The 144,179-nt window shown below is 37.1% G+C and overlaps 4 protein-coding genes and 2 long non-coding RNA genes across 12 annotated transcripts; 1 reads left to right on the forward strand and 5 right to left on the reverse strand.

Moving 5' to 3' along the window:
- Positions 1-1,367: 1,367 nt before the first annotated feature.
- On the forward strand, positions 1,368-2,708 carry LOC111880025 (zinc finger BED domain-containing protein RICESLEEPER 4-like). The gene is made up of 3 exons (XM_023876441.1): positions 1,368-2,011; positions 2,132-2,268; positions 2,419-2,708. Exons 1-3 carry the CDS (start codon positions 1,368-1,370, stop codon positions 2,706-2,708), a joined length of 1,071 nt encoding a protein of 356 aa, XP_023732209.1.
- Positions 2,709-17,046: 14,338 nt separating this feature from the next.
- Positions 17,047-19,057, reverse strand: LOC111880035 (uncharacterized). The gene is made up of 4 exons (XR_002846320.3): positions 18,559-19,057; positions 18,071-18,180; positions 17,394-17,936; positions 17,047-17,286 (listed from the first exon to the last, which is right to left on the reverse strand). It is a non-coding gene; the product is annotated as an uncharacterized LOC111880035 (long non-coding RNA).
- Positions 19,058-20,182: 1,125 nt separating this feature from the next.
- Positions 20,183-25,426, reverse strand: LOC111880030 (uncharacterized). Of its 5 annotated transcripts, XR_006190036.2 has the most exons (7): positions 24,867-25,426; positions 23,039-23,122; positions 22,635-22,688; positions 21,458-21,518; positions 21,274-21,362; positions 20,676-20,792; positions 20,183-20,450 (listed from the first exon to the last, which is right to left on the reverse strand). It is a non-coding gene; the product is annotated as an uncharacterized LOC111880030 (long non-coding RNA). The 5 variants fall into 5 exon arrangements; XR_008231370.1 differs by having other exon boundaries at positions 20,183-20,792; XR_002846315.3 differs by having other exon boundaries at positions 20,676-21,362.
- An 18,797-nt stretch (positions 25,427-44,223) lies between these two features.
- On the reverse strand, positions 44,224-45,607 carry LOC111880015 (metalloendoproteinase 3-MMP). Its single transcript, XM_023876432.3, has one exon. It carries the CDS (start codon positions 45,458-45,460, stop codon positions 44,381-44,383), a length of 1,080 nt encoding a protein of 359 aa, XP_023732200.1. The 5' UTR covers positions 45,461-45,607; the 3' UTR covers positions 44,224-44,380.
- A 4,188-nt stretch (positions 45,608-49,795) lies between these two features.
- LOC111880014 (uncharacterized) lies at positions 49,796-52,383 on the reverse strand. The gene is made up of 7 exons (XM_023876431.3): positions 51,859-52,383; positions 51,486-51,626; positions 51,025-51,390; positions 50,690-50,932; positions 50,506-50,598; positions 50,225-50,425; positions 49,796-50,153 (listed from the first exon to the last, which is right to left on the reverse strand). The coding sequence occupies exons 1-7, from the start codon at positions 52,162-52,164 to the stop codon at positions 49,941-49,943; spliced, it is 1,563 nt and encodes a 520-aa protein (XP_023732199.1). The 5' UTR covers positions 52,165-52,383; the 3' UTR covers positions 49,796-49,940.
- Positions 52,384-54,293: 1,910 nt separating this feature from the next.
- Positions 54,294-57,232, reverse strand: LOC111880033 (uncharacterized). 3 transcript variants are annotated; one of them, XM_052770151.1, is made up of 11 exons: positions 57,075-57,232; positions 56,675-56,788; positions 56,306-56,412; positions 56,183-56,229; positions 55,998-56,098; positions 55,741-55,828; positions 55,534-55,642; positions 55,265-55,436; positions 54,932-55,003; positions 54,723-54,836; positions 54,294-54,517 (listed from the first exon to the last, which is right to left on the reverse strand). In XM_052770151.1, the coding sequence occupies exons 1-11, from the start codon at positions 57,174-57,176 to the stop codon at positions 54,425-54,427; spliced, it is 1,119 nt and encodes a 372-aa protein (XP_052626111.1). In that variant the 5' UTR covers positions 57,177-57,232; the 3' UTR covers positions 54,294-54,424. The 3 variants fall into 3 exon arrangements, with proteins under 3 accessions (XP_052626111.1, XP_052626112.1, XP_023732215.3); XM_052770152.1 differs by having other exon boundaries at positions 55,741-55,783; positions 56,306-56,424; XM_023876447.3 differs by having other exon boundaries at positions 56,306-56,424.
- Positions 57,233-144,179: the final 86,947 nt, after the last annotated feature.

The following is a 144,179-nucleotide window of genomic DNA, read 5'->3' on the forward strand; positions in this document are numbered from 1 at the left end:
GCCGGCTACACTGAGGATTACTGACATGGTTCAGGGTAGAGCAGAGCCTCCGAGGGCTCAGGGACGCACCTTCCAGCTTACAACAGAGGAGGCCAGGGCAACACTAGATGTGGTTGTTGGTATGTTTCTACCTCTTATCTTATTGTTTATGATTATATTGTGAACTTTCCAATAACTTCTACATAAGATGTTAGGATATAGAAGGATCAGGGGAATTTAGTATCGAAGGGTTGTAGATGGTTAGGATCCAGGGAGGCATTGAGGATGAGAAGTTAGGATAGACAATCACCATTCCAGGGTCAGTAGTTGTGGTTTGGAGATTCAGAAGCATTCAACTGGGATTCAGGTAGAGATGGCAAAAAAACCCGAACCCGAATTGACTGGGTAAATCCCCGGATTTATCGGGGATGGGGACGGGTACGGGTATTACCCGAATGTGAAAAATGGGGATGGGGACGGGGATGGTTCTACCTATCGGGTACCCATACCCGTACCCGATGGGTACCCGAAATATATATATATATATATATATATATATATATATATATATATATATATATATATATATATATATATATATATATATATATATATATATATATAAAATTCATTTATGTTATATTTTTAATCCATTCAAAAAATCTTATACATAATTCAAATTGTGAAAGTGAAAATTCATTTATGTCAAGTGTGGATTCAATCAACCTTCTGTCAAATGTAAATTCAATTATGTTATATTTTTAATCAATTCAAAATCGTCGCCGATTCACCTCATTGTGAAACTAAGTCAAACAGTCAATAGGGTTTTTTATTCCTTAATCAAACTTGTAATTCACTATGGCAAATCATAATTCATAGATTGATTAGATTCATAATCATCGACTCATCGTCTCTTCAAGTCTTCGTCGAGTCCCGCTCCCACTCTTGTTGTGACGTTTTTTTCCCTCGCTCCTGCCTTCCTTCATCTGCGAGACTGCGACTCTACGTTTTGTCTTCCAAGTTCTAACCGGCGTCCGGAAAGGAGGCAACCATCTTCATTCTCCATCGACGTTGTACTATACACCTACTCCAGCGTAACCATCAAATGACGAGTAATCAACGGTCAATTGAGTACATTGACGTTTAATCAGGTTTGTCCGTTCAATTTTTAACTTGCTCGATTTTTAACTTTTGAGTTCGGTTGATGATTTTGCATCCTCCCCATGTTCAGTCGATTGTGTATGAATGTATGTGTATCAGTGGAGATTATTTGTTGTCTATTGTGAATGTCCATTGTGTATTTGTGTATGATTGAAACAGTGAACATCTGTTGTGATGAATGTTTATATGCAGAAGTCTCGTGTGATTAATTTGTTTTGGGCAGAAAAATGGAAGAGATTGACTTAGGGAGTGAACAACCTTCAACACCAATTGGTTCTACAAATGTTGATGTTGAACATGATAATACAAATCCAAATTTTCCTTCCTTTGAAGAAGCACTTCAATCAGATGCAGTAAATCCTCCAAACAAAAGACAAAAAAGCATTGCTTGGGATCAATTTGTTAAAGTTACTGTTAATGGGAAACTGAAGGCACAATGTAAAACTTGTAACGCATTATTAGGAGCAGATCCAAAAAATGGCACCAAATATTTGTTAGTACATAGGGAGAAATGCATAGCTAAGGGCCAAACCGATATTCGCCAAAAACTTTTGGTATCAAACTCAAAAACCGATTTGTCTACATATGTCTACAATGAGAAAGATAGTAGAAATGCATTGGCTAAAATGGTTATATTACACGAGTATCCTCTTTCTATTGTTGAGCATGTTGGTTTTAAGAATTTTACAAGGACCATTCAACCTTTATTCAAATGCCCTTATCGGAATACATTAAAAAGTGACATTAAAATGTGTATGCGATGGAAAAAAGTAAGGTTATCCAAAAGATTGAAAATTTGCAAGGTAGAATTGACATTACAACTGATATGTGGACTTCGACCAATCAAAAAAACGGTTCATGGCTATCACAGGTCATTATATTCATGATTGGTGTCTTCAAAGTAAAATATTAAGGTACTGCTTCTTTTCAAGTTTTTTTTGTTGTATGTTATATGACTTTTTTTTAACTTAATGATTATTATGTTTGACAGGTTTGTTTATGTGCCTTGCCCACACACAAGTGAAGTTCTCACGGATGTTTTGATCGATGCATTGATGGAGTGGAATGTGGACACCAAATTGTCTACTATCACAATGGACAATTGTACTAAGAATGATGCATTAATCGGTAAGATTAAAGAAAAGGTGCAAATAAATAAGTTGATACATGATGGCACACACATTCACATGAGATGTGCGGCTCATATTCTTAATCTTGTTGTCAAAATTGGGTTAGAGGTCATTAAATGATCAATTGAAAATGTATGTGAAAGTGTAGCTTATTGGACAACAACCCCCAAAAGAGTTGATACATTTGAGAGCTCATGTCGACAACTCAAAATACCTTACTCCAAGAAGTTAGGTTTAGATTGCCCCACAAGATGGAATTCAACTTCCTTGATGTTGAAAGTGGAATTAATGTATAAGGAGGTCTTTGGGCGTTTAAAACAACGTGATAGTCAATACAAAACATTGCCCAAATCATTAGATTGGGAGAACGCACAAGAAATATGTGGGGGATTGGAATTGTTTTATAATGTCACCTCGATCTTTTCTGGAACAAATTAGCCCACAACTAACTTATATTTTCCCAAAATATGTGAGATTAGGCTTGAATTATCTATATGGAATTCTTGTTCTAATATAATCGTGCAAAAAATGGCAACGCAAATGATTGCAAAGTTCAATCATTATTGGGGAACTATTCATGAGTTGATGGGTGTTGCTGCAGTTTTTGATCCACGTTAAAAGATGGAAATGATAGAATTTTATTTCCAACTTCTCTACCCAAAAGATTAGGGATATATACAGTAAAGTCCCAATATTTTCATCGATTTGACAAGAAAGTCCTAAACTTTATTTTTTTGACAGTAAAGTCCAAATTACCGGAAGTTTTTGACACTTTTACCCTTTTTCCCCGGTTATCCGGTAATTAGGACTTTTTTGTCAACAAAATAAACTTTAGGACTTTCTTGTCAAATCGTCAATTATGACTTTACTGTCAAAAAAATAAACTTTAGGACTTTTTTGTCAAATCATTCAAAATATTGGGACTTTAGTGAATATATAATTTTTTTTTTGTTATAAATTTAATGGTATGATACTCTTTAAGCATAAGAGTTATTGAAACATTCTCTAATCAGCTAGATCCTATTGAAATCCTTTACGTTTGCTTCTTGTTAAATCGTTTTTTTAATCTCAACAAATCGACATTGAAAAAAATTGAGATAATCAAGAAAGAAAGAAAGAACCAAGGTTGTGTTGGCTTTTTGCAGTCTCAAAAATGGAGAAATAAGAAACCGAAAAAAACGAAATTGCCCTTCTTTCCCTTCTCCACATTCACACCCTTTTGACTAGGCATGTGTTGTTGTTTGTATAAAGCTAGGGAAATTTCGTTTTTTTAGGTTTCTAATTTCTCCATTTTTGAGACTGCAAAAAGCCAACACAACCCTGATTCTTTCTTTCTTTCTTGATTATCTCAATTTTTTTCAATGTCGGTTCGTTGAGATTAAAAAAACGATTTAACAAGAAGCAAACGTAAAAGATTTCAATAGGATCTAGCTGATTAAAGAAAGTTTCAATAACTCTTATGTTTCAAGAGTATCATACCATTAAATTTCTAACCAAAAAAATTACATATACACTAAAGTCCCAATATTTTCAACGATTTGACAAAAAAGTCCTAAACTTTATTTTTTTGACAGTAAAGTCCTAATTGACGATTTGACAAGAAAATCCTAAACTTTATTTTTTTTTTGGCAAAAAAATCCTAATTACCGGCTAACCGAGAAAAAGGGATAAAAGTGTCAAAAATTGCCGGTAATTTGGACTTTACTGTCAAAAAAATAAATTTTAGGACTTTGTTGTCAAATCGATGAAAATATTGGGACTTTACTGTATATATCCCCAAAAGATTATGTGAATCAAGTTAGTAGAATCAAAAGTTTTTGTGATGATTCGGTTAAAGAATACGAAGAAAAGAGTAGGGAAGATTCACATAGAAGTGGTGATTATATGGGGTCGGGTTCCACAAATGATTGGATGGTGATGAAAAATTTTCGGCTTGGGATAAGTATGTGAAGGCCAAGAATAGAGTTCCTCAATTGGTTTTGAAAACCGAGTTTGATCATTATTTAGAAGAATGGATTGAGCCTGAATCTCAAGACTTTGATATTTTGATGTGGTGGAAGTTAAGGGAAACGAAATATCCTATATTGCAAGCAATAGCTAGAGATATATTGGCTATTCACGTCTCTACCGTTGCCTCCGAATCCGCATTTAGTACTAGTGGAAGATTGATAAGCCCACATCGAAGTCGACTTAAACCAAACACAATTGAAGTTCTAATGTGCGCACAAAGTTGTTTGTGGGAAATTGTTAACAAAGGTAATCATCTATTTTATTATTATTTCTATTTGTTTTTAATTAACTAACTTTTTGTTCTATTTAGATGAAGGTGTGCAATTTACCTAAGATAATCATGCAACTATTTTTGATGATTACGACACAGACAATGAAACTTGATGGTAATAATGAAACCATTTTCTTCATGATTATAATCGATTAAATTTAAGTTTTTTGTTTCATACATTTGTTTATACTTTGTCTTTCTTTTTTTGGTAGGTGAATATATGATAAATGATGGTTCGATGCGAAAGTTGGAATTGAAATTTGGTGAAATTGATTGTTATTGTTTGGATGATAGGCAATGTTTGACTACTTTTTGGATGACTTTTTATGTTTATGTTTTTTTTTGTTGCAAAAAAGTAGTCTAATTTGTAAACTTGAAAGTTATTGTTCGTGTTTGAATACATTCGATGATTGAAGTGCTTTATATTATTTCTATAAGTTTTTTTTGTTTGTTAATATATATATATATATATATATATATATATATATATATATATATATATATATATATATGACTTATTTTTTCATAAACTTTCAAAACCTTGTAATGGGGAAAATTCCCCGATTACCCGCTGGGGATCCCCATTCCCCATTAGGGATGGGGATGGGGATGGATTCTTAAACCCTAATGCGGATGGGGTCGGGTATGGGTATGGGGATGGGGATTCGGGTATGGAGATGGGGAACATGAAACCCGGTATACCCATACCCATTGCCATCCCTAGATTCAAGTTTCTCTTGAATTTCAGTTGCTTTGCGCCGGGAGAATTGTTTTACGTAGGTTATTCATTCCAAGGTTAAGTATGGTAATACCTAGTAGGGAAGGTTAAGTGGTGCTTTGGTTTCGCCACTAGTGGGTAGTGGTTAGTGCCCCAAGTGGGGTAGACTTGGGAATTCTCAGATGGAGCATCAGCCATTTAGGGTTTTGTTTGGCTACTAGGGCTCGACAGTACTTTAAACACAGGTATGCAGGTTATTTAGCGTATGTGGCGGATACGTGGGTCAGGGATCAGACCACGGTTTTCCCGATAAGGTGGGCGATCAACACGAGGTCTAGAGTTAGGACGGGATTATAGTTTACGGATTGGATTGGGAGTTCGAAACCCCAAGTGGGGGAGAACTGACTATATAGGAGAGGCACCAGGATGGATCCAGGGTTATGCTCAACAGACTTAGGGCAGTCAGGATAGAGTGAAGGCCAGCGGGGGTACCAGTCAGGCCGAAGGCCCGGAGAACGGTTCAAATAGGTTGAAGGCCTGGTGAGGCGGTCCAGACATGTTGAAGGTTCTGAGAGTGGTCCAGATAGGCTGAAGGCCCGGTGAGGCGGTCCAGTCATGTTGAAGACTTTGTATGTATTTTGTTAGATCTACGATCTAGTATTGAGCATGCTGCTTTGTAATAATAACATGCGGAATTATACATTCTATGCTTACATGTTATCAATTATAGAGTGCCCTTAGGGACAATCGGTGGTCATATAGGAGACCTTGTGTAGTCACTTGTTCCAAGAAGGGAATCATGCGTGGTAGAGTTTCAGCATTGCGATGCTTGTTTGGTGATCAGAGGAACGTTGATTAGGCTCTTCGGGCAGCGGAAGGAAGTGGGTACCTTCGGGCCCGAAGGAATAGGCCACTGACAAGATGATGATAGCATCGCTAGGTTATCAGAAGCAGTAAGGATTGAGGAGAGTATCAATTAGGTATCAAAGGGAGTACGGGGGGAATGTTCCCACATAGTACTGCATGTTCGCAAATTGTTGTTAGGGGGCGTATGTAAGGTGGAGGTTCTTGGTTGATCATTTTCTTTCGTCGCTCCGGAGATTTGTAATGGCAGGGTAAATAGTAAGAGGTTATACTATGGTTTTGTGTATCATATAGTTTAGGATTGTGAAGGGTTCGCTGTCAACTGGTTTGAGGGCCTTTTCTGCATGACTTGTGGTAGTTTCAGTCAGAAACTTGGGGTGGATTCATGGACGGCTATTTCAAGAAGGATTATATTGGAAACTTGTGTTGGGGATCGCAAGTGTATCCATGTGAAGTGCACTCTGGAGGTCGGTGAGGTAAATAGGGGAAAACTTTTTCTTGTAGGGTAGATCGCGAATGGCAGGCGAAGGGTATGATATTATCTACAGAAATCGGGGGTTGTTGGGTTAGAGCATCCCTGTCATTCAGGTTCTAAGAACCAGGTTGGACCTTGCTCCTGATTATCTATGGCAACATATTTTTTTGGGAGGGTTGAGGTGGTCCTGCTCGATGCAGTAGGCCAAGATACCCTGTGCGGGCCGACTGTAAGTCGTAGGCACGAAGACTCAAGTGAAGCGGTAGGGTAGAGGCGGTAGGCCGAAAAACCCTGAGAAATTCAATCCGGTGGTTGATTGGATTCGACATATTGATATTCTGGCCTACGGCAGATCGGGCCAGTCATAGGTGTTGTGGTTATGCGTTAGCAGTTGACTGTTACTGTATGTAGATTCGAGAGCTGAAGGAAGCATTATCCTGTCAACAAAATAAGGGTTCTTCTCCTAGTTTACCTCCTATAGCCATGCTATCTCTGACCCTTGAAAGGATATATAATCCCTTCTCCAACAGAGGATTATCGGCAGCCGCGTATCATTCATGATTGTGTCTTGGGAATGAAACCAGGTTTTCGGGGTGTGATCCGCTTCAGGAGGAAAGGAATTCGGGTTCCCGATTTATCGGGCCATTTCCGGTTTTTCCAAGGTTGGCAAAGAAAAATATCGATTGGGTATTCTAGAGAAGCTCAGTCAGACTCATAGCACGTCATATGCCTTGCAGTTGCGAAAGTACGTGACGGGTGAGGACGCCGTGGTATCATTGGGTGATCTTCAGGACGATGAGCACCTGAACTATGTCAAAGAGGCTAGTGACTGACTTAGAACGATAGGTAAGATTCTGCAGAGCAAGGAAGTACCTTCGGTAAAGGTACAACTGGTAGCATCGGAAGGGAACTGAGTAGGTTTTGGGAGGCGGAGGCTGAAATGCAAAGGCATTATCTGGATTTGTCCACTATAGCAGGCTTCGAGGACGAAGCTTAGTTCAAGTGGGGGAGAGTTGTAACATCCAGATTATCGATAACGAGATTTTGAGGATTTCAAGCAATTAAAGAATCCTACTCGACGAGTTGGATGCCCCAACTTGTCGTGTAGAGATTAGTCAGCCCACGTGTTTTATGAGGTCTACTCGACGAGTCAGAGGACCCCGACTCGACGAGTAGGAGCTGGAAAATGAAACCCTAATTTTTAGGGTTTACACCCTATTTAAAGTACCTTAAGCCCTTTCCTCCAGCCCCTTACTACCTTTTTGACGGCCAAAAGAACCCTAATCAATCTAAGCTTTGTTCTTGAGTGTTTTGTGAGGTTTAAAGAGTGTTTTGGTGGATTTTGTGAAGAGGGCTTGAAGTCTAAGGAGCTTGGAGCAAAGGGAAACTTGTGGATCTGAATCTACTTCATCTTGGCATCATTTTGAAGGTAACAAGTCGTTACCTTGACTTTCCTCTAGCTAGATCTCTCCATGCTTAAGTTAAGGGCCATTTCAGCATATATGTGAACCATTTTGGGTATTGGTCATGATCTGAAGTTGTAACTTCAAATCTGGAATTCTCTAAGTCCTTATAGCCATAAAGTTATCAGATTTAGCAAGCTTGGGCCTTTCTCTTTGGGTTAAACCTTTCCTTAGCTTGGTTTTGGCATTTAGGACCATGCATATACGTAAAGTTTGCAACTTTACGTGGAAACCATGCCCTAGGAAGTTAGATCTGTAATATGGAGCTTTGGGGTGGCTTAAAAACGTCTGGATAAGAAATGGACTGCATGAACTCGATGAGTCGCATAGCCGACTCGGCGAGTCGGATGAAGATTGCTCGTATTTGATTCTGCATGAACTCGGCGAGTCAGTAAGAGGACTCGACGAGTCAGTTAGTGTTTTACCCAACATCTGGACACACATGGACTCGACGAATTAGTTGGAAACTCGATGAGTCAATTAGGGTTTTGGTGATTTCTGAGTTCTTAAGGAATTCGATGAGTTGCTAGCTGCACTCGACGAGTCGGCTCAACTTGGACTGTTGACTTTGATCGTTGACTTTGACTTTGACCAAGGGTTGACCAGTTTGACTTTTGGGGGGTTATTTTGGTAATTTGGGAATTTATGGAAGTGGATCATTGGTAGATGTAGGTGTTGGACTTGGAGCTGCATTTGGTGGAGTTTGACTTTATCACTTCGAGCTACTTGTGAAGTGAGTTCTTCTCACTATATCAACAGGGTCTAAGGCACCAAGGCCGACCCTTTATGATTTGTATCCTGGTTATAGGATGGTTGCTATGTTAGTGATCCGTTAGATCGGTATCCTGGTTATAGGATGGTTACTATGTTAGTGATCCGTTAGATTAGTATCCTGGTTATAGGATGTTTGCTAGGTCAGTGATCAGTTAGATCGGTATCCTGGTTATAGGATGGTTGCCATGATTAGTGATCTGTTAGATTTGTATGACTATCTGTACTTGCTAGCTAGCGTATGATATGTATGTGCATGCATATGTTTGTTGGTTTGGAGGATTGGGTTGAGGAATGTCCTGCTTTGTGTTGTAGGCCAAGATACCGAGGGCGGACCAGATAGACTGCAGACTCGGTTAAGGCATACTAGTCAGGCCGAAGGCCCAGCAAGCGGTCTGGATAGGCTGAAGGCCCTGAGAGGCGATCCATACGTGCCGATGGCTCGGAGACGGTCCAGATAGAATGATGGCCTGTGAGGCGGTCCAGTCAGACTGATGACTCATTAAGCATGTTGTGTTTGTTTATATGATATGGTTATATATGTATGGAGTTGGTATTTTGGTGGAACTCACTAAGCTTCAGGCTTACAGTTGTTGATTTTGTTTTAGGTACTTCTGATGATCGCGCGAAGGATAAGTCGTCATTGTGCACCTCCTTATATTTTTATGATTTGATTCTGGGATACTCTGACACTAAACCATTTTGAAAACAAGTTTTGTAATAATTATTGGTTTTGAAATGTTTTAAAAAGTTTAAATTTGGCATGATTTTTATGGGTGTTACAATTAAGATCAAGTGGTTGGAATTTGCAACGGATGACTAACTCTCTGTTTAGTTATTTGAGAAGTATGAAGACCTTAAAAGTTAACAACTTTTTCAAGTGAGAGACTATTGGGAATTTTACCCAAGGCCATTAACTAATTGGTAATATTTTTAAATAAGAAAAAGTGTCATTTTTGGGTTGGCCTCATGACACGAATAACGCTAAGGAAATGGAGAATATAATTTGTTAATTTATTAAGGAATTAATAATTCAATTATAAATTATTTTGGTATTTAATTAAAGGACTTGAATATTAATTAATCTGAGAGATTAATTGGAATATTCTAGAAGCTCATGGAGAAATGATATAGATGATTTATGCTTACCTTGGATAAGGATACAACATGTTTGAGGTAAGGAAAGGATTATCTTTAAGAGTTAGAAACCCTAAAAATTTTATCTTATACCTATATATAAGGATCGAGGGATCGAACCCTAAATGTTTTCCCATTAAAATTTTGTTTTCCTCTCTTCCATATCAATCTATATACAAAAATCATAACCCTTCGAGTTATGAGATTTTCGAATAAACCCTAATAGGCTTTTGATCATTATTTTATTTTGTAGTCTTGTGTCTGAATACATTATAGGAGTTCTACTTTGGGCTCTTTATCCATTACAAGTATGCCATTCGCATGATCGAAGGATCAAGAGGTACGTATAAAATCCTTCTTATAGTTTGATTTTAAATTACGTTTTTGATTGTTTCCGCTACCTTGGTTGTGTGTACTTGATGCTATAGAAACCCAACATTCTTCAGCCAAGAAGTTGGCATATATCTGTATTAAGGAGGTTGTTGTTCGTCATGGATTGTCGGTTTCGGTGGTTTCTGATAGGAGTGTTTGTTTTACTTCTAGGTTTTAGAAGCGGTTCCATGAGGAATTAGGTACTCAGCTTCATTTCAGTGCACCATATCACCCTCATGACGACGGGTAGAGTGAGAGGGCCATCCATACTCAAGAGGATATGCTCAGGGCATGTATATTGTAATTTGGTGGGAGTTAGGATTCATATCTTCCGATAGCAAACTTCTCTTACAACAACATTTATTGATGAGTTAGCTATTTAGGTTTATGAGGTTCTTGACTATTATGGTTAGTTTTTAGATTTTTTACTTTTTCAACTAGTAAGTTTGATATAAATTGAATCCTATTATTTATATGTCCTTTTTAAGGCACAATTTTGAGTCGTAGTACTTTGCAAAAAACTTATTATGTTGTTGGATTGTAAGGATTAAAATAATCTAAATTAAAAGTCATAAATTACCCAAAGTTGTGGTTTGAAAATGAAATAACAATATAATAACATAATGAAAATACAATGTTATTTTCTACTTCTAAAGTTTCCTTTATTATAACTATTATAGCATCCTACTTTGTGGATGGGTAAGTAAGATGATGTAATAAAGGAAAGGCTATTATTTATTTTTAATATTTTTAAAAATTTTGGAGAAACCATGAAATAACATTGAACTTCTATTGTTTCCTTTTTTATATTATTCTACTTTTTATATATTCAACTTGCCGTCCTATATGTAAGGTTTTAATATTCTTTTAAAAAAATGAAAGTAGGATGCTATAAAAAAGAAATAAATTAAAGTATAATGCTATTTCCTGCTTTGTAAATATAAACCTAGAATTTGCATCACACTTTCAATAAATTCTTTGTATTAACAAACATCAGGATAGTGTTATGAAATAACGATATTTCTTCTCATGCAATGATGTCAGGCAGTAACAATACCATATTATTTTTCTCAATATACCATTGTATTTTCAGTTTTTTTGCTAACACATTTAGGGCTGTTAATCGGGTTAACCCGATCGGGTTTCAGGTTAAACGTGTCGGGTTAGTCAGGTTTTTCTAGAAAAAATATTCACCCGAAACCCGATCCTAATAAGGTACGGGTTAGTCGGGTTAACCGGGTTTCGGGTTTGTAGGGTCGAGTTAATCGGGTTAGTCGGGTTGAAGTTGAAATGTAAGATGAATTTATGTTGTGCTATTTTAATACATAATCCACATGTATAGGGACTTAAAATGTAAAGTTGGTATACGATATGAATTTTTGAAGTTTCTTTTACCATATTAGTAATGTAAACAGTGAATAAAATTCGTAAAACTGTTACAACACAACCTTATTGCACTAAGAAGAGAGGAAAGTTATATCATTTTATACATCTCTATACATAGTAATTTTACAATCTGGTTTATTTAAATAAGAAATATGTATTAGTTGTAAAATCTCATAGGATCTTGAATTCATATCATTCAAGGCAGTAAAAAAAGTTTTGGTAATAAATTCTTAATCGGGTTATTCGGGTTGACACGAAACCCGAATTGTTTTGAAAAAATCGACCCTAAACCCGACCCTAATAATAATTCGGGTTAGTCGGGTTAACCCGAATAACCCGATTAAGAGTTCTGACCCTATTAAACCCGACCCTAATTACTTTATCCGGGTTCGAGTCGGGTCGGGTTAATCGGGTTCGGGTTTTTTTGACACCCCTAAACACATTTATACTTTACAAAAATATTCTCCATTATAGAAAATGTACTTTCATTTGTCTTTGCATAACGATTTATACCTTATCGGGAAAGTACTCAAAGACAATAAATACATTGTATTTACCACATGTGACTAAATTCCTTTACTCTTTTAAATACTTTATAAATTGTTTTTGGTTTGGGGGTTTTAGTGGTTGAATGATACGCTAACCGAGCGTACAAATAGTTGTGTCAAAAGAATGGGAAAAATTATTATGAAGATGTTTCATGATGCCTGCAATATTGAATGAAGAAAAAATACAATCCTATACTAGGGTAGTTTTAAATGAAAATACAATGCAATCTACAACAAATGTAGAAATAACATCTTGATACTTACCTACTCCATCATCTAAAATTTTCAGTACACATGATATTTATGATGAATTCCTAAATCAAATCAACTGAATTCGACTAATATAGTTCAATACTATTTGGATTTAATGGTGCACTATTTATTCATTACCTAATCCCTACTTGTTGCAACTATTGTTTCTCCTATTGTAAGTGGTTTTTGACATTCGTTTATCCATGTTAATCAATTTTTCAGTGTGTTTGTTATTTTGTTTCTTGCCTTGGTCAAATGTTTGTGTGCCTCTTAATCAATAACAAAACGAACAACCTAACGAAAAATGAAATAATATACTAATGTCTAATATCGTTCAACTTAAAAAAATGTGTTGCAGGGTTACATCTCTCCCAAATATGCAGTTAAATGGGCTTTTCTTAGTGAAATTAAATATATTTAGCTTTGGTGTTTAGGTGTTGGAGATTGCGAGTGGGAAAAAAACAGAGGAAAGGCCATTCGCTGCATGCTCTGGAGAGATGTAACCCCTAGAACACATTTGTATCTAACTTTGAGGTGTAGTATTTTTTTTTCTTTCCATGGTCATCTTAGTGTCAGCAAATAAGTTCCGATTAAGGTATATCGGCACATAAGCCTTGTCAAGGCTTAGTCTATAACATTAATTTGATATATTATTTTACCAACTAGAAATATATAGTTTTGATAAAAATAATGATTTAAGTGTTTAGAGTTATCACAAGATGTGGGAGTCACGAACTTGAGAGCTCAAAGCTTAAGCAATCGGTATGAAACCATTATATGTTATTTTCTAGGGGGGTATATTTTAAGATGTGAGATGGTTTTTATAGGTTGTTAACATATTAGAAACAAAAAAAATGATTGGAAATAAAAGAACAAAGGGACAAATAAGAAATTCATTTAGCTCTGGAGTTGGACCTATATAATTTGTAATGTTTTCATAAAAAAGAAAGAAACATATTACTTCATTATTTATATAATAATTAAGTTTTTTTGTTACAACCTGCTTAGCTTTAGCTTCTACATAATTCTGGCTTATCTTTGAGTAGGGGTTGACTTCAATATGAAACAGCTTACCATTGGGGTAAAAGAGATTGAAGCCAACGATTTGGTAAACTGGTAAGTATTGTCAATATCATAGAGATGAGTATCTCTCAAATATGGTTTTATTAATTTCATTCAAACAATTTATTCAATGTAAATCAATCTCTTTTAATATTTATACAATAGTTTCTATAGATGAAATCTCACTCACTAACTATTATTCATTTTTAATCTGATGTTGCTTATTAAATTCGTTACAAAGGTACAATATACTATAGATGAAATCTTATAGACTGAGTATTGTGCATTGGTTAAATGGTCCTTATGTTTAAATTAAAAATTAGATGACTAAGGGGATGTTTGGGATAGCTTTTAAAACTAAAAAGTCTTTTTTAGAAAAGTACTTTTTGATTCATGTCTTTTTCTAAAAGATAGTTTTAAAATGTGTTTGTATAAACTTTTTGAGGGGGTAAAGAGAAAAAAGACAAAAGTTGTTAAAAGTCACATTAAAATATTTAATGACTTCTTAACCCTTTTTTTTTCTTCTTCTCAAAAAGCTAATTTAAAAGATCTTTACAAGTTATCAAACAATTTTTTAAACTTTTGACTTTTTAAAAAAAAACCAAAAATCCCAACTTCATATACTTGCTAAGTTTTCTATTCTTCTATTTATGTTCCATCCATTTTTGGCTTTTCTTAGAAGAGTGGCAATCAATTCAATCTATTCTTTCAATGTTATTAATGTTAACAATGACTTTTGGTTATATACTATATCAACTTCCAATATAATATAAGTACAATTCTTCTATACAATTTATGAATGTCAAAAAGTCCCGTAGAGGCTCCGTCCCGTTTGGAGGATTTTTTTTAAAAAAAAATCGGGGGCGGGGGTGGGAGTAAGGTTAACCCCCGTTTTATTTTCGGGGGCGAGGGCGGGGATAGGCAATCCCATCCCGAAACCCTCATGGGGACCCCGTTAATAAATTACACATATATTTACATATGTTAATTATATAAATATAATAAACAATAACATGATTTTGAGCTTCTAAAATTCATCAAAAAACATGTTTTTAAGTAGTTAGTATAATTTTTTAAAATGCTATAATTTTTTTATTTTTAACATGTAAAATTCTATTATAAATAATTATTTGTTACCTAAAAAATAGCTTCTTTTAACTAAAATAACAACTTATTTTAGCCCAAAATCAATCGGGGGCAGGGGCGGGGGTAATAAAGGAGATTCGGGAGCGGGGCAGGGGCAAAAAGGCTGAACATTTCGGGGGCAGGGGCGGGGGCGGGGGATGCACTCCCCGTCCCGTTTGCCCCCGTTGACATCCCTAATATGATTTCCATTCATAATCAAATACAACATAATAAAAGTAAAAATAAATAAATAAATAAATAAATAAATAATAATAATAATAATAATAATAATAATAATAATAATAAAAGACAATTCTTCTATATGTTTTTTAGGGGGGTGGGGGGAGGTGAAAGGGGGATCATTTCTTATAATTTAAATAAAAAAACGATGCATTTTCCTCTCTAATAAATGAATGTTTTTTTTTATCACTTGTCAATCTATCTTGAGTTTTGACACTTGTCATTTTGTGGTATTTTTGAAATAAATATTATTCACTTGTCAATTTCTGATTTGTTTTTAATCTTTAAAATTAAAGTCATATATTTATATATGTAAGGTATTAAATATACTATATATATAAAATTAAATTGCAATCAATATGTTTCTTCCTTTCTTATTTTAAAGTTTTACATTAAAAAATATTTATTGTTTTCATTTTAACGTTTAATTTTTTTAAAAAAATTAATCTGTATAATATACATGTCTCACACCTAGTATTAATAAAAAGTTGAGGAAACATACTAAAAATAAAAAATTATATATTTAAACTAATAATTGTTATTCTGTGTTTTTTTTTGGAGTAGTCTGTTCTCAATATGGTAATCAAAACAAATGTGAAGTTCAGAATAATAGTTCAGGTTTTATTAAAACCTATCAAAAAATTTGGAATATTAAATGGATATGTAGATTTTTTAAAACATTTAATTTGTCAAAATTTGCCGGATTGGGTTGGATTAACGTGTAGATTTCTTGAACACGAAGAATGAGAGTTATGGAATATTGAATGGAATGTATTATGGACTATGGAGGACTACCAAAATTTGTTTGTTTTGAATTTCACCCTTTTCTTTTTGTCAAATTCGGAAAGAAAAAAAAAAAGAATCTTGTAGCTCTAAATTCTAATAATAATCCATGGAGAAGAATACAAAAACAATAATTAATGAAAAGAAAATGATTATATCAAGTAGAAACTTTTTGTATTTATTTTGAATTGGAGTTTGTTGGTAATTATAAGGTGTTGACATAAATAATGTCGCTGTTGAATATAAGAATGATCAAATATCTTCTATCTTAAAGTCAACACTAATGTTAACTTTTCAACCTTTATATAGAAAAATAATGAGATTAAAACAATTTAAAAAATAAATTTGTTTTAGTTTTTTTATTTTTAATATCTTTTTGAAACACGTCCTCATAAACTACTCTTAAATCCATTTATTTCTCAGACATAACTTAAACAATTGATATCAAGAAAGGTGCACTACTCTTAAATCCATTTATTTATGATACATGACTTAAACAATTGTCTCAAGAAATGAGTACAACATCTGGCACCATTGAGTTATGAACCTTTAGTTATTATAAAAATGAAAAGACATGTATTATGAAACATCTGGCACCATTGATTTATGAACCTTTAGTTATTATAAAAATGAAAAGACATGTATTATGAAACAGAAACATTAATATTTTTTAATAGTTTTTTTATAATTATTTTAATTAATTTAGTATGATTTTTTATCCTAATTTTTATTATGTAACATTTATTGTAAATCCGAAGATAGCAATGATACCATCTCAGTTTTATCTATATAACGATATAAATTTGTTTCAATTCGGTATTTTTTAAATTTGTCATATTTTCAGTTTTAGAATTTATTTTTATATCCGAAACTAAAGATATCATTCTAATAGTCATAAATCATTGATTTCAAAGATAAATTATTTGTAAATGTCTATTCATACGCTCTATCACTAAAATACCAAATTCAACAATTTTTTTATTTATACATATAAAATATTAATTTTTATAACAACTTTTTTCTCTTTTAGTTTATAACTAATTGACATCGCCTAATATAATTTCTATCACAGATTTTATTACGTAATATTCTGTATAAATCCGAATATACAATTGAGACGGCCTCAATTTTTATATAAATAATGATATATATTTATTTCAATCTAACATATATCAAACATAACATATTTCTTTTGTCTTAAAATCTGTTTTTCAAAACTAAATTATATTGTTTTATTCTTCTTAAACCATTGAATTTAAAGATAACTTCTTCATTTTATATCCTTCAAATATTATGGAATTCAATAAATTTCTTATTTATAAGTATAAAATATTAAACAATTTTACATAAACTAATAATATAACTAGGGAAGAACCCCGCAAATTGCATAATGGAAAGATTTTATTGACTTACATTGAACCGATCCACACCCAGCAGTTTCATGTGCAAATTGCATAATGGAAAGATTTTATTGACTTACATTGAACCGATCCACACCCAGCAGTTTCATGTGCAAATTGCAATAATATCAATAAGTTGCTGGTTTTTGAACAAATAAAGAACAGTTTACCCTTTTATTCATACCAACCTCTGTAACAATAAAATCTATTATCACATTTTTAATGACCAACAAAGCGATTGCTTACCACGTTTAATCACAACCAAGGCAGTTTCCCTCACCTCAGGCGGTTCTTATGATGAATCAATCATAGTATGATGACCTGGAAATAAGCTGTAAATGCTACAGCCAACAATCCAAATCTCATCATTTTTCCTTCAAGAGGAATTGCAATGACATTGTTATCACATACATGGTCAATCATTTATTTTAGATGCAACCTAAAAAAAAAAATGAATGTTCATATGGAAAAGTTTAGAACGCATCACACTTGGTCATTTTTTTAATATCATTGCCATTAGAATTTTATGTTAAGCCGAATGTCAAAGAGATTGGATAAATATTAAACATCAAAAAAAAAATCTTTATATTTTGAGATTAACAATATTTTACTAATATTTTTGTCAACATCTTTCTATTTAAGTAGCCAACACAATGTAAAGGAAAGGGACAAATTTGTAATTTACTCAATTGTTGCAGGAATGCAGAATGTTGTGACCCAATAACACATGAATTTATAGGCACCATTGATCTTTGAGCAGGAAAAATTGAATTCATAATGGCAACATATCTGAAAAATATAAAATCTTTTTGTTAGAAACTGTGATTAAATTATAGATTAGATGAAGTTGATTGATGAATGAAGATAATAAAATTGATTTAGAGTATAAAAATGATTGTAGACAGAATGAAAGATAAATTTACCTGTGTACTACTTAGATGAAACAGAGGTCATACTTGGTTTTTGTGTAGTGTGTATGATGGATAAAGTTCTAAACTGAAGAGATTAACTGTTTGGGATGATTTCTTAATAACTGAAACAAATTAAGAAGAATTACAAGGTTAGTGATTAGTTCATGAGTTCCACCTTCCGAGAAAACTATAATCAAGAGCATATGCCACTGTGAGTCCTGAAATTGATGACATTGCATCATTTGACACTACATTTGGAACTTGCAATTATTTTTCTAAGAGTGTGAAGGAAAGAGTGGTAGTACATCAGACCGTTTATTCGTTGAGGACTTTTATCAAACAGGTAGCATGCGATATGTATAAGTTAGGGTTTTCGCACAAGAACATCAATTTCTTTGACCATACCTTCTTAACTTTGGAGGTTAGTGAAAAAAATAGTAAATCAGTAGAATTTGGAGAAATATCGACAGTTGAGCATAAATAATATGTAAAAGAGTAACCTATGTGGGGTTCCGATGGATGCTCTGGTAGCGTCGGTGGCGTGGCATATTTAGAAATCCCGACAGAGTAAGAACCCTCTTTTTCGACTGACACAAAGTCGACAATCTTTACCCGCCACATCTCCTTTTTCGGGCGATAACTCCCTCCGACCAGCCTTGTTGCAATACACGGCAAAGAAATAGAGGCGGCGGGAATTTTGTAGATGCGGAGACGGTGGAGCAGGAGGGAAGATAACGTGAGCGGTGAATGATCGGGAAGTATAGCGGATAGGAAGATGACATGGAACCGGGTGATAACTGGCGGGTTTCGTATACTTCCAAGGAATGAAGTCGGTGGGTTTTCTGAGAAGGCACGTAGTGACAACAATTTCATTCTTATAGGCTTCCACAGTACACGTTAGCCATCAGTGGAGATGGAGAGACACAGGTAGACAGTAGAGAAAGATGCAACTTGCACGTGTAAATCCACTATAATATACAGTAGTATAATTATAACAAAGCAAAACAGAAGAAAAAAACCAATAGAATCAAAGTACTGTTCCCTAAGGGGCTTTGAAATATATATATATATATATATATATATATATATATATATATATATATATATATATATATATATATATATATACTAGAAAAGCTTGAGGCCCGTGCTAAGCACGACCCGTGAAGGGTATTTTTGGTAGTTCCTGGAAAAAACATAAGATTACACTAACAACCATACTCTAACGAACACATCATAATTTTCTTTCTTGAATTTATTTTCATAAGGTTAAAACGCAACAAATAGCAATGAACTTTCATTCATAGTTTTTCAGATGATTCTATCGATAGAAAAATGTAAGAAGAATGCTATTATTGGTAAACAAATGTGAGTGCATTGGTATTAAAGTTGGCCAAAATATATTATGCTAGTAACCAAAAAAAGTAAAAGAATATTGGTATAAACGGATGTATTTTCAATGTACAATTCATAAATAAGAAAAAGAAAATGAATCTACATTGTTATTAACAAAAGTCCATTGTTATTTACTTATATGAATTTTTTGTATTATGGAAAATCTATTAAGGCCTATTCAAATAGGCCAATTTTAATTAATCTTTGATGTACTGTCCATCGTTCTAAAGAAGGTCTCATGATGGCATCCTGCTAGTTTTAGAATGAGTAAGTGTTAATGCGAACAATATGAATCATAATGGATATTTATTCATAGTTAGATAGTCTGCTGAAAGCTTGAAAAGCTATTTTGAAATGAAATTTTAAAACCGTCATTCTTTGTTTTATGGATCATGTGTGAATCATCTACACCAGAGCAACAAAGATAGAAGTCTAAGTTTGTTAAAAAGAGCGTCTTCTCTCGACAAGAATCATGAGAAAAAAAACATGAAAACAATAGGAAAATATGTTTTGTTCAATTTAGAATTGTACAAGCTATAATACCAAGTTTATTCATCACAACTTTGGTATGCATTTTGTTACAGAATAGCAAATGCCAACCATTCTTTTTGTTGCATAACACAAATATGATATGTAAAACCCTTAAAGAGAAAATTTGGCATTAAAAACCTTGTAAAACACCTTAAAATATATAAGAGAAATAAATTTAAATAATAACAATACGAGAAATAAGATATAAATTAAAAAAGATAATAATCTCTTTTTAATTATTAAATGATAACCATATCTTAATCTTTTGGTTTACAATCAGATAACCAATTTCCTCTCATGTTTCTCTAATGAGTCAATATGCACTCACATGAATCATGGATTTATACTATCCAGATTGATAGCACAAGGTCTAGCAGAAAGTAGTATTACTTGTCTTCTGTTCATCTCTAGCCATGACTGATTGTCACAATTTGAAGAGGAAATGCCCTAAAAGGACGTAATAGCCCTGAAATCATAATATAGTGCCATTAGATAAAAACATACCAATGTTATGAATGCCAATAGTCCCTTGATTGCAACAGGTCAGACTTCTCTTTCAAGCTTTTCACACAAAGAACTTTTTAAAACCAATAAACCAAATGAATTAATGGATGTCTCAAAAACACGCACCAATTCTAATTAAGAACACATTGATCAAATTAAAACTAAGATTGAGAAAGAAAATTCAAACCTTATCATCTTCATTTCTGAGGTATGGCTAGCAACACTGAATGACATGATTATTATTGAGATACTTGTTGCCTCATCTTAAAGGTCTCTATAAGCTCTTGAAGGTCTCTATAAGCTTCTGTACTACCAAGTTCTATTAAAACCAAACTTGTAGATGTGTTTAAGGTTAAAACAGAACATTAAAAACACGAGATTCTAATGTACCCATGAGCAATGAGTTTTCAACAAAAATTGAAATTAACTACTCCTTTGCTCCTTCAATTTTAAAATAATAATAATAACTAGTAAGTGAACCCGTGGTGAACCACGGGTCGGGTTTTTTTGGGGGGTTTTTTCTATTTTGAAGTGGGTTTTGTTCTTAGGCCCATACAGTTAGTGTTGATGCTGGTAAATGTTCTATAATTTTTTTTAGGTTCTCTTTGTTGAGTGTGAATCGTTATAACTATCATACTCATAGTTTTCTTAAAAACTAACTATTGAAATTATATACTTTGTGTATGTTTTTTTAATTTAAAAAACTATTAGTGATTAGTTTGCACATAAATTTCAGATATAATAATTATAAAACTATTTCACTTTGTTATATATAACTCCCTTACAAGGTAAAATATTGTTGGAGTACTGGTAAAAGAAACAATGTGATGTTTCACAAAAGATAATTCCTTGGTAGGCCTAAACTGTGATGGATCTGCACATGAGCATAAATGGTTAAATTAGTCATTTACAATTGTTATTCAAAAATAAACTAAATTCATAGCAAATACATGATGCTGATAATAGTACCTGCGCCATGGGGTACAAGTTCCTCAAAAATCTCTTTTTCCCATAACTTCCACTTACGTGTCTGCATTCAGCAAAATTGGCGCTTTTATTTAAGTGATTCCTAATTTTTTGAAATAAGTAGGACTTTTTTAATCATCATATATATTAGAATTCCACGGGCATATTATGTGTGAGGTTGAAGATGCATTTTAAGATTTTTGTAAATAGGTCAATGGCATCCATTGTAACACTTTAATAAAAAAAACAATATTATAATATGTAAAAATAAATTAAGATTCTAACGTTTGCTCTTCGAAAATTCATTTTGAGGGCGTTATAAATTACATGAAACACGACCAAGAAGAGAAGAATATAAAGATATGCAATTGATGCAGTTGCTCAACTGTTATGATCTCCTAATATCCCTCGTCACAATAATGCAATATATATATATATATATATATATATATATATATATATATATATATATATATATATATATATATATATATATCGTTATATTTGTTAGAATATGAAATATGCAAGCTAAAGTCTGTTCATTATGATGATCTCCAACTCGAGGAAGCCCCAAATGACGTTACACTTTCAAAGTTACACCAATTTATAACATTTTAAGAATGTTTTGTAAATATTTAGTTCCCAAGCCTCTATTTCAGCATTTATCTGTCGCCTTCTCAATAAATAACAATTTCTCTTATCAATTTAAGATCTAACCCTGTTTTTAACATTACTCCTATAAAAATTCTTCATTAGCAATGAAGTAATCCAAGGTGGGTCTTGTATATCATATGCATTAGTAACTTTAAACATTCACGTTCTGTAGCCACCCTATTAAACTCAAAGGTTACATCAACATCAGATTATTTTTGTATTCTTGAAGTCTTCTTGATAGTAATACATGCAAAGATGTAGCTAAACGAAGAAGTTGATTATTTTATCATTTAATAATAACGAAGTATACAAATAGTTGTTTTACAAAACACATTATCATTCCATTTAATTAAAAGGTGTAAGTAGAAAGGCAAGTTACCAGTGTTGAACATAAGCTACACATGCATACCGAAACATTACCAATTATTTCTTGCATTTGTTTATTAACTTGTTTAACAACATAAAATAAAAAAAATGGTAAAACTGAAAAGTATGTTGTTATTTGGTGCAGTTCAACAACACTTACAATACACTGCTACCATGCATACTTTATACTTTGCCTTAGATGCCTGCAATCATCCTACAGTTTGAAAACCAAAAATATGAACAATTTAAAAGTTACCATTAATTCTATAAACTATAATAATTTATAACGTAAAAACAAAAGGAATTAAGAGAAACTAATGGAAACATGACTAAACCATTCAACCTCTCCTATGACATGGATGAAAATATAAAAAGGAATATAACACCTGTGACAAAGGGTAGATTAGAACTGACATGAACCAATTGAGTAATCCTTAATTGCTATTTACAAACATTTAAGTCATGGGACTTGTTGCAATGATCTAACTTACAGCAACAAACAAAAGAAACATGAAGATATCCATCAAAAACTCAATCAAGTTAAAAGATTCACATTTCACGCACCTGAATTCATACAAAACAAAAAAAGAACGGTTGTGTAGCGCATATTAGACTCATTGGAGAGAATCAAGATCTTTTCCGAGAACACTGTAAGATAAAATAGAAAAAATAGGAAAGATGTTAAGATATTTGAAGTGATGACTGAATTTCATGGAAGACACTATGATTTGAAAGAAAGTTACGTTGGAGTAAGCAACCAGTTTTGAAATCAAGTAACTGAAGTTCATTGAGACATATGAACAAAAAGTTGGTGTGCAAATCAATTTTTTTTAATTCCACCACCAACGATACCACTATTTATGATATCCTTCTATACCTCGAACGTAAAGGGCAAAAACAATGGCGTCACTCAAAGCTAAGTGACATGGCGTCATTAAAACTCTATGAACGTGTTGTAGTCACAATGAGAATAATAAATTTTGCTCTAGGAGTGGAGGTTCATAAGGGTATTTTTGTTAATTTTGTATATAGTATTCCTCTTTATTGACTGGGTTACTTGAAATGACTCCTTATATATGTCAGAACCAGAATATGAAATGTACTTTAGTTGTCTAAAATACGCTAGAATAATGAAAAAGGGAGAATGTTGTTGTTCAATACCATTACAATTTTATAATCTAACATTTTTAATGCTTATAATTTTGCCTAGAAAAAAGTTGCAACTGATATTCGCCATAACAAAATGAAAATTGTTGCAAATTTCATAGGCTGGAGGGAGTTACAGAAAAACTGGATTTATCATACTCTCACCATCTACTAAAAAAAACATATTAAATTTAAAATCAGATGCCATATGATGAATATCCTTAGAAATACTAATTTTAATTATTATGTATAGAATATAAGGAACTGTACTTACTGATTTAGGGACAACTCAATGAAGTATAAGCTTTCTTCATGCTATGGAGCCTATGGTTTTTTGATTAAACAGTTTGAAATGTCCATTTAAACCTATGAATTGATCATGATTTTGATACCTACAATCATCAAGAATTATGTTTGGATAGTGTAATGATGAGTCCTAATGAGGGGCAGAGGTTAGTGATGGGATTTGCAAAGTTGGTGGAGTTGATAAAGGTCTATGTAAATGTCATTTTAGGTTGAACTAAAATGAAAGTGATATGAGAGTGCCAATAAGTTCCTTCAAGTCATAATAAAGTTTCCTCTATAACAAAGAAATGACGTAATTAAGTTTTAACTTATAAAAATGCTCATTTGATAACAGGAAATACCAACAATGGGTCGGACACCTCTTTCAAGCATTTCATCAAACAGTTTATATGCATCATGAAACTATGATTGAAGATAAAACTTTCATATGGTTTCATCATCCAAAGAACTTTTCAAAATCATTAAACCAAATGAATTTATTAAAGTCTTAAAAGTGAATGCAACACACTCCAAATAAAAACACTTATTTTGATTTAAACATCAAAGTTGACAAGGAGATCTATCCAAACAAAAAGAGATGCAGCAATTGTTGGGTTATTAAAAAATACCATGGGAAATAGACATAAAGAGAAAATTTGACGAACTGGGTAGTAAGTAGAAAGAATTGATCAAGTTTCTACCTTTTTGTTTTTCTTTTTATCTCTGCATATACAAAATAACATGCCTAAAACAAGAAATTATGCAAAATGGAACATGAAATCCACTTTGAGAGGAGTGGTGGTGTATACATGTCTCAATCGTGACACCGTGGTGCAATAATGGTGTATTGAGAAAGCCAAGATCGGTTTTTCTTTTATGAAAATATATAAAGGGGAAGTGGCAGTGGAACAAAGAAGCAAAAGATGGATCACATATATTAACAATAGATAAAAGTAAGTACCTTCGCAATCCCTGTGAATCCCAAATCAGACCCATCTGTTTTCCCCTGATTAGAGTTAATGCCTTCTTATCACTGTGATAGGGTTCGATTAGATGAAGAAATAGAGCCTCAAAAGGGGAATAAGAAAACAAACAAGGGGAAAACTAAAATAGAAAGGCAAGGAAGAGTTTATTTTTTTTTTTTGAATAAAATCGGTTTTGTTCTTCACAAGGATGAAAGAAGTGAAATTGAAGAAGAATGGGTGGATAATTGCAGAGGGTATTTGTGTTTGTTGTAAAATGGTTACATCGGCAAGCAAACTTAACCCAATTTGAAGAAAAATGGCGTACCCCAAACCTGAATAAGAAGGCGGATACGGGCAGAACAACATGAAGTGATGGACCGGTGGGGATCGACAATGTGGAATGTATTTACTACATTGCGTTGTTCGAACCATAAATAGTGTGGCGTTATTTAGAGATAGGAAGGATGAAACGATCGGGAACGGTTGAGTCGGTGTTTAGGGAACATGCGACGTTTTGAAGTGGGCTACGTGTAAGTGTTGGAACCCTGTGAATTTGTTTTAGAAGGCACTACAATAAAAAGGCTTTTATATATATATATATATATATATATATATATATATATATATATATATATATATATATATATATATATATATATATATATATATATATATATATATATATATATATATATATATATATAATTCCTCTCACTATTTTAAAATATATAATTATATATACATACTAATTAAGAACTGCCACTTGAACAGTTCTTATGTATGATTGGCTGGAAATTTTTTTTTTTGGTTTTTTTTTCTTCATTTGTTCTCTTCTTTAGAATAGATATGGGGTTACTTGACGTTATTCCCTGTTTTCCACCGCTTTCACGTGTTCCAGAACCAATACAAATCAGATTAGTGGCCACCGCCCCTGTTATCCAATCAGATAACCTTTCTTCCCACGGCTTCCTGATTCCTCCATCAAATGTTACTTTCGTCATTTGCTTCCCGATCCTTCCACCACCACCTCTCACTTCTTTTATGCATTCTCTATCGGGTAAGAACTTCCTTCTGATTCCTTTGATCGATAATCGATTGGAATTCTCTCTCTCTCTCTCTCACACACACACATACACACACAAGGAGGCTATCAAATCGCTGTTATTCACCATCTTCTCCACCGATTGGCACCAGTCTAATATGGATCATATTGATCTATTTTATCTATTGTTTTGAATTTGTCATCAGTTTGTGCTTTCAATTGTTATGATACATCATGCTTCTTGAAAGAACAATATCAGATTGATGAAGAAAAAATGAAATCTATGAAATACTTTTATGATTTGGTAACAATGATGATAGTGGATTGTGAAGTGAAATGGTATCGGTTTCTATCTTTAAGATTTTTTTTCCTTTTCTTTTTCACTATCCTTGCAGGAAGGCTTTGGCGGATAGTCAGCGTATGGTGCCCAAATCAGATGTAGACAATTCCATCTTGGGTGCTTCACTCCACTCCTATCATTCGACTCCACCTAATTACCATTTTCCTTTTCATTTTTGGTGTAGAAGACTGAAGAGGACTTTGAAATTGAAGGTTCTACTATAAATGTTGTGTTTTGGAAGGTATGGAATTACACTCTAGAGCGCAAACTCTCTCCTACATTCTACTCATCTCATTTTTTCCATTTGGAGCAGTAATAAGAAGAAGAAATCGATGTGGTTAGTTTTTTTTATTAAACAAATCGATGCTATGGTGCTCTGATTAATATAAAGTTTCTATTCTTCTTTCAAATTTCTATAAATTTTCATGTGATGATTTTGATTTTAGGGTTTCTTGGTTTTTGGTTATTGATGCAGGTGATTTCAATAACCTTCTTGCTGTATTGCTCGACGTTTCAACCAGAGGCCCTGTTAAGGTTGGTTTACATGATTCCTACATATATTAAAGAGTGTAACAACTATCAATGAACTAAAAATTGAATTTTTTTTTTGAAGAATTGGCTGAAAATACTTCTTTTAAGGTTGTCATCTTTCCCTTTTTTTACCTTTATCAACTGAACTTCATGACTGTGATCTTCTCACTATATATTATACATAGTATTCTTGAATATCTATGGAAACTTACCTTCACATACCTAATTACCAGACTTCACAGTTGCACATCATTCAACCCTGTTCTCAGAACCAGTACTTTAATCTTATTACTTTTAAGTACTATTTAAGCAAATAGTGCGTAGTCGGGAAGTTTTTTTCTATCCTTTTTTCCTTTGTTTTAATTATATTTTATCATATTGTGTCAATTCTTTGAGTTTATAAACTATTAATACAATTTTCAATCACCACCTATTGCAGTAGCAGCTTATCTGACATTGGCAGGGAAGCCTTCTGTTTTCCTCCCAACAATCTTTTTTTGATGGGTTCAAGGTGCTTGCGTCTACATATTTGCATTTTAAGGAGGAGGAAAAGATGGAATTATTTGGAGCGATTGAAGGGTTGCTGAAGAATGTGAGTTTGGGAGCTATTATAGAACGTTTTGAACCCAGAAGACAGGTTTCTTTCCTTTTACTTGATTGGGATTTTGGACATAATGACTTAATGGATTAAGCCAAAAAAAAATATGGCTTAATGTATTCACACAAACTCTTTAATATGAATTGTGATGGATGAGTTATTTTTACATTGACAAAGAGCTTCAGAAGCAGCTGTTGGAGGGAGCCAAGAGTTGAAAAGCTTTCAAATGATATTGGAATATATAAAAGCCTTGCCTGTGAGTATTTCTTTTTAGGATTTTTGCCAAAAAAATAATGCTAAATTACTAATTTACCCCTATGCAGACTGGACAAGAAACAGACTTCATATTGGTATCATGTACACCATTAGAAGTCACAGCTATTGCTTAAAAACAGATTCAAAGCTAGCTGAAAGGAAAGATCAAGCTCAAAAGCATACCAGTTGTAAATCTTTAGGTCAAACCTTTTTGACCTCTCCACTAGACATCTTTCTTCTATATTACAATTAGATAAGTTTCTGTGGTAAGAACTAAGGGTTGTTGATGTTGATGCTCAACTTTGCCAATGGACACCTGATAAAAGCTTTAACCGAAAAGAATATTGAAACCAAATACATTATTAGATAAGAAGAGCACTATTATAGTTCTTCTGCAAGCTATAAGATCAATTTCACTGATATGCATCATCCTTTTTCTTACACAAAAAAACCAAGGGGCAAGAGAAGTAATTGTATAAATTAACAACATATAGAACAAATATGTAAATGAATTCAGATTCATAATAATTAAGGCCGAAGCATGAAATTTGATATTTACCCTGTTCCTTACAACATTGATACATCAAATTCTAGGGTTTAATAATCCACTCCAAAATTACAATACGAAACATAATCACAGCAACAACATCAACTAGCAACAGAGAAATTAGGCTCCTATGAAGATCATATCAAAAAAATTTAATGTGATCCATTAATAAGAAAATTATGGATAAGAACACAGAGTTGTTGTTTGCATGCGATCAACAAAAAGAACCGATTTTCAAAGAATGTTAATATGAATGCATTCACGTTCTAATTAGGGTATGACATCATTATTAAATGGATAAATGGTCCCTCCCCTCATTTAACCTTTAACATACTGAGTTTTTTCATTTCATGATTGAATTAGAAGTAAAAATTTGGTTGTTTTACATTAATTTTCTTGATAATCTATCAAGCTACCTTCCCTCCAAAACCTTTGGTTGAAATGAGCTGCTGAAGTTGTTCTGTTTCATATTGGTTAAGTTAGAAGAAGTGTTGTGATTTCCTTTTCTTAAAACATACTTTTCATTATTTTCCTGACACACGGATTATATGGTGAGCAAAGCTTCATGTTATTGTTTCCTACCAAGGGCAAAATTATCCAATGAAGAGGGATTTGCAATGTAAAACCTAACCATTTCTTTGGCGTTTCCATCCCCGCAAAGCGGGGTTCTTCCCTAGTTGAAACTATTTTACTGTTAATTGCATAATGATATAAATTTTTTTGACTTCGACATATATTAGACATGATATATTTTCAGTTTTTTAAATTAATTTTCTTTTTCAAAACTAGAATCTTTTAAAAATTATAAATCACGAGTGTAACAATAATATCACCTAGTTCAAGATTCTGGCCGTATATGCTTTAAATTTTTTAATTATTGGATGCTTGAGGATGGGTTTGATCATTAGTTGTCTCTTCTTGGGTTTCTAATTAATCTAATATTATCGATGGGGCGTTTATTAATTTCAAAAAAAACTGAAATCTCTTAAAAAATTGCTCATAAATAGGTAGAATTAGAAGAACGAAAATCGATTTTCATGTAAGTTTGTGTTATCATTGAGGTTGCATGAGTTGCATCTTATTAATAATTTGTGGTCTGTCGGATTTGATTATAAATGAAAGAAACGATGTTCGTTCTAAAATCTTACATTTAGAGAAAAAAAAAAAAAAGACATGGTTGATGCTTCTCAAAAGGCAAAAATAAAGTTGAGTATTGATGGAGATGAAAACCCTAAATATTATTGGATTAAGGTGTCTAAGCTTATAACTAAATTGGTATATTCAGGTATTTAAAAGCAAAGTCATTTTTGGGTTGTCCCCAAAACCATAAATAGCTAGAAATGATATTAGGAGAGAAAGGAAATGATTTGTTAATATATGATTAATATGTTAATTAGAAATACAAAATCGTTTTTTAATATATTATGTGATTAATGAATTAATATGAGATCAATAGTTAAATAATTGATTTGTTAATTTATAGGATTAATAAATTAATATGAAATAAATAAGAATTAATTAATTATTAATCAGAATTAATATAGAATTAATTTGGGATTAATTGGAATTAATTAAAGGTGCAAGGGGTAAATTGTAATTGTTCAATAGTTGAACAAAAGAAACAATTCTAGAACCATCCATGATATGGACGGTTTTGGATGGATTCCTATGATTTCTTGAAGCCTCCTGGTTGCATATAAGGAAAAGATTTGAATTGAGATTAAATCTGTTATTTAATTAATTTAAATCTGGCTTTGTTTGCAAATTTCCTAATCTATAAATAGGACTCCTTAACTTGCAATTTTCATGCACAACCTTTATAAGAGGCTTATGAACGAAAATTCTTTCTCATTCCCATCTCCCCTCTTCATTCTAGGGTTTCTAGGGTTTTAGGTGTGAGTCATTATAGGCATCATACTTTTGGTGTTTGCTTTCTAGAGTTCAAGAAATGATTCAAGAGTATTGTTTACTATAACAATACAAAGCTACGGAGTCCTAGTCTTATTATTTTTTATTATAACTTAGTATTCTTGTATTTCATAGTATGTTGTTATTAGAACCTTAAAATTCCATTAGTGGTATCAGAGATTGATTGTCTTACAATGATTGTGCATGAGATGAATTGAACAATTTTTTTTTTCGACGGTCTGGTTTGTCACAACGTGGCATGCCTTATGCCACAACGTGAGATCTGTCAGAATCCGATTTTCGAGATTTTTCTACCATATCTGATTCGTAGGTTGTTAATTAGTGATTATCTGGTTTTGGTTCAGTTAAAATCTGAATTTTACTTGCCATATATGATTAAAACCCATAATCTTGAGGATAAGGGATATAAACATGGAAACCTAATATACTTATAATATAATTGTATGGTTATCTTTATAGACTTTAATATTTAATTTAATTAATGATAATCAAAAGTTAAATATTAAATCCATTAATTATCTAAATGATATAATTAATAGCTTAATTAAAAAGATAAAGATAAATCATTAATTGGTTTAAAAATATTAATTAATTAATAGTTAATTTAAAAATTAAATTTTAAACCTTGAAGTTTTTAAAATTTTTAAAATACACTCTATATATATGTATAAGAACTATAATACAATATGTATAAAAAAAGTCAGTCAAATCAATAGTAGACCTTGTTCACGAAGTCATGTTATAAGAGGGGTATAAAGAAACAACATTAAAAGTATAATACTATAAAGTACTAGAACATTCTTTTAAAATCTTACTCTAGTTACTTTAGGAAAATGTGAAATTGTATGCTAATCTATGAAAACGTACATCATTTCTTTGTGCATCGCCATCTCCTACTAATACTTCTCCTTCCCATACATCCAACTCTGATCCTATCAACACCAATACTACACCAACCTCTCCACAAATTGCTACTCCTCTCGATACCGAAAACACCCACAATCACGGGTAAAATTTGACGTTCGACATGAGGATTGGCATGAACGAATTCTCCAGACACCAAATCTTTATATTTTTAAGCATACATGTAGTGATATTTACAAGAACAAATAATGTTTATTATATTTTTTAACATTTTAATATTAGGAGTACTAGTGATGATGGTATCATTTTTATGAATACATTAATTGATATTATCGTATGTACTTGTGAAACAGATATTATATTTAATTTGTATTATATTCAAGCTTTAGAAGCATGTTGGATCAGTGGTTATGTCATTTGATTTCAAACCAAGAGGTGGTGGTATCAGTTCATCTCCAAAATATCATTTAGGCTTTAATTTTGTCAGCCTTATAAGAGTATTTTCATCGCATTTGAGATAAAACCTTCACCATTCTCACCTTTCATATAAGAGATTCTAGTGTATGACATTTAACCCACATCTTTAAGGAGTCGCACATTGCTGGGAATGAAAAATTTGACGCTCCTTATCTCTACATAAAGTTTTCTCAAAAAATGATTATCACTCCTCATCCAAGTCAAAGTAACTCGTTTAGTTACCTGAGTTTTAGTAAAAAGGAAAAGCAAATAACAAATAAAAAAAACTAACAAAAAATCGCAAAGAAAAAACCGAACTGCAAAAAACCAAAAAAAAACCCGCAAAAACCGAACCGCATAAAAATCGAATGGTGCGGTTTCTAAACTTTAAAAAACCGAAATTGCAGTTTTCAGTTCGATTTTGGCCAAAAACCGCACCGAACCGCACCATGCTCACCCCTTAGCTACAACAGAAGGAGGAATAGGCAAGAAAGCCTATATCAAGAGTTCTCACACTATCCTATATGATTACATACAGTCCCTAGGGCACTCCACTAGACGATAACCAACAAGTATAGGCAAACATACAAATCTACATATCACTACCGCATAGCAGCATCCTGTATACCATATACCAGGATACAGATCTAACATATTGCTAGAACATAACAACATACTTAATACCAGGATACAGATCTAACGGATCACCACAACATAACAACATACTCGATACCAAGATACAGATCTAACAGATAAGTACATCATAGCAACATACTCGATACCAGGATACTAATCTAACGGATAACCACAGCATGGTAGCATGCTAAATATCAACAATTAAAGGAATGCATGACCGTATATACTCAGAGGTGAGATAGACACCCAGACAAGTGATCCTACTCTAGAGCCACAACCAAACGAGGAACAGACAAGAGAGCCTAGATCAAGAGTCATCGGTTTATCCTACATGACTATATACAGTCCTAAGGTATCCCTCTACTAACAGATAACCAAAACTAGTGGACCGGTATTGGTGCCTTCGACCCACGGGTACAATGAGGCGAAACTCACTTGAAATGAAGAAACCCGAGAACACTGTGATACACTCCCTGCTACACTGCTTTCTCCCGCGGATCTACTAACATCAGAACCATATAAAATCTTAATCATCAATCAAAACTGTAACAGCCCAAAATCTCAAAGTATTGTTAAATTGCATTTTGGGGGTGTTTTAAAGGGGAGACTCGGCGAGTCGGGGCCAGACTCGCCGAGTAGGGTCGCAGACTTGGTCGCGGGTTCGCGACGTGACTCGACGAGTCCAGATATGGACTCGGCGAGTCGACGCTGTTCAGCAGAAACCCTAGCCGTTTCGTATTGGGTCGTATATAAGGGTTGTTATGTCGTCATTTCACGTCTTTTGGCCGATTGTGGAGAACCCTAAACGACCATGGCATCTGGAGCAAAGTCTTAGGGCCATTGTTGATCTTGGAAGAATTGTTGTGCAAGGAAGAGAAGGGATTGGCTAAAGGAGCAGCAAGGGAGTCACATTCTGAGGATTGGGGACAAAGAGGATACATTATTCAGGTAAGAACTCGGATTATCCTCTGCTGTGTTGATGTGTTATGGGATTAGGGTTTGTGAAACCCATTTGGTGATTTGATGGATTATTATGTTGTTATACAAAAGTTTATACCCCAGTAATAGGATGATTAGAGGTCCAGAAGGTCCCATGATTGTGTATTTCGGGACCATACGTATTTCAGGAAGCAGTTACTCGTCTGCATGGCATGGACTCGCCGAGTTGTTCTTCAGACTCGGCGAGTAGCTTGAAGATTTACTGGGACTCGCCGAGTTGTTCATCAGACTCGGCGAGTAGAGTCGGGGTGGCCCCGCGATTCTTCCACGAGGACCTCGTCGAGTCAAGAGGGATACTCGACGAGTAGAAAGGGATTCCGCAGGAATTGATGAGGACGACCAGACTCGCCGAGTCGCCAGGGAACTCGCCGAGTCCAGTCGAGCTGACAATGGACTGTTGACCAGAGTTGACTGGTGTGATTTCTCAGGGTCAGTTAGCGTGGAAGATAGAAGTGCTAAAAAGGGATATATGATGAGACAGGGAGCTTGGAGCTCGGAGGATCAAGTGCAAGGGATTTCGGGAGTTGCTATCTCCCAGTGACCGCGAGGTGAGTCTTCTCACTATACCTCACCCGGAAGGGTTTGATTGTGTGACCGGAAGGTCAAGTACGTTGTGTGTTATGCTTATATGCTATGAATGGAAAGTTAGTTGCTACGCGTGATATACATGCTTATATATGGGTCGGAAGGCAAGGTATTATGTGACAGAAAGGTCAGGTATGATATATGATATATGTGCTTTATGTGTTAGAGTATTTGTATTATGTGTTATGTATGTGTATGGGCCGGAAGGCGATGTTATGTGGATCGAAAGATCCGGGCCGGAAGGCAATGTTATGTGGATCGAAAGATCCGGGCCGGAAGGCAATATTATGTGGACTGAAAGGTCCGGGCCGGAGGGCGTATGTGCGTAAGGTATATTGGGGAACTCACTAAGCTTCGTGCTTACGTTGTTTACGTTATGATGTTTCAGGTTCTTACAGTAACGCGGGATGGCAACGGTTCGATTGTACACACCGAAGAAAGAGTTGTGTTTTGGAGGATCCTGGTCTTCTCTTATAATGAAAATGAAACTATGTTTTGTAAATTCGAATGTGAATAAGATTCTAAACAAGTGTTTTTAATATTAAATTAATTATTTAAATGAAAATTTTACTTTTGGAAATCACGGTGTTACAAATTGGTATCAGAGCCTTGGTTTGAGGGATTCGGACGCACCTACGGGTAAATCTGGACTCAAACTGAGGAAGTAAGAAAAAGTTTTCCAAATAAATGGTCTTCTAAAAGTGAATAAGAGTTCAAAGAGAAAGCAAGAAAGAGCAGTGTGTACAATCAGCCAGAGCCAAACGGTGATTTCCCAAAATACCCTTACTTTTGTATTGTGAAATATCTATTATGCACTTTATGAGACATTATTGCATGCTAGAGACAGGCTAGGTACTTCACATCTTAGGACTAGAATGGCCTGATTTGTGATGCCTTAGTCTAGGGTTTGCTGTTATATGTGCGTTATACTTTTGTGTGTATGTGATGAGCGAGAGTATCTAGTTAGAACGCACAAGGGGTAAAGCTACGGGGTACAGAGGTACATCTGGGGATGAGCCGAGAAGGTGGAGCTACCACAGATGGGGAGTCCTATGTATGCTTCAATGCTCGAATGCTGCTTGCTTTGTGCTTTGTGGAGTTGTCGATGATGGGAGTCAGCTACCAAGTGAGTATGACGATACTCAGGAGGTAGAGGGCTGGCATCATTAGGAACTCTTCAGCAGCTGATAGCAAAGAAGTGGGAGGACAGCGGAAGGAACTAGGGAGTAAACCTAGCCAAATGAGTGCGCTGGTAGGGTAGAGAATTTCGCTGGAAAGCGAGCACACGCGATGAGATGGGTGAAAGATGCAGGTTTATCAGCTACTTAGGAACTCTGGGATGGTCCGTGTGGAAAGTATGGGTAGATGTGGCAGGTAGTATGGGCCCGTACTACTGAAAGCAGAGGACCCATACTTGATACAGGGGGCATTCTGAAGGTCCTAAGGAACAGATTGAGGAGTGATGTTATGGTTCGAATACCATACATCGGAGCGGATACAGAGTGATGTTATGGTCAGGGCACCATACATCAGAACAGTTTGAGATAGATGTTGTGGTTCGAGTGCTATCCATTGGAGCGGATTGAGGAGTGGTGCTATGGTTCAGGTACCATACACCGAAGCATGTTGAGGAGGGATGTCATGGGATGAGTACCCTGGTTCGTAGTGGATGATGCTTGTGGCTGTCTTGTTATCCGGTTATCGATCGGACGAGCACGAGTGAGCGGGATGCGAGGATCCGCGAGATCCGGCGTGTTGAGGTTGCTGCATTGTTGCGGGCTGAGTCGCCAGAATTGGTTGGGTCGATCAGGACCACTATGATTGAAGTAGTTTGATGAGCGATATGCGGCTTTCACAGAGACTGCTGCCGCGGCGGTTACAACGGCAAAGAAAGGGGCTAGTCGGGGATTTCAGTATCGGGACTTCTATTATGCGAAGCCTTCCACATTCGATGGAGTTCAGGACTCGATTGTTACTATGAGATGGTTATCAGACATGGAGGGGTGTTTCTCCACGAGTTATGCCCTGCTGATCAGAGGGTGGGGGTGTGCTCTGAACCTGTTGAGGCTCGGGGCGAAGGATTGGTGGAGCTTGACCACGATGTCATTTTCCGACGCGCAGGGGGCTGCGGTTTTATGGGATCAATTCATAAAGATGTTCGGTACTCGCTATGTTCTGCGAGATGAAAAGGAGAGATTGACTCGGGAATTCCTTGAGCTGAAGCAGGATTTGGGGTCGGTGACTGAGATCACCAGGATGTTTATTGGGAGGGCGATGTTTCGCCCTGAGTTCGCTTCGGAGCAGGCTCAGATGCCCTGATATCCGAGTATGCTCAAGGGGGGTATCAGACAGTTCGTGTCCGCGCGGAGGTGCGAGACCCTGTTGGAATTGCAGAAGGCCGCCATGTGGCGTGATTTAGAGGTTAAGTTGCAGTCGCGTGAGCTGAGACAGGCTCCGATGCAGTCGCAGTCGGCGCCGAAACGATTCAGGACCGTAGACGTTGGAATGGGGGAATCGGAGCGGCCACACTTGTGGAAAGTGTGGGAGGAGTCACACCGGAATTGCTGGTCCGGTGGTGCATGCTGCAAGTGCGGGAAAGAGGGGCACTATGCGCGGGATTGTCGGCAGTCAGTGCCGATTCGGGATTGAGGATTTGTCGTCATTGTCGGCAGGTTGGACATTTGAGGGTCAACTGTCCACAGCTTTTTGCAGGATCGGTGTAGGCTCTAGCACCGGCCACCTTGAGGAGTTCGGGAGGAGGACAGGATGGAGTAGAGTCCAAGGGCTCAGGGTTGTGCTTATCGGATTGCGGCAGAGGGAGACAGAGCAGTGTCGGAGGCAACTGCGGGTATGATGCTCTCTTGATGTCTTGAGTAGATTGCGTTGATTGTGGCGTATTGTTTGTGCTGGTAGTGTGGATTTCGATGCGGTATTCGTTGTTTTGCGGGTTTGGCATGGTTATGGATTGGTGCTTCAGGTTTTCGCTTGGCATTCGTTGTTCCCTGAGGGTTTAGTATGATTATAGTTTGGTGTTTTGGTACCGGTAGCCTCGTGCGGTGTTCGATGCGATATTCAACCTTTGGCAGGTTGTGGGTTTGGTTACGGGTTATTGCTTGGGAATTCCGTTGGTCATCGTTCGTGGGGGGTTGATAGTGGAGATGCGGCACTGGGTTGATTGTCGGGTAGCATCTTCAGTCGTGGAATGGATGATTGAAGGACTAGATTCTTGTGAGTGGGTTGATCAGGGAGGAGGTGTGTTTTGCTGAGGGTTGCTTGTGCTGGTGGGAAGCAGTCAGGGTGTAAGTATTCTCTTTGTACAGGATTGCTCTGTAAGGTCGTTAATGACGATCGGTGGCAGCTAGTCAGTGCTTTAGTGGGGGAGAATTGTAAAATTCTCCGGGAGATCGATGAGTATGTGAGGGTGCTTAGCTGTTGGGATTCGGCAGTGTGTCAGCGCAAAGTATAGGCCGACGAGAGCGAGTGTTGGGTATGCGGGGCGAGATACAGACCTAGGGCATTTGATTGTGGAGGCCTGAGAGGAGGTCGGGATCAAGCTTGAGTAAGTAATCGGAATTTTGCGATCAGAGTATTGGTACGTTTGAGGTACGTGATGGGTTGTACTGCATTAATCTCACGGGATTATGTTGTGCATGTTTCTGGAGCTGGAACTGGAAGGTTCCCAGAGTTAGAACCTGAGGGTCTGCAGAGTTGGGTGTACGGACCCACAGAGATATAGCCTCGAGTGGCTAGTATGTGTTATGAGAGTCGGTCCAGTCATACTGGAGACTCTGTTGGTATTGCTGGATTAGCTCGAGATTTGCGGATCGCGTATGTTGCAGTGTGATTGCATTGGAAGGTCTGGCCCCGGGGTATTGATCTTGTTAGCTGAGGCAGTGATTTTGATGAGTGGAGAGAGTGCACGGGATTGAGAGCCCCTGCAATGAGAACCAGGGTATGTGAATAGCAGTTACGCAAAAAGGGTGGTGTCGCTTGGGGCGAGCACCGTGGCACCGGTTGGAGTGGCATTATGTTCAAGAGAGTTCCGTGGAAAAGGAAAAGAGGAGGGTATGTAACTCCGAAGGGGGTGCAGGTTCACGAAAGTGAAAGCTGCAGGGCAGAGTTATGGTTAGAGTATTTCGAGTATGGTTTTGGGCATCGTGTTCGCGGCAGTGGGGTAGGAACCCATCCGGTTGGGATGTCTGTTGAGGCTTAGAAGGGATGCATGGAGAGAGAAAATTTTAAGTTCTCAGTGTGAATCCGATCAGAGTGTAGGGTGGATGTAGTGGTTCATCTTGGGAGATGTTCGAGGATATCATCAGTGTATCGGGTCTTCCAACCTACGAGTGTTGGGGCTAGTTCAGCATGTGTATATGATGGCAAGAGGAGAATTTGTGAGAGTTACTCTGGGAGTGAGAATGGATCTCTCAGTTGGTCTGGGATGGACAAAGTGGGCTTTGGATCGGGGATCCGGTGGTTCATGGTTTCCTAACCCGTATGGGTCGAGTGATCGTCGAGATTTAGAGCCGAGTTGCATCTTGGGTAATTTCCGATTACAGAAAGTGATGAGCAGTTCAGAGTTCGTACTTTAGTTGGCAAAGCAGACTCAACAGGTTAAAGAGAGTTAGTGATCGTCTAGAGTTAACAGGAAAGTTATGCAGGCAAACGCCGTTACGAGTATGTGATTCAGGTCAGCGACTTCGTATTTCTGACGGGGTGCTTCGATTTAGGAAGAGGGGTAAATGGGGGCCCCGGTATGTTGGGTCTTTTCGTGAAGGTGCGAAGGTAGGAAGGGTGGCCTATCGTTTGGAGCTGTCAACGGAATTGGGACGGATCCATGACACTGGTATGTGTCGCAGTTGAAGAGGTGTATAGCGGATGAGTCAGCAGTGGTTCTGCTAGAGAACGATTAGGTGGATGTGAGCCTGTGTTACGTCGAGAGGCCAGTGGCTGTCGGAGATCGGAAGATCAAGGTTCTGAGGAACAAGGAGGTACCTCTGATATTGGTTCCGTAGCGGCCTCGGAAGATATCGGAAGTGTTTAGGGAAGCCGAAACGTGTGATGCGGGAGCAGCATCCAGAACTATTTTCAGAGTGAGACTTCGAGGGCGAAGTCTAATTCTAGTGGGGGAGAGTTGTAACAGCCCAAAATCTCAAAGTATTGTTAAATTGCATTTTGGGGGTGTTTTAAAGGGGAGACTCGGCGAGTCGGGGCCAGACTCGCCGAGTAGGGTCGCAGACTTGGTCGCGGGTTCGCGACGTGACTCGACGAGTCCAGATATGGACTCGGCGAGTCGACGCTGTTCAGCAGAAACCCTAGCCGTTTCGTATTGGGTCGTATATAAGGGTTGTTATGTCGTCATTTCACGTCTTTTGGCCGATTGTGGAGAACCCTAAACGACCATGGCATCTGGAGCAAAGTCTTAGGGCCATTGTTGATCTTGGAAGAATTGTTGTGCAAGGAAGAGAAGGGATTGGCTAAAGGAGCAGCAAGGGAGTCACATTCTGAGGATTGGGGACAAAGAGGATACATTATTCAGGTAAGAACTCGGATTATCCTCTGCTGTGTTGATGTGTTATGGGATTAGGGTTTGTGAAACCCATTTGGTGATTTGATGGATTATTATGTTGTTATACAAAAGTTTATACCCCAGTAATAGGATGATTAGAGGTCCAGAAGGTCCCATGATTGTGTATTTCGGGACCATACGTATTTCAGGAAGCAGTTACTCGTCTGCATGGCATGGACTCGCCGAGTTGTTCTTCAGACTCGGCGAGTAGCTTGAAGATTTACTGGGACTCGCCGAGTTGTTCATCAGACTCGGCGAGTAGAGTCGGGGTGGCCCCGCGATTCTTCCACGAGGACCTCGTCGAGTCAAGAGGGATACTCGACGAGTAGAAAGGGATTCCGCAGGAATTGATGAGGACGACCAGACTCGCCGAGTCGCCAGGGAACTCGCCGAGTCCAGTCGAGCTGACAATGGACTGTTGACCAGAGTTGACTGGTGTGATTTCTCAGGGTCAGTTAGCGTGGAAGATAGAAGTGCTAAAAAGGGATATATGATGAGACAGGGAGCTTGGAGCTCGGAGGATCAAGTGCAAGGGATTTCGGGAGTTGCTATCTCCCAGTGACCGCGAGGTGAGTCTTCTCACTATACCTCACCCGGAAGGGTTTGATTGTGTGACCGGAAGGTCAAGTACGTTGTGTGTTATGCTTATATGCTATGAATGGAAAGTTAGTTGCTACGCGTGATATACATGCTTATATATGGGCCGGAAGGCAAGGTATTATGTGACAGAAAGGTCAGGTATGATATATGATATATGTGCTTTATGTGTTAGAGTATTTGTATTATGTGTTATGTATGTGTATGGGCCGGAAGGCGATGTTATGTGGATCGAAAGATCCGGGCCGGAAGGCAATGTTATGTGGATCGAAAGATCCGGGCCGGAAGGCAATATTATGTGGACTGAAAGGTCCGGGCCGGAGGGCGTATGTGCGTAAGGTATATTGGGGAACTCACTAAGCTTCGTGCTTACGTTGTTTACGTTATGATGTTTCAGGTTCTTACAGTAACGCGGGATGGCAACGGTTCGATTGTACACACCGAAGAAAGAGTTGTGTTTTGGAGGATCCTGGTCTTCTCTTATAATGAAAATGAAACTATGTTTTGTAAATTCGAATGTGAATAAGATTCTAAACAAGTGTTTTTAATATTAAATTAATTATTTAAATGAAAATTTTACTTTTGGAAATCACGGTGTTACAAAAACCCTCAAGTTTGACCTAAAGTCAACCTTGGTAAAAAAGTCAACGGTCAACAGAGTCAACAAAAGTCAAAGTCCAAGGCTGGTTGACTACGCCCTACATACTTAACTCATCCCCCGTGTACATGGGATGGCTTAGTATGCCTAACGTACGAAAATTACGGCCAACATACTCGAGTTGGTTCCATCCTTTCCATTAAGCACTTAATCCCTTAAGGACTTTTCACCCAAACCCAGATCTAGCCTCAAAACATTATCGTAAGTTATAAAGTTTTCACCTTTATGACTTTCCATGGATAAGGAAGGTCCAAAATCTAAAACCCTAAATTAATCCATTAAGACATCACAACGCTTGCATGGAAGGGATAGAAAAGACCAATATCACATTTTTATGGTTCCTAATAGCTCCATTATGGATAAAGTTTCCTACTTGATCCATTAGAATGGTCCCAACAAACAAGATCTAGTCTTTAAGTCATAAAGGTACCAAAAATGCATCTTTTTCATCTTAATCAATTAAGTCCAAGTCTCTAACCTTTAGATCTGAATCAATATGATGTTTAGATGGATAAAGTTTCCAAATTTATCCATAACAATGTCACAAACTTCCAAGATCTAAACTTTATGCACTTAAAGTGACCATAAGCTCATAACACCCAAAACTAGTTAGTTCTAACAATTTCATCATCAAGATTCAAACTTTATACCTCCAGAAGAAAGATCAAGGTGAACAAGGTCTAGATCTACAAACTCAAATGCAAGCAACGCTTTTTTAATGAGTTCCTTCTTCTCCAAGGTGCACCAAGAGCACTCCAAAGCACTTAAAAACACCTTCTTTTTGCTTATAATGCTCAAACTAGGGTTAGGGTTTCAAGATAGGGTGTTGAAGAGGTGGAGGCTGAGATAGAGTGGGTTTGGGGAAGTTAAGGAGCTGAAATAAGGCTTCACCCACAAAAATAGTGTTTGGACACTGACAACATACACCTAGCGTACTAGGGATGCCCTAGTACGCCCAACGTATGCGGCTAACCTAAAAATCGCCATAACTGCAAACAGTCGTAACTTCTTTGTTCCAACTCCGTTTTCAACGTTCTTTATATCCATGGAAAAATGTTGAAGAACTCTATAATATTATCTAAATATCCTGGACTAAAAACTTATCGAGCAAATATCCATATTTCATGCAACCCGACCTATGACTTTTCCTTTTTTACCCTTCGGCCCAAAACACAATTCAAGGGTTAGATCTCTCAACCATCATTACCTCCTTCCACAAGGGCTAATATTTACCTCCTTAAGGTCCAAAGCTTTCACACAATCAACTTCCAACCCACGACCCTGAAATAAGAAATGACGGGAAACAGGATGTTACAATTCTCCCCCGCTTGAATTAAACTTCGTCCTCGAAATCAGCTCTCGCTTCCACTTCATAATGCAACTCCTCACATCAACCAAACTAACCGAAAACCCGCAGATTTGATTGGATCGAAACCTCCTCGGCCAAACGTTGTCATGCTAATCACACACATAGGTGCACCATCACGATGAGAACCAACTGGTCACATACCAAACTATGTCATACTCCTACTTGGCTCTGACAACCCTGCTTAGCTATCTACTGAAAACACTTGGGCTTAACCTTGATCCACTAATCGACAACAACACTCGAGCCTACCCTCGATCCACTAACCAACAACAACACTTGGGCCAACAAAAATTAACTGATCTTACCAGGTCTTCGCGTCGTGTCAGACCTCCAAGCCCCAATCAAACAAGAACATACAAGGAAGCCTTCATCACATTCCTCAACCTGTGCTCCTAACACCCTAGAGCTCACTAAGTTTCGTGCTTACAGTTTTCAGTTTATGTTTTAGGTACTTCGAGTGCAAATGGGAAGAGCTCGGGGTGATTGTAGTGCACACACTATCTTGTTCAACATTCATATGATTACTCTGATATTTTATGATGTAGTAATATACTTTGATCCATCTTGGATGTATGACAATGTTTTGGATTACCGTTTTATAAATTTTAAAATGAAATTTTTAGATCTTATTTGTGGGATGTTTCACGTAAATGAATTAATTTTCCATAACTAAGATTTTGCATTGATAATGAAATATATATACAAGATACAAAATAAAATGGGCTACATGGTTAGACTAGGCTATATTATCTATATGGGCTATCTTTTTTTTTTTTTTTTTAAATCTAACATACCCTAAGTTACTCCTAATGTCGCATATGTCCTAGACGGGACTTGAACCATCGACCTCAAAGAAGGAGGGCAAATCCTATTACCATTGGGATAGATAACAATACAAACTAATAAAAAATGAGACCCTTAACATTACAAATTTATTTTAGTAAACGAGGAGGCACCTCCTGTAAAATTTATTAATTAAAAGAGATATTACAATTGCAAGTCAGTGACTCCTTACTAGGGGTGTAAACGATCCGAGTCGATCCCGAACCTAACCTAATTTGTCCCAACTTGTTTAAAGTTATAAAAGCTCGAGTTTAAGTTTGGCTCGATGCAAGCCTCATTAAAAAAACTTGAGCTCGACTTGTGAATTATCCAACAGGTTTAGTTCGTTTCGGGATGACTTGTGTTACGAAACAAACCAAAGTTCGACTTAAGGTTCGAACTCAAGTTTTAGTCAAGCAAAACCAAAAAACTAAGACTTAGCTTACTAATTATTAATTAATGAACTAATTTGTTATTTTTTTTAGCTTTAGACTCAACTCCCACTTTATACAAACTTCTTGTCCTTTTCTTTTTGTTTGAGCAATAACGTGGGACAATATTCTTCAAATAAATGTTTTTCCAAACTTCAAAATCTCTACATTTATTCATCCATTCGGTTGTGTATTTTTTTAGATTCAAAGCTTTGTAATTAAAATATAATAATCAAATTTTAATTAACATGAAAATGTCTCCTTTTAAACGAGGACTATAAAAAAATCCGAAAATGTTATAAAATTGAGATTAACCGCATTTAATATAAGTTCAAGACACATAAAAGCCCTAACCATATTTCGACTTGTAATCAATCCATGTAGACCGATAAAAAATAACTAGGCACTCAAAACAAGTACATATTCGAGCATCATTAACAAACTCATTATCAATCTCGATTCATTTCAATATGAACAACAATTTAACCAATTGGATTGATTAGAATATACCGAGTAATAAAAAATATATAAAAATATGGTCCTAAAAATTTAGACGACCTAACCCGTCATCCAAATTGTCCCACCTATGACCTATTGGCACGCCCTTAATACACTAGCTTGATCCACAGTGATTCAATCAACTCAGCTTAGGCTGCTTGTTGATAAAATTTTGCTAATTAAATCATAAGTTTTGACCTCAACAATAATTCACATACAGATTATAAAGTACACGTTTCTACTCTAATAGCTATTTCAGTTTATTTGTTTTTATATAATATTTTGGAAAACATTCGATCTGATTCCATAACAAAAATCTAAACCACACCTAAATTTTGTTTTCTATTAAAACAAGAACCTTTTTCAGGAAATATAAGGCAGCAAAAAGGGTCTCCTTGTTGGCATGATTACTTATGCGATAAGAAATTAATCAAAGAAAAAACGTGTGAAGACATTGAAAACATACTAAGAAAAAAACATTTAAAATGAAACGTATAACTTCTTGGTCTAAAATTGTTTAAAATATAATCAAACATTCAAACCTTTATTAAAAAAAAAAAAAGCCGTTATAATTTTATTTAATATATTAATTATTTATAAAACTTAATAAAAGATTACAGATATGAGATATTCTCTTAAAGAAAACAATGTTTCATTTTACAATAATATATAATAACAGAGAATATACAAAAACAATAGTCAAAATACAACTATCCTCCTCAATAACCCGGAATAATCATTGGGAATTTTAAAATAAAATTAAAAAAAAAAAAGAATATTAAAAAATTTACAAAACAAATAATGTTAATCCAACGGCCAAAAATATGATCTGGACCACTACAGACGACATGACGTGGGCCCCACTCATTTCCCTCTCGCCGAAGGATGGTCCGGTTGTACTATTGCTATCAGGGTTTGTACCGTACAACACCTGAATGCCTTCAACGTCGTCTCTTGCGAGCTCTACTTTCCGTATTCCCGACGAAATCGTCGGAAACATGATCGCATCTTCCACCGACGAATGTCCGAGACCCAACAGATGTCCAATCTCATGCACAGCCACTGATTCCAAATCCATCGCCGACGGAGATCCAGACGCGAACACATCGTCGATAATCCAAGTCTCGTCGCTGTCAAGATGTAGTAATCCTCTCGGCGGAGCAAATGCATGAGCTAATGTTCCCAACACTCCGTCGAAATCCTCTCCGTCTCCGTGGTTTCCACCGTAGAATCCAATCTTAAGGTCGGCGGTGTTGTAGTTATTGCTTTCGGTAAACGTCAACGGTGTCCACTCCGACCACCGAGCGAAGGCGTTAGTGAAAACACGCTTAACGTCATCGGTTAACTGATTTCTCGGCTCAAACGCGTATGTCAAATCACGTCGCGACCGCGGCCACCGCGGAGTCCCAGGGAAGAAAGAATAATGAGCAACTGTATGTCCGGTCATCGACGCGGCTTTACCGGAGTTCATAGTACTAGATCCGTTAACAATATCCGCAACTCCACATCTCGGTTTTAAGATCTGCTTCACCGTGGATTCATCGAGTTCGCCGGTAGCATTTAAATTGAAATTGAGCTGGTAATTTTTCACCGCAGTTTCAAGCGCGTCGTCGTAGTCGTCGGTGAAGTTTTTGCTGATGTTGCCGATGTATCCGAAGTAATGAAAGTAGTTTTTGAGTTTGGAAATACCAGGAACTTTCTGACCCAAATGGCAGCCGGAGAGATTGTTGAAGCTATCCCAAGCTCCGGCGGTGATGTTTGGTAATAACGACGGTGGAATGGATGAAACATTGGGGAAAAAATGTGGAAAAGCGGTGATTGAGGAGGAGAAAACAGAGAAAAGGAAGAGAACAGCAGCGATCTTCATTGTGTTAGTATGAATCTGTGGAATGAAGTTTTCAGTTTTGTATTTATGGAGATTAGAAGAAGGAATTTGTCAAAATAGGTCGGAAGGAAGAAAGAGAGGAGAAGGGCGGCCAGGACTGTTGTGGGAATCGTTTTAAAGAAAATAAAATAAAATAATGAGAGTGTCGTTGTCTACTCGCAATTTAACATTTCTTTGGTCAAAACCCAAAAACCCAAAACGAGTTATATTTCAAAATAAATACGATAGTTTCATAATTGAGAAATTAAATATTATTTCTATAGATTTTTGTTCCTATTAATCTTTCTATTCATTTAAATGATGACATGTGTTATATAATATTTTAAAATATCATTAATTTTATTAAATAAACATTAAATGTTATACATGTCACCGTTTAATTGGATACGATGATATATAGAAATAAAAAGTAGAAACAATATTTTAAAAACCAGTTTTTTAGTTGAACCGGTATGATGACCAGTTCCCGGTTTAACCGGTTCGACCTGAACCGATTTCTATATAACTATATTTTTCATGTTTTTTTCTATTTTCCTACACATACATACATATATAAATTATGAATTTGATATTTATAAGTTCAAACATTAAAAATACATATAAAAATAAGTTGTACATGAATCCAAATACATTAAAATAACACATAACCATAAGTTTTAGTGTTTTACATCAATCCATATACGTCAAAAAGAAAATAAAGTATAATATCGAAACAAAATATAGTTTTAGATGAATACAAACACATCAAAAAATTTATAAAATTTACCATATGTTTTTATTTAGAGAAAACTAAACATATTTAAAAAAAATCACCAAAGTTTATTATGTAAATGGTTCTTTTTTTCATGTGGTTTTATTAGGTTTAACCGGTTCAACCAGTTTATTTTGACCGGTTTAATCGGGTTTTTCTAAAAACTGTCTGGTTCAATCCGGTTTAAAAATCAATGTAAAACTGGTGATAGTTGAACCGCTCCCTCTCCCTGTTCTCGGTCCAACCGATTTGACCGGCCGGTTCAAACCGATTTTTAAAACATTAAATATGAGGATATTCAATTTCTCTTAAAGAAAAAGGGACCAATTTTCCAACGGGAATAATGACTTGGTCAAATCATTTAACTAACTTATGTTCATTTTGTACATGCAACTTGTCTTACATTATAATAATACCAAAAATAATTCAATGTAACTGTGAAGAGAAATTAAATATTCTTTATTACATATCATCATATCCAATTAAATGGTGACATGTATAACATTTAATGTTTATTTAATTATATTTTAAAATAATTGATATGACACATATCATCATTTAAATGGATAGTAAGAATAAAATGTAAGAGGATATTTACTTTCTCTTTCTTTAATCCTCAGAAAAATCTTCCTTATGAAATATGTAAAATTAATAATTTTTGGGTTTTATTTGATATAAAAATATCTTTAGACATTCACAAAAATACTACATAATTATTTTAGTATGTAAATTAATTACCTTATTTTTTTTTATCACCATGATGTTCAAAATATGATATTCCGGATAAAAAACACTTTGTTTGAAAAACAGTTAGATAAGTAAGATGTGATATCAAGATGCAAGAGTTCTGAAATATGATATTTCAGACATTTTTACATTCCGGACTCTTTATTTGACATGTCTGAAACATGGAGAACATGTTCGTAATGTAGCATTTCTAACTCTGAAATGCTATGTAACAACTGAATCTAAATAAAAAAATAAATTAAATTATATTTAAATTTTATGAATACTCTTACATTATATCTAACATGTTTAATAAAAATTGAATTAAATAATTGGAGCATCTCAAATATGAGTTTTTTTATGACCTACAAATATTCATTAACCACTTAAAATCTTTTATTGGAGCGTATTTTTTTTACTTTTAAAAATAGCAACCCACTATTAGGTTTCTATTTTGAAAATATAATATGGATTATTAAGGCATGTTAATTTGATTTTAGAGTTAATTGTGCAACTTTGATGGATTTGGAATGTAGATGATTAAGTGATAAGTGCATGAAGCTTGGAGGGCTAAGGTGGAGAATACACAAAGAGGCATTCGAATACGGAATACAAGTATGACTTAGAGCATAAGGTGTGGGTCGTGTAGCTTCTTGTTGTGGTTGAGTTGGCAGCTCATAACGCTGTTATAATATCAAAAACACCCCCCCCCCCCCCCCTCTCCTTGTTGCATCTTGTTGTGATGCTTCTTGTTGTCTCCATGACAAAAAGAAACGTGATCACCTATTGGCTGCCAAATTATTTTTCTCTATCTCTCTCCTCAACATGGTGTTATAACACCATGAACACCACCCCTCATCTTGTTGCTTCTTGTTATAACACCACTTCAAGTTGTCCATACTATATGTTCTTAAGCATATAAACGTTAAGTATAAGAATGTGGCTCAATTTCGTCATACATTCAAAATCACTTTCGCTTTCTAACTAAAACTGTTCTCCTGTTTCTACCTATACTAATAACTAGAGTTTGTTAATGCATTTCAGCATTTCTGATATAATGAATCTTCTAATGTCATATATTCTTTGATCATCAAATTATATGTGAATTTGTTTCCATTTACGTATGGTTCGTATTTGTTCATGTTAAACACCATTGAAATATTTATGTAATTAGTTAAAGCTCTTGGTTAATTACTTAAATTTGATTGTATAATTGTGAACTCTTGGTTAAAACTAGTTCACAACTGTTACTTTTATCAACCACTTAATATTTTTCAATCACTTAATTATCTATTGTGATATTACATTTTACGACATCTACTTAATAACACTTTTCATTTTATCTCGTTAATCATCTTTTATACATATATATGTCTAAAACATCAGTTTATAATATGTTTCATATAAGATGATAAGTATATGGTTATTAAAAAGAACTTGAGAAAAGCTTTTGGATTGGGATGCTTTATAAAGATAGGCTTTACCGAAAAAATAATATAACAAAATAGATATTCTCTAAAAACATTAATCATTATAAAAATGCTCTTATTAACTCGATTTTATTAATGCTTGACTGGAACGATCCGGGTTTAAAAGCAAGCAATTTGATAAAATTTTGATGCATGCGTCATTGAATACAACATTCTAGAACAAAAGTTACAATTTTATAAAATGGTAAGAGACTTTTGAACAGTTGAAATAAAAGGAGTTCGCAAGGGTCACAAGTTATCTCAATAATTTCTTGATGGTATTTAAATGTCACTCGCATCTTTTAAATCGATTTTAACATCATTAAAAGAAAACATACTCGTGTGTATATCTTTTTTTTTTTTAAATAGTATTGTCGTACTTAAAATTTCAATTTACGCATATGACCCATCTTTATGTATTTATTAGAACAATATTTATTCAGAAGTTGAATTTAGGATTTGACATGTTCACATAAAACTGTAAAAACTGTTATCTTTGATTTTAATATTAATGTCTACACCTTGACTTTTGTTAACCAAGTACGGCCAGAATACGTCGTTGGTAGAAACAATATAATATAAAAAATATCGATATCTTTGTCTAGTACGAAAATCATGTACCAGGTCGTTGGTGAGAATACTTTTTTAAATTATTTTAATTATTAAAACTAAAATTAAATTATTTAGTTTAAAAGTTTTTGTTTTGACACATTCTTGTAGGTTTAATTAAATAAAGAACTTGATTGTATACATATTTTGGATTGGATTAACGATTACTATTTACGAACGAATATAATTAAGTGATATACGATAATCAACATATGTTCACCTGTACTTATCATTATAAGTAATCATAATACTAATATGGGCTTCTGATCGAAATAAACGAAGAAACGAGGAAAAATGTAGACTTTTGACTTTGAAATTTTTATGCCAATTTAGAATCTTCTATTATGGATTGTAGTTTAAATGAGGATCACACCTTAAAGAAGATTCTTAGACTTTTAAAATACCTACCTTTTTCAATAAGGTGGTTGTGGAATTTTCAAAGATAAAACGAAAAACTTATATTACCAAGCAATTGTTGGGTGTTGATTAATCAAAGAAGTATTAAATATCACAAAATATTTTAAATAACTTTGAATATGACAATTCTAATGAAATATGTTGCGGTGTTCTTGATGATTTTTAAAATTAAAATCTAAAAGAAACATTCGATTTTTTTTTTTTCGAAACAAAAAGACAATGATATTTTATTATTTTATCAAATTCTTGTTGGAAAAAAAAATTATTTTTTTGTTTGAACAGCAAGAAAAATATAATAGATAATATGTCATAAAACTCCCATCACTATACACAAACAATAACAAGTAGAAGAATCCCTACTTATGCTTACGCATACTCTCTTCTTATATATATTGTGAGCATGGTTACATACATACAGAAATGACAACATAGTCCAAATCAAACATACATGACAATTTTACGAAAAGGAGCTTACAATTTTTTTAGAATATTAGCAATGTGTAGGCCTCTCATAAGTTGGAGGGAGAGAAGGGCAGTTTTCATTCATATTGGAATATGGGTGTAAGGTGTTGTACAAAGGTAATTCCATGCGATACTTCCCAAGTATTTGGCAGAATGGAAGCTTATCATCACCATTGTTGCACCATTTTGGAAGCCTTGTTTGATTATTCTCAAAGATTTTCAGCATATAAGCATCACGAATCTGTAAAAACACAGAGCCATGTTTAATAGCTTAAGTAGAAATATTTTTCGTTATAGATTTGAAATTCTTACAGTGAACTCGGTGACTTGAATAGAATCTGCAAAAGGCCCAAAAACTCCAGCAGCTTTATATATTTGAAGAATAAAAGCAACACAAGTTGTAGACTTTCCATCACTATACACCCATTCATCATTCTCAGGAATTGTCATCAATTCATCAAAAGATATGCCTCTCTTTTCTGTCTCTTCCAAAATCCCATACAAATCCAAACCCTAAAACCAAAATAAATACCTTAAAGAAAAAAAAAAATACAAACATAAATCTTTGTATAAATTAGGGCAAAATCAATTACCTCTGTCCCAAGACGCATATTTAGGGCTTCATTCCACATATTGGCAGCATAAGCAGGCTGCATCCTAGTCCACATAGACATGACAGAAATCACCTGAAATATGCAAAATGTATTTCAGACACTTAAAACAAAAAAAAAAATGATAAAATATTAAAAAGTGAGAAAGTGAGAAATGGAAACTGACCAAGTGAGCATCAATAGGTGGGGGATAATTGTCACCAATGGTATCAATCCAACTAAAAATCATGTTATGATAACCATAAGGTTTTCCAGACATGCTCAAAGCATATTCCCATGCTGCAGTGTTATTCCATTTTGCACGTATCTCAGGATGTAAAGGCAACAAAGCTATTTGTGGGTTTGATTCATCTTTAAGTGCCAAATCCCACCATTCATCCCATGGAATCACCACAATAATTTCTTCACCCTACAATATAACCATGCTCCAGAATGCATCACCCCTGTGAAATTTGTTTTTTTGGAATGTGAGAAGGTAAAATGGTAATTTAGTCTTTTTACCTTTTCATTCTCGTGTCCTGATTCACCAACCCAAAGATTTCCTAAATCGTCCTTCATACAAACTGCTGTATGACCAGCAAATGCCCCTGTGACCCATTTTTCCAATGTTTCAAAGCCACCCCATCTTCCTCGGATCTTTGAAACAGCTAGAAAATCACCAGAATGAACATCATCTGGATTGATAGTTGCACGCCATGGCTTAGATCGTGTCTCAAAAGTAGCACCCATGTGAGTCTTTAGAAATTTTAGGTTTGCATCTTGGCCCCATTTTGTGTTGGCAAACAGAGGCAAAACATCAACTAAAGAAAGCAGTGTTCCTAGCATTCCAGAAGGCATCAGAAATACAGAGACTCCATGTTGCTTTACCTGAATATCAACAATGGATGATTGTAAAGTGGAATTAAGTCATGAATCAGACCAAAAAGGATTATAAATCTGAATTTGATGTGGGTGTAGTGTACATATTCTAACTCTGCAGGTTCCTCCCAGGACTCAAATGGCAAAGTATGTTGATTTGCTGCGAAGTAGTAGTCCCAGGTAATCCTGTAGGGTGTTGCGAAAACATAGAGATCCATACATGTCCAACTGTGGGCTTCAGAAGTCTGAAGAATATAAAAAACAAAAGCAAGAACATGATCAGAATCAACACAAATAGGATCCTTATTCATTTGGATCAAACAAAAAGGGGGAAAATTGACCTATCTGTTTGATTCGAAATTCAAAACTACTCTAGAAACAAGCTAAAAACTTAATTAAACACAGGAAAAATAGAATAAGGATGAAAGGAAACGAACTGATTTTGCGCCAATTAAAGACATAGGAAAGAGACGGAACCTTGAGATGGATGATCCCGCCTCCCAAACCACGATCATCGCCTACAGTGAAGTCCATACGAGCTTCATTGCCATGGAAACAAGCACCTTTCCACTGAAGTGTCCCGTTGTTCGGAGAAATCGTCCCGACGAACGACGGCAACAAATCAACCGCCTTACCAAAGCTGTTCATAACAGGCCACGAAATTTGACGAGGTAGAACAGGTAAGACATCGTTAACTCTAAAAGGCAACTTCAAAGCTTCACCGAATTCCGAAACTGAACCTAAACCTAACATTAGCATACACAGCACCCTCCATAACCACATCCTTGTTTGTATCAACAAAGCTGGAGGATGAACTTGTGGAATCCTAAAGAATTTGTGAAATTGGTGCAGTGTATGTTGACGATTTTAATCCATTGAATGATTGGGAGTGTGATTTGGCTGATGAGATCGATGAATTGGGGGTTGATTTTTACGGTGAAGTCAAAGTTTGTAAGGCGTCGTGAGTATCGAGGTGTAGACTTTGATCGGTTGATTTTAGGAGATACTGTGCTAATTTGTCTGTAATTTCAGACTAGGAACTATGATTTTCAAGTTTTACAGTCTGGTCCTCGTAGAATGCTCTTGCTTCACTCTAGCACCTCATAATTCATAAATCTCTGAATAACTGAAGTTCAATAACATAGATTTCAAATAATTTCTAAAGCGTTTGAACTTTTAATGAATGTAATAATGTTTAAATTTATTTACTTCTTCAGAAATATTTAATGACTACATCAAAGAATACAATAAGTATTCAATAAGAGAAAAATAGATTTGGGTTGCAATTTGTATCTCCAAAAACTTTATAAAAGGATGTAGAAATATTTTTTTTTACTATATTTTACTTTGGGCCAAAAGGAAAAAAAGGACGGTGGTTGCTTTTTGAGAAACATTGCTAAAAAGAGAAAAGTTTATAAGAATATGATATTGTATTAACATTATTTTTGGACGTGTCGTTTAAAAAAAGACTTTGGTTGATATGTATATGCCAACTTATTTTTTTGATTTTATTACAACATGGTGTTTGATGAGACCAACAAACTAATTTTTTTAAAAGTTATTTGAAATAACTTATGAAGACTTTTCCACAAGTGCTACTGTATTTTCATTTCCCAATTAATTTAAGGGCGTGTTTGGTACGGAACTTTTGAAAGCGTTTGGGAGCTTCTAGCTTTTAGCTTTTGACAAAACGCTATAGTTTAAACAAAAAGCTTCGTTTGGCAGTACGAACGTTTAGTTTTTAGTTTTAACAAAACGTTCCGATTCTAAAAGCTACTTCATGTAGCTTTTAACAAAACGCTCCGGAGCTTTTGAAAACAATTTCCATAATTACACTTAAAAATATATTTATATATTTTTTATTTTTAATCAGTTGTCCTTTTATGTAATTTTATATATTTCAAAAGCTTTCAGCTGCTTTTGTCAAACATTAATATAACAAATAAAAGCTACAGCTTCCCGCTACCAGCTACCAGCTACACGCTACCAGCTAACCGCTACCCGCTTCCAGCTAACAACTACTTTTGCCAAACACGCCCTAAATGTTTTTATGTCATTTTATATTTGCCATCTAGTTTACAAACTAGCTACTTTGTTGTATATTTGTCATCTAGTTTATAAACTAGCTAAACTAGCTAGTTTGTTAGCATCACTATTACTTTACACCAGCTACTACCATGTAGCTTATTAGGTAAAATGTAGGTTTTTAATTAGTCTGCAAAATACAACCTAAATGGAAAGATGAAAAAAAAAAGTAAAGGGAGATAAAATAAATGGGGTAAGTAGGGGTGTAAGTAAGCCGAGCTACTCGGGATCGACTCGTTAAAAGCTTGACTCGAGATCGAATTAAACGAGTCTTAGCCGAGCTCGAGCCTAAATATGAGGCCCGTTTATTAGACGAGCTCGAGCCGAGCTTCAATTAATGGGCTCGTGAGCCTAAACGAGCCTATATACATACATACACACACACACACACACACACACACACACACACATATATATATATATATATATATATATATATATATATATATATATATAGAGAGAGAGAGAGAGAGAGAGGCTCGTTCAGGCTCGATTAGGCTCGCGAGCACACTAAATTGTTCACGAGCCGAGCTCGAGCTTCATTTTAAGGCTCGAATCAAGCTCGAGCTTCCTCAAAATTAAACAAGCCAAGCTCAAGTTTGGTCAGGCTCGGGCTCGACTCGGCTCGGCTCATTTACACCCCTAGGGGTAAGTTTATTTTTGGAAAAAAAAGAAGGGAAATAAGCATATGTAGAAGTGTAGAACTAGTGCATGTTTTTGGATAACTCAAAATTCCCTATCTAATCTTATTATATAAAAAAACCGTTTAGATGCATCAAATAGCAACTTATTTTATGCCGATTTACATTCTATGTAGAATAAAAACATAGAGTAATTTTCATCCATTACAAAGTACAAACAATATATAATTTTCATTTCACACAAAACAAAACACATTTTACATTTCATTATTTCAGAAAATAGAGGTTGCTAACTAAAGTAAACAAAAAATCCAACTTTATATCCCAAAAAGAAAGCAATTCGAGTAGCAAGGAAGAATCAGAGCAGTGTCTTCAACAGCCAAAGGCTGCCTAAACGGGTTCAACTGAACCTGTCCCAAAACCAAACAATCTTTTACTACAAATCACCAAAATCAATGTTTTATTTCTTTTTGTACAAATAAGAAAATCTTAAATACATATTTATCCAACAATTTTTTACCTTTTTTAGACCAATATTTTTAAAAATTATATATATGCAAATGACACGAATTATACAACCATTTTTTGTTTCAACCAGTAACAAAACAAACTTACAGGTATTGTGGGTGGACTACCAGTCACAGAGCTTATACAATTAGCTGCAAGATGACAAGCTTCTTCACAATAATCAGAGAAAATGGTTGGGATTTCTATTTCTCTTATCAGCTCCTGAAAGTACATTGTCAATTTCAGTAATAAAAAAAAAACAATAAATGCATAAACATACCACACAAATATAAATAATTAAAAATAAATAAACATACGATAGTTGGTAGCCAGCTTTTGTAGGCCGCAATACCAGCATTTGGAGCAATTATTAAATCAGGAATAAATTCCTGTCCATAAAGAAGTACATCCATTAGACCCCTTTTGTCAAACAGAACAGTACAGTACAATAATACAGGACAGTACAGAACAGAACATGATTGATGTCAACGGGACAAAAAGTACAACTTTCTGTCCTACCCAAAAAGGTGGAACAGGATTGGACTTGGACTCACTATCAACCTGTTGTCGGTGCAAAAAGACATAAATGCCCTTCTAATCGTCAATCATTTAAAATATTAGTGAAAGTAAGAATATATAATATATAAAACCTTGGTGAGATCTGAGTAGCGGTTGTGATAAAGACCTGAATGAAGATTTATTGTAATTGATGAAGATTTATCAGAAGCGGTGTGTGAATTGAATTCACCTTTGACAGATTTACAGCTGCAATTTGACTCAATGCAATGTGCATAGCTACAAAGAGTAATTGTCTCACCATCCCTGTTTGCCCAAAATGGAAAATTAATGTACTTTAGTTTACTCTTTTTACTCTCAATAAGCTGAATCTCTAAATAACATGTGATGCTGAATTGCTGACCTGTCATGTGGAATAGCAGGTCCAACAAAATCTATATGCACTCGGACTCCAGGAAGTAAAGCATGCAACTCCCCAAATACAGCAAGTTGATAAACTTCCCTTTCTGGCCCTTCACAAAGCCAATCCATTAATCAGAATCAAGAATCCACAAAAGAACACTATTTTAACATAATAAGCTAAATCAGGTTCTAAAAGTCATGAAAATACCTAGGTAGTGTATGCACAATTCATCAGTAGTTTCAGGGATTAACTGTTTCACATAAGCAAGTTGAATCGCCTTATATATGGTCAATGGCTGGAAATACAATATATATATATATATATATATATATATATATATATATATATATATATATATATATATATATATATATATATATAAGTATGTAACCATATGCACTACATCTAATAAAGACATATTCTATGAAGTATACATTATATGGTACACAATGAAACTACATTACCCAGTGAAGAAGCAGAGCAACAGGAGAATCTAAAGGGATGCCTCTCCATTCATAATACTCATTCCAACTACTTAATTTCTTTGTTAACATAGACAAAGGCCCTGCATTTTGAGTTTGTGTAGAGTAGCTTTCGGAAGTAAGTATAAATGATCTAAAACTACACCAATGAAAATTTACAACAATACCTTTACAAGGGCATAATTTACTTGAGAGATTCCAGCCCTTATCATACCTTCCAATTAAATGAATAAACAATGAGACCCCATGTGTATTGAAACATCAGGGGAAAAGAAGGATCAAAAAGGAACCTCAAATGATCTGAGGAAGTAATCGAAGCCCCACAGCTACATTCACATATCCAGAATCCTACACAGTGGATCCCCTGTTTATCCAAGAATGAGCATCTAGTCTCCACCTTTCCACAAACCTGCAACACTTCAGTCAAGTAACTCGATACAAATTACCCAAAACCTTGAAGCACCATTGATTAAGATAACATTCTAGCTTTTGAGGTTAGAGTTTTAACATTTCCAAACCAGAATTGATACAAGACGTGTCAGAATGTTTGAAAAAATATATTCCCAACCATGGTATTTTGTTTTCAATAGTTCATATAAATCTCGAATTCAAAATTTGACCCTTTTGGTCTCACAAATCCAACTACATAAAGTGATTACCTGATAAGTAGCTTCCCGGGAAAAAGTAAAAGGGAAGTCATTTAGCAGCACCACACGGCACATCTGTTGTTTGAGTCTTCCACATTCTTCTTTGTGAACTCTCCAATGTGATGTCTTAAACAAAATCAGCACCATAAGTCATCAGCATCAAATTAAGGTAATTAACTGAAAACAGGCATCAAGTGAAGGTGATCCACAGATTAAAATTGGGGATTTGGTGCATTACTACGTTCAGCTTCTACTTGATGCTTGCAACAAAGATGGTAATACATCAATTTAAAGCGATAAAAAAAGTGATAAAACAATTTTCAGTATCGGAAAATGTGCGAATCTAGGGTTCTTACTAGAGATGATAATAAATTTTGTGTATGTGCTCGAATTTAAGGAGAATATGAAAAACCTGATGAGAGACGGAACAATAGAAAACAGCACCACAACCGCCGCACCGGCGGTTAGCTGGTCCCGAGCACCGCCGTGGACTTCCTTTCGCGGCACACTCCATTCATCCGATTTCGTCTATGTGTTTTCAAAAGCAGTAGCCACTTGGACCCCTGTACTATGAAGTACATACATTTTTCACCTTAGTTTCTAATAAAATACCGTGAGGTCCCCGAAACACAAGCAAAATTATCAAAGTCAACGGCCTTTGACCAAGCTCGTACTAATCAGGTATTTAGGTTAGTAGTTGTGAGATACATTTTGATGAGGAGATATTTGGGTAATCGAGGATAATGCATACGAAATTTTATAAAATTCAATCAACATATTATTTTTTTCGAACAAATCACAAGCATAAAAGTGTGGAAAACATATATAAGATCTTCATTTCTCTCAAGTCTAATGGCTAATACGATCTTGTCACCAAGAACTATCTCTTATATCCCGATCTCTGCTAATATACTAGATCCATATACCAAGTTCATTTTGCATCTCGTTTAACGTTAAGGCACACATCTAACATAAAAGTCGGACTAAAAAGTCATATCAAATAACATGTGGGTAACTCAATAAAACTATGTAAACCAATGACATTGTAAAAACTTGTAGTGGTAATCATAATCATTGTTGTAAAACTCGCCGAATTGGCCGATTACTCCTCCGAGTACTCGCTACTCGGCCCCTTACCGAAGCGAGTTACAAAATTCAAAGTACTCCCCGATCGGTTTCTTACTGAACTGGGCAGTGTTGTCAAACCCGATTAACTCGGTGATTAATATGTATAATATACTTAACAATTTATTATTTAACATACACACACATGTGATTAAAACTACATATATATCTTAAATTTTCAGTAATTATTCATTAACTGAGACCATTATGTATTTTTCAGTTTTTTTATGTATTCACATGTATCTAATTTTGTTATAAATTTCAATCAACTTAAGATTTTGACATATATAAGTTCTCTAAAAATATTTCTACATCTATCACCGAATCTGAAGTACTCTTCGAGTACTCCTGAGTACTCGTTACTCGGTAGTCGGCCGAACTGGTACCGAGTAGTGAGTTCTACAGTCGTGATCATAATATATATTTAAAATATGAGAGATTTCAATGCATAATATGCATGATCAATCTATATGATTCCATGTTGCTCGCGGACCAACTATGCAGGATTGAAAGTAGAACACAACCATCAATATCAAGATGTAGGGGTGAGAAAAATACTTGTTGAGTTGTCGGGACTGAACCGAGCCAAAACCAATTGATAACAGAATATGTAATTTGGTTCAGTTATCAGTTTCTGCATATCCATCAAGGTTGTAGAACTCGTTACTCGGTACTTGCTAGGCCGACTACCGAGTAGCGAGTACTCGGATTCAGTAATTAATGTACAAAAAATTTTAAGGAAATTATATATGTCAAAACCATAAGTTAAAATCATAAATTGATTGAAATATAAAAACAAAATCAAATACATATGAATTCACAAAAACTGAAAAGCACATAATGGTTTCACTTCGTGAATAATTATTGAAAGTTTAACATAAATATGTAGTAATAATCACATGTGTGTATGTTAAACAATAAATCATTTAGTATATTATATATATTAATCACCGAATTGACCAATTTTTACAACACTGCTCAGTTCAGTAAGAGGTCGATCGGGGAGTACTTGGGATTATGTAACTCGCCTCGGTAACGGGCCGAGTAGCGAGTACTTAGATGAGTACTCGGCCAACTCGACAAGTTTTACAACACTGATATCCATAAATTTGGTTCTCGGTTTTTGGTTCCAATTTTGGACCCTACTAACTAGGAGTGACCAAAATACTAGATAGAACCGGAACCATAACTGATTAGGAATCGGATATGTATTCAGTTTGTTTTTGGATTACTCCATATCCATAAATTTGGTTCTCAACTTCTTGGTTCTGATTAGGTTATGTTCGATTTCAGAACTGAGTTCACCTTATCAAGAGGACCAGTAGCAAATCACGACACCTCATCGTTTGGTTTACCCTTCTAACCCTTAAATCTCTTCAACATAACCTTAAGGTAGTTTCTTATACATTGATATATAAATTAGAAGGCCATAAAAAAGTCTAAGTAGCAAACCGGTTTATATTTTATCTAAAATTGTCCAACAGTGGCGGTATTGTTTGACGTATTATCAAAAGATATAGAAAATTTTGTCTTGTAATTTTTAAGTTTTTATTATGTAATCTAAAATGCTATATAAGTTATATCTAATATGCGAATATCCAAATAGTTCATACCTAATCGTCTACTTCATTTGTCAAGTATAGGTATTTACCCAATGAGCAGATGCAAAAAGGAACTAATCTGGTGAACCTTATGGAGTCTTCTAAACATCACACACTAAATTTATTATGAAGGGAAATAAAAAAAAAAAAAAAAAAAAAAACAGCACCTAAGCATCTAAAAATGGATCTATTTACCTTGAATTTTTTATTCAGATATTTTTAGTGGTGTGGTTTTTATACCCACATTTATATATCAATTATTTGTGAACTCGAAAACAAAGAACAAAAAGGCGTTGAACAATTAACCCGATGCAGTCTTATCCGTTTTGATCCATTTTATCCATTACATCATTAGCCATTCTCCAATAAAGTCATTGTTGGCCTATTTTCGTTTTTGAATACTATTGTTGGCCATAGAGCCCATGTTCACTTTCATGTTAATGAATAATGAGTTGTCTGATAGGCCTACAATGAGATTCACTCGTTCGAAATAGCTTTTTTGACTTGCCTCCAAAAACACATTTCTCATTTCTCATGATTATTTTGCCAATCCATAAAAACACACACAACTATTGAATAAAAGTATCAAAACACATGAACTCCTTTCATATGTAGCAAAAGATCCACCCTATACGTGTATGTCCACTTATTGTCCTAAAGTTTTCTCAATACTTCTTGCAAAATGGGTTAAACCGAACCTGGTCTACTTCATGACTACTTTATTTCTTAAACAAACATCAAAAACTTTATTTATTTATGTGAGTAATTTACCTTTTACCTAATTATAAAGGAAAAGTGTTGAGATACATTAACATCTTAAAAACAAGAACGTTTTTTTTTCATTTTAAAACCATTTCAAAATCCATAAATTATATAAAAACATAGTTTCTCAAAACCATAAGTCATAAAAATTCAGGATAATGTACACAATCACGCATTCGCCTTACCTTTGTCCTCTTATGTATTTGAAACCATAAAATCAAACTGTAAGCCAAAATTTAGTAAGTTGTCCTAAAGTACCCCACACCACCAAACATATAAAATCATGCATACGTGAGCCTTCGGCATGACTAGACCACCTCACAGGGCCTATAACCTATTTGGATCTCTCTGTAGGACTTACAACCTATCCAAACCGATGTGGGTATCTTGACCTTCAGCAAATATAATAGATCGCTACCGCATAACAACATCCTATATACAAGGATACATAACACAATCTAGTGGACCAACATTGACGCCTTTGACCCACGAGTACATTGAGGAAAACTCAAATGAACCACTCGATAGGGGCCCAACAGCTACCTCGGCATCAAAACAGCCAACTCAAACTTCCTAAAACCAAATCGAGACCAATCCTTAATCAAATACTCAATTCTACCCAAGTTTAACCAAAAGACGAATTGGTCAAAAAATCAACAATCAAAGTCCACAATGTCAACAATCAGCTTAGTCAAAGTCAACGTCACGTCGTGACCATTCATTGGTTACGTCGTGAGAATACAACAACAAAACAATCGCGATTCTGGGCTTCGTCACGTCGGGACACATCTTATGTTACGTCGTGACTTTTGGTTAGAATGCCAAAATCTTCATTAAGTGCTTAATCTCTTCAGACCAAGGCCCATAACCTCAGATCTAGTTCCTAAATAGCTTCATAATAGATAAAGTTTCCAACTTTACCCATTAAGATGGTCCAAAAAACTTAGATCTAGTCTTTGAGTCTCAAAGGGACCAAGAATGCATCTTTCTCAACTAAATCCATTAAGTCCACGTCTCCAACCTTCATATTTAAATCAACATGATGTTTACATGGATAAAGCTTTTAGCTTTTTCCATAATAATGTCTCAAGCTTTCAGGATCTAAACTTTAATACACAAAATATGACCTAAATGACTACGATAACTTGCATGGCTGAAAGGGAAGGCAAAAGATCAAAAGTTTCCTAGTCCATGAGGTCCAAGAAGTATTCTAAACTGATCAAAATGTGATAAAGTTCAGATTTGAAGATCTGACGATAAACATCTCATGCTTATATATATATATATATATATATATATATATATATATATATATATGTGTGTGTGTGTGTGTGTGTGTGTGTGTGTGTGTGTGTGTGTGTGGATGACATAAACTTCAGATCAACCAATGACACATTGTAATGACTTTGCGGGCTCAAGACAAGTAAATTTCAAATGAGAATGAATCTAGCACTTAGTTTCTTTTTTGGTTGCCAAGTCAAACGAGTAGAGTTTTATTAATCTTTAAACGAATTACACTACAACTTCAGATGTTAAGTGATATTTTCTTTCGAAATTAGTTATCGTGGTTTTGAATTTCATATTTTTTTTGGCATTAAAATGTTTGAATTTGAAGTTGGCTAAGTTATGAGCTTTATGATTGGCTGATTTTTCCATATCCGGATTCAAACATATGTGATCCCAACGAACGTTGACATGCTTAAACTCACCCATGAGGTGCTTGTTGAGCATGATTTTTTATTTTACCAAATGATACCTAAAAGTTTTGAGTTATGTTGAACGAGGGGGTTACATTATGGTTCACCTTTCTCTTGAAGGTTAAAACTTGAGACATATAGAGCAAGATGCTATAAGAGAATAACTTATGCTTTTTTTGTCTAAACTAAATTATAATAATTTGATTTTGTTTCCTTACCCGTAATAACAATGTAATTTCATTTTCTTACCTGTAATAGCTATGTAATTTCATTTTATTACTTCTAATAATAATGTACTTTACTTTCCTTATTGATAATAACACATTTGGTTCCTTACTGATAATAACATCATAGTAAGAATCCATTACCCATAATAGCAATGCACTTTTATTTCCTTACCATTAATAGCAACATATTTGGATCTTTATTGATAATGACAACGTACTTGGAACTATTTAGCCATAATAGAAATATACTTATCTTTCTACATAGATTCAAAGATTCATGTTATGATGAATAAAATATTCAAAATACCATTCATGGGCAATGCGTAACATAATCCTTAAACTTACCATATATATATATATATATATATATATATATATATATATATATATATATATATATATATAGGGAAGAGTTATATGGAAAATGAATGATTAGGGCAACACATATTTGAACCAATGAAAACATGACAACACATCACTTCCACAATAACTTCCACAATACATTACTTGTAAAGAAAGAAATGGACACGTGTCATTTGATTACTGGTTCCGGTAGATGTTGCCCTAGTTATTTGTTTTCCATAGAACTCATTCCTATATATATATATATATATATATATATATATATATATATATATATATATAGAGAGAGAGAGAGAGAGAGAGATCATTAAGTATTTTGAGATCACTATAATCACTTATCTAACTCTTGTTTTAGAGTTTATCTTTTATCGAAAAAACTAAACTAAAATATATAAATTCATCATTTTTTAACCTCTTTTCATATTGAAATTCGATTTTGTTGCATATAACGAAAAATGTGCACCATATGCACACCATTTGAAAAAACATTTTTTTGAATATTTTTAACGAATCAATTTCTATAGCAACGTCTTAGTCAATTAAAATGTTTTTTAGACCAAAATATCTAGAAAAAATTAAAAATATATGTGCAAACTCATATGTATATATGTATATTTTTGTGATGAATACATATACAAATGTTGTCTATACACATAACAACATTAATAAAACCCTTAACTTCATTCTAAACATATAAAATATCACTTGAAAAAACAAAATAAATAAATAAATAAATATATATATATATATATATATATATATATATATATATATATATATATATATATATATATATATATATATATATATATATATATATATATATACCTCCTCTAATAAACAAAACTTAAAAAAACCACATGTCATCATTTTAAACATTAAGTTGTCACATGTCAATTTTTTAGTATTTTTCATTTTTGTCTTTTTTTATTTAATTTAATATATAATATTAATATCCCTTATTTACGGTTTTCAGTTATATATAGTAACGAAATATTATATCTTAAAATTAGGCAGAAAATAAATTTGAATTATTGGCCATAATTCGAAGATTATATTATTTCCATATTTTTCTTCTAAAATTAAGCAGGGAAGTTTTTATGTATTATTATCTTATTAATTTAAAATTTTCATATATGATTGCTAAATTAAAAATTTTCCATTTTTAATAAGAGGCATTAAATCTGATTTTTTAATTTCTATAACTTTTTAAAGTCTTGTAATTTCATCTTTGTGATAGAACAATTTTTGATATCATCTTATGGAAAGAATCAATTCCAAAAAAACACTGATACAAGTGTTAATTACATAAAACCGTAAAAATTTCCCTCAAAATTTAATTTTAGTCGATCAATTTGAATTGGCTTTAAAGATTATAAACTTTCAATTTCAACTAACAACTAACAAGGGTGTTGTAGTGTGACATCCCCATTTTCACGGCCAGAAAAGACTGATTTTGTTTATGCTTTATAAAAATCAGAGAACTTCTTTTAATAAAAAATGTTGCGGAATTTGTACCCAGTAAAACATGATAAATTCGTTATCAAAGCATTTCCGAAGAAATGTATTTTTATTCATTTAAAACATTGGGATTTCATCATCAATTCAGAAACATAAGCATAAACAGAACTTACATTCATTATCACTAGTGATTTACATCTCCTTAATCTCTCAGTGTAGTGTAGCTTTATATCGACACATGTGATACAATTAAACGGAGTGGGTCAGGTTGGGAAACCTGGTGAGTACATAGGGTTTTCAACCCACAATAATATAGTTAATTTGTTTCTTCACATAATACATGTTAAACAATTAACACGATTACCCATCCCCATTTTCTTCATTTAATATTCCCTAAAGAACTATCTTAAGGGTTATCTCATATATCATATTTACCACTCATCTCTTTACATCGTATTTCCTTATATGTTCGTTCCTAAAGACTTTTTGTTAGGTGTGTCAAACCCAACAAATAAAGGGGTACAACTGACTCTAAATACAATGCTTTAATGCACTAAAAAGTAGTACAAGGCAAGCATGGTCGAACCACATAGACACGGGACAAAAGTCTATACCTCTTTACGCAAGGTACTTTGGTCACAAAGGGGGATTTGTTTGCAAAAGTAAATAACTAAATAACAATCTACTTTAAAAGCATGCACAAAATGAAATAGATTTGTAAACAAATTGATTGAATGGTTCTAGTTCTAGTTCTCAATGTTGTTGTTCAACTTGATTATGACTTGATGTAATTCAAGATTGCTATTCTATGTTGGTACTGAAAGATATTAACACGCTCTAATAACTCTCGCTTGCCAAATTATCTAACCAAAACACGCTCTTTGATTAGACCTAGCTTTACTAATTCAACCTAAACACGCTCTTAGATTGTATTGAAAAACCACATTAAGTTTTGTACAAGCTTCCCAACAATTTTCATTTCTTCTCATACGCTCGGAAGTGTGAAAACATGTGATATATGTTTTACAATAAGAAAACTTATTGCTTGTTACCAATTATTAACTCAATAGAACGATTAGGTGCCCTAAAAGTTAATTAACTGCACAAAAATTCAATTCATGAAAGTGGCCAATCAAACACAAATCAAATTCAAGGATTCTAGTTAACCAAAAACATAATAACTAGAATAGAATCACAAATCAAACATCAAATCATATGCTTCAAGTCAAGCAATCAACATGTTTTGAACAAGTGTAACGACCGAAAAATACAACCAATTTTAAATTTTTTTTTTCAAAAACATCTCGATTCCATTAGATATTTACAAAAAGGTTTTCAATACAAAACATTTAACGTGTTCCCAGAATCACAATACTACGAAATCATGAGGAGCGGTACGATCATGCCTTCGTCTTGCCACAGTCTCCTGAAGAACCTGAAAAACATGAAACCACAACTGTAAGCCCGAAAGCTTAGTGAGATATCCCCAAAATACTAACCATAAATACCATACACGCATAACATACCATAACCTATCCGATCACAAAACAACCATGCACTTCGGGTCTACTGTGTGACTGGTCCGCCGCACCGGCCTACAGTCCACCTAGTCCACCCTCTGAGTCTATCCACATACATCGAGTCTACAGTGTGATTGGTCCGCCTGCTTCCGGGCCTTCAATCCACCTGGTCCACTCTTTGAGTCTACAGTATGACTGGTCCGCCCGCACCGGGCCTTCAGTCTATCTGATCCACTCTCCGAGCCTTCGGCACGTCTGGTCCGCCCTTTCGGGGCCTACAGCCTATCCGGACCGCTCGCTGGGCCTTCGGGACAACTGGTCCGCCCTGGGTATCTTGGCCTACAGCTCACAGCAGGACCCGCCTCAACCCAGCTCCAGTCCAAACAATCATGTGCACATATACATACAATCATATAGCAATTCACAGTCAACAAGCAGATCAAACAGATCACATAACATACCACCATCCTAACCAGGATACCGACCTAACAGGTCACTAACACAGCATCTCCCTATCTCTCAGGATACCGATCTCAATCAGGTCTCTAACATATACCATCCTAACTCACAGGATGCTAACATATCAAAGCAGTAACATAATAACAACTACCCGGATCTCAATCCGATAAGGGCCGACCTTGGTGCCTTAGACCCTGTTGATATAGTGAGGATAACTCACCTCGAAACTGCCGACTGAACAGATAACCCAAGCTGCTCCGATCACTGATACAATCTCCACCACTGGACAACCACCAATGCACTGAACTCAAAACAATAATCAACAATTACCACAATGCCCCTGGAAACCACTGGTCAACCCTTGGTCAAAGACAAGGTCAAAGTCAACCCCTGACTGACTCTACTCGCCGAGTCAACCCGATGACTCGCCGAGTCCCCATACTCAGAACTTCCCTCAATCCGCGACCTAACTCGTCGAGTCACCCCGAGACTCGTCGAGTTCAACAACTCTGAGTCCACTCGCACACAACTCACCGAGTCATCCCTTGACTCACCGATTCTCGACTCGACCAGAAAATATTGGGACTCTTCGACAAGACTCGCCGAGCCCAAGAACAGACTTGCCGAGTCTAAGGCTATCTTCAACCTACTCGCCGAGTTGTTCATACAACTCACCGAGTTCCAAGCCATCTTCAACCAACTCGCCGAGTTGTTCTTCCAACTCGTCGAGTTCCAGCTCATCTTCAAGCAACTCGTCGAGTACACCCATGTGACTCGCCGAGTACCACCGGTCTGAATCCGTTCAGAAGCATTCCAGGCCATGCAATTGCTCCAAAACATAGATCTAGCCTCCTACAACTCATCCATCACGTAAAGTGGCAAACTTTACGTGAATCCAAATAGATCTATGCATTTTGCACATTAGGGCTAAGGTTTGGGACATGATAGCTTCATCCAACACTTAACACAGGGACTTTCAAGCATTCCAAGTCTTCTCCATTCCAGATCTGAGGTAGCAACCTCAGATCTAACCTCTAAACTCCAACACATCCAAATATATAATCTCTAATACCCCCAAAATGATGCATCAAGGAAATAGCAGCTCAAAGACGAGATATTACCTCAAAAGAACGCCCCAACTGCAATGAATCTTGAATCCAAGCAAAGCCCCATGCTCCAAGCCTCTCCTTCTCTAAGATCTCTTCAATAACCACCTCTCCAAGCTCTAATTTGCTCAACAATGGTGCTTCTCCACGATTTTAGGGTTTCTGGGACTCAAGGGGGAATGAAGAGGCTGGGAGGAAAACATAATGTTCTTTATATAGGGCTCAACCCCGAGAATTAGGGTTTTCTCCACTCAGCGCCTACTCGCCGAGTCCATCTCATTGACTCGCCGAGTCGGCTACTTAACACGCGACCAAATCGCGAATCTACTCGCCGAGTCCATCCATGGACTCGCCGAGTCACTCTTTCCGAATTTACTCTTTTAGCCCTTCCACTCTACTCTTGATATTTCGGGATGTTACAATTCTCCCCCACTTAAATTAGGCTTCGTCCTCGAAGCCTACAGCAATTCAATCCCAAAGATACTCCCGCAACGCGCCACCTGGCCTTAACCTGGCCAAGTCCCTCAAGGCATACCCATCGAAACTCAAACACACTTTCTCTTTCCTTACGGTGTCCTGACCACTGTCTCGAGCCGGGCACCGGCTGTACCCTCTGATAATCACACTCAACAACCGAGAATTACCCATGAAGCATCACTGCCCCAAATCCCAACAATCACTCGACCCATAAGGGCTAGAAAGCCATGAACCATCGGATCCCCGATCCGAATCCCACTCTATCCATTTCGTGACGACGGAAAGACCCATTCTCAATCTCAGAGCAACTCCCACGAGTTCTCCTCTTGCAATCACATACACATGCTGAACTTTTTCCAGCACCCTCAGGTTGGGAAAACCCGATACACTGATGATTTCCTCCAACATCCCCCAGGATGAACCACTAATACATATCCAATACCCTGATCAGAATCACACTGAGAGCCCAAGACTCTCTCCCTGCATCCCTTCCGAGTCTCTTGGCTCTACATCTGCGGAATTCCTCCTCAACCTTATCAGACATCCCAAACCGGATGAGCTTCTAATCCACTGCCGCAAACACTCTGCTCAAAAACCATACTCGAATTACTCTAATCATAACTCTGCTCTGCCGCTTTCACTTCCGTGAACTTGTACTCCCTCTCGGAGTTACACACCTCTCTCACTTCCTTTTCCAAGGAATCCACTTGGCCATATTGCCACTCCAACAAGTGCCACGGTGCTCGCCCAACGCTACACCACCCTTTTAAGCGTATCCGCTATCCATCCAACACACATACTCTGACTCTCATCGCAGGGACTCTCAAGCCCTTGCACTATCTCCACTAATCAAGATCACTACCCGGGGCCAGACCTTCTAATGCAATCACACAGCAACATACACAATCCATATCCTCAAACTGATCCAGCAATACCTGCAGAGTCTTCAGCATGACTGGACCGCCTCACCAGGCCTTCAGTCCATTTGGACCACTCTCAGAACCTTCAGCCAATCTGGACCGCTCTCAGTGTCTTCAGTTTGGCTGGACCGTTCTCCGAGCCTTCGGCCTGACTGGTACGCCTTATGGCCTTCAGTCTATCCGGACCGCTCAACTAGCATCAACATTCCGAGCAATCCCCCCCGGAAGTCCTCCCATGCATACCGTTCTAGCCCTCAAGGGGGTTCCGAACTCTAACTCCATCATACATACTCGATCCCGGCCTGCTCCCAAGCCCTCCTCAATTAAATGCCCTAGGTCTGTATCCCGCCCCGCATGCCTGGCACTTACTCTTATCAGTCTATACTCTAGGCTGACAGAACACTTGCTGAATCCCAACAGCTAAGCACTCTCGAATACTCGTCGATCTCCCGGAGAATTCTCCGATTCTCCTCCACTTGAGCACTAACTATCAACCACCGGTCGCCATCACCGACCTCCCAGAACAACTCTTCCATAAAGAAAACACTTACACGCGGACTGCTTCCCACAAGCATAAACAACCGCAACGAGATCTCACATCAACACCGATCAACCTACTCGAAGGAAACTCAATCTGCATCTAACCACTCCTCAGAAAGCAGATGCTACCCGGCCTGCAACCCAATGCCGGGTTTCCACTAATAACCCTCATGAACGATAACCAACGGAATTCCCAAAACAATAACCCATAAGCAAAACCACAACCCGCAAAATGACGAATAGCGCAGCGAAAACCACACAAAGATACCATCACAAAACAATACACCACAATAATCACAAGATAACAAGACATCAAGAAAGAAACATACCCGCAGCTGCATCCGGCACTGCCTTGACCTCCTCTGCTACAAGCTGAAAAGCACGACCCTGAGCCCTTGGGGGCTCTGCTCCACCCTGACCTCCACCTGTGATCCTCAAAGTGGCCGGTGCTGGAGCCTGCACCGGTCCTGCAGCAAGCTGTGGACAGTTGACCCTCAAATGCCCAACCTGATGACAATGATAGCAAATCCTCAAATCCCGAACTGGCGCTGACTGCCGACAATCCCTCGCATAGTGCCCTTCCTTTCCGCACTTGCGGCATGCACCACCGGACCTACAAACCCCGGTGTGACCCCTCCCACACTTCCCACAAGTGTGGCTGCTCAGATCCCCCACTCTAACATCAACGGTCTTGGACCGTTTCGGCGCCGGCTGAGACTGCACCGGAGCCTGCCTCAGCTCATGCAACTGCAACTCAATCTCTAACTCACGCCGCCTAGCGGCCTCCTGCAACTCCAACAAGGTCTCGCACCTCTGCGCAGACACAAACTGTCTGATGTCCCTCTTGAGCATGCTCAGATATCGAGACATCTAAGCCTGCTCCGAAGCGAACTCTGGGCAAAACATCGCCCTCTCAGTGAACATCCTGGTGATCTCAATCACCGACTCCGAACCCTGCTTCAGCTCAAGGAACTCCTGAGCCAATCTCTCCCTCTCAACTTGCGGAACATAACGAGTGCTGAACATTTCTCTGAATTGATCCCACGAAACCGCAACCCTCTGCGCATCCGAATTTGACCCCGTGGTCAATCTCCACCAATCCTTCGCCCCGAGCCTCAACAGGTTCAGAGCACACCTCACCCTCTGATCAGCAGTGCATGAACACGTGAAGAAACACCCCTCCACGTCTGATAACCATCTCATAGCGACGATCGGGTCCTGAACTCCATCAAAAATGGGAGGCTTCGTATTAGCGAAGTCCCGATACTGAAAACCCCGACCAGCTCCTCCCCCTGCCGCCGCTACAGCCGCTGTAGCCGCCGCGGCAGCCGTCTCTGCGAGAGCCGCATAGCGCTCATCAAAATACTCAACCATGGCGGTCTTAATTGACCCAAACAGCTCCGGCAACTCAGCCCGGAACAACTCAACAATCTCATCACGCAGGATCTCACGAATCCTCGCATCCAACTCTCACGTGCTCATCTGACCGATGACCTCGGGCGGCACCGATCCGCCCGGAACTCTCTCTCCAGCTCCCGATCCTGATCCATATCCACTCTCATCATGCCTCGGAATCTCCATACTGAAAAACACCACACAAAATCTCAGACTCTTCCCATAACCTGGGATCCAACTCTCTCAACCCAACCCTAGAGATCATGGTTTCCCTAATACGCGTATGGGTCCTGTGCTTTCAATAGTACGGGCCCATACTACCTTCCACACCTACCCATATTTGTATGAAGTACTACCACAACGCCCTAGAGAAACATGCATAACAACGCTCAACCCTCACCACTAGAGGAACACTGAAAATATCCCATAAGGAACCCTAGGCTACAGGCATCACAAATCAGGCAACATATCATGAAATCCTGAAGATCCCTAGCCTATCACTAGCATGCTGTTCTACCAAAGCTCAAAAACAAATAACATGCATGGTATTTTGGGGTTACTTACTGGCTTCGGCTGATCGTACCTCCGCGTCCTCCCTTACTCATTTTGAAAACCATTTTAAATACTCTTTTGAAAACTCTCCTCGATTTGAGACTGGAGTCACATGAATGTTCCTCCAATTCACTCAAACCAAGGCTCTGATACCAACTTGTAACGACCGAAAAATACAACAAATTTAATTTTTTTTTTCAAAAACATCTCGATTCCATTAGATCTTTACAAAAAGGTTTTCAATACAAAACATTTAACGTTTTCCCATAATCACAATACTACGAAATCATGAGGAGCGGTACGATCACGCCTTCGCCTTGCCATAGTCTCCTGAAGAACCTGAAAAACATGAAACCACAACTGTAAGCCCGAAAGCTTAGTGAGATATCCCCAAAATACCAACCACAAATACCATACACGCATAACATGCCATAACCTATCCGATCACAGAACAGCCATGCACTTCGGGTCTACTGTGTGACTGGTCCGCCGCACCGGCCTACAGTCCACCTGGTCCACCCTCTGAGTCTATCCACATACATCGAGTCTACAGTGTTGTAACACCCCAAAGTTTGGAAAGTCAAGAAAAGAAAGAAGACCTCAATTTTAAAGAGAGACTCGGCGAGTCCAAGGAGGGACTCGGCGAGTCCGAGCGGGATCCGGGTTGAGGTGTTAGCGACCGACTCGGCGAGTCGGCCAAGGAGACTCGACGAGTTGGGTCTGAACGAGGAAAACCCTAAATCCGGGACTTGGAGCCTATTTAAGCGTCTCATTCTCTTTCATAGGGTTCCTTTAGTGCCTCTTTACCCCCCAGAACATCAACCCTAGCCGCCATATCCGTTTTTGAGCTAGATCTTGCATTGAAGAGAGCACTATAAGCTTGGAGAAGGAAGAAAAGCCTTGGAAGTGCAAGAAGGGACTGTAGATCCGAGATTGAGAAGACATTTCAGATCGATTGGAGGTAATAAGCTGTTGATTGGACTCCCTTTGCATCTAGATCTATTCTTGTGTGTGAGTTTTGGTCATTATTGGTATGATTTGTAACCAATTCGAGTTGGAGGTTCAGATCTGAGGTTGCTGCCTTAGATCCATGTTGGTTTTGGTCTTGAATCCCCTAAAGTATCAGCCCTTGGTATGTTGAAGAAGCATGTTTGCCATAAACCCTAGTTTAGTGTGTTTTGAGCATAGATCTCTCAATCTACACGTAAAGTTTGCCACTTTACGTGGGGAATAGACCCTAAAAGTATGGATCTATGAGTTGGAAGTTCTGTTTGGGTCGAAAAGCCACTGCATGGATTGAGGACTGGATAGACTCGGCGAGTCCTTCGAGTGGACTCGGCGAGTAGCTTGAAGATGAGGAGGAACTCGACGAGTAGGATGAACAGCTCGTCGAGTCGGTTGAAGTTAGGCATGGACTCGGCGAGTTGTATGAACAACTCGACGAGTTGGTTGAAGATTGCCTTGGAGTCGGCGAGTCTATTAGTGGACTCGGCGAGTCAGATCGTGAAACCTCAAACCCTTCGAGTTGAGATTCAAATCAGTGAGTCGGGTGGTGACTCAGTGAGTTGGACAGGACAGGACTTGGAGCTAGTTGGACTCGGCGAGTCATGGACTGACTCGGCGAGTCGGGTCGCGAATAAGAAAGACCCTGAGCTTATGAACTCGGCGAGTCTTTAGGAAGACTCGGCGAGTAGGGTTGACCTGGAAGGTTGACTTTGACCAAAGTTGACTTAGTTGACTGTCAGACTAAGTGTTATATGTATATTGATAGCTCGGAGAGCTAGAGGAGCAGCGGTTCAGGAGATTGTCGAGTAGCAGCCAGAGGTTTATCAGCAGGGCTCAACAGTTCAGGTGAGTTTCCTTCCAGTAGGAACGGGTCTAAGGCCACAATGCCGGCCCGTTTAGCTAGCAGTAGTTTTCGGATGTTGATCTGGTACAGTAGTTAGTATGTTTGATGCCTTCGTGGCTCAGACAGGAATTATGTGTTATGTGTTCCGGGCTACGGCCCGATGTAGTATGCAGTATATGTGAGTTTATGCCAGTGATATGTTATGATATGCTGTGTTCAGTTAGCTTCGGACTTCGGTCCGATGGAGGGGACAAGGTCCCAGACAGTTAGCTTCGGATTTCGGTCCGATGGAGGGGGCCAGGCCCCAGTCAGTTAGCTTCGGACTTCGGTTCGATGTAGGGGCAAGGCCCCAGTCAGTTAGCTTCGGATTTCGGTCCGATGTCAGCTTCGGACTTCGGTTCGATGTAGGGGGCAAGGCCCCAGTCAGTTAGCTTCGGACTTCGGTTCGATGTCAGTTTCGGAATTCGGTTCGATGTAGGGGGCAAGGCCCCAGATAGTCCGGACTTCGGTCCGATGCAGTGGGCAAGGCCCAATATGTGATTTATATGTTTTTGTGTGGTATGTGGTAGATTGGGGGAGCTCACTAAGCTTCGTGCTTACGGTTTTCAGTTTTTGGTTTCAGGTACTTGGTTTTCAAAATAGGAACTCGGGAAGATTGCAGAGCACACACCATAGTCAGTTAGCCTGGGAATGTTTGACTCTGATAATGATATTATGTTTTGAATTTAATACTCAAAAGTTATGTTTGACTTATGATACGTTGTTATAAATCTATTTTTTAGTAATGTTTAAAAGAAATTTTTAGTCATGATTTTTGGGTCGTTACAAGTTGGTATCAGAGCCTTGGTTTGAGGGATTCGGGCACACTCCCTAGTGTGTCTGAACTCAAACTAAGGAAGTGGTATATAGTTTTCAAAAAAAAAAAATCGTAGTTACAAAAGAATTTTGAGAAAAGAAAACAATTTTAGAAAAATGTAAAGAAAAGAGTTTTAGAAAAAGCAAAAAGAGTTTTGAAAAGAGAAAAGGGTGTGGTGCATGCAATCAACCGAGCTCAAGTAAGTACTCCCAATTTACCTATACAAGTTATATTATGATTATCAGTATCAGTTTTAGTTTCAGTTTCAGTTCCAGCTTCAGTAGAACAGCATGCTAGAATAGGACTAAGGATCTAGGATGATGCCTTATGTGCCTGCTTTATGTGTTCAACTTTATGAGAATTACATGCTAGTATTGAGTGGACAGCAGTAGGATAGCCTGTGTAGGTTATGCCTGATAGCATGAGCTTAGCATTGTATGCTAGTGCAGTTTCTTGTTATGAGAATTGTTTTGCCTGAGTATGTTTCCTTTATCCGAATGCTGCTTGCTTTGTGCTTTGTGGGACTCTGAGTGATGGGAGTTAGCCATTAGGTGAATACGTCACATCACATGTGATCAGGGTTGGATAATCTCAGAGTGCTGGATTTGGCCCTACTGCGCAGCTCTCGTCTGAGTCCAACCGTTGTAGGGACGAGACTTTTACTCGAAGGATTATCCGAGCCTCATTATATGCGATGGTATTCAGGTGGTGGCTAATTGGCATTACAAGGAGGCCTTCAGCAGATGAGGACTGTTTGGGTAGAGTCAGAGGTTCCCTAGGGCAAGCCTAGGATGAGAGTGGCATAGATCAGTAGAAGAGTAAAGGGGACTTGGTGGAGTTGAGGTAACTCTTGAGGAAAATACGGATAGATGTGGAAGGTAGTAGGGGCCCATACTACTGAAAGCAGAGGATCCGTATTCGATTCAAGAGGGGCCGAGGCAAAATCAAGGAACTAGTAGAGTATGTGAGAGATCCCTCAGCAGTAGTATAAAAATTGATCAGGATTTTGTTATATTTTCAGCATGGTGACGTTGCGCGAGATACCAGTTAGCAGTTCAGGTGTCGAGGAGGGGTCTGGCTCGGGCTTTAGAGCCGGGCAGCTTGAAGATAAGATGAGGGATTTCATTTCCACAGAGATTGTGCGCAGCATCATTGATCAGACTCCAGTGATTTTTGGTTCAGTTAGAGAGGCCATCGTGGAGCTTATGGATAGTCATCTTGAGGCCTTTAGGCCCGGGATAGTTTCAGGGCAGTTTGGGGCTCGTCTAGAGCCCGGTTCTTATGGAGATCGGAGATCCATCCGAGGGGGGGATTCCATTTCTGACTTTTGCCATCAGGGGTCAGGAGTGAGTGGGGCACCCTGCCTCCGGGAGAGACCCTTGCATGATTGGGTATCTAATGAGGTTTCGCTAGTCATTCGTGAGAAGTTACCCAACATCATTGAGCGGGTCACTGGTCGTTTGGCCGTTAAGTTCCAGGGACAACCAGCTGCTCTTCATGCGGTTGATGGAGTAGTCGGAGTCACTCAGGAGCAGGAGATTGGTTTGGTTGGGCAACTCGGAAAAAGGAAGCGAGCATGTGCCGCAGGGAGATTGGGGAGAAGTGTGGAGTCCTACTCAGCTGACTTGGGCGCTGAAGGTCAAGAGGACCTAGAGGTGTGTGGTAAGTGTGGAGGAACTCATGGGTTTGCTTGTCACAAGTTCAGGTGTTTCAAGTGCGGGGAAAGGGGGCATGTGTATCGGGATTGTAAGCAGGATCAGAGATGTTTTCATTGTCATCAGCTGGGTCATTTCAGGTCTCGCTGTCCCGTCTTGGTGGTGGAGAGAGTTCAGGGTCAGGCACCCATCGTTTCACAGGAAGTCAAGATCGAGCCGCACTAGATCTCAGGTATGTTGTTGAATTCCTTCCTTTGTAGTAACTCTATGGTTATGGTATTGCATCGATGTTAGTAAGCATGTATCTATGAGTATTATGCTACCTGCTTGTGAATGAGTTATATGCCATTTGCATACCTTGGTTTTAGATTGATAGTCAGTGGTTGCTCCCCAATAGAACGAGTTATCTAGGTTGCGGTAATTGTAGCATGCTTGGAAGGGATTTGGTGCGTCTCGCTAGTTCGGAGTGGCATAGTGTTAGAGATGGATTGGTTAGATCCCTAGCTATGGCAGGCTTGGGTTCCTTAGCAGAATGATTATGGAATGGCAACAAAGATCGGGATCTCTTTTGAGTATCGAGCAACAAGGGGTAAGCAGGATCGAAGTGGGGGAGAACCCTCCGGGTATACTTGGATAAGAGTCACGTAGACTCAGAATGAGTGCGCGGCCTTTGAGAAGAAAAGGGTAGTAGCACAGTGATGGATGGATTAAGAAGTTCAGAATCGGGAGTTCGAGAACTTTTCCCAATAGTTAGTTCATGTAATCGAGATGGTTAGAAGCTGGTTGAGAATCCAGGATTGGAGGACCACCTGTAGGGGCTCAAGTGAATCGGAATGAGGATCCTGAGAGCGGTTAGCAAGAGATGTTTTCGTACTAGTAGCCAATGTCAGAGTCAGCATGCAGGGTTGTGTAAATTCAGGAGTTGGGAGTTTGGAAACTTCCCAACAATAGCTTCTTGTATCTGGATTAGTAGACGGTTGGTTTGGGAACCAAGCCGAAGAGTTCCTCGACGAAGCGCTAAGTATATCAAGGATATAAGATGTCGAGGATGATGCAATATTCAAAGGCTGAGGGCTTTTTTGAGAAATCGGGATGAGGAATCACTAGCGGGGCTAGGGATAGTCAGGATGTTCTCGAGATAGTAGTAGTGTTGTAAGTCTGCGGGGGTAGCCGTAGCATTCACTAGCAGTCAGATAGTAGTAGTAGTGTTGTAAGTCTGCGGGGGTAGCCGTAGCATTCACTAGCAGTCAGATAGTAGTAGTAGTGTTGTAAGTCTGCGGGGGTAGCCGTAGCATTCACTAGCAGTCAGATAGCAGTAGTAGTGTTGTAAGTCTGCGGGGGTAGCCGTAGCATTCACTAGCAGCCAGATAGCATTAGAGGGTTGTAAGTCCGCGAGCGTAGTCGCAGCCTTTTTATCAGATTGGTAGGTAGCATGAGCGTGTGTTAGACGCGGGAAAGCAGTAGTACCCACCAGTTCGGGTGCAGCAGTGAGGATATGGGAATCCACGGGTTAGATTTCGGATTTCCCAAATGGATCAGTTATGGCTAAGTCAACATTTTGGGCTATAGATCGTCACATCAATTATGAGATCAGAGTAGCAGTGGACCGTTGGGGGTTCGGGTATGTTGCGGGCTACCGTCAGTCTGAGAGCCATCATGTTGTTAGTCGTGGAATTGATGATGTCAGGATGTGACGTATGGACCCGATCGGTTGGATCGGAAGGTTGCTAGAGCCACAGTGACAGGATAACCAGTGGAAACTAGTCCTAGAGGAAGATTTCGTTCAGAAGTCGTGGAAGCGACTAAGTGAGGAGTCCCTTGACTCCACAGTTGGGTTGGAGTTCAGTGTTTCAGCCAGTTCAGTGTTTCAGGCAGCTCAGTTAGTTCAGTCAGTTCAGTGTTTCAGGCAGCTCAGTGTTTCAGTCAGTTCAGTGTTTCAGGCAGCTCAGTGTTTCAGTCAGTTCAGTGTTTCAGGCAGCTCAGTGTTTCAGTCAGTTCAGTGTTTCAGGCAGCTCAGTGTTTCAGTCAGTTCAGTGTTTCAGGCAGCTCAGTGTTTCAGCCAGTTCAGTGTTTCAGGCAGCTCAGTGTTTCAGCCAGTTCAATGTTTCAGTCAGTTTAGTGTTTCAGGCATGTTCAGTATTGCAGGCAGTTCAGTGTTTGGAAGGTTTCAGGGTTTTGGGTCAGTATTGTATTTGCGTTGGAATGCAAGTGCTGACGATATAGTTGGTTGATTTGGAAATGGCAAGTCCTTCTCAGCAGGATCAGTTGAGCCTTTTGCCGAGTATAAGTGATATGTAAGGATAGCTAGGCAGGTAGCTTTTCATTCAGGAGGGAAGGCTCGAGTAAGTAGGAGATGAGTAATCAGGTGGGATAAAAGCAAGCTGGTTCCAGCAGCATCGTTTCAGTATGAGCGGCAGGATGGATAGAACAGTTATAGATAATCGAAGTATCTTCAGGAGTCGCTGGAAGAGACTAGGAGTTTGCGATGGAGTGTAGTGACCGGTGGGAGTCCGGTAACTCAGATATAGGGAGATTGGTTAGACCAGAGTAGTCTCAGTACATCCGGTAGGCGGATGGGAGGCAGCAAGATTTTCAGTCGCAGGAAGTAACGTTGAGGAAATTGTGGGAAAGAGAAGGATTCAGTATGTTCTATCGGTAGTGATCGGCACTGTGAGTGGCCGGAGTGATGGGCAAAAGGGTGATGGATTTTCCAGACAGAGAGTTGGAGGCAGTTCGCAGGCAGTTGATCATAGCAAACTTCGAGGACGAAGTTTAGTTTAAGTGGGGGAGAGTTGTAACACCCCAAAGTTTGGAAAGTCAAGAAAAGAAAGAAGACCTCAATTTTAAGGAGAGACTCGGCGAGTCCAAGGAGGGACTCGGCGAGTCCGAGCGGGATCCGGGTTGAGGTGTTAGTGACCGACTCGGTGAGTCGGCCAAGGAGACTCGACGAGTTGGGTCTGAACGAGGAAAACCCTAAATCCGGGACTTGGAGCCTATTTAAGCGTCTCATTCTCTTTCATAGGGTTCCTTTAGTGCCTCTTTACCCCCCACAACATCAACCCTAGCCGCCATATCCGTTTTTGAGCTAGATCTTGCATTGAAGAGAGCACTATAAGCTTGGAGAAGGAAGAAAAGCCTTGGAAGTGCAAGAAGGGACTGTAGATCCGAGATTGAGAAGACATTTCAGATCAATTGGAGGTAATAAGCTGTTGATTGGACTCCCTTTGCATCTAGATCTATTCTTATGTGTGAGTTTTGGTCATTATTGGTATGATTTGTAACCAATTCGAGTTGGAGGTTCAGATCTGAGGTTGCTACCTTAGATCCATGTTGGTTTTGGTCTTGAATCCCCTAAAGTATCAGCCCTTGGTATGTTGAAGAAGCATGTTTGCCATAAACCCTAGTTTAGTGTGTTTTGAGCATAGATCTCTCAATCTACACGTAAAGTTTGCCACTTTACGTGGGGAATAGACCCTAAAAGTATGGATCTATGAGTTGGAAGTTCTGTTTGGGTCGAAAAGCCACTGCATGGATTGAGGACTGGATAGACTCGGCGAGTCCTTCGAGTGGACTCGGCGAGTACCTTGAAGATGAGGAGGAACTCGAAGAGTAGGATGAACAGCTCGTCGAGTCGGTTGAAGTTAGGCATGGACTCGGCGAGTTGTATGAACAACTCGACGAGTTGGTTGAAGATTGCCTTGGAGTCGGCGAGTCTATTAGTGGACTCGGCGAGTCAGATCGTGAAACCTCAAACCCTTCGAGTTGAGACTCAAATCAGTGAGTCGGGTGGTGACTCAGTGAGTTGGACAGGACAGGACTTGGAGCTAGTTGGACTCGGCGAGTCATGCACTGACTCGGCGAGTCGGGTCGCGAATAAGAAAGACCCTGAGCTTATGAACTCGGCGAGTCTTTAGGAAGACTCGGCGAGTAGGGTTGACCTGGAAGGTTGAATTTGACCAGAGTTGACTTAGTTGACTGTCAGACTAAGTGTTATATGTATATTGATAGCTCGGAGAGCTAGAGGAGCAGCGGTTCAGGAGATTGTCGAGTAGCAGCCAGAGGTTTATCAGCAGGGCTCAGCAGTTCAGGTGAGTTTCCTTCCAGTAGGAACGGGTCTAAGGCCACAATGCCGGCCCGTTTAGCTAGCAGTAGTTTTCGGATGTTGATCTGGTACAGTAGTTAGTATGTTTGATGCCTTCGTGGCTCAGACAGGAATTATGTGTTATGTGTTCCGGGCTACGGCCCGATGTAGTATGCAGTATATGTGAGTTTATGCCAGTGATATGTTATGATATGCTGTGTTCAGTTAGCTTCGGACTTCGGTCCGATGGAGGGGACAAGGTCCCAGACAGTTAGCTTCGGATTTCGGTCCGATGGAGGGGGCCAGGCCCCAGTCAGTTAGCTTCGGACTTCGGTCCGATGTCAGCTTCGGACTTCGGTTCGATGTAGGGGCAAGGCCCCAGTCAGTTAGCTTCGGATTTCGGTCCGATGTCAGCTTCGGACTTCGGTTCGATGTAGGGGGCAAGGCCCCAGTCAGTTAGCTTCGGACTTCGGTTCGATGTCAGTTTCGGACTTCGGTTCGATGTAGGGGGCAAGGCCCCAGATAGTCCGGACTTCGGTCCGATGCAGTGGGCAAGGCCCAATATGTGATTTATATGTTTTTGTGTGGTATGTGGTAGATTGGGGGAGCTCACTAAGCTTCGTGCTTACGGTTTTCAGTTTTTGGTTTCAGGTACTTGGTTTTCAAAATAGGAGCTCGGGAAGATTGCAGAGCACACACCATAGTCAGTTAGCCTGGGAATGTTTGACTCTGATAATGATATTATGTTTTGAATTTAATACTCAAAAGTTATGTTTGACTTATGATACGTTGTTATAAATCTATTTTTTAGTAATGTTTAAAAGAAATTTTTAGTCATGATTTTTGGGTCGTTACAAGTTGGTATCAGAGCCTTGGTTTGAGGGATTCGGGCACACTCCCTAGTGTGTCTGAACTCAAACTAAGGAAGTGGTATATAGTTTTCAAAAAAAAAAAATCGTAGTTACAAAAGAATTTTGAGAAAAGAAAACAATTTTAGAAAAATGTAAAGAAAAGAGTTTTAGAAAAAGCAAAAAGAGTTTTGAAAAGAGAAAAGGGTGTGGTGCATGCAATCAACCGAGCTCAAGTAAGTACTCCCAATTTACCTATACAAGTTATATTATGATTATCAGTATCAGTTTTAGTTTCAGTTTCAGTTCCAGCTTCAGTAGAACAGCATGCTAGAATAGGACTAAGGATCTAGGATGATGCCTTATGTGCCTGCTTTATGTGTTCAACTTTATGAGAACTACATGCTAGTATTGAGTGGACAGCAGTAGGATAGCCTGTGTAGGTTATGCCTGATAGCATGAGCTTAGCATTGTATGCTAGTGCAGTTTCTTGTTATGAGAATTGTTTTGCCTGAGTATGTTTCCTTTATCCGAATGCTGCTTGCTTTGTGCTTTGTGGGACTCTGAGTGATGGGAGTTAGCCATTAGGTGAATACGTCACATCACATGTGATCAGGGTTGGATAATCTCAGAGTGCTGGATTTGGCCCTACTGCGCAGCTCTCGTCTGAGTCCAACCGTTGTAGGGACGAGACTTTTACTCGAAGGATTATCCGAGCCTCATTATATGCGATGGTATTCAGGTGGTGGCTAATTGGCATTACAAGGAGGCCTTCAGCAGCTGAGGACTGTTTGGGTAGAGTCAGAGGTTCCCTAGGGCAAGCCTAGGATGAGAGTGGCATAGATCAGTAGAAGAGTAAAGGGGACTTGGTGGAGTTGAGGTAACTCTTGAGGAAAGTACGGATAGATGTGGAAGGTAGTAGGGGCCCATACTACTGAAAGCAGAGGATCCGTATTCGATTCAAGAGGGGCCGAGGCAAAATCAAGGAACTAGTAGAGTATGTGAGAGATCCCTCAGCAGTAGTATAAAAATTGATCAGGATTTTGTTATATTTTCAGCATGGTGACGTTGCGCGAGATACCAGTTAGCAGTTCAGGTGTCGAGGAGGGGTCTGGCTCGGGCTTTAGAGTCGGGCAGCTTGATGATAAGATGAGGGATTTCATTTCCACAGAGATTGTGCGTAGCATCATTGATCAGACTCCAGTGATTTTTGGTTCAGTTAGAGAGGCCATCGTGGAGCTTATGGATAGTCATCTTGAGGCCTTTAGGCCCGGGATAGTTTCAGGGCAGTTTGGGGCTCGTCTAGAGCCCGGTTCTTATGGAGATCGGAGATCCATCCGAGGGGGGGATTCCATTTCTGACTTTTGCCATCAGGGGTCAGGAGTGAGTGGGGCACCCTGCCTCCGGGAGAGACCCTTGCATGATTGGGTATCTAATGAGGTTTCGCTAGTCATTCGTGAGAAGTTACCCAACATCATTGAGCGGGTCACTGGTCGTTTGGCCGTTAAGTTCCAGGGACAACCAACTGCTCTTCATGCGGTTGATGGAGTAGTCGGAGTCACTCAGGAGTAGGAGATTGGTTTGGTTGGGCAACTCGGAAAAAGGAAGCGAGCATGTGCCGCAGGGAGATTGGGGAGAAGTGTGGAGTCCTACTCAGCTGACTTGGGCGCTGAAGGTCAAGAGGACCTAGAGGTGTGTGGTAAGTGTGGAGGAACTCATGGGTTTGCTTGTCACAAGTTCAGGTGTTTCAAGTGCGGGGAAAGGGGGCATGTGTATCGGGATTGTAAGCAGGATCAGAGATGTTTTCATTGTCATCAGCTGGGTCATTTCAGGTCTCGCTGTCCCGTCTTGGTGGTGGAGAGAGTTCAGGGTCAGGCACCCATCGTTTCACAGGAAGTCAAGATCGAGCCGCACTAGATCTCAGGTATGTTGTTGAATTCCTTCCTTTGTAGTAACTCTATGGTTATGGTATTGCATCGATGTTAGTAAGCATGTATCTATGAGTATTATGCTACCTGCTTGTGAATGAGTTATATGCCATTTGCATACCTTGGTTTTAGATTGATAGTCAGTGGTTGCTCCCCAATAGAACGAGTTATCTAGGTTGCGGTAATTGTAGCATGCTTGGAAGGGATTTGGTGCGTCTCGCTAGTTCGGAGTGGCATAGTGTTAGAGATGGATTGGTTAGATCCCTAGCTATGGCAGGCTTGGGTTCCTTAGCAGAATGATTATGGAATGGCAACAAAGATCGGGATCTCTTTTGAGTATCGAGCAACAAGGGGTAAGCAGGATCGAAGTGGGGGAGAACCCTCCGGGTATACTTGGATAAGAGTCACGTAGACTCAGAATGAGTGCGCGGCCTTTGAGAAGAAAAGGGTAGTAGCACAGTGATGGATGGATTAAGAAGTTCAGAATCGGGAGTTCGAGAACTTTTCCCAATAGTTAGTTCATGTAATCGAGATGGTTAGAAGCTGGTTGAGAATCCAGGATTGGAGGACCACCTGTAGGGGCTCAAGTGAATCGGAATGAGGATCCTGAGAGCGGTTAGCAAGAGATGTTGATTGGACTCCCTTTGCATCTAGATCTATTCTTATGTGTGAGTTTTGGTCATTATTGGTATGATTTGTAACCAATTCGAGTTGGAGGTTCAGATCTGAGGTTGCTACCTTAGATCCATGTTGGTTTTGGTCTTGAATCCCCTAAAGTATCAGCCCTTGGTATGTTGAAGAAGCATGTTTGCCATAAACCCTAGTTTAGTGTGTTTTGAGCATAGATCTCTCAATCTACACGTAAAGTTTGCCACTTTACGTGGGGAATAGACCCTAAAAGTATGGATCTATGAGTTGGATGTTCTGTTTGGGTGGAAAAGCCACTGCATGGATTGAGGACTGGATAGACTCGGCGAGTCCTTCGAGTGGACTCGGCGAGTAGCTTGAAGATGAGGAGGAACTCGACGAGTAGGATGAACAGCTCGTCGAGTCGGTTGAAGTTAGGCATGGACTCGGCGAGTTGTATGAACAACTCGACGAGTTGGTTGAAGATTGCCTTGGAGTCGGCGAGTCTATTAGTGGACTCGGCGAGTCAGATCGTGAAACCTCAAACCCTTCGAGTTGAGACTCAAATCAGTGAGTCGGGTGGTGACTCAGTGAGTTGGACAGGACAGGACTTGGAGCTAATTGGACTCGGCGAGTCATGGACTGACTCGGCGAGTCGGGTCGCGAATAAGAAAGACCCTGAGCTTATGAACTCGGCGAGTCTTTAGGAAGACTCGGCGAGTAGGGTTGACCTGGAAGGTTGACTTTGACCAGAGTTGACTTAGTTGACTGTCAGACTAAGTGTTATATGTATATTGATAGCTCGGAGAGCTAGAGGAGCAGTGGTTCAGGAGATTGTCGAGTAGCAGCCAGAGGTTTATCAGCAGGGCTCAGCAGTTCAGGTGAGTTTCCTTCCAGTAGGAACGGGTCTAAGGCCACAATGCCGGCCCATTTAGCTAGCAGTAGTTTTCGGATGTTGATCTGGTACAGTAGTTAGTATGTTTGATGCCTTCGTGGCTCAGACATGAATTATGTGTTATGTGTTCCGGGCTACGGCCCGATGTAGTATGCAGTATATGTGAGTTTATACCAGTGATATGTTATGATATGCTGTGTTCAGTTAGCTTCGGACTTCGGTCTGATGGAGGGGACACGGTCCCAGACAGTTAGCTTCGGATTTCGGTCCGATGGAGGGGGCCAGGCCCCAGTCAGTTAGCTTCGGACTTCGGTCCGATGTCAGCTTCGGACTTTGGTTCGATGTAGGGGCAAGGCCCCAGTCAGTTAGCTTCGGATTTCGGTCCGATGTCAGCTACGGACTTCGGTTCGATGTAGGGGGCAAGGCCCCAGTCAGTTAGCTTCGGACTTCGGTTCGATGTCAGTTTCGGACTTCGGTTCGATGTAGGGGGCAAGGCCCCAGATAGTCCGGACTTCGGTCCGATGCAGTGGGCAAGGCCCAATATGTGATTTATATGTTTTTGTGTGGTATGTGGTAGATTGGGGGAGCTCACTAAGCTTCGTGCTTACGGTTTTCAGTTTTTGGTTTCAGGTACTCGGTTTTCAAAATAGGAGCTCGGGAAGATTGCAGAGCACACACCATAGTCAGTTAGCCTGGGAATGTTTGACTCTGATAATGATATTATGTTTTGAATTTAATACTCAAAAGTTATGTTTGACTTATGATACGTTGTTATAAATCTATTTTTTAGTAATGTTTAAAAGAAATTTTTAGTCATGATTTTTGGGTCGTTACAAGTGTGATTGGTCCGCCCGCTCCCGGGCCTTCAATCCACCTGGTCCACTCTCTGAGTCTACAGTATGACTGGTCCGCCCGTACCGGACCTTCAGTCTATCTGGTCCACTCTCCGCGCCTTCGGCACGTCTGGTCCGCCCTTTCGGGGCCTACAGCCTATCCGGACCGCTCGCTGGGCCTTCGGGACAACTGGTCCGCCCTGGGTATCTTGGCCTACAGCTCACAGCAGGACCCGCCTCAACCCAACTCCAGTCCAAACAATCAATGCACATATACATACAATCATATAGCAATTCACAGTCAACAAGCAGATCAAACAGATCACATAACATACCACCATCCTAACCAGGATACCGACCTAACAGGTCACTAACACAGCATCTCCCTATCTCTCAGGATACCGATCTCAATCAGGTCTCTAACATATACCATCCTAACTCACAGGATGCTAACATATCAAAGCAGTAACATAATAACAACTACCCGGATCTCAATCCGATAAGGGCCGGCCTTGGTGCCTTAGACCCTGTTGATATAGTGAGGATAACTCACCTCGAAACTGCCGACTGAACAGATAACTCAAGCTGCTCCGATCACTGATACAATCTCCACCACTGGACAACCACCAATGCATTGAACTCAAAACAATAATCAACAATTACCACAATGCCCCTGGAAACCACTGGTCAACCCTTGGTCAAAGACAAGGTCAAAGTCAACCCCTGACTGACTCTACTCGCCGATTCAACCCGATGACTCGCCGAGTCCCCATACTCAGAACTTCCCTCAATCCGCGACCTAACTCGTCGAGTCACCCCGAGACTCGTCGAGTTCAACAACTCTGAGTCCACTCGCACACAACTCACCGAGTCATCCCTTGACTCACCGATTCTCGACTCGACCAGAAAATATTGGGACTCTTCGACAAGACTCGCCGAGCCCAAGAACAGACTTGCCGAGTCTAAGGCTATCTTCAACCTACTCGCCGAGTTGTTCATACAACTCACCGAGTTCCAAGCCATCTTCAACCAACTCGCCGAGTTGTTCTTCCAACTCGTCGAGTTCCAGCTCATCTTCAAGCAACTCGTCGAGTACACCCATGTGACTCGCCGAGTACCACCGGTCTGAATCCGTTCAGAAGCATTCCAGGCCATGCAATTGCTCCAAAACATAGATCTAGCCTCCTACAACTCATCCATCACGTAAAGTGGCAAACTTTACGTGAATCCAAAGAGATCTATGCATTTTGCACATTAGGGCTAAGGTTTGGGACATGATAGCTTCATCCAACACTCAACACAGGGACTTTCAAGCATTCCAAGTCTTCTCCATTCCAGATCTGAGGTAGCAACCTCAGATCTAACCTCTAAACTCCAACACATCCAAATATATAATCTCTAATACCCCCAAAATGATGCATCAAGGAAATAGCAGCTCAAAGACGAGATATTACCTCAAAAGAACGCCCCAACTGCAATGAATCTTGAATCCAAGCAAAGCCCCATGCTCCAAGCCTCTCCTTCTCTAAGATCTCTTCAATAACCACCTCTCCAAGCTCTAATTTGCTCAACAATGGTGCTTCTCCACGATTTTAGGGTTTCTGGGACTCAAGGGGGAATGAAGAGGCTGGGAGGAAAACATAATGTTCTTTATATAGGGCTCAACCCCGAGAATTAGGGTTTTCTCCACTCAGCGCCTACTCGCCGAGTCCATCTCATTGACTCGCCGAGTCGGCTACTTAACACGCGACCAAATCGCGAATCTACTCGCCGAGTCCATCCATGGACTCGCCGAGTCACTCTTTCCGAATTTACTCTTTTAGCCCTTCCACTCTACTCTTGATATTTCGGGATGTTACAACAAGAACTAGAAACTAGGGTTTCTTAGCCACACATGGCTAAGAACAAATCAAACAAGAATAAAGATGGAATTGGAATGTTTAATCCTTACAAAAATGAAATCCAAATGTTTGCAATGATTCAGTCTTCTCAAAAGCTCCAAGAATTCTCCCAAAATTGCCCTGGATCGCCAGAAACTGCTCCCAAAACCGTTCTGTCTTCAAAATGACGTCTCCTCCTCTTTTATTAAAGTTCACGTGACTTGCCATAAGGCCATGCATTTTTAGCATGGCCATGCCTTTTGCCCATGTGTTTTTTGGCATGGCCATTTGTCTTGACCATGTGTTTTTGGCATGGCCCATGTTTTTTTGCTAAAATTCCAAAAAGTCTTCACTGTTGGCTCCATCTTCAGTCCAGCTTCACCACACGTTATGTTGCTCAAATATGAGATGATAAAGGACAAACACGACCCGTGTCAAAGTGACAAGGATCGCGTTTCAAACGTAATCCTTTACTATGAAGATAATGCAACAACGACTCGGGTTATGTCTTCATGTTTTCCTCCATGGAATGACCGGTTCATCTTCTCTGCATGCTCCAAAGCTCCAAGAATCCAAACTCCATGCATCCATGCATCCAAGCTCCACGTTCCATGCTCCATAATGCCTGCAAAATAAATCAAAAATAGTGAAGTACCAGACATTCTTAACGAAATATGCAACTACCCTAATAATCAACTAAATGCAAGAATTATGAAGTAGAATGCTATAAAAAGATGGAAATAAACATGCAAAATAGGTGCATAAAATGCACCTATCACTTTTCCTAAGGATCATCTCCTACATCCCATAGACAACAATGATTCGGGGATTACTCCCTCCATACATGTCTAATAAGGGTTGGGGTATCATCGCATGAATACGAAGTTACAACATCGCCTGAACTCGTAATTCATAGTAAGGGTTAGAGTATCATCACATGAATACGTAGTTACAACATCGCCTGAACTCGTAATTCATCACCTACAGGTTATGAGTTTGCTGGTGTTTCCACGGGGTTGTCTATAATAGTCTGTGGTCACCATTTATACTTTGGTAGATGACTACATCTCCAAATTGCCGGACAAGGTTATAGTATCTTTCATCCTACATCACCGATTCATCATCACCTATTTATCCTCACCTAATTATCATCACCTTGCTATCATCACCTATCTCTCATCATTTTATTTCATCACACACCAACTATTTTATATACCCATGTTTTATCGCAACATATTTGTAGATATAAAATAAATATATAGTTTAAATCATTTAAAACATATATAAAATCATTCATCCAGCATAGACAGCAAGTATCCAGATAATATGCACACATAGCATGTAATTTATATAAAATACTTCATATTTATAAGTAAGATGAAAGGGACCATGCACTCACTTGATAAGGTGGTGACTCAGTACTCGGATAGCGCTTCGTTTACTTTAAAATATTATCTTTCGACGAAACCTAGTATTATTACCACTAGATTTTAGTCTAATATTTACCGTGACTAATTATTAGTTTTATTATTATTATTATTATTATTATTATTATTATTATTATTATTATTATTATTATTATATAAGCGTTTAAACAATACTTTCCAACCACTATCTACAGACAGGGGCCAGACATAAAACACCGGAGGGCAGGACCATTTTGGCATATAGCACTTCTGAAATCCAACAACCCTATGTGGCCCTTTAAACCAGATTCCCCGTGCCACGAGTAGTTAAAAAGATATTATAACGACACTTATATAACTCATAATAATAGCTCAAATATTTATTATAAGTTCATAATAACAATACTAATTTTAAATATAAGCTTTATTAAAATAGGGTAAGCATAACTTACTTACAAGGGGGTTTTAGCTAGGAGTTGGGCTCTGCAGGGGCAGAACTTCATCGCTGAATCTTTCTAAGAAAGGTTCGTGCAGTGTTTCAACGCTCACCTTACTATACCAAAACTACAGAAAGAGAAGTCGAATAATGAGGGACCGAAATGCTCGGGGAATAAGAAGAGAAAGACTCTTGAATCAAAAGAATGGTGCAAGAAATATGAGAGCTCAAGCCTCTTATTTATAGTAATTGAATTTACAAAAACTATCATCCATAATTACTTAATGACCTTATAGTTATATAAACGACTAAACACTCCTTCATAATACTATTTTAAATAGATTTAACGATATTTGTACTAAACTAATGTCGAATGTACTCAACACTAACCTTATAATAACCGTATCGTCGATACCTTTCTAATGATATATACATTTGTATATAAATGTGTACGTATATATGATTTATACTTTATTTTAATACGTAAATATGCTATTATAATTTGTAACTCGTTCATACGAACTCCATTTTTGACGTTCTTTATATCCACGCGTTGGTATTTATGAGTACTACAACTTTCATTTAGACGCCGTCAACTAATTCTCATTCTATATCAAATTTACAAAACTGTATCGAATTTATCGCGCTCGAAGAGTAGGAACCAAACTTCGTCCGTATCTTTCGCATACGAGCTCCGTTTTTTTACTGTCTTTTTATCGTTTAACTCCTATTAACGATATATTCATTTCTCGTTTAGATTATTTTGGCTGAAAATCGACTGATCTAAAATTCGAATTTCCGGGTTGTGCACTATTATGCTAAATCTTAGAAAAATCATAACTTCCTCAAACGAAGTCAGATTTGGGTGTTCTTTTTATGGGCGCTCTCATTTTACATATTCTACGACTTTTGTTTAGATTACTAAGGCTAAAAAATCCTCTATCGTAAATTCACTATTTACGTCACGCTGTGCCGTGCCGATTTTGCCGAAAAACTTTGACGGGTCATAACTTCTTCGTTATAACTCGGATTTCGGCGTTCTTTTTATGTACAGAACTCTTGTAACATATACTACAACTTGGTTAAGATTAATCCTTCTAAAGAATCTTCCATCAAAAACTCATTTTTGATACTTATTGTCTATAAATTGACTAGTCCGGATCTGCGGGCGTTACATGTAGTTTATCTTTTTTAAATATGATATCATCATTTTGTTTATTTTATCAAATAATAACTTTGTATAACTAATAGATATCTAAATAATAAATATGATAGGGTCAATAACAATCTTAATTAAAAGTTGGTTTGTTTCTCAAATAACCTAAATAACCTCTTTTTAAACATGTTTTATTGTATGTTGCTTTAATTTAAAATAAAAATTAATTAAAATTGTTAATTTTAAATAAAAATAGTAGATTTACAAATAAAATTTTTAATGTCGTATATAAATAAGTTTTAGAAATATATAAACAAATTATAAAATTTTATTTCTTATAACATATTTTACTTTTTAATAGTAAAATATATTTTATTCTTAATTTTATTTGTAATTTATTTTTATGTGTTCATGTATATTTCTTACAATGCTTAAATTTTAATTCGACATATAACAATTGCATTTCAATCATTTAGTATGTTTGTTTTTTTAGTCTATTTAATTTTATATTTATATTATACAACATCATTATTTTTTTTTCAATAATTTATACATAAATAACATTGTTTATATCTTCAAAACATGTTACATTATGCATTTGAAATATCAATATTTTTTTAATTTGTTGACCTATATATATATATATATATATATATATATATATATATATATATATATATATATATAGTGATGGATAAAGGAATATATATATGCTAGTTCCTTTTTTTTATTCCTTTCTTACCTTCGTCTTTGCTTCCAACATAATTTTAACTTTGGATTTCATGTTCCATATTTGTGGTGTTGGAATGGGTGATATTTCCCCATGTTAATCTTCCTTTCCTTTTTGTTTTAACAAGATATCGAGACTTTAATTTTTTCCGTTAAACTAAATAGATTTTCTTTTTCTGTAGGATGAATGTGGCATGCTTATAATAATATATTAATATATGTAAAAAAGATTGAACAAAAGTCTATTATACATGCTCCCACGTACGGAACGATACCGAGACATATTCAAATACTTATCAACCAATGAAAGCAATGTTTATGATCACAAAACATTAGAATATGATTCCCTTCCATCACAAAATGCCATACCAACTTACCAGCCATGTGCTGAACCACATACAAGATTTCAAGTATTTTCTATTTATAATATGAGTTTTTAGGTAATTTCAAGTTTTATTATGGACAATGGTATAGATTAAAGAGTAAATTAGAGGTTATATGTGTATGCTTTTAAAAAAATATAATTTCAAAACTTAATAAACAAATTATACATATATATCAAACACAACACAAGACTCTCTCTCTCTCTCTCTCTCTCTCTATATATATATATATATATATATATATATATATATATATATATATATATATATATATATATATTATAAAGTTATGTTTAACCAATAAAAATATCTTAAAATTCAAATATGGTGTCCGTATGGAAAAATGAGATGTCTTTTTAGCTAACCTCTTTTTAATTGCTTTCTAATAATTATTATAAGTTATGTTTAACTTAAGGTGTAATCATATATAAACTAAATTTTAATATTAAAATAATATATTTACTTCTACTTATAAAGTTATGTTTTTAACTTTTAACATATTATACTTAATTTATTAGTTTTAATATATTGGATAAAATACTTAAATTGTTAATTTTAAATATAACACTACAAGGTCAACTTAAATATAAATTCAATTTAACTTAAAAACCCTAAATAATATTTTATAAATAGTTAAAAGTGATAAATTGTAATGTAAAATGAAAAAAACTAAATTGTAATATCAAATTAACTAAAATATTTTTTAAAGATACTTTTATAATCATTAAAAATTTTCAAATAACTAGCTTAAAATTACTTGCAATAACAATAGTTAAACATAACACTATATAAATGATTATATTGTTACTTTTAAAAAACAAAAACAATGTTTGATGTTGTAAATAATTATAATGATAAAAATTAAAACGTTAAGTAAATAAATTTTAAAAAAATAATTAACAATAACAATGACTATAAATAACGTTAAACCATATATTATATTTAATTTTATTCATGAGTAAGTCGCTGGTAGAGGTCATTCAAACGATTGAGATTATGCAGTTTCAATATATATATATATATATATATATATATATATATATATATATATATATATATATATATAACTCGAAATAATCAATAAATTATATCAACTTAGTATACGAATTATTATATCAAATTTAACAACAACGTTATTGTTTGAAAATCTAGTATACATCATTATCGTATCATATCATCATATCATACTATACTATAAAGGAAACGTTTTTCGTTTAACCACATCAATTTGAAAATCTCAACTATTTTTCCTTTCACCACATTCATTTGAAACTCCCATGACATTTCAATTTCTTTCTAATAATGATTATTAGTTAGTTAATAAGGTTAAATAAATATCAAACATAAAGTGTAATCATAAATAAACTAAATTTCATTATTAAAATAATATTTTTAATTCTACTTATAAAGTTATGTCATTAACTTTTAACATATTATACTTAATATATTAGATTGAATATGTTGTTGTTTTTAACCACTATCAGTTAAATCTACAAGTTTTGAAAAGTTTGGATAATATACTTAAATTGTTAATTTAAATATAAGATTACATGGTCAACTTAAATATAAATTTCAATTACACTTAAAAAACTCAAAGAATATTTTGTGAATAGTTAAAAGTGATAAATTGTATTGTTAAATGCAAAAACTAAATTATAATCTCAATTTAACAAAAATATTTCCTAAAGATATTTTTATAATCATTAAAAGTTTTCAAATAAGTAGTTTAGTATAACTTACCATAAAAATAGTTAAAAATAACTCTATATAAATGATTATATTGTTACCTTTAAAAACAAAAAACAATGTTTGATATTTTAAATAATTACAATGATAGAAATTAAAACGTTAAGCAAATAAATTTTAAAACGATTGAGATTATTCAATTTTAATAGTTGTATATATTATCATATAATTCAAAATAATCAATATATTATATCAACTTAGTATATGAATTATTATATCAAATTTAACAACAACGTTATTATTATATTTAAGAAAACATATATTTGTGAAGATTTCAACTATATATGTGTTTCTGTGCAATGCGCGTGCATTCGCCTCGTCATACATACTTATAAAGCTAGCATTTTTTCTTAAATCTCATACATTTGAAACCCCATTTTTTTAACTTTCTCAAACCACATTCATTTGAAACTCCCTTTTTAACTAATGCAACTCAAAAGTTTTCTTAATTATGATTTAACACTCAAAAGTTTTTTTTTAACTTATATTACGTTTAATTAGCATTTAGTGAAAAGTTTAGTATAAAATGCCAATGTAGCACCTGGTTCTTGGTGCGTATTCTTTGTAATTAACTCTTTAAATATTTGCATTTTTGGCCTTGGACTCGGCGAGTTGAAGGACCAACTCGCCCAATAGAAGCGGGATAAGACGTGGGGTCTAAGCTGTGGACTTGGCGAGTCGGTTCCCAGACTCGGCGAGGAGACCCTGTCTGGACAAAAACCCTAATCCGAGGGTTTTCACCCTATTTAAACACTTTAACTTGGCCTCCTTCGTACCATTTACTCCCAGAGGACCTCCATAGCAAACCCTAGACGTTGTTGAAGCAAACTAGAGCATTTGAAGTGAGTTTGGTGTTCTTGTGATCCAAGGAAGGAAGAGAAGCTTGAAGGAGCAAGAAGGGAATAAAGGGGATCCGAATTTGTGCATCATTTGAGGCTCATTCAAGGTAAAAAGTCTGAACCTTGTTCTTCCAAATGCTAGATCCCATTTTGTGTAGTTTTAGGGCTTTATGAGCCATTTTAGCTAGCCAACCATGAATGCAAGCATGGTTGGGGATGAGGGTACGAATCTAGGACCCTTGAGGGGTCACAAAGCAGAAAGGGGGGGGGGGGCTTTTCCACCCAAGAAAGGCTCCATGCAACTCAAGGGCTTGTTTTAGGACCTTTTGAGCTTAAAGTCCCATGCAAGCACGTAAAGGTTGTAACTTTATGTGCTAGAACGGTCCTAGGAGCATAGATCTATCCTTTGATCAAGAGTTGTACATCAGAAATCGAAGATATAGTGAGAATATGCGACAGACTCGGCGAGTCCATCATTGGACTCGACGAGTCCAAGATTGAGTCCCAAATCATTTGAGGGTCAAAAGGACCCAGTTGAGTGTGGAAAGGTTTTAGGGAGTCCCGGGGAGTGACCCAATGTTCTGAACTAAACCATTGTTCGGGATATTCATGGGACTCGGCGAGTGCATGAGCAGACTCGGCAAGTCCAAGGCAATCTTCATATGGATGAAGATGAACTTGAAGAGTTGTTCATACAACTCGGCGAGTCAAGGGCAGGACCTGTTTATCAGTTGAAGATGAACTCGACGAGTTGTTCTTGCAACTCGGCAAGTCGGATGAAGATTCAGTCGATGTTCATTTGGAAGGAAAACTCGTCGACTCATCACCTAACTCGACGAGTAGAGATGGGCATAATGACAAATGGAAGGATAGGGACTCGGCGAGTTGGCGAGCCAACTCGGCGAGTCAGGTCAACTGGTAGTTGACTTTGACTTTGACTTGGTCGGGGGTAAGATAGTCATTTTACCCTAAGGACAGTTAGCAGTGTTTGATTGAGTGTTTTGTGGGAATTAAAGCCGGAGGATTTCCGGAGTAGCAGCAGCAGCAGATAGTCAGTTCCCGCGCAGATCAGCAGCTACTTCAAGGTGAGTTACCTTCCAGTAGCGGTGGGTCTACGACTACAATGCTGACCCATCAGTAGGAGTTGTTTGATTAGATGATTGTCTATGTGATATTCATCTAGGTTTGATACTACCGATATGTTTATGTGCTAGTTTGATATGATGATGTGTGCTAGTGACAGTATGGGAGATAGTCCCCAGAGTATCGATCGATAGGGCCGAAGGGGTAGTCATGCCCAACCATGCTAGATAGATTATGTGGTAGTAGTAAGGGGGTGAAATAGTCCCCAGTATCCGGTTGAGAGGACCGAAGGGGAGACCAAGGATCTAGGAGTGATGCCTTATGTGCCTGATTTATGTTTTTCAACTTATGTGAATTGCATGCTAGTATTGAGTAGACAACAGTAGGATAGCTTGTTTAGGTTATGCCTGATAGTATGAGCTTAGCATTGTATGCTAGTACAGTTTCTCACTATGAGAACAGACTTGCTTGAGTAGTTTTCCTGCATCCGAATGCTGCTTGCTTTGTGCTTTGTGGGACTCTGAGTGATGGGAGTTAGCCATTAGGTGAATACGTCACGTCACATGTGGTTAGGGTTGAATAATCTCAGAGTGCTGGATTTGGCCCTATTGCGCAGCTCTTGTCTGAGTCTAACTGTTGTAGGGACGAGTCTGTTACTCGAAGGATTATCTGAGCCTCATCAAATGTGATGGTATTCAGGTAATGGCTAATTGGCATTACAAGGAGGCCTTCAACAGCCGAGGACCGATTTGGGTAGGGCCAGAGGTTATCCCTAGGGTAAGCTTAGGAAGAGGATAGCAGTGATCAACAGTGGTAAAAAGGGATCTGGTGGAGTCAAGGCAGTCCTTGAAGAAGGTACGGATAGATGTGGAAGGTAGTATGGGCCCGTACTACTGAAAGCAGAGGATCCGTACCCAAACTGAGGAAGGCTGAGACAAGACCAGGGAAAGGGAGATCGACCTGGAGCACATCCGAAAGAGGAAGGCAGAGGAAGGGCAGGTTACGGGGGCTTCGGGGAAGAAGCCCAAGGGACCAGACGCAGGGCCGAAAGGCCAACAGGGGCGAGGCCGCTTCAGGAAATGCGGCAAGACGCACGAGGGAGCATGCAAGTTGGGATCGTCAGGCTGCTATAAGTGCGGCAAGATGGGGCACTTCAGCAAGGATTGTACCGCCCCTGCACCTGTGATACAGACGTCAGAGTTGCTGTGTTTTCACTGCAACCAGAGGGGCCACAAGAAGGCCAATTGCCCCCAGTTGACAGCAGCAGCGCCAGTGAAGGCGCCAACTCTAGCGACCCTGCGGATTACTGATGGCCGGCAGGGCAAGGCAGAGGCTCCAATGGTAAGGAGCCGGGCATTTCAGCTGACTACCGAGGAGGCACGCGCCGCACCCGATGTGGTGATGGGTATGATTCTTTCCATCTGATTTATTTATATGATGTTATGATATTGATATGTACTCTATGTATATGTGTTTAGGATCATTCCATGTGAACGGTATCCCCATGCAGGTGTTGTTTAACTCGAGTGCCACCCGATTGTTTGTTTCTCTTGCGCTTAGCAAGAAGTTCACTGAGTCTTCGGGTATGTTGGATTGCCCTTTAGAGGTAGAAATTGCCGATGATCGATCGGTGCGAGCATCAGCAGTGTTCAGAGATTGCGTTCTGAGGCTATTCGAGGAGCGCTACTTGGTTGACTTGGTTCCCATTCCGTTGCGTGGGAACAAGGTGATTATAGGCATGGATTGGCTCAACCCCAATGGGGCGATGATAGATTGCGCTCAGCAGCTGGTGAGAATCAGGACCCCAAGTGGGGGAGGGATGGTGATCCACGGCGAGAGGCCACAGTGTGGACCCACAATATGTTCAACAGCGAGAGCTAGGCGCTACCTTCAGCAGGGTTGCACGGGATATGTCACGTATGTTATGGATACCCGGGAGGCGGGTAAGACGACGGTGAGCAAGGTTCCTGTGGTGCGAGACTACGCAGATGTGTTCCCAGAGGAGCTTCCTGGGATACCTCCGGAGAGACAGACGGAGTTCAGGATTGACCTAGTCCCTGGCGCGGCTCCGATAGCCAAGGCACCATATTGGTTGGCTCCTCCTGAGATGCAGGAGTTGTCTACACAAATGCAGGAGCTATTAGACAAGGGATTCATTAGACCGAGCAGTTCACCCTGGGGAGCCCCGATTCTGTTTGTGAAGAAGAAGGATGGGTCGCATTGAATGTATATAGATTATCGGGAGTTGAACAAGGTAACGGTGAGGAACCGTTACCCATTCCCGAGGATTGATGACCTCTTTGACCAACTTCAGGGAGCATCTTGGTTCTCTAAGATTGATCTGCGTTCAGATATCACCAGATGAGGGTCAGAGAGGAGGATGTGCAGAAGACCGCATTTCGGACGCGTTATGGCCACTACGAGTTTGTGGTGATGCCCTTCGGGCTCACCAATGCTCCTGCCGCGTTAATGGACCTCATGAACCGCATGTGTAGACCGATGTTAGACCGATCTGTGATAGTGTTTATTGATGACATCTTGGTTTTCTCCCAGACGCACGAGGAGCACGAGGAGCATCTGAGAGAAGTTTTGGAGACTCTGAGGAGGGAGAACTTGTATGCTAAGTTCTCTAAGTGTGAGTTATGGTTGTGCGAGATGCAGTTCCTCGGAGATCTAGTCAACCAGAATGAGATCTCAGTAGACCCGTCCAAGGTAGAGGCCGTGATGAGATGGGGAGTTCCGAAGTCTCCATCTGAGATTCAGAGTTTCCTAGGATTTGCGGGCTACTCTAGTAGATTCATTCAGGATTTCTCCAAGATAGTCGTACCTCTGACGCGGCTAACGAAGAAAGTCGTGGTCTTTCGATGGGGGCCTAAGCAGCAGGCAACATTTGAGACTTTGAGACAGAGATTGTGCGAAGCGCCAATCTTAGCTCTGCCAGAGGGCGTATAGGATCTTGTTGTATAGTATGACACGTCCATTTTAGGTTTGGGCACGGTGCTGATACAGAGAGGGCATGTCATTGCTTACGCTTCGAGGCAGATGAAGCCTCACGAGGTGAACTACCCGACGCACGATTTAGAGATGGGGACGGCTGTCTTCGCCCTCAAGATTTGGCGGCATTACCTCTATGGAGTCCGGTGTACCATTTACACGGACCACAAGAGTTTGAGGTACCTCATGGATCAGCCAAATCTGAACATGAGGCAGCGTCGGTGATTGGACGTGGTGAAGGATTATGACTATGAGATCCTTTATCACCCATGGAAGGACAATGTGGTGGCCGATGCACTTAGCCACAAGGCAGCGCCGATCAGAGGCGGGTGCATGAGGATGACAGTGGTGACTCCATTGTTAGAGCAGATTCGGGAGGCTCAGCAGGAGGCTGTGAAGGAGGAACATCGGAAGAGCGAGCGTATAGTGGGTCAGGTTTCCTCCTTCGATTATAATAGCCGAGGGTTATTGACACTACACCGCAGGGTGTGGGTACCATATCACGGGGATGTGCGCCAGGTTCTGATGGAGGAGGTGCACAAATCCCGATTCTCTATTCATCCCGGGGCGACGAAGATGTATAGAGATATTCGTCTAGACTATTGGCGGCCCTGCATGTAACGGGATGTAGCTTGGTACGTTGAGCGGTGCTTGACCTGCAGGAAGGTCAAGGCCAAGCACCAAAGGCCGCACGGCAAGATGCAGTCATTGGATATCCTGTTGTGGAAATGAGTGGACATCACGATGGATTTTATCACTAAGCGTCCCAGGACCGCACAAGGAGTGGATTCTAAATGGGTCATCGTGGATCGGTTGACCAAGAGCACCCACTTCATACCGATCCAAGAGAGTATCTCGGCAGAGAAGTTGGCCGATATCTACATTCGAGAGGTGGTGGCGCGGCACGGAGTGCCAGTCTCCGTGATTTCAGACAAGGATGTACGGTTTACCACTAGGTTTTGGAAGAAGTTCCATGACGAGCTGGGTACTCTTCTGCAATGTAGCACCGCTTTTCACCCGCAGACAGACGGTTAGAGTGAGCGGACCATCCAGACTCTGGAGGATATGTTGCGGGCGTGCGTGCTAGACTTCGGTGGTAGCTGGGATACTTATCTCCCTTTGGATGAGTTCTCATACAACAACAACTACCATGTGAGTATTGACCATCCTCCCTTCAAGATGTTGTACGGGAGGAGGTGCACGACCCCGATATGTTGGGGTGAAGTTGGCCAGAGGGTCATGGGGAGCACCGAAGTGGTGCTCAAGACGACTGAGAGGATTCAGCAGGTTCAGAGCAGGTTTCAGATTGCACAGAGTCGGCATAAAAGTTATACCGACAAGCGCCGTTCATACCTGGAGTTCTAGGTCGGGGATATGGTTCTCCTGAACATGCCGCCTAGGAAAGGCATCATTCGATTCAGGAAGCGGGGCAAGTTAGGCCCAAGTTACATTGGACCATTTAGAGTTGTAGCTCGGGTGGGCAAGGTAGCATATAGGCTGGATCTGCCAGCCGAACTCAGTCAGGTCCACACCACTTTCCACTTCTCCCAGCTGCGGAAGTTCCTGGTGGACAACTCAGCGGTGATACCCCTAAAGGATATTCAGGTTGATGACAGCTTGAATTACATTGAGAGGCCAGTGGCAATCCTCGATCGGAAGTCAAAGGATTTGAGGAACAAGAGGGTGGAACTCGTGAAGGTGCAATGGCAGCACCGGAAGGGGTCGGAGTGGACTTAGGAGCCGGTGGAAGAGATGGTGGAGCACTACCCCGAGCTGTTTCAGGAACAAGCAGCAGACTTCGAGGACGAAGTCTAAAATAAGTGGGGGAGATTTGTAGCACCAGGTTCTTGGTACGTATTCATTGTTCGGGATATTCATGGGACTCGGCGAGTGCATGAGCAGACTCAGCGAGTCCAAGGCAATCTTCATATGGATGAAGATGAACTCGACGAGTGGTTCATACAACTCGGCGAGTCAAGGACAACGCCTGTTTATCAGTTGAAGATGAACTCGACGAGTTGTTCTTGCAACTCGACGAGTCGGATGAAGATTCAGTCGATGTTCATTTGGAAGGAAAACTCATCGAGTCATCACCTAACTCGACGAGTTGAGATGGGCATAAGGAAAAATGGAAGGATATGGACTCGGCGAGTTAGCGAGCCAACTCGGCGAGTCATGTCAACTGGTAGTTGACTTTGACTTTAACGTGGTCGGAGGTAAGATGGTCATTTTACCCTAAGGACAGTTAGCAGTGTTTGATTGAGTGTTTTGTGGGAATTACAGCTGGAGGTTTTTCGGAGCAGCAGCAACAGATAGTCAGTTCCTGCGCAGATCAGCAGCTACTTCGAGGTGAGTTACCTTCCAGTAGCGGTGGGTCTACGGCTACAATGTCGGCCCAATGGTAGGAGTTGTATGATTAGATGATTGTCTATGTGATATTCATCTAGGTTTGCTACTACCGATATGTTTATGTGCTAGTATGATATGATGCTATGTGCTAGTGACAGTAAGGGAGATAGTCCCCAGAGTACCGGTCGATAGGGCCGAAGGGGTAGTCATGCCCAGCCATGCTAGATAGATTATGTGATATGTGTTATGTGGTAGTAGTAAGGGGGTGAAATAGTCCCCAGTATCTGATCGAGAGGTCCGAAGGGGAGACCAACACCCAGATATGCTAGTCAGTATCCGGTCGACAGGACCAAAGGGGAGGCCAGCAGCCAGATATGTTAGCCAATATCCGGTCGAGAGGACCGAAGGGGTAGGTCGGGCACCCAGATATGCCTGACAATATATGTATGTTGTGTGATTGTATGGTATGTGGTACGATGGGGGAACTCACTAAGCTTCGTGCTTACAGTTTTCAGTTTTGGTTTCAGGTACCTCTTCATCGAAGGGGAGGGAGTTGGCGCGGTAGTGACACATCATACACACACACACACACTGTTTTTTGCCTTACGAGATTGTCCTGGGATTTGTACTCAGACATTTGGTTGAATTCGTATTTTGGTTTTCAAACACGATGTATGAATATGAAATGATTTGATCAGACAACGTTTTATTTACAAATGTTTTCCAAAGTATTGATTGAAAATGAAATTCTTTGGACGTGAAATTTGGGTCGTTACAGCCAATATTTTGTGTCTTTTGTGTTATATAAAATTTTACATGTAAGAAGAATTTGAAGATATTGTGATTCAAAAGTTTTCATATAGTTGAAGCATTCATGATCCAAATATGATGATTTTAAGAAATGGGTTATGTCGCATCGTTGGTAATTGTAATATGATTTTTTCTTTCAACCAAAACAAATGAAGCTTTTTCATTCTTTCTTTATATTCAGTTTCACATTTAATCTTTATATGTGATTTGTGTGTATTACTCAATCTTGAATGTGACTCTCCAAACATCAATGTTTTGCTTGGAATATCTTTCTGATTCTTCTTTTTCAAGAAAAATATTTTGATTGCAGGTTAGTGAAGAATTGTCATCAAGTTTCTATGGTTGAATGATGTTAAATGAAGAAAGAAGATTCATAAAATGGATATAGGTTTTTTTGTTTGAGCAAAGTTGACGAATGTTAGTTTTTTCTTTTGATTTAAATGTATGTTTATGTAACATATGTGTTTATATGTTCAACCACCCAATGCTCTTATTTATTTGATTTCTATTTTGATTATGTTTATTTTCAATTTTTTTTGTTGGGTTATCCTACACAACATATTTAAAAGATAACATAATTTGGAACATTTGATATGTAATTATGATAGACTTATCATGATATATTCTTCATATGAAAGTAATTTATCTATATTACTACGACAATAATTACATATGACATTTACGAAAAATATATATATTATATGTGATTTGTTTAACATGTATATGCACCTATGTATGTTATAAATTTATAATTAATTATCTTTATGTTTAATAAATGAAGGGATTAAAATGATGCATCAAAACCAATTATTTAGACGAATATAATAATAATAATAATAATAATAATAATAATAATAATAATAATAATAATAATAATAATAATAATAATAATAATAATACATTTTCAAGTACCGAATTTATGTGAAACTCACACTACAACTCAAGAGTTTTCTAATTTATGTATGTTTATTAGTTACAACTCAAGAGTTTTTAATATAAATGTTATAATAGATGTTTTAGTGTTTTTATGTTATTAAAAGTTATAGTGTTTATTTTTCTTATTTTTTATTATTCGTTGTATATATATGTCTTTTAATACAAATGTTATAATAGATGTTTTTCTATTTTTATGTTACTAAAAGTTGTAGTTCATATTTTTGTTCATACGTTTTGTTAGCCGTTATATTATCATGCATTTGATATATAATTTACACAATTTTAAACAGTTTATAAAAATATCAAATAATTGTGTATATATCACAATGACTTAAAAATTAAACTATAATGTTTAATAAAACTAATATGTTAACTATATGTTTGCTTTACTACTAACATTTTGTTTCAAATTAGAAATATTAAATAACAATTTGGTAAACGTTATTATTTTAACTATATAATTCTATTCTCGCGCAACGCGCGGAGATTCGCCTAGTATAGTTATAAAGGAAACATTTTTCCTTTCACCACATTCATTTGAAACTCTCATACATTTTTCCTATTACCACATTCATTTGAAACTCTCATATATTTTTTCCTTTCACCACATTCATTTGAAACTCCCATGACTTTTCAATTTCTTTCTAATAATGATTATAAGTTGGTTCATAAGGTTAAATAAATATCAAACCAAAAGTGTAATCATATATAAACTAAATTTCAATATTAAAAGAATATATTTTCTTCTACTTATAAAGTTTTGTTTTTGACTTTTAACATATTATACTTCATTTTAGTAGGTCTAATATGTTGTTCTATGTAAACCATTATCATTTTAACGCTACAACTTTTGAACAATTTGTATAAATACTTAAATTGTTAATTTAAATATAACCTTACAGAATCAACTTAAATATAAATTTTAGTTCAATTTAAACAACCCAATGAGTATTTTGTAAATAGTTAAAAGTGATAAATTGTAGTGTCTTTCTAATAATGATTATAAGTTGGTTAATAAAGTTGAATAAATATCAAACCTAAAGTGTAATCATAAATAAACTAAACTTTAATATTAAAATAATATTTTTACTTCTACTTATAAAGTTATGTCTTTAAGTTTAACATATTATACTTAATTCATTAGATTTAATATGTTGTTGTATGTAAACTATTATCAGTTTAAAGCTACAACTTTTAAACAGTTTGGACAAAATACTTAAATTGTTAGTTTAAATATAACATTACATGGTCAACTTCAATATAAATTTCAGTTCCACTTAAAAAATGCAAAGAATATTTTGTGAATAGTTAAAAGTGGTAAGTTGTAATTCTAAATGCAAAAACTAAATTGTAATATCAATTTAACTAAAATATTTCCTAAAGATAGTTTTATAATCATTAAAAGTTTTCAAATAAGTAGCTTAAAATGAATTACAATAACAATAGTTAAAAATAACTCTATATAAATGATTATATTGCTACCTTTAAAATAAAAAAATTATTTGATGTTTTAAATAATTACAATGAAAGAAATTAAAACGTTAAGCAAATAAATTTTAAAAAATCAATTAACAATAACAACAACTATAAATAACATTAAACCATATATTATATTTAATTTTATTCATGAGTAACCCACGGGTAGATGTCGTTCAAAAGATTGAGATTGTGCAATTTTAATAGATGTATGTGTTATCATATAATTCAAAAAAATCAATATATTATATCACGTAGTATAGGAATTATTATATCAAAGTTAACAACAACATTATTGTTATATTTAAAAAAAATCATATATTTATAAATATTTCAGCTATATAGATGCTTATGCGCAACGCGCGTGAATTCGCCTACTATCTTATAAAGGAAACATTTTTCCTTGATTCTTATGCATCTGAAACCCCCTAATTTAATTAATACCACTCAAAATACTTTTTAATAATGATTATTAATTGGTTCTTTAATGTAAAAATAACATGAACAACATCAAACATAACATGACCAAGTATAAACATGGTGAATAATAGGAAAATCTTTGTCATATTTTGCAAGGATTAAGAACCTTTAAAGAAGGAAAAAAGACTTTTATGTGTATATTGTTTTTCATATAAATTTCAATATTCTTTTTTGTTTTTACAAACTGTTCAATGTATGGTTGCTTCTGGTATGTCACATGTTATATTCGGGGTAGAAACTTTTGCATAAAGATGCATCTGATTCAATTCACTACAAGTACTAAATTAATATTTGACTCATGCATACACAAACAAATCTTTCTGATCATTTTAAATTCTTTGAATAGATTCGGTTTTCATCATCATTCCTTCAACAATGGAAATTAGCTTTACCTTCAATATTTGACACTTCCATATGTATCCATGCGTGTAAAATTTTTTATTTTTCTTAAGATTTTTTGTTAAAACCATTTTAGTATCTAAGAATATAAAAAAAGATGGAAAATAGTGAAATATTCATCGTTGGCATCACAAAGTGGAATTATTGAACCCTAGAAGACATTGGAAAATTGGAAGTCATATTAGCAAATGTATTGCTACATATAAATTGTTTTACATGTCAACTGCTCTTAGTTTCCATTAAAGTCATGATTTCCTATTTGATCCTATAAAATATCACATGTGAACTAAAGACAAGTCATGCATATTTTAATGTTGTATTGGTACAACTGATACCAATGAGTTGCCATGCTCCTTTTCAAGTCATGAGAAGGTAATCCTTTTAGCTTTCAATTTTTTGTATATATTTGTTTAGTCTCAACCAAACATTTTTTTTGGCAGGGGTGTGTTTGTATTAGTCTCTAATAGAAATTAGATGTTGGTATCCAGACTTGCCTATGTGGTTTTAGTTTGCCGATGTTGGAATATGAAAATTAATCTGACGCATCAATATGCATTTAACAAATAATATGTACATCATATTATTTACTTAGTCGATATTAATGGATATAATGTCACTTTATTTGCAGTTGCTTAATTTGGATTGAAGCAGAGCAGTAGAGGTGTGTGGTGATGAACAAACATAGGTTTCGTAGTATTTGCTGGATGTTTTGGCTTTGATAGAAAAGATCCTATCAAATACAAAAAAAAAACATTAATATATTTCTAAAAATGTAAACATTGTATTTTGAATAACATGTAATATTAGGGTAGAATATGAAAGGTGTTATGATATAAATATCAATAACATATATTAATTTTATAATTTATTTGTCAAAATTTTAAATATGTAATTATACGTTGCGCAACGTGCGGCTACTCGCCTAGTATACTTATAAATGAGACATTTTTACTTATACCACATGCATTTGAAACCTCCACTGACTTTTTAATTTCTCTCTAATAATTATTATAAATTAGTTAATAATGTTAAATTAATGCAAAAACTAAATTCTAATCATAATGATGAGATTAAAACTTAATCTAGAAGATCGACTAGATCTCAAACAGGTAAATAAAGATCAAACAGTAAGAACGTAAAAGTAATGAACAACTTAAGTATGAATCAAACGAGTCGAATGATTATAAAATAACCCTCAGAAGAGCTCGATTAAGAACATCAACTGTAGAGGATTGGTAGGTTTACAAGAACGATAAAGAGATCTGTAATGCTATCGTAATCGTCTAAAATCGTTAACCTAATATGCATGGAAGCATATACTATATATAATAAACAAGTAAGCTCACGGTATGGACAGACCCAAAACCGGAGTACAAAATTAAATAGACTAACAGCCGAGCCCATTGACGCAATCTTCAAAATGAATCTTCAACCCAACAATCTCCCCCTTTGCGTCAATTGGAGCGAGATCTTCACTTGTTACTTGGGCCAGCAGCTGAAGCAGGTACCTTCTTTTTCACGGTGTTAAACAGACGCGTGATTAGAGCAAGTATTGTCTGTCTAAACCTGATGTACCATTGGATCATGTCGTTGAAGTACTTGACATCATCCGCTACATTCTCTTTACACCTTCGGATGATCGATAACACATGCTCTAGACAAGCAGTGGTGTAAAGATGTTTGTCAGCTAAAGCAAAGAGACACTTCTGTCCTTCTGCTCTAGTGAACATAACCGAATTGCGTCTTGGGTCGATCTTGCCCATTTGCATTTGATTGAGATCACTGGCCGATCCCACAGGAGCTATCTTCGGTTTCTTCTTGAAGACTGTGGCAACCTCCTGATCCATTAGGGCAACCTCCATGATGTAACATACTAACATCCTCTTGATGTGGTCTATAATAGGACCATATTCGGCTTCATCAGTCAAAAGGATATTATGCAAGACAATCCAATCATGAGGATTTAGATTCGGTAAGTCTGCCAAAGATATAAGGTGTTCAGTTCTTGCAGACCCTCGAATCACCTTGAACCGAACGTTGATGAATCTTCCTTCGGTATAAGGCTTCAAGACCCGAACGTTCACTATCTTCTGGGCGCTCCATGTTAGATACTGAGGACGAGCAGCCTTCAGATAGAATTCGATCAACTCCCTATCCACCTCAGGGTTCGGATGAGGGACTTCAAAAATATTTGAGAAGGCGTGGAAGATAAACGCCTTTCGAGTCAACGGCATGTCGAACTGCGAATCGACATAATTATAGCAATCAAATGAGATAACTGGCTCGAGCCATAAGATGCTAGGAGTATCTATGGCCTCCTTAATCATTCGCTCCCGAGTCCAGGCAGGGAAGAGAGTCTTCCTGCTCTCGAGGAGATCGTGGGCTTCCTTCTGCTTGCGTTCGACTTCTTCAGCCTCTCGCGCCACACGATTGACATCATCATCCACATTGCGACTGTTTTTGCGTTTCAACAAGTCCGCAATGGTTTCATCATCTTCATCTTCATCTTCTTCTTCAACTAAGTTCTTCCCTTTATTCTTCACACCCGAACCCGAAGCTTGACCAGTCGGAGGTGGTTCGGTGGTGTAAGTAGCTTTGGAGGAAGGAGGTGGTTTCGATCCGGACTTCACTTCTCCCCCTTGTTTCGGATCGGACACGAAACTAGGTAAGCCTTCGATTCTGCTGAGAAGGTCCATGGCAGGAGCAAGTTTTTCAGCAAGGGTTCGCCTCACCGAATGGTTGAGAATCGGATCGTGTGCTTCTAGGATGTTGGATAAGGCGGCGTGTACATCCGAAACACATGTCTTGATAACCTCCCGTTCGGATCGAAGAGCTTCAAGCTGTTGTTGTGAGTTTGAAAGCTGAGTGCTCTTGACCTTTAGGGCGGTGGTTTTGCTTGCCAAAACGTCCATTAAAGAGTTTTTAGCTGCAAGATCCTCTTGTAGCTTAGCGAGGCGTTCATCAATGGAGGCACGAAGGGCCGAGTTGTCGTCACTGATGGTTTGGCGAAGGGTAGCGAACGATGTCAACTCCGTTGAGATGAACTTTTCCATTGCTGAACAATCGGTTCCAAAGTTGTCTTGGTGGCTTCAGCGCTCTCCTGTAAGGACTTCAACTGGGTAGAAGCGTCTGAGAATAGTTTATCGACTTTTGCGGTCGTTGCCTCACATGCTTTTGTGGAGGCGTCTATGGCGGCAGTGGCTGAAGCTACAGAATCATGCTGAGCCCTGGAGAAGGCATCAACAATCTTCTGAAGAGCGGCTTCAGAGAGAGAGGACTGAGAGTTGGTGGATGACGCAAGAAGTAAATCAACCTTCTCGTTAAGCTCCTTTAGATGCTTCTTTGTCACTGGAGCATCATCCTCTTCATCACTTTGAACCTGAAACGGACTAAAGTAGACCGAATCGAAGGTCATGTTGTCACCGCCAAGGAACGGGTTATCTCCATCAGAGGCATGATCTGGAGATGGTGGGGGTGGTGAAGCTGGGGGTGTGGTGGTTTTTGTAGGTTCAGGTTGAGTGGGTGTGGGGGTAGTTTCGGGTGGTGGTTGAGTATGGGTAGGTTCGGTTGTATGCTGGGTTTCAGTTTGAGGTGGTTTGGTTACGGGTGGTGTTTCGGTTGTAGTGGTATGAACCCCCGTATCAGATACGTTGGTTGGAACCTTTGTAGTGGTTGTTGTGGTATCTGTGAAAATGGGTGGTGGTATAGGGAAAGAGATTGGTGGAATGGTTTTAGTGGGGGTTATGGTGGGAATGGGGGTAGGGATGGTTTGAGGAGGTGAAGGAACTGGTGAATTATGGATTTCCATATCTGGGGTAGGTGATCGGGGTGGGGTGTTGCCTCTTTGAGGTGTTTCGCCTCCTTGAGAGTCGTCCGAACCCGAACGCTCGTCCTCTGAGTCACTGGAAGAAGAAGGAATAAGAAGTTTTCGCTTCGGTTGAGTCTTCCTTCTCTTCGGCTGCGGTGACTGGGCAGGTTTCGTTTGTTTCCTTTTCCTGGGAGAAGGACCTTTAGCAGCTTTGGTCACTTGCTTCCCTTTGTCCGCCTTTTTGCCCTTGTTCACCGGTTTGTCAGCATCGTGGATGGACTTGAGCATTTCCGGTGTGAGTTCCCTTGGGCCTGACTGTTTGAACTCCTTAATCGTACTGATGATCCTGCTGTCAGAAGGAACATCGTCGTACATTGTCTCCAGAATAGAGCCAATGAAGGAAAACTTTGATGCATCAGAGACGATGATCTTCGTGGTATGAAACGTACCGATCGAAGACATCGATGCACCTGCAGGAGTGGGGACGTCGAACTTATCCATTGCCCACTTTGTAATGAGAGTCCAGAACCGGGCATACGACACCTCAGAATGTCGTGATGAAGAAGAAAGGCTCTGGATGAGCTGTTGCCAGATGACCAACCCAAAATCTAAGTTGACCCCATTGTAAACTGCATACAGGATCGACAAGAACAGTCGACTAGCACCATCGGATCCTGAGCTTCGTTCAGATAAGCCCTTGAAGAGGACTGTGAACATGCCGTTCCACTGCGGCGGCAAGCAGGATTTCTTGAACTTGGCGACGGAGATGAGCACCTCCGTGTACCCCATATTGTAGAACATGCTGTATAGATGGCCCACCGGAATCGTCTCCGGATTGATTCTTGAAGAGTCAGCAGCAAGCCCTAGCAGAGTGCAGAATCTCTGCCTTGAAATCGAGGTCTTGTGATCAGACACCTCGAAGAACACCCTGTCGACTGCCTTATCGTAATGAGCAGTCGCATACACCTGCAATAGAAGCACCATGGGCACAGACTCAACCCGAGATAGCGCATGAGTGATTTGCGAGTACTTCAGGCACTCGATGATCGGAAACATGTAAGAATCATACGCCTGAGGTGTTAGGTCAATCACCAAGCACTGCTGAGGACGAATGGAAAGGATGTGTGAGGTGGCATGGACGGATGATGATTCTGCCATTGTTGAAGGTTGAGAGAAGAAGATGAACAGTAAATCGTTTGGGAGTTTTTGCGCTCTAGAAAGTTTGGAAGCAGTAAAAAGGTAAATGAGAGTATAGACTGCCTTTTATAGTGGGTGAATGGAGAGAGAAAAATCGTTTCAAATCTTTTGTGTGATGATCACGTTGGAGAGAGAGTGTCAGATTCCTAGGATCACGCCACCCAACAAGCGCCGTTTCAGAACAAAACCGTTTCAAATCCTCATGCGCCTTTAAGTGCCAGAGAGAAAACCCTTGAAATTCGCACACGCGTCCATAATGTCAGTAAAAGAGTGGGCGTTTCAAATTCACACGCGCCCCTTTTTACCGTCGTTTGAAATTCAATCCTTTTAACTCCCGCCTGAGTCAGCAACCTTTCGTCTTATCTTTTAAATGGCATCTTTTGAATTAAATACCCACGTGGATGATTTTTGACCACAGCTTCGTAATTACCCACCAAAGCAATAATACAGCCTGTAATAATTAGTAACAGAATTTTGGAAAATCAAAGATTTTCGTGCTAAGAGTGTAAAAAAAAAAGAAATAAAGCAACTCTTTTTAGGAATAAATGTGATGCCAATAATGACATGAAACAAGTGATCCCGGGCACGAATCTCTTCCTTTAAGATCAAGAGAGACCTTAAAGTGTTTATATGGATTCCCGTTGAATGACGATCAAACATTTATTAATAAATGTTGAAAGGCTTCTTTTAATTAGGCTAAGTAAGGGTGGCTTTCGCTTTGATTCAGCAATTCTAATCTTGAAATAAGAAAGAAAGTGAACAAAGTACTTGTGAGACCGGTGTAATCTGTTGAACAAGTAGGTAGGAATTAATTTTAAGTAGCTTGGAAAATATGAAATCTCAAAAAAAAAAAAAATTAAAAACTGGATCCCAGGGGAAGAAATGTTATGGTGTTTAACAATTTCATAGGAATAAAAAAAAAATAAAAATTTGAGATTTCAGTGGGATACATCCGTCAATTTGTTGGTGAAAACTTGAGCAAATTAATTGTTCACCGTCAATTCTTTAGGTGTTGAATTTTGGGTTTCACTCAGCTCGTAGTGGCACGAAACTAAGATCATAAACGCAGATGTTGTGTAACCATAAACCTCAGTGGTAATTTCTGAGAGTCTCAAGGGTTACATTGATGAAACGAATGTAATGGAGATGGTGTAAGAAATTAAAGTACCTCTGCTGCGAAAATAAGGACCAAGCAGAAAAACTCTTAACTCATGTGAGAAGAGAGTGAGGTAGCTCACGATTAGAATAAATGTAGTAGCCTTATTGGGAAGACAAGGTTTGTTTATACCAGGTCATGAAGGCTATTATCCAAAATCTTATGAGGCTTGGGACACATACAATAGCATGCTTCTAGGGACACTTAAGTAATCCAACAATTAAATCCCCATAAACGAACACACACACAAACAAAATTAAAAGAGAAAAATATTTTTGGAGTTTTTGAAATAGAGATAAAATAAGAAAAAAATAAGCAAGAAAGAAAAAAACTGAGAAATAGTAATAAAACTTTTGAAAAATTTGGTAACCGAACCCGAACGTTCGGTTGGTTTCGGTTGAGAAAAAGTTGAAAAACCGAACCCGAGCGTTCGGTTGGTTTCGGTTCAAGAAAATTTTGAAAAACCGAACCCGAACCTTCGGTAGGTTTCGGTTTTGGAAAATTTTAAGAAACCGAACCCGAACCTTCGGTAGGTTTCGGTTTTAGAAAATTTTAAGAAACCGAACCCGAACCTTCGGTAGGTTTCGGTTTTGGAAAATTTTGAGAAACCAAAGAATTTAGATGTGCAATCAGAAAATACTTTTAACAATAAGATAAACAACTTTGTACAAGAAATATACAACCAAGAACACTACCTTTGTGGTGATAAGCAAGTCATATTATTTAACCGAACCTGGAAGTTCGGTCAAATTTGCTTCTTACGTTTGAGGTTGAGAGGTACTGACTCTGATTCCATCATACCTAGCCCTTGCAATATTCTGTTGAATGATGCTTCAGGAAGAGCTTTGGTAAAGACGTCAGCCAGGTGATCAGTGGTTCTTACAAAGTGAACTTCGACGTTTCCATCTTCCACGTGATCTTTGATGAAGTGATACCTCAGTGCTATGTGTTTGGTTTTAGAGTGTTGCACTGGGTTATGACAGATCCTAATTGCACTTTCTGAGTCACAATATAGTGGGATCTTCTTCATATTGAGTCCATAGTCTCGAAGTTGACTCTGGATCCAAATCACTTGAGAGGTGCAGGATGCAGCGGCTATGTATTCCGCTTCAGCAGTAGACAACGACACGCACGTTTGTTTCTTGGATTGCCAGCTAACCAACTTCCCGTCAAGGAATTGACAGCCGCCAGTGGTGCTTTTTCTGTCGAGTCCACATCCTCCAAGGTCTGCATCTGAATAGGCTTGAACGAAAAAGCCTGAGTTGGAAGGATACCATAGACCTAAGGAGGCAGTTCGCTTCAGATAGCGTAGAATGTTCTTCACTGCCAGCATGTGAGGTTCGCGTGGGTTTGCCTGAAATCGAGCACAATAACACACAGAAAACATGATGTCAGGCCTGCTAGCAGTAAAATACATTAGTGAGCCTATTATTTGACGATAGAGCGTGATATCAACAGCCGGTTTGTCTAGGGATGGAGTTAGCTTGGTGCCGAATGCCATTGGGACTTTGACTTTAGAGTCTCCCATCATACCAAACTTTGCTAGGAGAGTCTTCGTGTAAGCTCCCTGATTGATGAAGATGCCTTCGGGTCCCTGTCTAATATTTAAACCAAGGAAAAAGTTAATAGGACCCATTGAGCTCATTTCAAATTTAGTCTCCATCAACTTTCTGAATTTAGCTGTTAGGCTGGGATTTGTTGAGCCAAAGATGATGTCATCGACATAGATTTGAACTATCATAAGGTGGTTACCTTCCTTTTTGCGAAAGAAGGTTGGGTCAACCGAACCTTGTTTGAATTTAGACATCTTTAAGAATTTAGTTAGCGTTTCATACCAGGCTCTCGGAGCTTGTTTGAGGCCATACACAGCTTTATCCAGAATATAGCAATGATTTGGATATTTTTCGTTGACGAACCCATGAGGTTGCTCCACATACACAGTTTCTTCGAGTTCTCCATTAAGAAATGCACACTTGACGTCCATTTGGAAAACTTCAAAGTTTTTGTGGGCAGCGTAAGCTAGAAATATTCTTACAGATTCCAGCCTAGCTACAGGAGCGAAAGTCTCTTCATAATCAATCCCTTCCTCCTGGCAATATCCCTTTACCACCAGACGAGCCTTGTTCCTAATAACATTCCCTTCCTTGTCCATTTTATTCCTAAAGACCCATCTGAGACCAACAACCGAGGCATCTGGAGGAGTTGGAATGAGGCGCCAGACTTTGTTCCTTTCAAATTCGTTCAGTTCGTCTTGCATTGCTTGAACCAAATCGGAGTGATCGAGAGCAGTGTTAACAGTCTTCGGTTCAACTTTTGATACAAATGAGTTAAACATACAAAACTCAACCTTTGAAAATAAGGATGTCTGTTTTGCCTTGAGTTGTGATCGGGTCAGGACCTTTTCAGAGACATCACCAACCACTTGAGAGATAGGTTGATCTCTGGTCCATTTGACAAGAGGAGGGTATTTTGGATCAAAGGTGGGGTCTAGTTCAGCGTTGATCATTTCTTCTGGCTCGGATTGGCTTTTGTAGTCGAGCGTCATATCAGCTTGCTCCCCCTCGATAGATGAGCTTTCTGGAATGTTTGGAGAAACTTGAGGTCCAGAGGTTTCTTGTGGTGCTTGGCTTTTAGGCGTTGATGCACCTTCGGTTGGAGAAGCACTTTCGGTTGCAGTTTTAGTGCTTAGCTCCCCCTCAACATGTGAGCTTGGCTCCCCCTCGACTGAATCATCGTTGGATGGAGGTTCATCAGAATTCGATCCTCCTTCATTCATTCTCCTGGTAGCTTCTTCGACAATTTGCTTCATGTGGTCTACCTTGTTGTCTGCGACACCTGCTTCTGAGAGAGTAGCTTTCTCTGGTTCGTCAAAGAGCTCCAGAAATTTCTTGTATAGATTAGCGATCGAGACTGTGACTTGGCCAGTTTGAGGAAAGATTTCCCCAACAGTGTCTTCTTTGGCCTGAAGCTTTTTGACATAGTTATCATCAAAAGTCACGTAATAGGTCTCTTCGATTTTTCTCGAACGCTTGTTTAGGACTCTGTATGCTTTGGATGTGAGAGAGTAGCCCAGAAAGATTCCCTCGTCGGCTTTGACATCGAACTTGTTGCGGTGTTCTTTAGAGTTAAAGATGAAACACCTTGAGCCGAACACGTGGAAAAATTTCACATTGGGCTTCCAGTTGTTGAGAATCTCATAAGGTGTGAGCGTGAATCGCTTGTTGAGATAGGACCTGTTCTGTGTAAAACAAGCAGCAGAAATAGCATCAGCCCAAAAATAAAGAGGTAAGGAAGCGAAACTTAGCATTGTTCGGGCAGCTTCACACAAAGATCGGTTTCGTCTTTCGACAATCCCGTTCTGTTGAGGTGTGTAGGGAGCTGAGAAGTTGTGACTTATTCCCTTTTCTGCTAGAAATTCTTCAAACTCCCTGTTCTTGAATTCCAGACCATTGTCGCTCCTGATGTTGCGAACGACCTTCTTGAGCTGTACTTCAATCTGCTTGATGAACACTTTCAGCTTATGAGTCGCTTCAGATTTGAGCTTCAGAAAGAACACCCATGTAAATCGTGAAAAGTCATCAACGATAACAAGAATATACTTGCTACCACCGATGCTTTCGATAGATGATGGACCACACAAATCAATATGGAGTAATTCGAGTGGTTCAACAACTTTTGTGTTAATTGTAGATGGATGACTTTGACGACTCTGCTTTCCCATTTCGCATGCAGCACACAAATGATCTATGTCGAACTTGAGCAGTGGAAGGCCTCGAACGTGACCTCCAGTGACAAGTTTGTTGATGTCTTTAAAGTTGAGATGAGAGAGTCTTCGGTGCCACAACCAGCTTTCGTCGAATTGAGCTTTTGATAACAAGCAAATAGCTGGGTTTCCTTTGATGGGTTTAAGGTTTAGAGGAAACATTTCACCCTTACGCTCCGACTTGAGAATTAATTTCTTTGTCTTCTTCTCAATAATTTCAGAACCTTCATCGTCGAATGAGACTTTGAGACCTGTACCTCCAACAAGCTGAGATACACTGATGAGGTTGTGTTGTAGTCCTTCCACATAAGCCACCTTCCTTATAGTAAAATCACCATTAGTTATCATTCCGTATCCCTTTATGGTGCCGAAAGAATTGTTTCCAAACTTGACGTTGCCACCATTTGAAAGAGACCTGTATTCCCTGAGCTCTTCTTTCCTCCCTGTCATGTGACGTGAGCAGCCACTATCGATGTACCATTCTTCGTCGAACTGCTCGTCACTTATAACCTGCAAAAGTTAAGCAAATTTAGGAACCCAAAGTTTCTTGGGTCCACGTGAGCTTTTCATGGGAACAGGAATAGTAAGAGAGATGTCAACAAGATATGTTCGTTTTATAAGTGTTGTTTCATCTTTCTTTTTAATGGTAAAAACTTTGATTTTATTAGGATTAGGTGCGTTCGGTTTAGACTCTGGTTTGGATGCATTAACCTTCTGTTTGCCTTTTTGTTCAGCTGATGAATGAGATTTTTGAGAACGAACAGAATGAGCTTTAGAGCAAGATGGAGATGAATTGGAAGAATTAGAAGAATTAGAGGAATGAGAAGGAGTGGGATTAGATTGAGATGACTTCTTGGCTGGAGACTCTAGGTGACCCTTTTGCTTTTGATCATTGGTGGGACTGACCTTAGAGTTTTGATCTCTTTTGACTTCAGAACCGAACCTTTGCTTTCGGTTGAAGTAGTTCTCTGAACCGAACCTATGCTTTCGGTTTGAGTCATTCTCAGAACCGAACCTTTGCTTTCGGTTGGTATTTTCTTCTGAACTGAACCTATGCTTTCGGTTTGAGTCATTCTCAGAACCGAACCTTTGCTTTCGGTTGGTATTTTCTTCTGAACTGAACCTATGCTTTCGGTTGTTGTGGCTCTCATGCCTTTTGACAGGATTGTTTTCAAACTTCAAATTCTTGTCTTGATGTGAGAAATATGCATTCTGGGATTGCCAGAATTGTTTCCTTTCAGAGAGATTCTTCCTGTATCTCTGGTTCCTTTCACGTTTCAGATTCCTCATCTGCTTCGGTTGATGATGGATATTGGCTTTCGTTTTCGGTTTCTCCTTAGCTGGTTCATTTTGAACTATGGGAGTTTCACTTTGAACTGAGGAACTAGAGGGAGTGTCTTCTTTTGCCGAACTTCCATTCTCTTGAGGAATGTCTTTCGTACCACTAGTACTTGGCACATCGAAATTATCCGGCTTGTTCAGAGGTTCTGGTATGTATCTACCTTTACTAATCCATGAAGTCCTTTATGACAAGCCCACCGTTTCATCTGCATTATCGATTGGAGCTGACCAGAAGAACTCATCACATCCATCAACATTGTCTTCGTTTACAATAGCTGTGAGTTCAGCGGTCTGATGTTCGGTTACTCCAGTGACTTTGTACACTTGATTTGGAGTGGTCTGGACCTTTTGATATACAACCGCTTTCTCTGCTAAGATCAGGGACTTTTGTTGGGACAATCGAGCGAACTCCACTGAATTTTCAGAAATTAGATTCTTGTGGTTTTCAGGTTCGCTTTTTACAAATTCTGAGCAGTCAATCGTGTCCTCTATAGAAATTTCACTCATGTTGTCGTCCTCATTAAGCTCAGATGCATTTTCAACATCGATTTTGTTTTCTGAGCTCAAGTTGGCGTTTAAAGAGTCAAATTTTTGTATGGTTTCGGTTCTCAGTTTAAGTCTATCATTTTCATCCAAAAGGTTTTTGAGCATGTCCTTGTGGTCCTTGGATTTAATGAAAGATTCTATTTTGTCCAGTCCATACATATAGGTCGGATTAATGTCATCAGATGATATCACACTCTCACAATTATAAGCTTCAGCATCGATTTCATCCTCCTTAAACTCAAGGAAGGGCAAAATCATGCGATGGATCTTTTGGCCTATTTCACAGTCTAAGTGAAGCTGAGTAATATTAGAATAAAGACGTTTTGCAATTAAACAAAAAACATTCCGCTGTTTTAACAACTTTAAATTGTCTCTTTGTAAATAAATGTTTTCGTCTTTTATTTTAACTAATTCCGACTCCTTCAACTCGATCCACATGCGCCGCTCCTCACTCTTCGACGACACCCTGCTTAATTGATCAGTTAGGTTAGAATTGGTGACTCGAGTTTGAGTTAAACTACTATCTAAATGAGAAATTCTTGTATTAACATTTTTTAGTTCTTTCTCATATGAGGATTGTGGTACTTTAAATGAAACGAAAACCGATTGTACCTTCTTGATCAGTTCATCGAGCTCGTTGAACTGCACGCTGAGCGGTTTGGCTGTAAAGCACATATCCTGCTGCTCCTTCGGTTCATCACTTCCACCATCAGTGTTGTATCCCCTCATCTGAGATACATCGGACACCATGAAGCACCTTCCGCCACTGCTCTCCTCCTTTGCCACACAAGCCTTTCCATGAGTAGGCTTCCTCACTTCATCGTCTTTTGAGTCGGTTGACCAAACTTCCACGCTACCGAACTCGTCATCAGCAACCGAACCCTGCACAATTAGAGCATTCATGGAAGGGTTAGCGGTAGATTTCTTCTTTCTCATCTCGTCCAACCTTTTCTGCAACAGGGCTTCCTCATCCTTTTCTTCGTCCTTTTCAGCCATCTTTTTGAGGACACAATCCTTAGAATAGTGGTTTTTCCCACCACAGTAGTAACAGCTTACTCCAGAATCACCATCTGCCTTCGGTTCCTTCTTGGGCTCTTCAACCTTCGGTTCATTGTTAACCTTTTCTGAACTATAACTCCCCTGCCAGTTTCGGTTTTTGTTGCTGGGGAATCTCTTTTTAATGAACCTCTTGGGGTTAGACACCATCATAGCATAATCCTCAGACATGAGGTCATACTCCTCCAAGTTGAGGTCTTCATCCTCCATCACAGCTTTACTTTTTGACAGGAGGGCTAGTGAACCTAGGCTTGAAACAACGTTCTTTTCCTGCAGCACAATCTTCTCCTGGGACTTGAGAATACCCACCAGTTTCGCCAAAGAGTATGATTTAATCTGCTCATGGGCTTTAACTGTTGACACCACTGCTCTCCATTCTGACCTTAGACCGTTTAAGAACATAACCTTCTGCTCGATAAGCTTCCTTTCGATGTCATGTTTGATCATCCTGCTGAGAAGATGATTGAAGCGATCGAACGTCTGGGTCACAGTTTCTTCGGCTCCTTGCCTGAATTCTCCAAACTCAGATAAGACCAAGGTTTGGATAGAATGTTCAAGATCCTCGTCTGTAGAGTACAGTTCGCGAAGTCTATCCCAAACTTCCTTTGCCGTCATGCATGAGCTGACCAGCCTGAAGGTGTCGGACTGAAGGGCGAATCTTATCAATCTTAACGCCTTGATATTACACTGAAATTTATCCTTTTCATCTTGCACAATATCTTTGACATCCTTCAGCAGATCATTATACTCCTTTTGAGTTTTGATGATCCTCGACGTCGCAGAATGAGAAAACGGTCCATTAATGATTGCTTCCCATATGAGGTATCCATTATCCTCAGATCCTATAACATAGTCTTCGAAGTGATGTGCCCAGACTTCATAATCATGGGTATATAGGATTGGAATCTTCGTGGTTGAACCGATGCTGTTGGAAATGTTGATGGGGTTTGATTGCGACTCGTCCATTATGATCGAAAAACCTGTTCAAAGATCAGACTTGTAATAAATCAGATTAGGGCAAAACAATAAATATCAAGATACGTCAATAATGAGATGACGGCTCAATAAATATCAGTAATTGCGGAAAAACCCTAATTGAAACCTTTTCACAGAAAAGAAGTGTATCGATAACACAGCCTCCTGCTCTGATACCAATTGATGAGATTAAAACTTAATCTAGAAGATCGACTAGATCTCAAACAGGTAAATAAAGATCAAACAGTAAGAACGTAAAAGTAATGAACAACTTAAGTATGAATCAAACGAGTCGAATGATTATAAAATAACCCTCAGAAGAGCTCGATTAAGAACATCAACTGTAGAGGATTGGTAGGTTTACAAGAACGATAAAGAAATTTGTAATGCTATCGTAATCGTCTAAAATCGTTAACCTAATATGCATGCAAGCATATACTATATATAATAAACAAGTAAGCTCACGGTATGGACACGCCCAAAACCGGAGTACAAAATTAAATAGACTAACAGCCGAGCCCATTGACGCAATCTTCAAAATGAATCTTTAACCCAACACATAAATTAACTAAACTACAATATTAAAATATCATGTTTACTTCTATTCATAAAATCATGACTTTAACTTTTTAACATATTATAGTTAACTTATTAGTTTAGATATGTTGTCGTACGTGAACAATTGTCATTTTAACATCACAAATTTTGTATAATTTATGATTTTATGAAAAATAGTTAAATTATTAATTGCAATATAATGTTAAACGGTTAAATTAAATCAAAATTTCAGTTAAACTTGAAAATTTTCGATGGCATATCCACTTTCATTAGAGATAAAGAGAAGGAGAAGACCATGAAAAGGTGATTTAAAACCACTTTCTAAGCTAAGCAAAATTAGTGGTTGGCTTGACAAAGGAACCAAGAGATCATGGCAGATCTAGACATATTGACAGAAAATACCACTTTATCTGACATACAGTAGAAGAAGGACTCCTAATTGTGAAGTGGGTATCATCTGAAGAGAATCCCACAGATCCCCTCACAAAGGGTCTGAGTAGGGTTAAGCACATTCAGCATGCAATGAGCATTGGTCTAAAAGATGATATTAGTTTAGTAGTTAGGTAGATATTTAGAAACTTGTAACAATGTAAATGTAATTGGCATTTGATGATTAAATAACAAAAAATTATTTATGAGTATTGTTCAATATCTTTTGTCAATTGTTTATTATTGTGTTTTATTTTGCATGTTTTACTTACTGAATAATTAGTTTATTCAAATATCCACAGTCGATCATACTTTGGAAGTAAGTAACGAATTAAGGTTGTCATGAATAGGGTTGTAGATTGTCTAAGGGTTTAGACATAGTAATGGTTTGCTGCAACATTCATGAATACTTTTGAAATGGAGAATTTAAGTACTGGATTAACCCACACTCATAGAATTACTTCATTGAATTTATCACGAGTAATTCTGAGACGATAATATCGTATAATCTTTAAACGGGGATATATGAGTTGTTGTTTACAAGTTGGTTGTGCATTGATAATACGTAAACACATCAATAACTTGATGTTATAAAAAGTATTGTTGTGCGTAATTTGATGAGTAAATAGTATAAGAATATAAATCAAAGTTTATCTATTCCTTTTGCACTAATGGGAAAAACGATATCTTGGGCCCCTCGATGATTTGGTGTTGAATTATAGTATCGGGCCCAGCCAGGACTAAATGGATGTGTTCGATTAGTAGTTCTTTGTCATTACAAATAGGAAATTGGTAAACAAATTGTTGCACAATGAGAATGATTCTGTTCCATGTCATTTTTCCACATGATATCTTGCAGAATGGAGGATTATATGATCACTTATCTTAGAACACGTTACTGACTGGGTTAAAGTTCGATAAGGGTTTGAGAGCTATAATTTGCTAATCAGTTTTTGAAGTTATACTGGCAACTATAGTTATTAGACTTATCAAAGTGGGAGACTGTTGGATTAGATGTCTAACCCCATAAATATAATTGGTATATACTTGAATTGATATTAGCACAGTCCTTTTGGGTTGCCCTCATAACTAGCAACTAGACATGATGACTTTTGGAGAGAGGTTGAATTTATTATTTGAATAATAAATTTGAATAAATGATTTATTAATGTACTATGAAAATAATATATTAATTATAAATCATATTATTTAATTTATATTTAATCAGAAATTAATTGGAATTAATTTCGGGATTAAAAGAATTAATTGAAAGTATAGGGACTAAACTGCAATTATTCAATAGTTGAACAAGAGGTTCCAGAACCTTCCTAGGAAGGTGGTGAACGAAATTCCTAAGTACAATTAGGGTTTCTAGATTATCCCATGTGGATAATTATGGAGGTTGATAATTACTAATGTGAATTTATAATATTTTATTCAAATTAGGGTTATCCAGCGTATCCTATCTGCACTATAAATAGACCTATAGAGCTTCACATTTTTGGTCATTCTAAACCCTAGAAGGATAGCCGAAAATCTCAAGCCTCTTCCCCTCTCTCCTTTCTCATCCTCTTGCTTAATATGGGTGTGAACCATCATAGGCGTGACACTTGTGACGCTTGCTCTCAAGGTTGAAGAAGACTTGGATTTTCATTGTTATTACAACATACCAATCAAAGGAATGTTTACTAACCCTAGTTACGATTTTCGAAATTATACTAGTGTAATTAGGTTTTCCTTTTGATGTTCAATACTTGTATGTTCAATTAGAGAAAACATAGATCCAAGAAATTAGGGTTGCATGCACACATACGGATTGTTTGTTATGCTCAAAACTCATTAGTTATAAGAAGCCAAACCAGTATAATACTGATTTTCTTAAAACTGCTAAAACCATTTCTATCCGTTGACGCACATGCACAACTCTGATTGAATTTCTAAGAGAGTTTTTGGACTCAGACTATGGTTTTATATTTAATTTCATAATAGAAATATTTTTAGCAAAAGCATTTACAAAAGTCGAAAAATAGGACGTTTCAAGTTAATTAAAAGCAAATCATTAAACGCAATTTCCCGGAGTTCTACAACTCAAAAAATTAATCCATCTGACTTTTTGAAATCCTTGAACTCTACTCTATCGTATGCCACTTTCGAGGAAAATTATTTTATATTGGGATTTCGACACACAAATTGAGACAACTGTTTTGTGACATTTTTAATGTCGCAAGTGTGACATTAACCATTTTGGTACCATAAATCATACATTTTCACCCAAACATTCAACCATGTATTATTGCTTAAAGTACATGATAAATTAATTAAAGCAATACACCAATACAAGTATGATATGCATCTTAATACTTAAATACTTATACTTGTGTGTATAACTAATGCAATATCTTTATATTTGATTTTGTTGTAAAACTAAGATCATATAAGAATCTACCAACTATATACACAATCCATACCACTCAATAAATAATATGCACACACACATACACACACACACACACATATATATATATATATATATATATATATATATATATTCAATTAAATCAACACATTGCTTGCAATTTAAAACCAAAGTTCACCTCTTAAATTGACAACCAAACTGGAAGTGTTACTTCCACATTTCAAATTACCCAATGTTACACACAAAGGACAAATTGTTGGTATTTCTTTTCTAGATTGAAGCTATCAGCAACACACCAAGAGGCCACCAGCCCCATCTTCTTGCTTCTTTCTTTCTTTGATTTTGTTTTCTCCTTTTTCTTCAAACTTAATCAATAAAATCTCCAACTGGACGTGGGTATTTATGACAGTGAAAAGGATAACAACCCTCTCTCGATTCCCCTTTTTCCCCATCGACTTCACAACAATTATCTTCTTGTTTCCTTTCCTTTGAAACATCTAGGGTACACATACATCCTATACATATTCTCAAGAGTAGCTAATCCTTCCTCACGTTGGCCTATTACAATCTACACTCACTCATGAAACTTCCATCAACCCTGCAGTCGCTCATGCATGATAATCATACATAACATTGGATCCCATAGACAGTCAAATATTTGATTTTACCTTAAGCCCAGAACTAGACAAGGAACAGGAAATAAAGCTAAATCAAACATTCTCAGGCTATTAAATCTTAGTTATGTACGACTATGATACATACACTAAGTAATTACAATAATGATGTCGATTCCATCTAGCATACAAGAAATTCTCCAAGGCTATCATGCATCATAACTTAGGAAATTCTATCATGCAATTCCTGAAGATCCTTAGCCTACAACTAGCATGCAATTCTATCATAAACAAATAACTTTGTGGGTATCTTGGGGAATACTTTCTTGCTCCAGCTGATCGTACACATAGCATTCTTCCTTGGTTACTTTTGAAAATAAGTTGAAAATACTTTGAAAACTTTTGAAAATCCTTAGTTTGAGTCTGGATTCATATGAATGTTCATCCGATTCTCTCAAACCAAGGCTCTGATAGTAACTTGTAACATCCTAAAAATCAAGGCAAATTTTTCATTTTTAAAATCATTCCAAAATCCATAAGTTTTACAAAACATATTTCCAAAAAGTCACAATCATGAATCAGAGTATCCCAAAATCATAAAACACATAAAAATTCTGGATGATGTACATGATCAAGACTTCTCCTTGCCCTTGTGCTCTGAAGTACCTAAAACCTTAAAATCAACATGTAAGCCAAAGCTTAGTGAGCTTTCCCTAAAATACCACCACACAAACATATAACAACATGCATATTGGGTCCACAACCATCGGGCTGGATTACCCCTGAGCCCACATAACAAGTCTGGATTTCCCACTTGGCCCACAACTCATGTCTGGATTGCTCTCGAGCCCACAACATAAGTATAGCTTGACTTTCCGGCCCTCAGCTTATGTCCGACTTGCTCCCGAGCCCACAACATAAGTCTAGATTGACTTTCCGGCCCTCAGCTTATGTCTGGATTGCTCTCAGGTTTGTTGGCTTCCACATAGAGCAATATTTCCTCAACCCAACCGCACTATGTCGACATATGCTACAGATAAAAATATAACTAGAAACAGATAATCATGCAGATCTAACTGATCACTATAACATAGCAAAATCCTATATACCATGATACATAACCTAGTGGGCCACACACAAGTATAGTGAGGAAAACTCTCCTCACACTCTGAAAGATAACTGAATAGATCACTGCTCCAAATACTGAATCAATCAGTCACCTATAAAATAAATGGGGACCCAATCTCAAACTACTAATAAAATTACCCAAAATAACCTAAAGTCAAACTTGGTCAAAGTCAAATGTCAATGGCTAAAAGTCAAAAGTCAAAGTCTCAAACCAGGCTGAGTACACCCTGTGTACTCCATATCTACACATGGCGTATTGAGTGCCTTTCAGACTACGGGACTCCCACTCAGTACGAGTTATGTAGTCCTAAGGTATGCCCAATATACTTACGTCCATATTTCCCTCTTTATTAAGCACTTATTCCTTTAAGGCCTTACGTCCAGAACTCATATCTAATCCTAAATATCATCCTAAATCATAAAGTTTCCAACTTTATGACTTTGCATTGCTAGAATGTGCCCAAACCCAAAACCTAACTTATTACACAACTACAAACTTCATTTCTCTTATATGAGTGAGAGGAAAGGATCAATATCACATTTTTATGACTTCAAGCACCTCAAAATGTCTGAAAAGATTACTTATAAGGTCTGGAGTAGGTCATACTCAACTAAACCAAGGTTATGGGACAAAAAATGCACAAAACTTAAGAACTAACAAGATTTAGTGAAACATTCATCAAGTTCATAACTATATATCTTCTGGAGGTTGCTTGAGAGGTGCAAATCCCAGATCTAAAATGCTTGAAGCTTTCCAAGTGCACTCCAATGATCTTCTTCCTTCAAAGATGAACACAAAACACCCAAATAGCTCTGAACTTTCAAATGAATATTAGAGTTTGCAAAGGGTCGTTTGGGAGGATGGAGGCTGAAGGTGGAAGGAATTTATGAGGGTTAAGGTGTTTAAATAGGTTTCAAAATCCCTGATTTAGGGTTTGAATATCACCCAAGTACTCCCTGCATACCCCTTGAGTACGCCTTACATACTCAAAAGCATCCGCGTCTCCTTTTAATGCCTTACACCCAGCGTACGCCCCAAGTAAGCCCGACGTAAGGACCATTTTGCAATAAACTAATACTTTTAGTCAAGAATGGAAATACCTGATTTGCTTAGGTGTTCTAGTAATCTTTTTATGACTAAATAAAAGATAATTATTTGAGTATATGTGATTTACGTGTATATATAAGTTTATAAAAAACATAATAATTAGGACTAAAATAAATGTCGAAGGTAAAATATTCTTTAGGACAAATAATCTAAACAAAAATTATAGTAGTCGTGATGGTAATTCCGTGCATATGAACTCCCAAATCTGACTTCGAATGAAGAAGTTATGATTATTTGTAGTTTCGCGTTTAAATCGATATGACAAAGAATGTCGTAAATAGTTAATCAGAGATAGGTTGTGTATTAGCCTAAGTAATCTAAACGAAAATCATAGCAATCATAAAAGCGAAGTCGTGCATATAGAGAATGTCCAAATCTAACTTCGTATGAGGAAGTTACGGTTTTTCGAAGTTTCAGCACAATTGTGTTAGCACATAAATCGAAATTTAGATCGGTTAATTTTTAGCCGAAAAAAAACTAAACGAGAGTTGAAGGTCTCGTAAATAGGAGTCCGTAGATATATCGATAGTCGAGAACGGATATAGTATGGATGAGTTATGACTTTTATACAGACTTTAACAACTAATCCTGTTAAAAATATAACATTAAATAAGATTGAGAATTATTCGACAGAGTCTAAATGAAAGTTGTACTACTCGTTGATAGCTCGTATGAGAAATATACGATTTTATGTAGTTTTGCGAAAAGCGCTACACGCGGGAGGAGTTGTGCGTGCTTCTAGAAGTTATCCATGTAGGTCTAGTGAAATTATGCCATATGTCATGAGGAGAGCGGCCGACCAGAGCCAGGGCACGACACGCCTCTCCAATATTAGCCCTATAGAAATCCATTCAGCCCTATTCCAATCCACACACATTCCAAACATTCTCTCTCGAATTTCCACACATTTGGTCCGCAAATTTTCTAGTATTTAGGATATTTTGTGTAGTTCGAAGGTGTCTGAGATTTTGAAAATTATAACGTATCGGGTCGAAGTTCTACCAGTGTAATTTCTAACTTTTCTCTAGAAATCGTGTAAGTTAAGCTACACTTGTTATACTTTTAGTGTAACTTATGTTTAAGTTCATTATCGTTATTATGAACCTATAAACAAGATTTATCAGTGAATCCATGTCAAAATACTGATTGATCTACTTACGGGGGTGATGTCTCGGCTAGATATAGTGGAGTGTTTAAAGTGAGATTTTCAAACGGAATACTCAATATATCAAACAGACCCTACTTCCGATATGATGTTAACTGGTTGCTTCTTATTCGCTATAGATAAGTAGACATTGAGATTATTGAGAAATCTAGACTATCATTAGTCACAAGGAATATTAACTTAAGACGTAGTGATATGTACCTAGGTCACATCAAAGGGAAAGCTAAGTGCTAAGAAAAAGCGTTGCCCAAATTCTGAGGCATCCACTTTTAGCAAGCGAGTACATAGTTACTTTAATCTTACATATAGATATAAAATATCTAGATGATTAAATGTTATATGTGCCTAATATTCGCATTCCTAAATATCTGTGTTATATTAAATAATATGATTTCTTCTTGATTTAATCATATATGTATTTTCATATATATATATATATATATATATATATATATATATATATATATATATATATATATATATAAATATAATATTGGGTAATGATGGGTGATGAAATATGAAATGATGATGAGTGGCCATGACTATTTATGAACCATTCATCTAGCAAAGTATAGATGACGACCATAAATTATTCTTGACACTCCAATAGAACGCTACCATGCTTGCAACCTGTAGGTTTTAATTAACTATTTGTTCATTTGATGTACTCTATCCCCCCATGGTTGCCTTATTGATATACGTTGCTAAAGGAATCCCCCATACAATATTGTCTACCCATTGCTGATGATGATCCTTAGGATAGGTCTCTTGAGATCAATATTTTAGGATCGATATATGAGAATAACGAGAATGGGTAATCGGGTGAATTATTTGATGAAAATAAATAATCAAATAACTTAATTATTGTGGGTTGAAAAAACTAAGTGCTCACCAGACTCTAAAGCCTGACCCATTCAGTTTCTTGTATCACAGGTAGCGGTACGAAAACATAAGGATGATGAGAGGGTTGAGGAGTTTATAAGCCATTAGTATGAATAAAAGTTCTAAGGCCTGTAATGAATTGTTTATGCTTATGTTGTCTGTATCGAAAGACAACATCCCAAGGTTTTTATATATTTATGAAAAAATGTTTCTTTTGAAATACATTATGTATTGGGAACAAATTCCACAATAAAAGTTATACTCTCAATTAAATTAACATAAATAAAAAGTTTTAAATTGGCCGTGAAAATAGGGATGTCACATTTTCCACGTGGCAACTCATGGTGGAGCCACGTCATCGCTTTTACGGATATTTTTCGTAATCTTCGGAAAATCATAACTCTTGCATATGAGCTCTGTTTTCAATGTTCTTTATATCCATGTGTTCCTATTGACGAGTACTATAACTTTCCTTTAGACTTTGTCGGATAACTCTCATTTCATTTTAAATTTACAGTCTATGAAAATTACAATGTAAAAGACCATGAAAAATTCACAACTTCTTCATACGAAATATGTTCTCGGCGTTCTCTATATTGATGATTTCGTATTTACGAGTACTTCAACACTCGTTTACATTGTTTTGGCTTAAAATAAATCTATTTTTATTTCGATTTCTGTGTCGTACACTGCTATACTGCATCGAACCGAAACTTCGAAAAATCATAACTTCTTCATACGAAGTCAAATTTAGACATTATTTATGTGCACTCTTTCATAATTACGAGTACTACGACTTTCATTTAGATTACTTAGGCGTGTAAGCAACGTCTCTCCGATTCATTCTTTTATGACACACTTTATTTCGTGTAATTTATTAAATTTATAATAATGGTTTATAAAAATACTATAAGCCTGTAACACCCAGAATCTTGAAGATCAATTGTGGAATAAATCCCCTTTTCTAAGGACAACTCGTGTAACAACTCGAAATCCAGGTAAGCTTTTTGACCCTTCTATTTTGGAGAGTTGGCAAATTAGTCCCTTAAAGTTGTATGTTGGATTGGTGAGTACGCTGGGCGTACTGAGGTGTACGCTGCGCGTACTCACGCGCTTAAATTGAACGCGGACTTGCCCGGGTACGTTGGGCGTACCTAGGAGTTACGCTGGGCGTAGTGAGCCCAGATGCAAACCCTAATTTCTGGCTTGTGCACTATAAAAGGTGTTGGGTTTTAGTCATAAGACATCCTATGTGCTCATACAAACCCTAATGCTTGGATCTAGGTTTCTCTATTGTACATGCTTTCAATCCAAGACTATAAACCCTAATTCTAGCATATGGAAATCAATATTAACATATAATTAGGTTTAAGACATTACCTTGATTGTTATGTAGCAATAACAATCCTAAATCTCCTTGAATTGACTTTGGAAGGCTTAGAGTCACAAGTGTCACTCCTCTAATGGCTCACAAACACCATAAGCAAGAGGATGAAGAGGAGAGAGGATGGAGGTTGCCCAAAACGTGTTCTAACCCTAGAAAAGAAGTTCCTTACGTTTTTTAGCCTTAAGGGTTCTATATATAGTGAGGCTATTAGGGTTATCTAACAAGGAAACCCTAATTTGGTTGCTTAAGCCCTAAGCAACCCATAAACTCCTTTAATCAAGCCCTTGGACGATTTCCTTATGGGCTTCCCATAAGAATTCGTCCACCTCTTGATTTAAGACAATCCATGGCCCAAATTGCAATTATCTTATAATTACAATTTCAGTCCCTTAAGTTTAATTAATCTCTTTTAGTCACAAAACTAATTACCAATTAATTCTTGACTAATATTAATTAAACAATATGATTTCTCCTTTAATATATTATTCCCATAATATATTAATAAATCATATTTAATCCTTTCTCTCCATAATTCATCCTATCAAGTTGCTTTGGTGAAGGCAACCCAAAAGGACCATGCACCATCGGGTCAAGTACATACCAAAATAGTTATGGACTTAAACACTAATCCAACAGTCTCCCACTTGGATAAGTCTAACAACTATTCTGCGTATGACTTCAGATCCTGATCTGCAATCGTAGCTTTCCAAAGCCGCTGTCAACTCTGATCCTGTCAGATACGTGTGTCCTTAGATAAGGAATCGTATATTCCTCCATTCTAGATATCATATGAGATATGATTTCAAATCATTCTCTTTGTACTATATCTCGATTCCCGATTTATGACGACTGACTAATTGAACAAATCAAATTAGCCCTAGCCCGGCCGAGCATTTACGTTTGTCATCACAAAATCATCGAGAGGCCCAAAGATATCGCCTTTATCCTACTTTGGATAAAAGGAACGGATAAACTTTGATACAATGCTTGCTTGTACCCACTCACCGAATCACACACAATAATATGTTTTATAACACCAAGTTACTAGTGTGTTTACATATTATCAATGTGTAACCGATTTGCAAGATACAACTCACACATCTTGGTTTCAAGAATATAAGATGTTATCGTCTCACCAATTACTCGTGATACAATCCATGGAGTGATCCAAGTGAGCGTGGGTTTAATCTAATGCTCAAATCATATTCATAAGCACTCACGAACGTTGTAGCAAACATTTGCTTATGTCTAATGCTCTTTAGACAATCCACACTCCAATTCATGACAGTCTTCTTTCATATCTACTTCCAACATATGAACGACTGTGGCCCGTTCGAATAATTCGATTATTCTTAATAAACTCAATTATTCTGGAAGTCAAAACATGCAAATGTGAAACACAAGAATAATACTAATCCCATATGGCCTCAATCCTTTGAGCATAAATAAAACACCTTTTATTTATCACCATATTGATTACTCATTATTTGTCGTTTCGGTTAATCAACTTCTTACTTGAATTAGAACACTTGTCCCATGCTCCTAGCATGCACACAATGTTTACCTATGGTTCTTACTTTGTGAAATAGATCACATTGAACACATTTCCAATCATTCTCATTTCACAACTCCAAATCCTTTTTCCATAAGTGAAAGAATATCAAATTCTTGCTACTTATAGAATATGCTAGATTCTAACATTTTATGCAATGATCCTTTCGTAATTTCACTACCCCAAAGTCACAAAGACTATTGCCAGTGATATTACAAAGTCCTCTATCGGAGATTGTTACAAGACAATTCCTTAGATATGATGTCTCTCACTCAAAGTACATTCCTTTGAACATCCTTTTGCATAAAAGTTTCTAATCTAGTCATAGATTTTCAATATTTAATTTCCAATACGGACACGCTTCCATATTTTCCATATGACAACTCATTCTTAATAGAATCTTATCTATTCATAATAATGTCGATATGGTCCATCCAATATGGAAACATTTCCGTATTTTCCAATACTATACTTCCAACTACTCACAAGCGACCAATCCTCGTCGAACTTTGGATTGTCCTTTGATAGTTGTTTCATTGTTTTAGTCAAAACCAATTCTAGTCCCTTTTTCCTCTAAATGCGCTAGACATTTGGAAAAAAATTTAGAATGGTCAAACATTAAAGCATTTGCAATCGATCCTATACCTGAAGTGTATGGGACACGACGCATAATGTTTTATTTGCTATGTTCTCAAAATTCGAATTGTGAAGAGGAATGTCGTAATCATAATCGAAATTTTAAGAACACACTATGTACCCCTGACTAAATTTATTAACATTTCTTCAACTATTGCGACTTTGCAAAGTATGACTCTTGTTTTCTTATAATTAATATTGCTAACCTTGCAATACTTTCCTTAATAATCATACAATCATAACTTTTATGCTCCCACTATCATGATGATTATTATAAAACATAACACTTATGCTCCCACTAGCTTCTACATGTATTCATAAACATCTTAACTTTCAGAAAAACAATGCTTATTGAATTTCTTAAGTTCATGTTTCTCATACTTAGTGCTTTGATAATCTTTTATCAAGCCTTCTTGAACTTATACACCTTTGCCTTAGATAGTTCATATGTGTGTGTAAACAATTTCCAAACCTCACAATTCAAATTATGGAAAGGGATACCGTAACCATAATCGAATTCGAGAATGCAATTTTACAATCACTATCTTCTTAAAATCTTTCTTAGTGAAAGCATTTCCTCACAATCATTTTCATGAAGGAGGAAATCTTGTGACACTTAGATTTAAACGGTGTATGTGTTCCTATCCATGTGAATTTGTCAAAACTAAAGTTTACGACAAATTCAAACTCATATGGACCGAACTTTCTTAATCTTGATTTCTTGCCTTATGGTAGCACAGCTACCAACCATGTCTTCCAAGTAGTTAAGCAGCTCACCCTTTCCTATCACTGTACCTTTCATTGATTAAGGTGCTTTGCCTCTTATGCGTTCAAAATGAGAACTCATAGAACTCACATGCATAATTAACTCGATTGGATTGGCACAGAAACAAAATAATGTCAACACGATAGGTTGTAAACCTCAACTCGTGTGCTCGTGATGATTGATAAGGTTTATTTGATTTGTTCTTGAAACCTTTCAAGACCATTAAAACTCCCACTTACTCCTTGACATATAAGATTCTCTTGTCAAAACATTTCTTGACAAACAAATGTTCAAGAGTTAGTGTAGTTTTTATCAGAACACTTCATAAATTGGTCTTAGTTGGTCTTTGTCTTATCCAAGACATCACAACTTTCCACATTTGATGAATGTTATAAACCTTTAATCCTTTTCACTCAATGTCACAATCTTAACTTTAAGACTTGTTATTAGAACGAAGTATGATTGACTTCTTGATTTAACCATTTCTTCAATCCTTGATTCCTCTTCTTAAACATACAATTGTACTAAGACTTCACTTAGAGGATCAATTGAGATATGGTTCTTAATCATTAAGACCTATCATAAATCATAAAAGCTACTCTCCCTTCTTCTTAGAATGGAGAAACTTTTATCTTTCTGCCTACTTGATTCTTCTTATTCGTTCTGCTATTGATCTAAACCCTTTAATCAATTCAGAATTACACTTAATCTTGTAAGTATAATCATATTTACTAAGCTTTTAGTAAATTATGACGAATATTTTGGTTACTCTTATGGTGGACTTGATCAACACGCAACTTTGTGTGTTCGATCTCCTAGCCCTTCACTTGACACTTTGTCAACGAATTAGTCTAATTTCCAAATATGAAATTTCTCATTTATCGTGCAACCAAGTTGCATGATTCCAAGTTTCTGTCCAATTGAAACTTGGGCGATGAGAAACTCTCCCTATTTGGTAAATTCTTGACATTTCCACAAATAATATAATAAGAACCAAATCCATTATTGCTAATAATAGAAACATTTTAACATCAATTTTTCATACACGCCATTGTAAGGATAAATAAATAAAATTTAAAATCAAAATTTATTTTATTGCGGAAAAAATTTGTCCTTTACAATGCAACTCATTGAAAAACTTATTCTAATACATCTTTCTTAGCAATCTAATTCTAACTCTAAGTAGTAGCTCAAGAATCTAATCTTCGAGAAATGCGATCGAAATCCATTCCTTCACGGTTATATTCTGCTCACTTCTTCCCTTAAGCTTCCTTTCTTTTCTTCGATCTTACAAAACATCAATTGTAATCCTATCACATTATATATTAAGAATCTAGAATAGAAGCTTAAAAGAGTTAGTCAATGGATTTTACCTAAAGCAAAGCCATACGTTTTGACTCTGCCATCTCTAAGATCTCTTAAGTAAATAGGACAGCTTCGTCTCCAATGCCCTTTCTCTTGGCAATAAAAGCAAATTGACTCTTTTGGAACATGTCATGGAACTACTTCAGACATTGCCTTTCTCTTGTGATCAAACTTTTCGATCATAGCATGTCTTTCGTTGCCATTGTCTATATCCATAAAGGTCTCAAAGGCAGATTCACCAATCAACTTTGCTTTTCTACTGCGCCAAATCATTGCTGATTCAGCAACAATAAGCATATAGGTGAGATCTATAAGGGTCACGTCGCGGTTCATCATATAGTACTCTCTTACGAACTCACTATATGAGTTAGGAAGTGACTGAAGAACCCAATCAACAGCCATCTCCTCACAGACAACGGACCCCAACATTCTTAACCTATCAATGTGTGACTTCATCCCTAGGACGTGTGCACACACCGGCTTTCCTTCTTTTTGTTTACTTGCCAAAAGGGCTTGAGTGATCTTGAACTTTTCAAGCATTCAAACTTGTGGGTTAGGGAGAATAATTGGAGGAGGAGGAGGAAGTGAAGTATGATCTCTTGTTCCTCGATCGAATCGTAGAATATCATCTTCATGTGGAATGCTTGTTCCACGGGATTTGAGAAGACCATAGTTGTCAAATTTTGACATCTACAAAACAGGAGAAAACGAATTCAAGTTAGTTGATTGATTGAGTCCTTAGTAAATCACCCAAATGAGATACTAAGGCTAGGACCCAACACAATATTCTACAACTCGGGAGAGGGATGCCGTAACCCAAATTGCAGAATATTTGAAGGTAAGTGAATGACGATTCACTAATTTCCACCATGAAAAACGAAAAAGAAATTTAAGTTTTAAATCTATGAAAACTCCTAGACCCTTTGAGATTCATTGAACTTTCAATGGCATATTTAAATCTCGATATGCCCCTCTTGTTTGTGATTGGGATGCCGAGGATCACAAAGTGGGTGTGAATAACCATGCAAACTTACATGGTGCCCTCACATGTTACAGTCACCTATTCGATGTGCCGGTAAACCACACACGCTCCACCGAACTATGACAAACATTGAGTCACCCTTTGCTACCTTTGCTTAGACCCATTTAGTGTGCCGGTAAACCAGACACGCTCCACTAACGTCTTCGCAAGGGCACAAAGTGTAATTTCATGGAATTGCATCAATTCACTTTTGCCTAAGTAACTAAGATTGAGAATTTTATGAAAACATTTAGTTACTTTTATACTTCATTATACTTATAATGGAAGGTTTCGTCCTATCCTACCCATTCGGCTAACGACCCTCCACTAGTCAAGAGTGCGGTGGGTAAGAGTGGATACCCATTCAATCGCCATTTTATAGGCAATTTCCTTAAACACCCCTTATAGACCAGCTTCGTGAATGAGGCCTACTAACGGTAAGACTAACTTTTACTCATACATATATATAATGTTAGACTTTTAATGTTATATATAGTATAGGGTGTATTTTATACTTTCAAAATACTAGGTGGTCTAATTTAACAATTATACTTTTAATTCAATTAAGTTGTAAACCTAAAATTTTATGGATTTATTAAACTTCTTTTAATTATACACCTTAATTAATTAATAAAACCATAAGGGTGTGATTTGAACTTTTTCAAAACTATACTAGAGTTTTAGAATTTAACATTCCTAATTAAACTTTTAATCAACTTTTAAATTCCAAAACTTGAGGGCAAGTTTTGAAACATTTCAACTCATTAGGGTTTAGAAATTAAACATTCATCAAAATTAAACCATTTAATCAAAATTTAAATTCCAAAACTTGAGGGCAAGTTTTGAAACATTTTTCAAAACATTAGGGTTTCAACTATTTGAATTTCAAAACAACAAAACTTTTGGGTTCAAATTTAAACTATAAAACCTAAAGGGCAAAATATGAAACTTTTCATAACAACAAGGATCAAATAACAAATAATTCAAATTAACATTTAATCACATAATTATCCATATGTGATTAATTTAATGATTTCTTGCAAAACAATTTATCAATTTACTCAAAATAATTAATCAATTATCACATAAGGAAACAATTATCTTATTAATTGATAAATATCTTCAATTAGATCAAAATTATAGTCAAATATATCATATAATCGGATTAATATTGATCTAACATGATAAGGTAACAATCCATAAGCAAAAACAGCAAGAAATCGCGAAATACCCTCCATCTGACGAGTTGACTCGTCGAGTCAGGCTTGGACTCGTCGAGTCTGCATGGACTCGGCGAGTCCAGCCTCCAGAATCCAAAAAATCGAATTTTTCAAACATGTTAAGCATCAATACAATAGAAACCAGTCTAGGCTCTGATACCACTATTGGGTTTTAGTCATAAGACATCATATGTGCTCATACAAACCCTAATGCTTGGATCTAGGTTTCTCTATTGTACATGCTTTCAATCCAAGACTATAAACCCTAATTCTAGCACATGGAAATCAATATTAACATATAATTAGGTTTAAGATATTGCCTTGATTGTTATGTAGCAATAACAATCCCAAATCTCCTTGAATTGACTTTGGAAGGCTTAGAGTCACAAGTGTCACTCCTCTAATGGCTCACAAACACCATAAGCAAGAGGATGAAGAGGAGAGAGGATGGAGGCTGCCCAAAACGTGTTCTAACCCTAGAAAAGAAGTTCCTTACGTTTTTTAGCCTTAAGGGTTCTATATATAGTGAGACTATTAGGGTTATCTAACAAGGAAACCCTAATTTGGTTGCTTAAGCCCTAAGCAACCCATAGACACCTTTAATCAAGCCCTTGGACGATTTCCTTATGGGCTTCCCATAAGAATTCATCCACCTCTTGATTTAAGACAATCCATGGCCCAAATTGCAATTATCTTATAATTACAATTCCAGTCCCTTAAGTTTAATTAATCTCTTTTAGTCACAAAACTAATTACCAATTAATTCTTGACTAATATTAATTAAACAATATGATTTCTCCTTTAATATATTATTCCCATAATATATTAATAAATCATATTTAATCCTTTCTCTCCATAATTCATCCTATCAAGTTGCTTTGGTGAAGGCAACCCAAAAGGACCATGCACCATCGGGTCAAGTACATACCAAAATAGTTATGGACTTAGACACTAATCCAACAAAAGGAACATGTAGTCCTTTGCCCTAGCCACCATACCCCCTTGAGTGAGTCCTTAGAGAGCTGAGATCCGTGCTTTAGCTTGTGTGTGTGTGTTTCTGAGCTTGAAGTTATCTTTTCAAGGTGAAGAAGGAGAAGAAGGAGCCATTGTTGGAGCTAGAAGTTGAAGAACAAGTGTAGATCCGAGTTCTATAGTGATTGGAGATCCCTTCTGAGGTAAAAAACTCAAAGCTTTCCTTGTTCTTCATAAGTTTTGCGTTTTTGGACCATTTTTAGGGTTTTTGGTTCAAAGTTGGAGACTTTGTGTGCAAAGAGTCTCCATGAGCTTAGATCTGACCTTTTCTAGTGTATATTGTGTTGAGGATTCATAAAAATCCAGTCTTGGACGTGGATCTTGTGCCATGCATGAGTTATAGTCTCATTATGGAAAGAGGAAAGGTGTTTTGAGAACAAAGTCATATTAGAGGAGCCAGATCTGAGTTTTGGATGCAAGTCTTAACCCATTAAGACCTGAATGAGATGGATAATGAAGCTAGGTATTACGCTAGGCGTAATCCCAGTATGCGCGGCGTAAGGGGCCGCGTACCCCGATTCTGTGAAGGCTCCGGGTACGCCCAGTGTACACGTTTGGTACACGCAGCGTAACTCGGAGGGTTGACTTTTGTTGATTTTTAGGGTTTGGTCAACTTTAGTGTATTTGAGCCAAGTAAGGGGTAAAATGGTCTTTTACCTCTCCTGAGAGTGATTAGAGGGAATGGTCTAGCCTTGGGAAATATGTTGATGACGAGTGTTTATTTCATATGATTAGGCGGAGGCTAGGTCTTATTTCACTAAGTCCGAGATTTTCGAGTTACCAAGTTACACGAGGTGAGTCTTCTCACTATACGTTACCTAGAGTGGTATTATGTGTTGACCAGAGGGTCTTATGTGCTATGTATGAGATTATGTATATGTATGTTGTAGGATTGTATAGACCGGACCGGATGGGTCCAACGATACAGACCGGGCCGGAGGGTCCAACGAGGTATTACCGGACCAGAGGGTCCAACGAGCTACGGGACTGGAGGGTCCCGCTGAGACACATCGACCGGAGGGTCATGCTACAGCCTCGAGTGCCGTATGTGTTGTATGCGGTATTTTGGGGAACTCACTAAGCATTTATGCTTACAGTTGTTGTGTTATGTGTTTCAGGTATTAGCGAGGACCGTGGGAAGGCGCTGACATGAACCGTACACACAAAGTGGAATTTGTCTATGATCTTGGGAATGTGTTTTGAGTAATAACAATTGTGAAATACTCCTTTGAGAATATTTTTAAATGTAATTTTGGTTGTTGAAAAAGGAAAAAATTTGTTTTGAAAATTATGTTGTTACAACTTGTCGATATTGTATTTATATATTAATTATTTTTTAATGTCTATAAAGTGATACATACATTGAACGCAAAAAGCGTAATCATATGGGAGATTTAAGAATTCTTTTAAACTAACCCTTCATTTGATATACTTACATTCATTGTAAGTGAAAGTTTGAAAGATGTTTATAAATTGAGTATCTTAAATATTACTAAAAGAGAAACCTTATGACATCATCTTAAAGAATCTGGATCATTGATTGTATTTCAATCTTATTTTTTCCACCCTTAGATCAAATTGCTGACATCATCTTCCCCATATGGAATGTATTTAATTCCAATAAATGATTTCCAATCATCAATCAATAACTTACATTCGTTGAAATGGAATGTATTTAATTCCAATAAAAGCTTTCCATATTTTACATCTTGAATTTTCAGTTATGAACATTTTAATATGGTCAATTTTAAAAACATATTACTAACAAATCATTTCAATCAATGCCTTAATATCAACCATTAATATAAATCCATTTATATTAGTAAACCATTAATATAAAATCTTTTTTTATTAGGAAATCATTAATACCGAAAAATCATATTCAAATTATCACATACATATATGATTCATCATTGAATCCGCGACTCACATTTATTTTCAATCGTTTCTTTTCTTCAAACCTTCTCCTACAACATCGTTAATATTGCTTATAGCTTCCATCATCATTCTCTGCTATAAACATTCGCTCTTGTGCGCTAGAAGGTCAGTACCTTCTTTCATTTTTTATATTTTTTTCGATTATTTTTTGTTCCTATATCCAATGTATGTATTCATATATTTCGATTTCTTTGTCACAAATTACATGAAATCAGTTAACTACTTTTCTGAAACTTTTCAAATAAACATGAAAAGATATTAGGTACCTTTAACAAAACAAAAATTAACTATCTTAGGAACTGACATTAATTACGAAAATGTTACATTTATATAGTAGAGACTAGGTGTGAGCCCCATGTATTACATGAGTGTATTTAAAATAATTAAATATGTATAAACATTTGATAAATTTGAATTTATAAGAAAAATAAAAAAAATATTAAATTACTAAAATTAAAGTGTTTTTTTCTCTTTTAAATTTAAACAAATCATTTAGATAAAATAATCAAAGCAAATTAATGAGATTTTATTTTAAAATTTTGAAATTATAAGGAAAGTCCATTAATGAAATTGATATACATTTATTATTAAATTTAAATACCATATGGAATTTAATAAAATAGGAAAACCACAAAATTACATATGGAATAAAAATTAATTCAAAATAACCACAAAATGACATGTGGCAAAATGAATGAGAGTGTGACAAGTGGCAAAAAAATCTTCATTTATTAGAGAAGATGATTATGATTTTTTTTTTTAATTTTTATGTCACAAGAATCCGGTTAATTTTGGCGTGATTTTAAAATATCATTGAAATTATTATGTTTTTGTATATCATATCAACCTACTTTTTTATCTTTGTATAGTAACAATAAAATTTATTAATTTACACAACAAATATAGATATTTCAAATTTTGTAATATTATTATACCTTACAAAATACAACTCCCTCCAAAATAAATTTTTCGCCAGTAATTTCATCCATAATTTCAACAAATTTAAATTTGTATTTTCTTTATATAAATTTTTTTAATGATCCTGGTTTTTTTCTCCAAAAATATATCAAACATTTACGTCTTAGATAATGCTGCCCTATTATAATTATTATTTTCCAAAAGTATATCCGTTTAATGAGGAATTTGATATAATAAAGGAAGTGAATGTTAATTAAAATGAGATATATATTTCATAATTATTACATGAGTTTATTAAAAAATTAATATCAAGGTGTAAACATTAAGCATTTTTAAAGTGAAATTTCAGAATACATACAAACGATGATGTTGTACAATGAAATATAAAATTGAATAGACTGAAAAAAAACACTATTAAAGCAGTCAATCTTAAAAATAACATAGTTATGAAAAACTATAAAGTAAGATAAAAATTATAAGATATTAGGAGATTTGTAAAAAGTACATTTAGTAAAAGCGTTACGGTTATTAGAAAACATAAGACCGTTAAGATTAGTGAAAATACAATATATAAACTAAATTATCACAATAGTAATGAAATGTCATTATTTGATATTTCATATAATTGAAAGATATATCAAATTACATTGATGATATAATAAAATTATTCAAAGTTCGCTAAAACTAATGCAAAGTTCTTGCGAACACCAAATAAATAAGAACAAACATAAAAGCTAGCACTTATATTTATAATCAATTTAAAATAAACCAAGCATCATTTAGAAAAGAATCTCCATTGATGATATACTAAAATTAAATCTATATAATATTTAACATTTTATAAATTATATTACGTAACTTTATTTGAATAAATGAAATAATTGTCAATATTTAATGCAATAGAAAAACGGTATATTGGTTGTCAATATATGTTTAAATTAGGTAACATTATTATGCAAGGAACGTCTAATTAAAATGCTTATAAATATATAAATATCATAACTATATGAGACGAGGAAAGTCGTTCAACTAATAAAACAAAAAATGATGTCTACAAAGAGATCTTTTAATGATTATATAAATATATTTTCTACACATTTCAGTAATACCAATAATCATATATTTTTTTATAATCATTATACAATATCTATAAACGATTATATGTTTTTTTATGCGTTTAACGCGGGCTATAATCTAGTTTCATTATGTATTTCATTTTGCTAAAAAATTTGGGACGATTTTGTTTGGGTTTTGGTTGTTTTAGTTCAAAACGATAGTCTTGTACTTTCCAATATTGAATAAGTAAACAAATAGTATTAGTGTCGTTTATTTGGCTATAATCACCAAACATTTATTCCCAACCCAATTGTTAGATGTATTTTTTTGTCTCTCATAACAAATGTTTGTGACAGTAATATTAAGAAGCTATAAAACCCTAACTTTCAAGATTTTGAGTTAGCTAAGTGACAATATCTCCTAATCGACATTTGCATTTTTTTTCTCTTTCCCATATTCAATTGTCGCAATAACATTAATGAAACCAATACACATGAACCTGTATTAATTTGTCTCTAATCACCTAATTTTTATTCTCATCAAAATATTATATATTCTTGTATGTTTTCCTGTGACATTTTATTCAAAATTATTATACTAAAACTAATTCTTATGAACTATTACTTTATTTATCATGATATATATGAAAAAAAAAATTATGATTAAATAATTTTCTCATTATCAAACATACAAAATTTTGAAGTTTAATAAAGAAATATTGTCCTTCAAAAAAATATAAAACATTACCATTGACCACATTGACGGAGTAAATTTGTATGTTTTCTTATAGCTGTTATAGACATGGTTCTAAAAGACGTGTCATGACGTGGGGCATGATATAACTGTTACGGAAATATCCAAGGTGTGTTTATTAAGCGTGACGTCCAAGCAATGGCGAGTTTGACTTTGACCAGGATTTGACCAAGTTTGATTTAAGGGTATTTTGGGTATTTTGAGTGGTAGTTGAGATTTGTCACTAGTTGATGTATAGGTGACCGGTAAGGATGATATTCGGAGCAGTGACCTATTCAACTATCTATTGAGACTGAGATGTGAGTTTTTCCTCACGGTACTTGTGGGTTGAAGACACTAATGTCGGTCTACTAGATTATATATCCTGACATAGAGGATGTTGCTATGTTGTAGTGATTTGTTAGATTTGTGTCTTGATATATAGGATGTGCTATGTTGTAGTGATTTGTAGATCTACCTGTTTGTTTGTTGAGTGGTTATATGATTATCTGTTGATGGATATCTGTTATTTGTTAGGTATATGTCGACATGGTATGGTGGGGTTAAGACTGTACTACTTTGTGCTGTCAGTCAACAAACCAGGGCATTCCAACCGGAAGGTTGTGGGCCAGTGGTAATCCAACCAGGAGGTTGTGGACCCAACATATATTAGGCAATCCAATCGAAAGGTTGTGGGTCGGGGCATTCCAGCTAAAAGGTTGTGGGACAGTGGGAATCCAACCAGGTGGTTGTGAACCTAGTATTTGTTTGGCTATATGTTTGTGTGGTGATACTTTGGGGGAACTCACTAACCTTTGGCTTACAGTTTCAATTTATTGTTTTAGGTACTTCACATGATCGTGGCAAGGCGAATGCGTGATCGTGCACATCCTTCGGATTTTATGTTATTGGATTTTGGGATACTCTGATTTATGAGTTTTTATATTTGAAACAATATTTTTGTAAAAAACTATTGTCTTGGCGTTGTTTTAGAAAATGAAAATTTTACTCTGATTTTTTGGTTGTTACAAGGTGAGACCATACTAAAGAGTTCCCTTAACATAGTGAAGAATACGCTTCACAGTCTGATAATGCTCAATAGTAGGACCTTGTAGAAACCAGCTAACTTGATTAAAAATATATGCAATGTCAGGTTGAGTGATGGTGAGATATTGCAAAGCACCAACAAGAGACCGATAGAAGTGTAATCGGAGAAAGTAGTGTCGAAACTTGTAAAAAGCTCATTCGTAGCGAGTGAAGTGGAGACAGGCTTAACATCAAGCAAACCGACACGCGTGAGAATTTAATTGGCATATTTTATCTGACTAAGAAACAGACTGTCATTGGTATAAGATACCTCATGTCCTAAAAAAACAAAGCAACTCGAGGTCTTTAACAACAAACTCTTTGTTTAGACGTGAAATAAAATGCTTGATGAGAGCGGGATATATGCCTGTGAGAATAAAGTCATCATCATAAATAAGTAGATAACGCAATGTATTCCCTTTGTGATAGACAAACAAGGAAGGATCAGACTTGCTATTGATAAACCCTTGTTGTAACAAGAAATCACTCAAGCGCTTAAACCAAGCACGAGGAGCATGTTTTAAGCCATATAATGCCTTTTTTTTAACTTGCACACGTGATTGGGACGAGATGGATCAATAAAACCTGGGGGTTGTTCCATAAAGTCCAGTTCGTTAAGATTGCCATGAATAAAGGCATTCTTAACATCAAGTTGATAAATGGGTTAACGATAGATAGATGCAAGAGAAAGCACAATTCTAACCGTAGCAGCCTTTACGATATGACTAAAGGTGTGAGAGTAATTAACCTCATGTACCTGAGTGAAACCTTGAGCAACCAAGCAATCTTTATAACAATCAATCGTACCATCATAGTGAAGTTTAGTTCTGAACACCCACTTAGATCCAACAATGTTAGAACGAGGAGGACATGGTACAAGTTCCTAAGTATTATTTGAGCGAAGGGCTTTAATTTCTTCATGCATTGCCATCATCCAATGAGAGTGCTTCGCAGCTGACTTGAACCCTTTGGGTTCATTAATAGAAAAAAGTGCATGATGAAGAGAGTGTTGAGATAGCCGAGCCAAGTTTGCAATATGTTGAGGCTTAAAAATACTCGCCTTGGACCTAGTAATCATTGGGTGAGCGGTGGTTGGGGCAATCGAGACTGGTGAGGATAACGCTAACTCATCAGTGGAGTGTGTATTAGGTACCCGATTAACCGAGACAGGATCTGGGGCAGGGGCTTCATTAGCCGAGGAAGAGGCTGAAGCAAGAGCTTCATCAGTCGAGATAGGGGCTATAATCTGTTCGACAGGGTGATGGACAGGAACATCAGTCAGGAGGCATAAAAGTTGAAGCATGCAGATGGAACATGGATCGTGAATGACCTTTGGGTGATTGACTAAGATTTATCTCTATCATTTAAATTAGTAAATGATTTATCTTTAATAGGAGAGCAACACCGGATACCGTTGGGCTAGAAATCCTTTGGTATTTAAGTTTTATATATAAAACAATATTTAAATGAACAAATATCATGACATCTTTTATAAAATATACGATAAACTAGAAAATATGATAAATGATAAATATTGTGTATATATAAATCTTTTATTGTAATTCTTTTTGGAATGATATGGATTTTATAAAAATTTAATAAGATGATAGAACAAATACAAAAGGAAAATAACAATGATGAGTTTGTACATCCAAAATCCAAATAGTCCAATTAGTCTTACACTTTTTCCTATTGTAAATTCAAATAAAAGATAGAGTGATGGATTTTCTTGAAGATAACATGAGCTTCGATGTAAAAATCATCTGTTTATTATTATTCTTAACTTTATTTATTTTATATTATATTAATGATGTATCTATTTTACATACAAAAAACACTGTCCATGTGGAAAAGACCAAACATCCCACTCATGGAAAAAAAATACTTTATTTATAAAAATTATGGAAAATCAAAAAAAAAAAAAAAAAAACACCCAAATGAACTATCTTTATAAATTTTATTGTAAACTAACCATAGAAAATGGCATAAAACGTTCAGTTTCTTAATTTTTGTTTTGAATGGCGCTTTATTAGTAACTAGCAAAATGATACAAAATTACAAATAATCAATAAGTAAATTAGGCGGTTTTCAACTATCCTATCCAAAGTCCAAACTATATTTTTAACACAATATATATCCAAAATCCAATTAAACCAATTTGAAACAATCCTATCAAATAACCAATTGCATCAAATCCTTTTATTTTTTAAGTGTTGAAAATGTTTGATAACCCACCCAAAATATCTAATATTTAGCTATGTCACTGAAATAACTAATTAAAACGTTGATCAAATGACAAATCACCTAATAAAACTTCATTCAAAAAGAAGTATCGTTAACTTTTCCAACCTTCTTTTTGAAATAGGCTTCTACATCAATGTTTTTTGTTGATAGCTTGTAATTAGATTTAGATATGATTATCATCGGTTGCTCAAGCGTTGCTCTTTTCCTCCTTACGTTGTTTTATAGAGGTCCAACCACCACCCGATTCCCATCATTTCGCTAGTAATATGAAATCAAACATACGACATATAAATTGAACTGATACCTAATTTTATATGATCAAGTTGTGATTCTTTCTCTTTAGATAATTGCAATTACTCAATCCATAGAGAACGCGGATGAAATCAAGAAGATAAAAGAAGAAATTTTCTTAGTGTGTATCCCCCTTCGTAAATAGGCATGGTATGATCCTAAGTCCTAACAACGAGTAATCGCAAGTGAGATTCTAATCAAGTGTTTGTTGATTTATTTACAATGTATTTACTTACATATTCAAGCAACCCTTTTATATAAAAAATAACCCTGTCTATAATTTATTTACACATTCAAACAATTTTTTTATAGATCGAAACATATATAACCAACTATGTAAAGTAATTAAATAGGTCCAAATAGTACCAAATAACACAATTACACATATTGAAACTTCCAGAAAAAAAATTATAAATTTATAATCAAAAGTTGTATGAAAGTGTAAGAAAATGTTGTAAAACAAGTTTAAAAGCATTATAAAAAAATATAAAAATGTTTTCAAGTGTGAAAAGTGTACACAAAATTTATAACAAATCATTATTATAGTTTGTTGTAATCTTTTTTATTAAACACTGGAATATTTAGTGGATTGGTTTCCGGCTTTCTCCGTCTGTAGTTTTTTTTTTTTTTTTTTTTTTTTTTTTTTTCCAATTTGGGTTTTCCATGTAAATATATGTCTATCTGATTTATTGTTTTGCTTGCTATTTTCATTACATGTGGTTGATTGTTGTTTGATATTTTAGTCCTATTCCGCTTGAACTAATATTGTTCATGTGAATCGGTTTTCTGAATTGTTTGATACATTAGAGCTTTTTTTATTTTAGTGCATTGTTACCCTCTTTGTTTACTATAATTGGTATCAAAGCTTCCAGGTTTAATATTAGTTTGTTGGGATTATTTTATCAATTGGTTGATCATGTCTTCGACGAAATACGATATTTCGTTGTTGGATTAGAACCCTAGGTTTCCACTATGATAGGTAAAGATGAAAGATGTTCTTATTCAGATGGATTTACACATGGCACTTTTGGGTTTTGATAAGATGTGCACTTCATGGATGGAAGAAGATAAAGAGCCGAAAAATTTAAAAGCTAAATCCCAGATTCGTTTGCATTTAACAAATGATGTTTTGAAAGAAACTTCAACGACTGATTTATGGTTAAAGTTAGAGCAACTATTGATGACTAAGAGCCTACCAAACAAGTTGCACCTAAAGCAGTGGTTGTTTAATCTCAAGATGAATGAATGAGGT

Source organism: Lactuca sativa, chromosome 4 (genome assembly GCF_002870075.4).
Source record: "Lactuca sativa cultivar Salinas chromosome 4, Lsat_Salinas_v11, whole genome shotgun sequence".
Taxonomy (NCBI): domain Eukaryota; kingdom Viridiplantae; phylum Streptophyta; class Magnoliopsida; order Asterales; family Asteraceae; genus Lactuca; species Lactuca sativa.

Excerpts from the sequence above, each read along its gene's own strand:
- LOC111880025 (XM_023876441.1), top strand. The coding sequence starts at position 1,368 with ATGGAAGAGATTGACTTAGGGAGTGAACAACCTTCAACACCAATTGGT. Across the intron at positions 2,012-2,131 it reads ACGGTTCATGGCTATCACAG|GTTTGTTTATGTGCCTTGCC; the intron begins GTCATTATATTC and ends TATGTTTGACAG. Across the intron at positions 2,269-2,418 it reads TAAGAATGATGCATTAATCG|CTTATTGGACAACAACCCCC; the intron begins GTAAGATTAAAG and ends GTGAAAGTGTAG.
- LOC111880015 (XM_023876432.3), bottom strand. The coding sequence starts at position 45,460 with ATGAAGATCGCTGCTGTTCTCTTCCTTTTCTCTGTTTTCTCCTCCTCA.
- LOC111880014 (XM_023876431.3), bottom strand. The coding sequence starts at position 52,164 with ATGTGGTTATGGAGGGTGCTGTGTATGCTAATGTTAGGTTTAGGTTCA. Across the intron at positions 50,933-51,024 it reads CAGGACACGAGAATGAAAAG|GGTGAAGAAATTATTGTGGT; the intron begins GTAAAAAGACTA and ends GTTATATTGTAG. Across the intron at positions 50,154-50,224 it reads TTCAAGTCACCGAGTTCACT|ATTCGTGATGCTTATATGCT; the intron begins GTAAGAATTTCA and ends GTGTTTTTACAG.
- LOC111880033 (XM_023876447.3), bottom strand. The coding sequence starts at position 57,176 with ATGGAGTGTGCCGCGAAAGGAAGTCCACGGCGGTGCTCGGGACCAGCT. Across the intron at positions 55,643-55,740 it reads ATTGTGCATACACTACCTAG|GGCCAGAAAGGGAAGTTTAT; the intron begins GTATTTTCATGA and ends GGCTTTGTGAAG. Across the intron at positions 54,518-54,722 it reads GTAGTCCACCCACAATACCT|GTTCAGTTGAACCCGTTTAG; the intron begins GTAAGTTTGTTT and ends GTTTTGGGACAG.